This window comes from Strix uralensis, chromosome 21 (assembly GCF_047716275.1).
Source record: "Strix uralensis isolate ZFMK-TIS-50842 chromosome 21, bStrUra1, whole genome shotgun sequence".
In the NCBI taxonomy this organism is placed as follows: Eukaryota; Metazoa; Chordata; class Aves; order Strigiformes; family Strigidae; genus Strix; species Strix uralensis.
This window is the reverse complement of record NC_133992.1, coordinates 7,973,247-8,099,853: the sequence shown is the minus strand read 5'-3', so window position 1 is coordinate 8,099,853 and position 126,607 is coordinate 7,973,247. Positions and strand designations below refer to the sequence as shown.

The 126,607-nt window shown below is 39.5% G+C and overlaps 1 protein-coding gene and 1 long non-coding RNA gene across 3 annotated transcripts; both read left to right on the top strand.

The window, feature by feature from the left end:
- Nucleotides 1-18,856: 18,856 nt before the first annotated feature.
- MED27 (mediator complex subunit 27) lies at nucleotides 18,857-112,822 on the top strand. 2 transcript variants are annotated; one of them, XM_074891101.1, is made up of 9 exons: nucleotides 18,857-19,082; nucleotides 21,774-21,918; nucleotides 55,389-55,519; nucleotides 83,686-83,779; nucleotides 94,078-94,185; nucleotides 100,843-100,884; nucleotides 101,499-101,544; nucleotides 109,700-109,777; nucleotides 112,321-112,822. In XM_074891101.1, exons 1-9 carry the CDS (start codon nucleotides 18,877-18,879, stop codon nucleotides 112,425-112,427), a joined length of 957 nt encoding a protein of 318 aa, XP_074747202.1. In that variant the 5' UTR covers nucleotides 18,857-18,876; the 3' UTR covers nucleotides 112,428-112,822. The 2 variants fall into 2 exon arrangements, with proteins under 2 accessions (XP_074747202.1, XP_074747203.1); XM_074891102.1 differs by lacking the exon at nucleotides 101,499-101,544.
- An 8,531-nt stretch (nucleotides 112,823-121,353) lies between these two features.
- Nucleotides 121,354-122,572, top strand: LOC141953178 (uncharacterized). The gene is made up of 3 exons (XR_012631876.1): nucleotides 121,354-121,432; nucleotides 122,197-122,355; nucleotides 122,452-122,572. It is a non-coding gene; the product is annotated as an uncharacterized LOC141953178 (long non-coding RNA).
- Nucleotides 122,573-126,607: the final 4,035 nt, after the last annotated feature.

The window sequence follows — 126,607 nt, the reverse complement described above, 5'->3', positions numbered from 1 at the left end:
CTCAGAGCTGTGACCTTCAGCCTCGCACAGATTTCTCCGTGGAGCAGATGCAGGAAAACTCCTTGGTGGAATAGGACGTGGCACCTGCTGTAGGAGTGGGCATATTTATAAAGCACCTCTAAAGATTTCCAGCTGCTGAAGTAGCCTGTGGAGGCTGCCTGTGTAAGACTGAGCCGATGTTGTGCGGTGTTATTGCTGCTCTGAATGGCGCTGTGGGAATGGCACTGTTCCCATGGACTTGTGGAGGCAGAAGGAAATCTTAAACTCCTGCTCGCCTCCAGACCAGGGAGGTGCTGTACCCAGGAGTTCTTCCCCGGAAAACCCATTTCACAGGAGTTGAACTTATACTGATTTGTAGAAAAGCTGCCTAGATCGTTGTTATTCTAAGAAAGCTTGTCGGTTCGTGGCAATGAATGAGTCGGTTCAGACGATGCCCACGTTACCCAGAGATTTTTCTTATGGGGAGAACTACTTAACTAGTGAACTCTAGCAGGCACAATCAAGCTGTTGGTACATGGAAATTATTAAGTTACATTAACTAAGCAAATTTAGAAAATGAATTGTTAACATCCATTTTCAGATTTTTCACATCGTTTTGTATGGCTGCCGATGAGATTGTCATGGACAAAAACTGGCATAAAGACAGAGCTCTTCTAGTACCCAGCGTGACTGGCGTCTGCACTTCCCTTTGAAATGCATAATCATAGGAGAAATCTTCCTGTCAACTTAGCCATCGACTTCTAGTTACTTCAGTTCCTGGGTTATAAACTACTGAAGACACTTGAGCCATCCTTTTCTGACTGCACAGCAGAGACAAAAACCTGGTTAATAGCAACCATTGTTATTTTTTGAGGAGATAAATAATTCTTCCTGCTTTTAAACCATGTGTGAGGGTATCACACATATTAAAAATGAAAATGTTATACGGAATAGTAATCAGTGTGTCTAAAGGACACGGAGAAGTTAGGAAAAGTGTTAGTAAGATAAAATAATAGTAAAAGTAGGAGGTGTAAAAGGTAAAGAGGAATCATAAGATGAAACTATTGGTATGTATCCAAGGGCTGAACTGAATCTTATTACTCTTAGTGACTTTCAGAAATCAGCTATTCAAGCTGGTTTTCTCTCTTTTGTATTGTAGGTCTGTATGATACATACAAGTGTATTTATTTTCCTTAGTGTCACTGCTGAACAGCAGGACAAAGGCTGTATGGGGATAACCTGCATCCCAAACAAGTATTGTCCCTTCACACCCCCCCAGTCTCGTAGCACGCTAACGATTTCTGAAGCACAGGGTGGAAACATTATTGTATCTAGCCAGGTTCTTTTTCATCAAAATATTTTCATGCCCTCTCATGTACTATGCATTCAATGTAAATGTGAACTTTCATTACTGCCAATGTGATTTCTGCACATGGAGCCACAAGAGTCTGAAATAAGAGGTCTAGAGCCCTTCTGCTTTGAATTCTAACTCCTGCAACTAGTGTGCTAGAAATGAAGAGCTATCTCATTGTATATGCAATATGTAAGTAGTTTGACAAAGATGTCTCTTTACAGCTTAAGTGTCAGCTCTGAATAGATGGATTGGGGATCTTGAAAGACACGCTACACATCTCTACATCATTGTTCGTAAAAACTTTAGTAAGTATCTTAAATTCCTTGCACAGCAATACAAGCAACTGCCTCAGCTTCTCAAGGGCACTATACCTTTGATAATGAATATATTTAAACAAAAGGGGGGGAAAAACCCTTTGCTGAATATAATAGAATGCAGCTTTCTACTTTCATATTTCATAGGACGTGAAGGTTCATCATTTATTGAAAATAAGATGTGGACCATCAGTAACATCCTGTCTAGATTTCATATTCAGAGTAAAACGCCTTTCCAGTAAAATTACAAGAAACTGCTTTTCTCAGACAAAACCCTTGTGTTCAAGCTGTGTTGCAATATTCTCTAGACTATTTTCTCTCTTTTGCTGTGCTTCTCTTATAGCTTGTTTTGCCAGCTGAGAAACTTCCTTTGCAAATCTGTTTTCTCCTTTATATTTAAAAATTATATGCTTCATGTGGGCAAATTTCCATAAGCCTTCAGGACTTCAGATTTACTGTTATTCCTCACTAGCCAACAGACAAATTAATTTGATTAGAGCTCAACCCTCAAGGGAGAATTTTGAGGGAAGCAGAGTCCAATCAAGGAATACCTGGGGTCAGCTAACAAGTGAACGCATCTTCGGTAGTATCTTCTTCCTCTTTCGGGAGCTGAACTGATGCCAAACAATGCTGAGGACTGGGGGACTTTGAATGACTAGAAATGGCAAATAGCATTATCTAGCAATAGAAAAAACAGGAAAACGATCATATCTTTCTGAAGCAGTTCTCTTGCCTGCAGTACCTCTCTGACATTCAAGCTGAATTGTTCAATGGATGCATTCCTCCCAGAGGATGAGGATGAGACCATCAAATCAATGGGCTGCACCCGCATCACCTTGAAAGGTGGTATTTGTTGCTCTCACAAACTAAGAGGACTGCTGGGTCAGTGGCTTGAGGACAGATCTCAATGGAAACCTTCTGAGCAAAGCATTGTTCGGGTGGCTCAGAAGCTCTGTTTCCTTAGAATCAATATTGGATTAATGCCTTGGTATTAGATTGGAGGCACCATGCTCTGGGAGATGCGAGCTGTAAGATGAGATATGGAACTGAAGTGTACTTGTAATACCTACTTGTAATATTTTAACAATTCAGTAACAGCTTTGTAAGGCGGGTTATTAGCCTGACTGCGTGAAGCAATTCTAGCCAGAGCAGCTGAGTTCTCTAACTATGAACCTTGCCCCTGCATTTTTATTTCTGTATAATATTCCTGATTTGAGTTCTTGCATGGTGTTGCTATGCATTATTAAACTCCCACTATTTTCCACTCCAGAAATGGCTGCATTTAGATTTAGGTGAACTTTTGGTGGAGGGGTTAATCTGCAAAAATGCTATACAAGTGCCAACTATTAATTACTACTTTTGTGTTTTAAGCTGAGGACCCATGACTGCAGGGATAAAGTTGGTGCATCGGCTCACTAAGTCACTAAATACTCATACTCTTCCTGTGGAAGAGCAACTTGCTCTCCCTCTTTTCTCTTTTCCTTTTATTTTTCCCACCCCAGAAAAATTCAATGACCAGATTGTTCATCCTTTTTCTCATTGTGAATGGTCTCCTAAACACTGAAAGATGGCTTGGGGTGTTTGTTCAGAAGATTAGCTTATCTTCTCAGAGCTGGTCCCCAACTGTATTCACATTTATGAATCCATATAAAGAACCCTGAAGAGAAATATATAACCTGATGATGCAACAAGCCAGGAGACAAAAAAATAGCCCATTAAGAGGACAAAGCTAATCAATACTAATAGCAAAGACTAAGATTTTAAAAGCCTCTCAATGAAGTCAGGCACAATCTTACCAGTCAGTCAATGAAAAATGAAGTGTGCTGGGGGGAAGCTGGGGGGCAAGTCGGAGAGAGAGAGGAGACCCTTTTTTAGGAGAGACTCGTGTGGGTTAGTTCCCCTGGATGATACGGCATGTCCTGGCTGCAGCTGGGTGAGGTAGAAGGAACAGCAGTGCTCGAAGGGATAAAATGCTGACAGCACATGGAGAGATCAGTTTGGTTGGTTCTCCTGCCTCTCCTTTTCCTTAACTCTTCCAGGTGCAGTTAGGATCTGAGCAGCAGGATCACACACCCTGTGTCAACGCATCTGTGCTCAGCCTTCCTCTTCTGTTCCCAGATCTGCTCATTTTTCAAGGCAGAAGGTATTGTGGTTTCATTCCCTACCTGGCAAAACTAATTCACCCAGGAAACTGGCAGACTAAAGTGGTTCATTCTCATTGCTCATCTCCACAAGGACAGTTATGGATTCAGTAATTCCTGGTCATAGAAAAGACACTTCAAATGGTCTTCTGTTAATTTGACTATATTTTTTTGTTTTGGCTTCCAAAATTCTTTGACAACATTCATAGTCCCTTGTTCTAGATCAGGCTCTTTGGTACCTTTCCTGTATAAGTTCCCTTTCATGTCATTGAAAGTTTATCCGCTGTTCCCAAAACACAAATACTGCAGAGTTCCCTTCATCAAAGTCATGCCAATCCCTCACTCAAGCCTGCCATGGTGCCCCGTCCATCCTGCATCTCCCATGCTGTCCTCAGCTCCGCTTTAGATTGTACAGAATTTTTCCTGTGTGGCATCTCTAAAATGCAGCCTCTGATATCCATCCACATAGACAAACCTCAGACCTAGACTTAATTTTGTGGTTTGTATTCCTGTGTGTTGATAATGCCAACATCCTTTCTCTTGGCCATGACTGATGCAGGCCTTGTCTTCCCATGCTGGTAGAAGTGTTCTCCTACCTTTCTTTGCACCCTTTCTCTGACTTTCCAGTACATCCCCATGGGGGAATTCCTCCATGAGTGTTTGAGAAACCACCTCATGCTCTTTCAAATCCCTCCTACTCACTCATTTTCTACCCTGCTCCTGCCCACCATGCCTTGTGTCCTCTCTGCTCTGTATTGCACTCCCTCTTTCTCATAGTGCAGCTGGAGGTAAGCCCCCACCCAGCCCCACCCTCTGCCTCTCACCTCAGCCCTGCGAGACAAATGCTGGCCCTGTGACCCAGAACATCCTTCCCTCAACCTCTGCAGTCCAGACAAGCTGGTGGGCAGAAGGGAGAGCAGTGTCCTCCTGCAGGGATGGGCATCCACACACAGCCACCACGGCAGCCAGCCCAACTGCATCCAGAGGAGATCGTGTCAGCAAGTCCTTAACTCTCAGAGAGAAACTCTGAGAGGACCGAGCATCACTTTGCCCTGTGTTTGTGTGGTGCACGGCAGAGCAGATCCCATGTCTAAAGGCACAGGCACTACAGAATTAGTATCAATAAGGTAAAATGGCAACCAAAGCTTCCCACCCTGTGCGTCAGCACTGGTGCCTGGCTGTGAGCTGCCTGCGAAGAACACGAAGGTTGCTCAGCTGCTGTAGTTCTGCTAGTCCTTGGCCCCTCAACTGAAACTGCTACAAAGGCAGAGAATCACTTCAGCTAGGACTAAAGGAAGCAGCAGTGCTACAGAGCTGCGCTCGGATCATTAGGGTGGTTAATATTCAGCAGGCATATCACTAAAAAGACAGTGCATGCTAAGAAAAAAAAGCAACAAAACCCAACACTGCACATAGGTCTTTCTGTCAGAGATATTAACAGTGACGATGTTTTTTGTACAGCAGGCACCTAGTACCCCCTCAGACCAGAACCCCTGCTCTGCCACATCTCACAGAGGTCATCGTGGAGCAGTTGTGAAACAGTCCTGAGTAACATGGGCCATATGTAAGCCCATGAATTAGAGATTAAATGCTTTTTACTGCTTTACTGGTCCTCCAAAGATGACTTCTCTACTTTGGCTCAAAATAATCTGGTCAAGCTGACATTGTGGCTTTGGTCAGGGGTCCGAAATAGATGCTGCTAAACAGTACTCAAGCCTGCACGTGCACATGCAGATACATGTTTTGCAAGAAATCTCATTTAACTCATTAAAAAAAAATCAGAACTCAAGGAACTCTTTGGAAAGGCCCTCAACTGGAGATAAAGGCTGTCTGTCATCATAAATGCAATGTAGCTGTAAAAGGAATTTTCAGTGTATATAGAGACTCTGTAGTCCAAAATGTGTTATCAGGCAGAAAAACCAAATCCCTGTAAAGGGCCACCTCTTGCTACAATGCAGGTCTGTTCTATAATAGAGTCGGCTCTGATATAGGACTATTGCTGCACTGCAAGCTGTAATAAATATTAATGTGTCAAACTGTACGCCACCTCTGTTTCAGGATGGAGGCAAAAGACAGCCTGACAGAGGATGAGTCGCAGCCCTGCTAGGGAGCTAGTGCATTCCCAGGGCTTTTGGTAAGGAATTTTTATCTTCGCAGTGATTGCATCCTGCATTTCTCTAAAGAATCACCAAAAACTCCATTTTACTCTATAAGAAAGGCATGAAATCTGTCTGTGCTTGGGGCTATGCCTTGGGGGAGTGATATTTGCACTTCATACTGTGTTCATTGAAAATCTGCCCTCATGCCAGTCCAGCATTTTGTAATGCAACCCCCCAAGGTCATTCCCTACCAACTGACAAGTCGTATGTTAAAAGCCCAACATATACCACTTTGCGAAGAGATTCTGATATTTATATTGCATTTGTTTCTCATAGTGCAATTACTCTACAAAGAAAACTAAATATGTATATAGCTGTGTGTCTGTGTATATATCTTATAAACTAATCCTTTCATTTTCTTGCCTGCATCATGACACTGTATTAAATATCTAAGCACATGTCTATGAGTAGTATTACTAGACAAAACATTTGAATGTATATATTATTCTACACATAGGATATAAAGGTAAATAAATATTATACTAAATATTTATATTTACTATCCCATGCAACAACAGTTTATCAAATATTTACTAGCCTATTTACCTGTGCTCTTGTGGGCATAGCTGCATTAACTACTTATGCTACAGAGTGTTTTTGTGGTTGATTAAAATGCATTTGTGTGTATATCTGCAATGTTTGGTAGGCCTAGTTAAACAGCCACTTACAGAAGCAGGCAGTGAATGCTACTCCTTTAAAAAAAGTGAAGCTACTTGTTATAGATTCTGCAACATCCTTTATATGAAGCTCTTATTGGCATCATGCTAGGTACCAGTGGAGCAGCAGGTTATTTTTAAAGTGTTGGGATGCCACACACAGTGTTACTCTGCAAAAAAAAAGAAAGGAAAAGCAGCCTCTGTTTGTAATGAGCCCTGATCATTAGTTTCAGCTCTTGATGAAAGAGAACTGTTTTCGTTTCACAGAAATGTGTGTTTCTGTCCAGGAATAATCCTGATAGGTCAGGAGACAGGAGAGAATTGGAAGAGTATCCCAATGTTTTCTTCAGCAGAAAATGGAGTAATATGGAGATTGGGATGATGATCCCACTCTCCCATATCACAGACTGAAGAGGAAAGGGGATTATATACTTCCACTGCAGGAGGATTCAGGCAGCATTTAGTGTTTATTCCATCCTTGTTAAACTTGCTGCTCTACAGGCAAACACTGTTGCTACTGTTCACTCAATATACATTCCAGCAGAAGCAATTTTCCTGCAATTAGTCAGCAATGAAACTCAGTTCTTAGGCAATCTCAGGTGGCAGCAATCACAGTTCCTACTCCTTCTGTTCTGTCTCTAAGCAAAGTTTCATATTCTCATGATGCGAAAGGACTGCATTTGCCAACAGGCCTACTTTTTGAAAAGTCATCGTGCAAGACTCCCAGCAGAAATGACTGCTTTGGTTCAAATCTAATCGTAAGTACTTTAAAACCTTGTTCATGAAGCTCATTGATAGCTCAGTTATTCACAGAAATAAAACAGGAATGAGGAAAAAGCACAAATCTTTGCTTTTTATGGTAGATTCTAAGCAAATAACCTTAAAAGCAATACTTTGATGTCATTGCAATTTCATTAATTTCAAAGGAATTATCTCAAATCTCTCAAATTATAACCTGATGGCAGGTAGTCACACTAAAGAAAATCTGTCCAACCACTCCACAACCACATAGTATCAGCCAGCAGGGCTCAGGGAGGTGAACTTTGTAAGGAAGAAGAGACTGCAATGAACATGAAAAAAAAGACCTCAAAAGAAAGCCATTAAGTGCTTTTTCATCCTAACTAAGTTCATTGTGAAGGGTGGTTGGGAAAAGGGGTAATATGAGACTTTGTTATTGAAAAAGATATTGATTGTTAGGAATCAATAGCATTAAAAAGCTGTGTCTTAAGCACCAAGCTTTGAAGGACTCCACAAGCTTTTCCATTCCCTGTCTATTCTCCTGCCAGAACTTTGATAGCTTTAGCCTGCAAACCAGCAAATGCAGTGATTTGATGGTGGCCAATATATATTAAAAAAATTAAGGTGTCAAGCATGAATTTTATTACATCTGCAATCAGATGTACTTCCTTCAGTCAGCTCATTTGCAATTAAGTCCAGCTGTTCTCAGTGGAAAGGACTCTTCCAAGGAAATTGCTGTAAAATTTAATGGGAGGATTTTCCATGGTGCTTTGTTGTAAATATTGTTTTCCTAATAGGCTTCTAAAGGGCTTTGCTTTTTTATTCAATGAGCAAGAGAAGTTCTGTAGTTTTTCAGGCATTAGAAAATGAATAGGTCAGTGATAGAGCTCATAAAACTTGTAAAAGTATGCTCATTGTATAGCAACAGAAACAGCTTTAATAACTTGAAGGAGAGGAAGTTTATAAAGAATTTTTTGGTCTGCATACTTTTTGTTTACATATGAAGGGCTATTTTTTAACTGACACATCAGATGGAGTTTGATCAATATGCTCTACTGGGTTTCTTCTGTCTAGAGTCAGGTATGACAGCCAGAGAGGGGCACCAGATTGCAGATTTCTGAGTATGATCCTTCATTTCAATATTGCAGTATAACATCCCACAAAGGCCAAAATATTACACCATGAACTCACGATACTGCAGTGCTTTAGTTTACTATCACAGAATCCTGTTTGGGCTTTAAGCAAATGATGATCATTAGAAAGTTTATCTCCTTGCTACTATGTCCAAAGAGCATCTCTTTCCTTTTACCCACTTAGGCAAAGCTTAGATGTGTTTTTCCTATCTTCCAGCAACCGTTTCAGCAACATTTTCAATCTGTGTGCTTCTGTCACTCTGGGAGAACAGTGCCTAAAATAAAACAGTGAGATTTGTAATTATTGACATTATTTTAAGATGTAATGCTGAAGCATTAAATAGAACAAAATGAAACTATTTTGAGGGGGGTTGTTGAGACACAAATGTTAGCAAATACTGTTATTGTGGATTTATTTTCACTCAAGCAAAAATCAGACTCCCTCTCTAATGGTGAAATATGACCTGGCTCTTGCAGGGAGAGTAATTTGCTAATTTGTTTAATGTTGTTATCTCTGCAGGAAAGCCTTGCAAGAAAAAGAATTCAGAATGGATCAACAGTACAGGTTATTTTGGGGGACAGAATTAAGCTACTTTTTATTCTTTAAGACAGTGATCATAGTCCTTTTTTTGGCAGCTGTGAATACTGAAGAGAAAACAACTCATCCTGGTCAAAAGCTGCGTTATCATTCCTATGTTGGTTTCCAATGCAAGAGGTGAAACTAATTTCCTATCAACAAAAACCTTCTGCTGAGGCAGTGGAAGTCCTTTTACTAGTACAGTTTATTTGAAGAATGGGAATGAGGAGAAATATCCTTTTGCTAGTATACTCATATATACCTTGGCAAATCCTCATGGTTTAGAATCCCATCTCCCATGTCTGCAAATAGCAAGAGTTAGCTGGCACAGTTTGGAACAGTTCTCCAAAATAGTGTAGCAGAGAAGGTTATAGAGGAAATATCTGCTGAACATGTATGTTCCTGTGTATGGGCTTCAGAACAGATTGATAAACCTGTTAAGAGATGATTAATCAAAAGGGTTTGGATCAGGAAATGACAAGGGAGTCAGAGCTAGCTGCAGAGGAGTGTAAAAAGATTAAGTCTCTGTAGGAGAAGAATGTCTTTTGTAGAAGTGATTAGAAAATGAACCTCAGAAGCACATGATTAGCAAGGAAGGAGAGAAGGGCTAGAACATTGTAAAGTTCATACTTGGGGTGAACCTATATATATGTGTTTTATTTGTACAGCTTGCTTGGTTTTGGTTAAGTCACTGCCTCTAAAATAAAGTATGTGATTTTCATCTTGAGGTAGTTCCTACAGTTACAATGTTCAGGGCTTTTTCCTGTTGTATGAATTAAGCTGCTGGGTCTCCCCAGCAGGAGTGGAAGGAAAAAGCAGGGGGCACAAGGAATAGAATAGGTCTCCTTGTCCAGGCAATGGCCAGTGCTTACCTTTCCTTCTTCTAATCCATATGGGCAATATCCAAAAAGGGAGCAATCCAAAGTCAAAGTGGGGGCTGTGGAGAAATGGCATCACTTGGATGAGAAAGCTGCCAATACTGCCGAGGCTCCATGGTCTCTTCAGTCATTGAAGTTCTTTGTATGCCTCTTTACCAGCTAATATTTAAAACTTACACCTGATATATAGAAACTTTAAAGGTGTCTGGGTCACATTTCAGCTAGTACCTGGTAAGAAAAATAAGCACAAATGCACCTTTTAGCTCCATAACAGAGCAGCTGCTGTAGGAAGCTGAAGATCTGGTCCTGACTGCTCCCCACATTAAATGCATTTATGGTTTGTGAGCTGTGATCCATCAGGGAGGTGCATGACAGCTTCTAGAGAAAGCTTTCTTGGTCTCTTAAGGATTCCCGCAAGCATTATTCAGCCATCAAATTCACAGCCCCTGTATCAGCACTTACCGATGTATTTGGCTTAAGTGAAGAAGAGCATATATAGAAGTCTGTCTCTGTTTAAAATAGTAGATGTATTTGAGACAAGAGTCTGGGATCCAATATTGTACTGTTTGAGAACAAGCAGGTTCTACCTTGCATCTAAATGTTTGGGTTTTTTTTTTCCTCCAGCTTCACTCTAAACTCAGAAGGTGACCAGAATTAATCCCCGTGTCTTAAGCATAAAGATTGTTCATGGAGCTTTGGAGGCTGGAATGCTCCAAACCCTCAGGATAATACTTTCCATTCTCTGTGGGCTTCAAAAAGCAGAAGGAATCTTTCCATGATGTGATGGGAATCCTCACGAGAGTATAAGAGAGCATCTTCACCACAGGAGGTCATGGGAGGTTTGCTTTAGGGACCTGCCTGGCAGCCCCTACTTTTCACAAAGCATCCGACACCTGAAGTTTTTTTCATTTGCATCTAGTGTCTTGAACCCAGCTCTCTGTGACACTTTGTAGACTGAGCTACACAGGGAAATGGCATTTATATGCTGTTCCTTTTGTCCGGCAGGAAATGTCTTGTGTCCATAAACAAATTATCTTCTAGCAGCTTATCTCACCACTTACAGGGAAGTAATTAAACAGCTCTTGAATGAAAACAAGATTGCTTAGCACCGCTCTTGTCCACTCCTTTTGCATTTCTTGCTGCAGTTCAGAAGAGATACAGCCAGGTACCTGCAAACCGCTTAGCCCCACACACGATCAATAGCAGAAAAGATAAATCTGCTGCAATTGACTACAGGCTGTACTGTCACTAAGTGACGATGAAAAATGATCGCTACTTGAATACACTGCATTTTTATCTTTAAATCTTTCAATAGAAGCAGTGTCAATAACAGAGCACTAAATAATCTCTAGATGGAAGGAAAATCTTTCTTTCTTTTTTTTAAGAAGGAAGATGGATGTCACTTTTTTTGGAGACCTTAAATACTGAAGCATGGAATTAGACCTGCAAATTCCAGGAAGTGATTGTCTGTTTAGAAAAATCTCTGTCTCATTTTAGGAAAGACTGGCTGGGTTCTGCTTGAAAACATAGCTCAATTCCGTATCATGCATGCGCCAGGGTAACTGTAAGTGGAATATGCAGAAAAGTTCCTTTGGGGATAATATATCTTTCTGAATTGGATACAGCTGCCAGAGATGGCCTTTCTTTACTTTAAAATATCTCTGACCTTTCTCTGAGCTAACTGGACGCAGTTTAGCATATTGGTCCAAGTATAAAGCAAAGTCTTTTTCAGATAATAGCCTTTGGAAAAAATCCAATCTGTTCTGTGTTTGCTGACCATGCCACACATGGCTCTGGGTCCTCCCTAGCCCACGGACGCTGTTAGCTGGCATGCCAGTGTGGCAGCAGGCCAGCACTGACAATACACGCTCCTTCATGTTGCTTCTGGCTCTGCTGGTCTTGGTGGAGCAACACCCAGACGGGGCAGATACTCGTTGGGGATACTGGTAGCAATGCGGCCCCACTGTGTGTGCATATGCTCCTCTTTCTGTCCTGACAAAATGAAGGTAGTCTTTTATTTGAAGCCAATTTATTTCCACATCATATGGTGCCTCCACTATCTCCAAGTATTGATGTCCCTTTATCCCATATTACGAGGCAGCAAGAAACACACTAGAATGCCTTTGACAACACCAAATTGATTAACTTTTTTTTTTTGCTCATGCAGGACGTTTTCCATACCAATGTCTGTGGGAGTAGAAGCTTCCGAGTAAATCTAGTTTGGTGGCAGTTTGAGCAATGCCAGTTGTGTCCTGCTAATATGTGGCGTGCTGCAGTGACTCCAGGATGCTCTGTGCAGTTTTCGGATGTGTGCCTTCCAGATGGAGCCCACTCCAGACGAAATGCTCTTTTGGTTGTGAGTCTCTGAACTGAGTTCGGTTTAGCTGCCCTACAGATTCCAGAAACAGGGTCTTGAAGCAGGCAGCAGGAGTGTGGAAAGGCTTATTGATTTAAAAGTCCCTTTGTATGTACTCCAAGTTTGGTTCAGATGCTTTCTTGAATAAAGGTCAAGATGAAGTAATGGAATTTCTGAAATGCTGAAGTTCTGAATATCCCGGAACTTTGATTTATTCTGCCTGTTTTGTCTGGATGTCTGTTAAAAAGCATGGTTGTCTGTCTTTCTTAATGGATTGATGAGCTATACTGAGCGTGAAACAGCTTGAAAGAAAATACTGATCTATGCAGTTGCTAGAACTGCTTGACTTGTCTGGAAAACTGCAGGTTTCCATGCCCTCATTCAGCCTTAAGCATATTTGACTATATTTATTTTTGTTGTTTGCCTCCCTCTTTTACAGCTGGAAAAGAAATGAAAGAAGGCCTGAAAGTAAAAGAGTAAAGAATAAGACCTTGTTGTTTCAGGATGGCTGGTGCTTTAAGGGGAGATCAGCCCAGTTTCATCTGTGAGAAATCCTGCTGAGATTGATTGGTTTATGGAGAGGTGATTATAAAAGCCAGCGAGTAGCTTAATTAGGATGGAGAGTTATGAGAAGTAGCTTGGCTTTTGTAAGAAGTACTGGAGCAAATGACTCTTGGCAAGTGGCTGGTGGAATGGGGAAAGCTAAGCTCGGGAGTTAGGCAGGATGGTTGCTTGGCATGCTGCATTCGTATTTAAAAGGAATAAAGCTGAAGATTGCCAAAATCATGCCTGAATCTGGTTCGCGTCAGGCCTTATTGTCCTGAGGTTACACTTTTCTCAGATAATAATTACTAATCAGGAACTTCAGAACTCTTTGAACTTCTCTCAGTGATTGTTACTGTGTCAGGTTTTTTAAAGAGCCTGGGGAAAAGCAACCTCTGCTTTTCCAAGCTGCAGGTTGGAGTTTGCTCCTGGCAAGAAGAAATACCATATATCGTACCATGAACTCCATCATATTTGCTGTCATAACAGTGGATACACTGCCATCTAAAACTTTCATGTGCCCGTTCAACGAAAAGCAATAGCCAGTGGATGTGCTCAGCCATGTATTGAATAACCATCATGTTTCAAGCTTCCCCTTCCCTGCTGCAAAATCCTACCTCCGCAAGAAACTGGTAAGGAGTAGAATTCAAGCATTATATATTCAACAAATTCTGCTGACTGCTGCTAGGCAGTGAGGCTGGAATGATTGTGCCAAATCCTGGTCTTTCATGATAATGGAAGCGGAATTTTCCCCAGAGCAAACCAGTGTCAGAGAGAAAACCCAGGGGACAAGACAGAACATTTGAAAATACAGCCTGGGCATTAAAAAAGGCAAATAGGCTTTAACTATTTAAATTACAGCATACACGAATATCCCAGAATTATGTAAAAGCCTGATCCTGCAGTCTTTGGATAGGGAAAACAATGAGTTTAACTGACTCTAATACTGCAGAATCATCAATATAGTCAAGAAGAAGCAACTGGGTCATTCTGTCTCAGCCAGTTGCATATTGCAGAACTGCTTGTCTGTTCTTGCTATTATTTCATCCCTGCTAATGTCTTATTTAACCTGCTCAGGATAGCTGTCATTTTGAAAGTGTGCAAAATATATTAAATTTTAACCACATCATTTAAAAATACATGTATTTGTGCAGATTTTTCAAAGTGACTAGGATCTGAATGTACAGGGCAGCAGAACACAACTCAAAGCCCAATTTAAAGAAATTATGTTTTGAGCAGGCATCAACAGATAGACTGAAAAGCAAGGCAAAAGCATAGGTTTTTTTTAGATGTTGAGTGGACTAAATGCAATGTGAATTTATCTGCAAACCATCTGTGATTTCTGGTATTTTTGATGCCTTCACAGCTCTAATTTTAAGCAGTTATGTAGCCTTTAAATAATGATGCTTCCCATTCGGTTTTACATCAGATTCCACACTTGATCACTGAATGTTTAAAGAAAAGAAGTGGCTGAGTATACTTCTCTGCAGATTGCACACATACAGAATAAAACAGCAGCCTTTTATTTTTGCAAGTAAAATTTGACATATTTTGGGACAGAATTCCGCATGCATAAAATAACACCATGAGTTTTGCTGGGTATGGTTTACTTTTTGTATTTTGCTTTACACTTCTCATGTAAATTCAGTGCTGGAATAAGGTGTTAAATTGGCATCCCCAGGGACCGAAACTCTAGAAGCAGCACAGCATAACAGCAGACCTCTTTGAATTATCTTAAAACTGATATCAAGGGTGCCAGTTCCATCAGACAAGAGGGAATCAAAGAGTCATAATCCATCCAGTCCTTAGTGGTTCTGCAGACAAAGCTGTTATGTGCTGGATTTTCTGTGTGTGATGTGGACACTTTATAACCATAAACTGAAACAAAACACTCTGGATAAGGAACTGAATAGCCACACAAAAATTGTAGTTCCTACAGTTACAGTGACCCCCTAAGGGGACTGTGAGGCCTCCAGGTCTGTTTTCCATACACCACGATATGGGGGAAGATCCTTTGGAATGTGAGCCAGGTCGCCTGAGAGCCTGAAACAATACTAAGCTAACTCTATTCATCCCACAGGAAATCTGATGATAACTACATCATTGTCAGCTCAGTTCATTATTTCAGTGTTTCTTCTGGCAGGAGTGTTCAGATAAGATTTTCGCTCACTATTGTTGGATATAGTGGGAGATTCTGATTCAGGGAACAATAGGAAAGAAATAGCACTGAAGATCAAGGCTCCCCCACATCTGAAAATGTCTTGCCATTCCAACCTTGTCTAAAAGGAGGCAGGATGCATTCAATTCTCTTGGCAGAAGCCTCAAACATGAGTCAATAACCCCCCAGCTTCTCTTCTGTTTCAATAATGCATCATGTAGTAAACTCTGTGGCTAACTGAGGACTGAAAACCTGAAAGAAATTAATAGGAATGTAAAAATAGCAAGAATATCTTACCGATTGCACTACTGAGTGTCACAATTATTTGAACAACAACAAAAAAATCAGTTTATTACATTTATCTGAAGTGCTGTCAAGAATGTAGCAATGAAGTATGAAGAAATGACGAGGCCCTGGTGATGAATATCAGTCCAGTTTGCCGCAGAATAAGTATCAGCATTTATCTATCTCAGAGGAAGCTAAAGATTGTTTCTTATGATGTCAGTTATTCCAAATGTTGAGTCCTGTCCAGACATTTCATGAGAGATTATCTGCACTTGGTACGAAACCCAATAGTCACTATTAGTTGTCTCTTCTGACAACAAAATTAATGTCTCTTAAATGAGAATGCATTTCTAATTGGGCACTTTCTTCCCTAACAAATTGTTTACAGTACCCCTGCAAGGACTCTGAAATCATCCCTTTTCTTTGATGTTGCTGATTAATTACAGCCCACTTGGTTCTTAGTTGAAATTTGAGTAATATTGCCATAACATACTTTGCTGTGAAAGGTTCTTCTTAATTATGTGCTCCCCAGTGAAGCTTCTGCTTTGGAAGAGAACGGTACTGCTCTTGTCAAGCTGCATGTGATGCCAGGTTGGATTGTTACTTTTTTTTTCCCCTTTCTCTCCAAGTGAGTTCAGAGCTTATGTACATTACGAGACTGACAGCACCCAAAATTAAATTCTCTCTTTAGCCACAGAACAGATCCAGAACTGGCAGTTCACTGCAGTCTCCTCTATTCCATCTCTTAGTCTATCTACATGGCACAGTGCAGCAGTGTGTGGAGATAACTGGGCTAGCTGTAGTATCACTGTGTTAGCACAGTGGTCTGCCAGAGCTAATTAGCAATGCTGAGAGGCAGGGTTTATTAGCCCGGTCAGAATGCTGAACTAACAGAGCAGGCTGCTTCCAGGACTGCAGTTGCTGTTTGCGTCTCTCTACATGACACTCTGTTGTGCAATGTGGATATAACCCATATGCTTTAAATGTGATCTTTTTTTGGAGGGAGATCACTAGGTCCTTGAACTGCTGGTGGAGAGGAGAAGATGTCAGTTCTGACACTTGCTCAGATGTGGATATGTGTCCATATTGGACCATCCAAATAATTTTGTAGGAGCCCACTCAACAGCTGTCAGATAGTAAGATTTTTGGATGTTTTGAACATCATCTGGATTCTTGCTTTTATGGTTTACTAGTGATTTCAAGGCAAAAAGATTTTTATCAGTACCTTGGAGATACCCTGGTCTCATGCATTTTATATCCATAATGCCCACTTACAATATAGCAATAATGAAGATGAAATTAGCATACTGCCTTGGTTTGGGCAAGCTGCCACTTAAGGAATATTGCTTAAAAGAAAACAGTGAGCAACTTAGGCAAGGCAATGCCCTACAAATGAGCACACGAAATTACACGGTCTTTTCCTTCTCGATGTGGCAAAACAGGAGGAGGAGTGATAAGAGGAACAGGAACTCCCGTTCTCCTCTTTAGCCATTATCTTTAGGTGTCGAAGCAGAGTCTGCCTTAACTCCCCACGGAGCCACAGAGTTCCCGATGCTCTGAATTGCCCGTTGTCTGTTCAGGAGAACTTGGCTCCTCATTTATGCAAGCAAAAGCAGATCCCTGGAGCAAAAAATGTGAATGGCCTCCTTTGAATCTCTAAGCCAAAGCTATGCTGTGCTCTTTGTTCTTTAGGGGTAAGTTCCAAATGGTTCCTATACATTTATGGGTTTGTTTTCAGGCCACTGTTTTGTCCTTACAGTTTAAAAATAGTAAAACAACTGTCAAGCCCTTTTACTGTTCCAGGTAGGATGTAAAATCAGAAATATTAACAGCTGAAAATATATGATTAAAAATAACAAATCTTACATCAGAGGGGAAAAAATGGAAAAGAATCATCCATTTCCAAGGGATACCATATAAAAAAAGTTACAGACATCTGCAATGTGCACCCAGAGTCTGAACTTTGCAGTGAGAGGAAAAAAGAATAATGCCATGCAGGAATGATCTTTCAGCCTACAAGTATGCCCTTATAATAACACAGCACCTTCTTGGCCAATCTACTATAGTCCAATGAAAGGTATTGTATGTCTAACATAACTAATATTATAGACCCATAAACAAGTCTAAGTTGGCAGTCTGGCTGAGAGAGTCCTGTCCCTTCTGCCTCTGGCTGCTATTCTTTGATGCAGTGCATTTTTACGCAAGGAACTATTCCTATCTTGTTCATAATTGCCTACTCACTGTGTGCTCAGTCCAGTGCTGATTCTTTGAAGTACACCACTATACATTTCACTGTTTATGTAGGCTGAACTACATTGCTTCAGACTATGTTGCTTCCAGGTTTACTTTACCTCTGTGCTCAGATACATCAGCATTACTAAGTTCAGTGAAGCAGAACCGCAGCTTTTTCATTTTCTCATTCTTCATGCTAAGTAATAGGGTTTCACTTATCAATACCTCGCATGTTGCCTGAGATTAATTGATCAGATGCAATTTTCAGAATCCGTTGCATGATAGACAGAGAAGTGTCACCGAGTGGAGGGCAAAGCCTCACTTCACTTGGCCACTGACACATCTGCTGTTCCTTGCCAAATTCATTTCCATTTTACATATTAAAAAAAAGCTCCCCTGACTAAAGGATTTGACTGTGCGGATTGTGCTTACTGAATTTAATTAATAACTTTATGAAAGAGGTTGTTATTTACTTTAGAAGTTGAGAAAACAAAAAACCTAACCCTGTGCTGCAATTTATTCTGTCTGAGTGGCTATTGGCCTGTGCACTGCTTCATTTATTTTAGCTCTATTTATTTTAGCTGAACTCTAAGAGTGAAAAGAGCTGGCAGTGGCATCAGAAACATAAGCAGCTCCTGCAAAATCCAACTAGTACTACTTAGTGCTGTGCTGGCACTCTCGAACTTCGCAGTGCTTTGCAAACATTCAGTAATGAAGGGCTGGTCCCTGTCCTCTTGATTTCAGCAGTAATCACGACCGAGACACGAAACACGGGGCCCAACCTTCAAATCTTCAGGTCTGTCCAGAATCGTGAGAGTTTATAGAAGCGTTCCTGCTTGCTTAAAGCTAAGCACAGTTGTTAGAGCAGCATGGAGGCCCTTGCTTCCTATTGTAAATGGCTTCATTTCTGGCTCTATGCCTGGAAAACACCCTACAGATCCACAGAACATCCAGAAGACGGAATATACCCCATATTGTGAGCAGAGCATGATGCACAGCACAGGAAAATAAAAGTGGGCATTTCAATGGGAAAAACATAGTTCTGTGGAAGTGGAGAGAAGCACACGCCAGTGCACGCTTCTTTTGCTCTGGGGCGCCGCGACCGGGCTGGCACCTCCTCAGCCGCGACTGTCACAGGGCGCGCGGGGCAGACCCGCCTTTGCTGAAGAAATCCCTGAGGTTAGAAAAAGAGGATAAAAGGCTCTATAGTGCGGGGGTAACCGGCCCCCCCGCCCGGGGCGGTGCCTGAGGGAGGCGCCGCTGCCCGCCCGCAACCCCGCTCCCGGCCGGGACTACATTTCCCAGCATGCCCCGCGCCGCATCGCCGCGCTCCTCAGGGCCCGCCGGGGAGAGGCCGGGCCCGGCCGGCCAAGATGGCGGAGGGGGTGCTGAGCCCCGGGGTGAACCTGGAGGCCTTCTCCCAGGCCATCGCCGCCATCCAGGCGCTGCGCTCCAGCGTGACGCGGGTCTTCGACTGCCTGAAGGATGGGATGCGGAACAAGGAGACCCTGGAGGGCCGCGAGAAGGGCTTCGTGGCCGCCTTCCAGGAGAGCCTGCACTCCGTCAGCCGCGACCTGGGGTGAGCAGCCGGCCCTGAGGGGGCTTCCCCCTCCCCGCCTCGGTGTGCAGCCGGGCCCGCGGCCCCGGCCCTGTGGTGGCGGCGCGGGAGGGAGACGGAGGGGTCCCGGGGTCACCCCGGCGGGGCCCCGCCGCCCCCAGGGCCGGCCTGGCTCCTCAGAGGCGCCCGGCAGTGCCGTTTCCACTCCCGGAGAAAGTTTTAGGCAAATAAATGCGACAACGCTCCATTTTATTCCTTCCAACCTCATTCGCCTTACCCCTTCGTGGTGTTTCATTCCAGTCTGCAAAGGGATGAATGCTGCTCATAATACTTACCTAGCTTTTGGTCTTGTCTTGTTTTAGAAAAGCAGCTGTCGGTGAGGTTGCATTGGGAAGGTGAATGCTTTGGGTTGCAGGGAGATTTTTCTCTGTTTTTTGAAGTTTTTGTTAAAAAAAAAAAGACCAAACACGTTTTAGGCTCTGACTGTTCAGTAGCATCCAAGTGGTTCACAAATGACCGTTTTACTACCAAAATCTGTAAGGCTGGAAATTTAGTACACATAAGTATAATTGTTTAGTACCAGCAGGTGTGTTTCCTGTAAATAAACAAAGTGTTGAGGCTGATGGTCCCTGTGGATCCTGCCAGAGGCCGGTTATATCCTCCGGGGAGCCATCAGCCCTGTCCAGGGAGGTGTCCCGAGCGTGTAACCACCCTCTCCCAGCACATCTTCTGGCCTCCTTCAGGGTCTTGTGGACAAGAGTGTGTTTCTTGCTGGCTAACAGGCCTTGGTGATTTTTAGTTCTGATCCTGGTAATATGTTACCTACTTCTTCCCTTCTGTTGGGAAAGATGGTAGACAATCATTCTTATGAAAGATGTTGTATACAGCTTTATAGACATCTGTTATATCCCTTTGGTTTTTATTGTGTTCAAGTTGAGGAGGCTTCAAGGTTCCCCGCGTGGAAGCTGTGCTATTCCTTTGGTTATCCTTCTTGTCTTGCTCAGCAGCTTTTTAAAGAATTATCTAGTATAACCCTGAAATCTTGTTCCCGAACAATAACAGCTAGCAATTGGCTCTGACCTATCTTGTCTCGTGTGTAGGATTTTACACTCCTCTACTTTGCAGTTTATCATCCAGTATTTCAGCGCTGTGAAGTTCTTGCACGATTCTTTGCGGTCAGTTCCTGTCCTTACTACCATACCTGAGAGTAGCTTCTTCATCAAACTTCACTGGTTCCTTTTTCATCATCTCTTCCCCAGCATTAGTGGAGATGCTTATCAGTGCTTTGGTGACCATTTCTTTCCTGATTCCTTGCAAAATAACTAATTTTTTAATATTTTGAAGTATATTTCATTTGCCTTTTTTTGAAACATAACTGCCCCAAAATACCGTAATTTATATAGCACCTAAATGTTACATATTCTGTTACATGTTTGGGAAGTACAGATTTCAAGTAGCAAGGGAATACTCCAAGGTATATTGAAGTTAATGTTATCAGTGGACTTTAGCTCATCTCATGAAAGTATTGAATGGGATCTCTGTTCAGCAACTCCTTAGTTGTTATGTCTGTTCACATTTATTGTATTCTTTTGTCAGGAAATACTAAGCACATTCATGAGTGTTCGCAGCACCAGAGGCTTAGAATGAATGTAGGCCATGGATACTTGTAGAAATGATGGTTAAATAAAGAAGAAATTTGTGGTAGTAAAGTGTGGAAGTCTCTTAACTGTCAGTTCCCTGATTGTTGGTGTTTATTTTTGTAACCTGCATTAAATGCAAATTGAGATATTTGGGATTTTTCTTTACAGAGATTTTTCAGAAGTCACCCTTTGAAGGGTTCAAATCCTGCTTTCAATTTAGTGGGAACTGAAGTCAAAAGGAAAGGCACCTGGTTAGTCATGTCACTTGAAAAACTGCATTTTATATCTGTGCAAAGTAGCCATTCTTTCTTCTACAGTTGATTAATGCAAGTTTTAAAGATTGCTTAACTTCTGTCAAACACTACATTTAATAATAAAAGATGAGATATGAAGCAATAATAGATCATTTCACAATGAGATTTTTTTTTCATGGGAAAATGGTGCTTATTATGCTTTAGTCGAGTATTTTATGCATGTCTACAGATGTACAAATTGCTCATGGAAATCAGAAGATGCTTCCTTGACCTGAGAACTTGGAATGTGTATACTTGCTTAGAGGAATCACAAACTTTGCAGGACCATCTCCAGGCTTAGGACTAATGCCAGTTCTGTATATTTATATGAGGACAATGTTAATTTCTAGTTCTTCAGTGTAATGATGAGGCATCTGCCTGCTTGGTGGTTAAAAAAAAATACTTCTAGTATTGCAGGCAATGCTAAAATCAGAATTTTGTAGTTTCTGAGGATATGCGTTGCTCAGAAGATGCCCTGGGTTCTGGAAGTGCTTGTGAACAGGACCTGCCATAGTTTGACTCTTTCCAGACTGTTTTACAAAGACTCTTGACTTGTACTTTCTCTCCTAAGAAGCACTGAGCTTAACAGACCACTTAAATTGTTTGGATAATGAGAATGATTATTTTTTTTTTTTATCAAATTAGGGAGGCATTTAAAACTCACTTAGATATTAAAATAGAGTTCATGCATGATTGCTGTCCCTGCAGGAGAATTGTACATCTTGGATACCTGTATCTGCAGATCTGACTTTAAACAATGCCATTCTGTTTTCTTTCAGTGAGCTGGAGCGTCTGAGCAACCTAGTTGGTAAACCATCTGAGAACCACCCCTTGCACAATAGTGGACTGTTGAGCCTAGATCCTGTTCAGGACAAAACACCTCTTTACAGCCAACTTCTTCAAGCCTACAAGTGGTCAAATAAGGTAACAGAATACATCAGTGTAATTTAGTTGTGTATTCCTACAGAATGTTTGATTTGTGATACAGTAGACTTATGAGTGTTTGAGACTGTCAAAATTGCTGAGTTTTTTATGAATTTGAGGAGCATAATATGTACCTAAATGTACTTTCAAGGGTAAAAATGGTGTTTTAATTGAGAGGAGACTTTCCTGTCATGTATGCTCTTGTTTTTCAAAGGGGGTGTTAACTCTCAAGCAGAACAATACTTTCCATGTTAGCTTCTTAGCCTCTTATGTTGATACAAAATAAAAGTACCCTGTGTCCTTGCATCTGACAATAAACACTGTAGCAGAGGGCAGTGGGATATTAGAGCAGAGAATCAAGAGCTTATGTCACCTCCAAACCTATTTCTAGGAAAGAAACATATAGGGAAGTTGTCATCAGAAATCTTGATGCCTTTTCATACCATTTTCTGCTGCTAAAAACATTTGCGCCTGGTCTCAGAAGTAGCTTTGTATTCAACCTAGTGTTTTCAGACTGTATATATTGCATTGAATTTTAAGTAAAGTAAAAAAAAATGGAAAAAAAGGCCAGATACTGTTAATGCAATTTTACATTTTTTAAAAAATTGTTTTTGTTGAAAGAAACTTCTTTCTCATGAGCATAATTCAGTTTCATAAACCTGTATGCTGAAAATATCTAGAGACAGAAATTGGATGGGTATGTTTCCTTCTTTGCTCTGAATGTAGTCTACTTGTGAGGACGGGAGTATTGCTGACCCACATCTGATTTTATTAAATAAGTAAACATTGCATTATTGCAATTATTAACGGTCTCTGTATCAGCACCATTATGTTTCAGGTTGCCTGTTCCATCCTGAATTTTTTGAGCATGCTTACTACTTTTTATAGAAATATTTAAATGAATAAATATTTAAAAGCTTGCTTAAAATTATGTTTGAAATACTAGTGAGCTGTTACAAAATGTAAAAGATGGATTCATTTCTGTTACAGTAATTATTACTAATAAGACATTTCAGAGTTGTAGCTTTTAACAACCTTATATGAGACAGCAAGAGTAAGCAGGAATAATAAATCTGAAAATATTTAGGGCATTAAAGGAAACAATTCCACTTTAAATTATTTATTACTATACATGAGCAAGGAAGACTTTCAGACTACACAAATACTTCGTAGGCAAATTCTTCTTATATATCAAGCCAACCAATCTGTTGTTATTCAGATTTAAAAGAGAAGACCACAATAATGTTTGTACAGTCACTTCTCAGAATACAAATATGTGTTAACATCTTCTAAAATCAGTAGAATTCAGAATTGATATAAATGTAGTGTGGTTGGAAAATGGGTGACAGGAAGGATTTTTAAATAGAGATTTATTAATTGAGAAAATGTTTCATGTTTGCTTGTGTTTCTTGCTGTTAGATTATTGAAGAAAAAATTCACTTGCTACTTTCAGAAAAAACTAAAACTATCTAATATTTATACTTGAAAACTTCTAATCTTGTAATGCAGTCAAGTCTTCAGTGATTTGATTACTACTTTAGGTCATTATCAGAGTAAGATCAGTTGATAATGAAATAGCTTTGACAGAGCTGTTCTAATGGAGTTTTTTATTAACTTACAGTGTTACGGAGCTCTGAAGAGCACTTTTTTGTAATATGGGATTCTGATTTCAGAAAGCAGAAAGTTTTAGTATCTTGTGCACTCGTAAACACAGTTAAGTGTTCCAGGAGAAAAATCAGTATTATTTTTTTTCTTTTATCTCTGCTATCTTTGACTTCTGTTCTACAGCTAAAATAAAAGATACTATATAAGTTGAATTTAAATAGCTAATTTCTATCTAATGGTTCTTCTGAATTTTACTAGTATACTTTCTAGGGTTTGCAGTAACCAGCTGGTGTGGTTAGGTTGCCCCAGTTCCTCAGCCTGTGTGGGGGTATTAGCTGCTGGACTTACTGTTAGTAGCAAAGACACTATTGATGCTCTGTGTTGCTGCTTAATTCTTCATTGCTAAATACACTTCTTGAATAAGTGTTATTTCATTAAATCTTTTGGCCACCTTCTGTTCTTACTATGTGTGTCTGGTGTTTTCTGTTGCTTTGAAGGGAGGATTTAGATGTGGTGATGTGTCAATAGGCTTTATGTCTGTCCGCATTTAATTTTTAATTTGTGACCCCTTTGTGGCTTGCTTGCTTGTATTTTTGATGAGCTGAGATAGGGCATTTTCCTCTCTCTTTGATTGTTCATGCATTACTGATGGCATGAATAGCCCCTTGGCTGCCAGGGGAGGATAGATGGAGTAGAGTTTCGGGACTATGGTACAATTCCAAAAGGACATTCATGAAATATAGGGAAAATGAGTACACAGACTTTGTGTTGCATGTTTCAATGCATTCTGTTTATTTTTAAAACATGGGAAGGTGGATAGTAGTAGCTTATAGGACAGTAATAAGTAAGGTTGGTAATAACAACTGGGCTATCTCATGAGAAGCAGATTATTGTTCAGTATATCGAAGCACTATACATAGTACTATATATTTTAAAAAAAGGTTTGCTGCATTATTTTTTTTATCTAAAAGTGAAAGAAGAATTAGAGGCCTGAAATGGTAACTCTTAAACCACAAAACACCAAAAACCCAAACCAAAAAAAACCCACAGCATTTCAAAAGTTTTATCTTAAGTAATGGTCTGTTTGTTGAAAAGCTGTGATTTTTCAGTTGGTCCACTTACATCAGTATCTCTGCTTTGGAAATGATAGTCTCAGCCAGTTTTTGAGAATATATTGAGAGTAACCTTCCAAATACCATAAACCACATGAAGCTCTTTAAAGCATAGTACTACCAAATTGGTTCTTTTTCTTTTTTTAGTGTATGAATGTACCTAAAACTTAGGCAGTTTTGTAAATCTGGAGGGGCATCATATCTACCTATGACTCTTTTTTCCAGCAAAATTGGTTGCACAAGTAATAGCTTGTTTGGTTTTCTTTTCTTAAATTCAGCTAAGGCTGTATTAATTATTGTTCCTTGTGGTTCACAAGATACTAGATGTTAGAAAAACTTTTTTGGTTAAGTAGAATTGCTGGGTGTGAAGTGTAGTGAAGATAATACAGACATAAATTGAAAATTCTCTGTTTAAGTTGTGAATGTTGACATAGGAGATTAGACTTACCTGACACTTTCCAACTTGTTTTATTTACCACAATTAATATGTATAGCTGTGGCTGGTTATGTTTTTTGAGAAGACCCACTTTTGGGTGCAAATTTACTAACCTAACTCTTTGGCTTAGTGCGGTAGAGAATGAGTTGCATTTAATTGTCGTTTCAGAGATACTTGCCCTGAACCTTATTTTACTGCTCCTGTGAGTCATAGCACACGAGTTCCTCTGTTTCTGAGTATCTTAAGTTTGCCTGCTCTGAGGGTACAGAAAAGTACATTGGGGAAGATTAACACACTTCTGTAAGGAAAGTTTTATCTTGGCAGGGCTCATTATTTATTAGCACCTGCTATCCTGATATTTACTTACTGTAGTTTACCCAATAGTTTTGCAGATGGTAGAGTTGTCTGTGTAATGGAAGCAGCTGTTTGGGAACACAACAGCTTGTCAAATGCATTAATTACATACACATGCAGCTGCAAAGGAACTTTACTTTTCCAGGTGTTTAACAGAGCTCACAAGCTATAGCTGAAAAACACAGGAAGTGTAAGTTGATCTTACTGCAAGCAAGAGCTAAATGGTTTTTCGTCTTTGCTTTAGCTTCTTTCATGTATCAGTAAAAATCATACAACTAAATTACTTTGCTGACTGTGTGGTGCATGGAGGCCTGTAGTAGCTATGGAACAGTATTTAGGTCTACTTGATAAATCTTTTTTCCCCTCCTCTTCAATTTTGTTTAAGAAAAGAGGTTTTCTTCATTACAGTTGAAATGCTGTTTCCCAGAAGGATCCGTATGTGCCCTCTAATGCAATACTGAAGATATAATATTAGATAAGATAAAAATGAGCTATCATTCTGTATGGGTAATTCAGATAAAGTATTATTGCTAAGTTAGGAAGTTTGTAGAAATCAGTCGGGGTTTTTTTCATGTGAAGTGTCTCTGTTTAGTAACTGTAGTTGAAATCTGGTTTTAGTTGTTATGTACATCTTATCTGTTGACTTTTTTTGTAATGTGATTGTTGTGTCTGAGCAGCTGAAATTGAAGATGACAGGAGCAGTCAGAAGGGTTTGTGTTTTGTATGTGTGTGGCCCGATGCTACTTGGAGCAATCGGGACTGGATCTGCAGGATGCTGCTGCCTTGCTTCTCTTTACCAGGTGCTTCCCTCTTGCAGTATCTTGGCATTTGAGGGAAGCTACCACGGGGAGAATGCATCAGCTGTAAGTTTAGATGAAAGGAATTTTTAAAAGTCACTTGCTAGACTGAAATGCTGATTCAATTTTGATTTTTTTAAAAAAAGAGATGTGACCTTGTATTTGTGACTGAGCACTGGAAGAACTCACTTTTCTTGCTTTTCAGGACACTTCTGTAGCAAGTGCCCTTATGCTGGCCTTCCTCCTTCCTCAGTGCTGCTTATTTTCTGCAGTAGATGAGACCATGATCTCGTGAATAAAAGCATCTTTTACTAAGCAATTGTTTCTTGATATTTGTTCTCAATACTGGGTGACACGGGGGTTTTGTGAGGGGAAAATTCCTTGTTGATGATGTGATTAAACCAATATTATATACTTAACCGTATATAAAATGTTTAACAAAGCTTGTGATGGTGTGGTTGCCCCATCTGGCTACCATAATGCTGGCAGTCAGAATAGGTGTAGGTTTTTGGAATCCAGGAGGTTGAACTCATTCTTTGAGTGGTGTAAACTTTTGTTTTCCATCTACTGCTTTAGTGAGGTTAGTTATTGCCTGTAGTGTGTATTTGTTCATCCTCTTTGCCCTTGCAGAGCGTTTGTATACCCTCACCCTGTGTGTGCTTGAGGCAGTGTCTGTTAAGGTGTTTCCATTGACTCCAGTGGAACAGAAAATCTGCAGCGTTATCATATATCCACTGAGCAAGGCAAATGGTTTTATAGGGCGAGATTCCCTTCTCCTGATGGGGTGCTGTCAAGTAGTTCATGCCCAACATTTGAGCTTTAATCACTGGTAGAGATTTCTTACTTAGTTCCTTTTGTCTGTTTTTTTGAAGGGTGTATGCAAAATGGATCAACTACCAAACCAACGCTATAGAATTATTCTTTCTACCAGACTTAAACACTGGGTTTGTTAGATAGCAGCAAACTAAGTCTTCCTTGAGATGCTGAGTGATAGCAGGACTAGCAGAGTTTACTTGGCCAAGTGAGAATACTGTCTTCTATAAGTCATCTTTCCTTCCCCCGCCACCCCCCCATCACACCAAGGAGTTTGTTTTCAGACTTTCAAATAATAATAACAGCAGGAGAAGTGGAGGAAATTTAGAACAATTGTAGTGTTGGAACAGGTGATGTTATTTTAATTTTTTTCCTTGATTTTAACTTCACTGAAGTGCAGTATTGTATGTTCTACTGTTTTCAGAGTTGCATTTGTCCGTTTGCTTTACTCCAATTCCAACACTTCTGTACTTTGAACCTGTGTATGTGAGTGGTGGTGGTATTGTTTTATCATCATGAGATAGTAGTTAAACATGATAACTGTGTGTTTGGGAAGGCTGTTATCTACCACTTCAAGCAGAAAGCAAAAAAATCACCTTTTCTGACTTTGTGACTCTCTGGGTGAGTAGGATTTAGATCAAATGATTTAATTTAGTCACCTGTGAGAAGAAGGTTATGGCAACTTGCATAAACTTTACAGTATCAGTGTATTGTAAATATTCCAAGTGAACAAAGCTGGACAGTTGTCATAAATTTATTTAAAAGTAATACGCTGGTAAATACAAAATGGGAAAAAAAATTACTGTTGATCTGCCTGTTGAAATACACTAAAAAATATTTGGATTTAAATTTGTTACTTCATAACTTCCTCTTGTTTTTACATAAATTTAAAATCGAACTGTTGAGATTACCATTAATGAGTTAAAATGATTTTCTGTCACATGACAGAAGAGAAAAGGAATATATAGGTTTTGTTTATTAAATTATTTTGATATGTTCCCTGATAAATTATTTGTATAAATTGTGTTTGTTGTAGGTCTCAAAAAAAGAAATCAATAGAGCCTGTAGAGAAAGTCCAGACTTGTTACGACTGCCCTTGGTAGCTTAGTATTGATTAGACACAAATATTGAGTTTAATGACAATAAATGACATTAAATGTTAACCATAATAGTAGAGGAACACTGTTGAAGTAATTTTTTTGTTTTGTTTTGTTCATCTTGATTGTAAAATGAAGTGTTCATTCCAGGGAACATTAATTTTAAATTTTGGATGCACTCAAACATTTTGAATTTAATGTAGTTTTACAGTAGCATGGACAATGTAACTGAATTATTATGTTGGCAGTTCTTTGGAAGTTCAGGCAGATGGCCAAGATTTTGTCCTTTCAGGACTTTTTTTCTACAAAAATGCGGTGTTATAACATTGTGACATACTGTTACATGGAAATCCAGCTTATTCTGCTGAGATTTTATCCACCCGAACTGGGAAACATTTTCTTCTCAGGTGTACTGTAATATCGGTGACAAATGTGTGGCATTGAGGAAAACTGTGTCACGGTAACTGGATCATCTGTGTGCGTGATCTGCGTGCGTGATGCTTCTGGTGGTTGCTTTTGAAGATCACTTGTGCTTGCTGGGGTAAGAGTGGGAAGGTTAGTGGTGCAGTCTGAGATACTGGTATTCTCAGTGAGTAGGATCTCTAAAGAAGTTACTTAAAAGATTTGAAGTGACCAAAGTCCCTTGGTTTGCTCACAGAAAGGAAGAAAGGAAAAAATAAAATAAGATTTGAAGCAAAGTGATGAGTCCCTACAAGGGTATCTCTGTTGCACTCTGCAGAGCACATTTAATCTGCTTTGTAAGAGCAGAATCAGTGCTTCACAGAGGGAGCTGGAGTGGAAAGGCTCTTGGGGATTACCACTGTGGGCTCCTTTCCTGTGCAGATAAACCACGGGAGTTTATATTCCTGTCACTGGAGAAATGAATGATACACGAACTGGTGGTGTCTTGTACACAGGGCACAAAATAGGAGCTGGGCCACTTGGATTCTATTCTTGCTTTTCTTATTAATTTTTGTTGTAACCTTGAACAGGATGAAGGATTTTTTTCCTGTGCCTCATTTTTCTTACGGATAAAATAGGATAATAATATTTAACCTACTTCTTGGGAGAGTTTCTAGTCTAAATGTGTCTCAAGTGCATTGGGTTCTTCAGAGAGAAAGGGTTTTGTAGATGCCAGGTATTATACAGCTAGTGACTAATGTTGTTTGCCTGGCAGTCTGGAAAAATGCCCTTTATGGGATTTTAATTTTGTGCGATCTTAGGCAAATGTTTTGGTGAAATGCCCTTGCTTTTCAGAGTTACATTAATGTTCTTTTTTTTTTTTTTTTTTTAAATATGACTAGGAAACAGGTGGTTACCTCTTTGCTTCCAACTGCTGTAGTTATTAATTATTGCTCAGTTGTCTGCCTGGAGAATACTGACTTTCATTGATGCAGGGTTCATTTTAGTGACCAGCAATGGCAGGGGTGGCAAATTCAGGTAGTGTGCAAATTAACCTTGATGTTACAGTGATGGGGGAAAAAGCCCTGGAAAAGCTATGATGAGGGGAAAAAAGTGCTTGTACCAAAATGTAAAGGGGGGATGGACAGAAATTGCAATAGTCTATGTGTACTTTACTGGAGAAGGAAAAAGGTGGGACACGATGTTTTTCAGAGGGTCTCTGAGCTATGCAATGATAGTTTTTGTTTAAAAAAAAAGTGAAGGTAGTGAGAGGGGAAAATAGTGAAAACCATAATGAAAACAGGAAAGCTTGGTGTAGTAGCAACAGTAAAACTAAAGTCAGAATCAACAGCTACTGTATGTTGGATGGGTTTTATTCTCCCTAGAGATCCTGCCTAAAGCAGCATCTGGGGGCACTGGGGATGGATAACATCAGTTATGTCCATCTTCTTTTTGGAGGATGCATCTTCCCTCCTCAGCTGGATGTCCCCGGAATCTTCAGCTCTTGGACTTGTGTGTTTCTTTGCCTTTGATCCCCATGCTGGTTTTGTACAAAAATCCAACTCAGGTCTATCTTAACTATTTTATTGTTACCATGTATTACTATAAAAGTATTTTTGACACCTAAGAATTGGAACAAAAGGAAATGAAAATTACCAATTTCTTTTTTCTTTGTACTACTGAAAAGATGCTATGGCAGGTGAGAATTTGCCATGTATGCCGCCTTGTGCCAGTATGCAGATTAGTTGAATTTCTTTGACATTTCAGTAGACTGAGGTTAGTTTGTTACTCCAGGAAGAGAAGAGGAATGATGAGTAACTTGTTGCTTAAAAAAAAAAAAGAGAAATAATTAGCCTTTGATTCTGGCTTGTTTGTTATGTAGTTTGAATGTTTTATATCTGTGATCTTCCTAGAATTATAATAGTAATAATTCACACTAGGATACTTTTGTGAAATAAGGTTATGTGTGTCCAAACAGAATTTGCCTTTCTTACTGGATTTTGTTAGAAATCCATTTTTTTTTTTGTTTCAAATCTAAAGCAGCCTGAGAGCATGCTGTGGTGTTTTTCTATTGTTGTGCCTGGTGTTTGTTGTTATTCAACAGTATTTTTCAAGGCTCTGATCAAAATAATGCTGTAAGCAGTACCAGTCTCACTTTTCCTAATTACGGGAAGTGATATATCAATACACACCATTATAAATCACAGCCCCCTTGTCAGCTGGTGGGAATTATTTAATGCTTTGCAACACCTTTATTTACTAATGAGTGGGGTTTTTTTCCTGTTTCTTTGATAAGTATTAATGTTCTAGCTGTTAGCCTATTTCAGGATGGAGATGATTGATGTTGCTCTATTTTAACCAAAACACTTCTGCCCACTCCTGGTTCTTCCTCCCCTAACTCCTTTTTTTTTTTTTTTTTTTTTTTCTGCAAGAACTCTTCATACAGTTCATGTTGGATGGCTGAATTATGTTATTTGTAAGGCAGTGATTGCTTTCCCTTTCTAAGCTGTATAATGTGGTCATCAAACCCAGTTAGTTAAAACTGCATTGCTTTGTGTTAGTAACAGACTTTGAATCAAACTAAGCCATGCACAGGCACAGAAATGCAGTATGTAGATGAATAAGTCATGGTACAACCATTAGATCAGAAGAAAAGGCTTTACTTTTAGAAGCTGAGAAATACAACAAAGTATAACTGGAAATCCATGTTGTCTAGGGATTAATTGAAGAATGTGTAGGACTGCAGAACAAGAGGAGCACTATAAGAAACTCTTGGACCCAGGATTCCTTTGAATTTCATGTTTGCCTGCTATCTCAGCTCTCGGTGGCTCAGACTGACTTGCTCCTGATGATGAAAGCCTGACTTACCATCTAGTGGATGGTGGCCACCGTGAAAGCGCAGAGGATGTTTTCAGAGACTCAAAGTTGTGTCTCACTTTCTTTGAGGCAAATTAAAGATGTTTGTAAAGCATTTGGGGACCTTCGTATGAAGGGCATTCAAGGAATATGAACACTAATATAAAATAACTGATACAGGTGATAAACATCCCATTGATATTCTCTATATGGAAAAGATTTTTTTTTTTATGGCTTCTAGAGGAAATCAAATAAAATGGAAAATTTAATGATGTCACTCTGTTGCTCTCTACTATTGTTGTCAGGTCCTTTTGTTGTGCCTAATATTTGATTTTCTTAAAGCAGAAGTGTGCTCATCTCTAATCTTTTTTGGAGTTCTCTGTTGGAGTTACTAAATTTGGCCCCCCTCAGACAGTTCACAGAGTGATTTAATTATTTGAATTGCATGTAAGCAATACTCAATTCTTCCCCATTATATCTTAATCAGATACTGTTGATAATTGGTCTACAGAATGTGGAAATTGCCTAAAGGCTAATAACATTGGAAACAGTGTGTATGGAGCTGTATGTAATCAAAAGAGCAGTTCAGACCACTGGCTCCTGCTTGATGGAAATGTATGTTTGGCAAAAATGTGATAGCAGTTTTATATTCAGCAGTAGTTAATACTGAGCTTCTGATGCTGAAGGCATGTAACCCAGAAGGTCTGTGGTGATTCTTGAAATCTCTTGCCTCTTGGAATCAATGCATACTGATTTTTATTTTCCTGGGAGGGCAGAATAATCCTGCCCTACAGGAGGATCAGTTGTTTTGTGGCTCTTGCTGTGACAATTGAAGAATGTGAAGAAGAAATGACAGACCATGACATCAGTGCTATGACTGTTCATATGTGTGCCTGGTTTTTGGTTTTAACATAGGTAGAGGTGTATTGAAAAGATGTTCAGTTGATCTCAGATGACCTTTCAGAGTCAATTTGGTCTTTCCACAATATTCCTGTTAATAAAATAAAATTTTGCTTGATAATTTGAAGCAAGTTGTCTGTTTTCCCCAAAGGTGTGAGATTTCACTAGTAACATTAAGCAAGCCATTAAGGAAGTCCACTCTTCAGTAGCCGTCATTTTACATTCTTCTGAAAAATATTTGTTTTTGCAGGTGAACTTTGCTTCAGGTCTGGTCAGATATTTGACCCAGCTTTTAGGAACACTCAAATTTGGTGTTCTGCTTTCTGCAGGAGCTCTGATGAATGACTTCTACAGAAAACCAAGACTTTGCTTCTATTGTAAAATGCTGCCTCTTGAGAAATGGACTTGGGTTTTTTTCTTCCCTCCCTGCTCCCTGTGATTATATTCTTCTGTCTTGGATCAGCTGGGAGTAGAAATGGGGGAAAAAAAACATTCTAAACATGGTACTAAGAATTGTAGCCTATGTAACTTTATGGCTGACTGTCAGATTTGTTCAGTAGTTGCAGAAACATGTCTTGGCTCTCCTAGAAGTTTGAGTAGTGCCACAGTTGGGCAGGCTTGGGGGTTGGTAAGAGAGTAGAGATGAGAATATGAGCATTGCACTCAGAGCTACTTGACTCTTAACTCCATTTGTTGTTGGTACATCTTTTTGGTATGAGCTAGCATTTAAATCTAGTAGAGTTGTAAAATCTTGAAGTTCTGGAGATAAAGATGACTTATCAGTGCATGTTATCACTTTCTCTGATATAAGATTGGCCCAAGTATGTATAGCAGTTCATTTGATCTAATTTTAAATGCCTGAATGTAAGGTTTCCACTTGCACAAGAAACAAAAAACATGAATAAAATCTTTTAGCCGCTGACATTTGTTCAGTTACAGTATACCTACAAAAAGATGTTCTCTGAATTAATAAAAGAAGACTTAATGAAAGCAGATTGATTCTACCAGGTGTGCTAGTCTTTCACATTTTTGATCTTCTCACGGAAAGATCAAAAGTTTCTGTATCCTGAGCAGCAGTTACCTTGTTGTGCTCTTTTGTGAGGTTCTTGGCTTAGTGTGAAGCATTCAGTCATGCTATGGTGCTCCACTGAGTTTGCTGAGAACCTCAGTACTCAAGTTCAATGCCTAAAGCTAGACCGTGCAAGTAATGTGAAATGGAATGTGACTGCAGTTGCACACTTGCCTGGTGTCTTAGTGAGTTAAAAATGCATTTCTTGGAGCGTGCATTTTTTTTATATGCTCATGAATTGGCTTGTTCCCAGATACCTCTTCTTCAAAAGCACATACACTGACAAGCTGACAGTAATAACTAATATACTTATTGGGTAGAATTAGTATATATCATTATTATGAAAAATAATGACCATGTTGAAATGTTAAGGATATTTTCAAGATTACTTTAGGTTTGATTGGAAAGCAGAGTATAATGGCTACATCTTACAGCATGTAATAAAATCACAGGCTTCTTTGATGTTCACAGTTGTGCTTTGGAACAAATAGTTCTATTCAAAACCAGCACCAGTCTTGATTAATTTGGTGGCTTTCAGCCTGTGTAACTGGCGGTGTGTAAGAGGTGCTCTGTATACTGCATGGGCCGTTAGACACAAAGGAATTGTATCTTGATGTGGCATTTTACAGTATATTCTGAAATAGATGTATTTACTTCTCATTATATGAAACTGCAATTCCTGTGAAAATCGATATTGAAAATACCCACTAAGAGCCTCCTAGGATCTGCAAGCATGCCCAAAAAGGATCTGTGTGCATGTACTGTTACTCACAAGTGGTGGGTTAAAGTGAATTATTCTAATTTTTTCACGTCAACAGCAATTGAGTATATTTTCCTTATTGCAACATCCTGTTAGCGCTACAGAAGATGCGGAGAACGTGGACTAGAGCAGAAAGAGTCCTCAGGTGTCTTTAAAGTCTTTTAAGCTGCCCATGGTTTGAAAATATTCAAGAATCTGTGATATGAGCTGTTTGACATTTTTCCTATTCCAAATGCTCAAAGGAATAAATCTACATAAAGAGTGTTAAAAATGAGAGAGTCTTTGCGACAACGTCTGGAATCTCATAATGTTACTTTATTTCTCTCTTTTGGCTGACCACCACGATAAAACAGCTGAATCAAATATGTTCTTTTATGTATAAAATATATTTTTTGGGTCTTGACAGCTTGTTTCCAGTTTTAGTCTAATTCAGTTTGAAACAGCTGTTCCTAATCTCTGCAAAACAGTTTTTTGATGGAAATCATGACATTCTCAACTACTGCAGTGTTACTGGGCTCTATCTCATTTCAGAAGTTGGCTTTTCTTTATGTTAAAAATTCTTCATTCAGAGAAAATGTCACTTTTGTATCAAATAAGCTGCAGTTAAAAGGATAATAGCTTCCTCCTCCCCCCCAGGTTATCTCTCAATGAGGTTGGATATATGTTTCTCTTCCTGCATGACTTTTAAGAAAAAACATCACTGTGTGTTTTACCATTAGTTAGATTTTTATTCTAATGTTCCCTGCCCTACCCATATGCTTTCAGTTGGGTTCTATTTAGAGTTTTCTCTGCAGTTGTCTCTGCACTCAGACTTAACAAGTTCTCTGGCTTGCCTTATGGTTCAGTTTTACTCTGGAGTCCAATCTTGTATTTTCAGAATTTTCAATGTAGCATTTTCAGTTTTCTCAGTGCCATCTTTGGTGGGGGGGACTGGCTCCACTGCTTGGTGCCTCTTCCAAAGCTGTTTGTAGAAATTTCATAGATCGCAGAGCTGATCAAGTCTGTAAGCTCTCTTGTGCCTGATAAAGCAAAAGCTAACCTTTCATTCCAGTTTCCTGGTTCTTTTGGACACCCTAGCATGTAATATGGAGTGAAGTTAATGACTTTCTGCATAAAAGAACTTGCTATCTAGTTGACTGTGTGAACGCAAGTGTATTATGATACCATGTGTGGACATTTCAAAACATTTCTGATGGGGAGGATGAAGGTTTCAGGAGTGGCAGCATTGCCAGGTTTATAATGGGACTGGAGGGACTTTAGAGCTGTAGGTCCTCTTCTTTCCTCTGTCATTTGCTGGATGGGGTTGCACAAGTCACTTTGTTAATGCATGTCTTTGCTTCCCATCTAGAAAATGAGGATTGTGCTACAGAATTAATACTCTGAGAAATCTGAGAGAGATGCTGCCTATGAGTAAGATCATGAGTGGTTGCTTACCTCGCTTCTGAGCCCGCTATGGATGAATATCATCCTGAACCCTCTTTTGGGTTATTTTGTTAAAGCACAGTTTATCAGCTGAAGTAAAACTAACATCTAACACAACGTGAAAGCTTTACTGCTTAAAGAGCTGTTAAATATGTTTGTAGTTCCAAATTCAACCTTTTGCCTGGCAAATACTTTGGAGTGTTTATAGTTTTCCTCGCGGTTTTTTTTTCCCACAGTCTAAAGAACCTGACTTGGGGCAGCGTTAGGATTAAGTGAGATTACTAACATCTTCTTTCCATCCCTCTTGTGTACCTTGTATGAATACATCCTAATAACTATTGATATTGCATTCATCCTGCAAGAAGCTAAGACCTTTAGTGTCTGCTGATGCTGCAGTTTTGATGTTGTGGTTTTCTTGCAAGTAAAATCAATTGAGACAAATCTTGGTAACTTTTACAGCAAAAGAAAATGCCTATGCCAGGCAGCCATTGGAAGTTTTTTAAGTATGGGTATGCTCTTAGATCACATACAGGGTTGTTCCAGCAGGATTGATTAGTTGATCTACTAGATTTAAAGGTCAACTGTAATCACATTTTGGGAAGATTGAAGAAGATATAAAATCACTACTATGCTTTTCTGGGTCATAGACCCGCTTCTGGTGCTCTTTGCTTTTCCCCTGTACATCTTAATTTACTCAGCTGGAGCATCAATACGTAAAGGGCACAAGTCAATGTGCTTGCTTTCTCCTGTTGATGAGGGAGCTAGTTAGTTGTATTTCCCCCAGCCAACACCTTCCCTGTGGAAGACCTGAAGTGGAGAGAGGTGGTCCGCTACACTCTGCAGAAATGGAAGAAAGAAATCTCTTTTTCAGGGGAAGGCTGTGAGAAAAGCTGCAGTCTAGCTGTCTTGTGAGATGATCCTTTCAGTTGCTAGAGTTGATGCATCCAAGGGATGATATTGTCTGTTCAAAGTGCAGCGCAGGTGGAAGAGAGGGTCAGCATAGCCCTCTTAATGGATGGAGGCCTTTGACTGGGGGGAATCAAAAGAACATCTCATTAGTAGTGTTTGATTCAGCAGCCTGCTATTACACAGACGTCCACAGAGACCAGGCAGCTTTGGAATATTATGTTCTGTACATACGGTGTTTCAAGGTCAATATTCCCATGTAATAGGCAACCATATCTGCATACAGAGGTGAATAAATTTCTTGTTAATTTTTTGCAAGAACCCAAATGAGGCAACTGCTTTGCCATAGCAGGTTGCATAAACTAAAAGTAGCAGGAACATAGAACATTCACCTGCTCACATACAATTAATTTTCCCTGCAACAAAGCAAAAGGAGTCCTGAAATGAAAGAGGGGTTGATGCAGAAGAAGATTTAATTTAAATTGATAAACCAAAATACATTGTTATTTCAGATTTTCCCTCATGAACCACATTGTTGCTATATTAATTTGATAGGATTTTATTTATTGTTAAGTTTCACTCTTTTCCTGTATTGATAAACTTGCTGTCCTTCTGTGTGGATCTTCCACAGAGCAACAGAGGAGAAAAAATGAAATAGAGTTGAATGGCATGGGAACTATTCCTGAATGAGGATATTGCATTGTAAATGCTTTTAGCTAATCTTCAAACAAATTTCTAAGTAACTTCATTATTTTGTGTGGCTAGTAAATACATATTTGATGATGGTCATGCTATAGTAAGGGTTGGTTGCATTAACAGTGCAGAGAAAGATGATTCTTAAAGAGTCATTTTCTCCAAAAAAATCTGTTGTAGGGAATGTTAACTGATTTACAAAGTTTATTCATAGTAGAACTCCCAGAGTCTAAATTAACTCAGAGTGTACTGTCCTTAGTGCATTTTCATATGTGCTAACTTGCAAAATGTAGTAATTCCCAGATGTATAGAAATCAAGGGTCTGTGGCTTTTCTGTAAGCCTCCATGACCTGCTTTTAAAATAGGCACTGACATACAGCAGTGGCTGAAGACTCTGCTTGAGTGGACTGAGGAGGCATTTATTGTGCATTTATTTAAGGTGGCCTTTTTCAGAGATTCTTGCTCTGATGGTTTTCTAACTTCAGTATGCGTTTTGCTTTGTCAGCCACAATGTGAAGTCTGAAAAACTAATGTCTCGTCTTCACTACGCTCCTGGTAAATATGGAAAGAATATTTTTTTAAATAAATAATGGACCAGACAAAGTATTCAGAGGCTTGCATGATCAAATCAGAGTAGCAGCAAATCCTTTGTGATTTTCCCAGTGGCTGATGAAGTCAAACAATGCCTGACTGACTGATTTGTTTTATGGTTTCTTGCAAGTTGCTTAAATCTGTCTCTCTTTTTTACCCTTGATGACGTCTGTCTTCATTAAAAGGGTACTTCTGGAAACAATGAATTTTCTAAAGTGCAGAAGTAATGCATGTAGGGTACTGGAAATGTGATTGTTCTTTTCATGTATGCAGTTGCATGTCATCCTGATCAGTACATTACTAAGACATTTGTGCAGGGACTTCAAAGAGGTTAAAAACAAGAATCCGTGATACGTTCACGAAGCTTCCAGGCTACAGGGAATTGTCAGGTTATGAAAGAATGCTTCTGTGTGGAAGGAAGTTAGCAAGGTAAAAAAAACCCTGTCAGTAGGATTATTACAGTGTTGTGCAAACTTTATGCCTTTTTCTCCCCTTGTTTTCCCTTCAAATCACAGGGCTCTAGCATCCCTCCTTTCTTCAGTTTGATAACTGGAGCAGCAGATTGCTGTATTGAATGAAAACAGTTTAATATAGGATCCATCAGTTGCCAATGTAAAATACCCAGTAGAAAAGGGGAAGAAAAATCCCTTTATTATCAAGTGTATTTAAGTAAAATAAGTATTTAAACAATCTTAATAGCTTGCTTTCTTGAGAAGAACAATACCAGTAGCAGCAGTCATGGCAGGCAAAATGCTGTGAATATCCATGCAGGTTCTGTTCTAATTCATGTTGTACAAGGTACTCCTCAGGCTTAAGTCCAAATGAGAAATGTATTTTGAAAGCCTCTTCCTTAAAATGAACTTGCCTTAATTGCTTACTTGATTATTACTTTAAAGAACAATAATATTTGGCTGTTCATGGAGAGCAATAATAAACTTGTGCTTCCATGTTTCTTTTACAAACTAAACACAAGCACTGACTTCTTTTATAACACTGCTGAGCTTACACCTTCAGACCAATTTACTCAGCTTTTTTTTGAACTTCAGTTGTAATCTGTAATGACATGTATATGTTGGTGTATTTACTCACAACAAATTGCACTTTTCTCATCTTCAACAGGATTTGTGTTGGAATTTGCATTCCAGAAGTTGTTGCAGCCTCATAGGGAAACATTTGCATTTCAGGAAACACTGGTAGATAATGTTATTGAGTAAACAATACATGGAGATTGCTTTAATCAAATTCCTGAACTATGGAAAGTTTGGATATGGAAAATATTTCACAGAGGCCTGGGGGGGCTGATGCTCGGCAAAAGTTCCCAGGCTCTAAACCATATTGTAAAACTGCTTGCTGAGGCCTTTGGTTTCCACTGCCTTATACCAGCATCAGCAATTGTGTTAGTGAGTTTTGATGTAAGAAAAAGAATAGACATGTTCTCAAGTAAAACACTTGTTTTAATGGAATTTTAAAAATTAAAGTAGTTTGAGAATATGTCAGTGTAATCTGTAGCTGAATAGCATCGCCTGTCTTGGTGTGCAGGGCAAGATGATACTTCCTCTGTTAACTCCAGCTACTGACCTTGCCCTTTAAACAACCTGGTTTATCATAGGAAAGTTGCAGAGGAAGAAGAATCTTATGCTATGATTTAAACTTAGGTTTTAATCTGTGCTCTGATTCCCTAGAGAGCATGTGTGTGTGTGTGTATATATATATATATTTTAAGAGGTTCCTGTGGTCAAAGAGTTTATAATGATTTGGCCTTTCTGAAAAGTTGCGGGTTAGATTTTTAGATTAGTCCTTGCATGACTGATATATTGCTTAGTCGTGATGGTCTTGAAATGTAATAAAGAAAACAAATTAGTTTGAGCCCCTTATGCATTTGTCAAGAAGTGCTTCACCTGTTCTTCGTATGTTGATGTGTGCATGTGCGCTGCATGTCCGTTGCCTCTGAGTATGTCCTCAAGGTCTGAAACAGCACTTCCATTTGAAACCAGGCAGCTGCTTGTCTGCTCCAGCATGTAGCTGGAAACTTCCCTTGGCAAATTTTGGTTTTGTTCCACAAATTAAATAAGTCTGACAGGAGAAAAAAAAAAAACCCAAACAATAAAAAAACAACAACAAAAAAAACCCCAACCCCACAGCTTGGTAATGCTGCCCAATTGCAGTCTGTGCCATCTCCATGGTTTTGAGCCTTCATTATGCAGCTTGCATTCAGCACACTTTTATTTAAAGCAGAGCTAAAAGTAGAACTAAATAGCTGACGTTCATAGCCGTTCGGTGTGATGCAGAATTACTGGGAGGGGGGACGGGACAGGAAGAGGAGCACTGCTAGGGCCGGGTGGATTAGGCTCATGTATTTGCACAGAACTATGCAGGGCTGTCCAAAAGAACTAAACTAGACCATGCTTTAGCAAGGAATATAAGATAACTGTAATAAGAAGTTCTATTTTGTTTCACTCTCATTTACTTTTGTTTTATACCCTGAAGTGATGCAATTTAGCTGCTGTGGCTGTTGCAACAACCAGACAAACTATTGGGACGATGTTATTGCAGCAGCCCTGTGCCGATTGCTTTTCGTGGAGCCATCTCCATATTGCAGAGCCATCTGTTTTCCTTACTGTCCAAGCATTGGGCTCAGTAGTATAAATTACTAACTGCTCCATGGCTTTCAATTGTTCCTATTTATTTAGTGTGCTAGCAGCAAGTCTTCAGCTCTTTCAGCACCATTTATAAGTTTTCTTTGCTCTTTTATTTTTTTTTTTAAAAGCCTCAGGCAAAAACTATAGTTGAGTGAATTGTCAGTTGTTCATGTGGCTGAATTACTGGCTTGATAAAATAAACTTTGGGAGGTAGGTAGGTAGTGTCCTCATTTACAAAAGATTTTGTAGCTAGAAGAATGATGGAAACAAGTTTAAAAATCATGGTTTGCAAAAAGCAGTATTTTGTTCCACCACCGCCCCAGTTTCCTTAAATGCACACCAGTTTGTCATATTGCTGGCGGTATGATCTCATACAGAAAGATCCTTTTCGGCTGTATAAGTACATGCACTGCTGAAGAGTGAGGATACTTTTGGAAAACTTAATGCTGAATTTATCAGCTTGTGTCTATTTTAAAACCTAATTGTACTGTAACAATTGCGTAGTTTTTTTAAATGTAACTTCCTTTTCTATCTTTAGGACCAAAAGGATTTGGTCAAAGCAAAAAGACCAAAAGCAGAAGGCTTTTTGTTTTCCTTCTATGTATAATATGTTTTTACATTCTCAATTCACTGTTCAGGCTAAACTAGTCACTTCCAATAGTTTGCTGATGTTCTGCACCCACTGTAGCTGCAGCAATGGGCACTGTGACATGCTCCATAAGGTGTTTGCTTATGGGCAGCTCAGAACTCTTGGAGGAGAAGGGGTTGCTTTGGTTTTTGAGGTGAGAATGTAAGAATAAGTGAGAATAGAGGGTACAGCATTTTGTGGCTGTTCAGGACTGGCAAGTTTTGGAGGGTAGCAGAGCATGTATATTGGATGCATTGTGATTTTATGGGAAGCGCTTGACAGGATGAGGTGGGGACCAGTTCATAATCGGGTGGTACTGAAATTTTGGTACAATGGAAACTGCGTGTAGGGAAGTTGGATGCTGTTCCCCTGAGTCAGCTAGATAGACTTTGGAGTTCTCCAGCCCAGGTTAGAGGAGTGGCTTGGATAATATACCACAAAATGAATTGAACAGCAAGGAAAACACTTCTACCCCTCTGTATTTCAGACGCAATGTCAGACAGCTCGTATCTAGCTGGAGGCTCTGAGTCTCCGTAGCATCTGAAGCCTGGTGAGCTGCTGCTGTTTCAGTCAGGCTGTGAGGTACGGGAGCGAGGAGCGCTGCATGGGGCAGCCTCCGCCGCGCCGTGCTGTGGGGTAACTCTGCTGTTTGCTGTGGGCTCCCTTCTGGGGAGCTGAGAGCTGGGTGATAGAGGTGAGGGGAAGAACAACCTCTCCAGAACCTCCCCAGCTGTTTTCAAGAGACTAAGTAATATTGTGATGCTTTTTTGGTTTTTTTCTCGGTAATGGGAAATATTCAGAAAAACAGAAAAAGGCCGGTAGCGTCCATCTGTTCTGAGCAATATATCCTTGGGGCTTGTAGGCAGTGTGGCCTTTAGCAGAGAAAGGTGAAGTGGTTAAAACAGGGAAGTTTGTCTTACGGTTTGAGGGAGGAAACACTGCTCTTGGTCAGATGAAGCTGTATAGAAGAGTTTTCTATTGCAGTGCAACATTGTTACCTTGCTTGTAGCACTGTGGTCATTAGTGCTCCTAATTTACCTTCCAGTGCATATGCCAGATAAGCCACTGTGGCCAGCCATATTCACTTTCTATTTATTTTTCTTATGATGGCCACCTGAAGCAATAGGTTGATGTCTGCAATTTTTAGTTTGTTAATAATGAAGTCCACAAAGCAGTGACAGTTTGCTTACTTGGTGTCTTAAACTGGAGTACTGATGAATGCTGGTTTTTGATTTGGTAAGATTTTCTTAGTGATTATCCAGATATAGAAGTAAGGTATGTCCAGATTTAGATGAGGAACTGAAATGTCTGTGGGTTAGGTGGTAGACAGACGTTTAAGTGGTAATTGGGTTATTGAAGAGTGCCTGCAAGATAGCTGATGCATGGAAAGTCAAATGTATGTCAGTCTCCTTTAAAATCCATAGAAATTAATCATTTAGGTTTTCCTGTGGCTTTAACTGTGTCCCACAGCAAGTTAAAAATGGCTCGGTCTTAAAGTCTTAAAACTCTTCTGATAACATCAATGCAAATTCCTAGCTAAATAAAGAATCTGTAGTGTTTATAACTTCCAAAAAGTATTTTTCAAATTCTCTTGTGGCAATTAGTGATAGGAGTACTGTAGGGCTTGTGTGGGTGGGGATATTTTATGCTGAATACAGTGACAGCTGCAAGTCTAGTCTTCAGAAACCTGGGTTTGGCCCCAAATATCATTCTCTATCCCCTCTATTCCTATTTTGAGTCCAGTAAAGAGAAGCATATGTTTTCTTGCATCAGCTATGTTGGTGTTACCTTTTGAAGCATGACAAGGTCATGTGTTTGCGTGGCGAAAGAGGGAATCTCAATTTGTTTGAGATGTCTTAGACCTGCTCTTTTCCCCGTGATATGTTAAAAACTTCCATGAGATACATGGTTAAATTTCTATTCATGTAGGTATTGCGTGTGTTGATGCTACACTGCTGCTCCTGAAATTGGTACTGTTATATTATTAATATTGCAGATCATGCCAAGAAGGTGTCTTGCATTTAATACAGAACATAAGAAGGTTTGCCTACCCCGTATGAAAATCTCAAATTGGAACTGAAGATGCTATAAAAATTTAAAAGGGACAAGGTCAGCCTGAAAATCATATATTTTAAAAAGCAGAAAATCATCTATTTTTAACAACAAATTTCCTTACCTGTTAGTACCTGTACTAATAACATTTTCAGTTATTAACGCTTGAAGATGGTTTTAAGTATTATTTTAATTGTAAAACTACTTAGCTATCGTTTGTATAGGTGCCTGTTAATTTGGGATTTTCTAGTTGAGAGACATGAGAACTGATCAAAAGCGTTTGGTTTCCTGTACTCCTTCTGTATGATCAAACAAGTTCAATTTATTTCACTCATAAAAGAAAAGGTAACGGATGACTCACTTGCTTTGTACCAACATCATTATTGAGGGGGAAAAAGTGGATAAGAGGGTTCTTCATTATAGCAAGCAAAGACAAAAAATTTCAGTAATTGAAAATAGAAGTTTAACAAATTCAGACTACAGCTGAGGTGTATGGTTTAAACACTTGTGGTAATTAAGCACTGGAAGAATTGGAGGGGAATATTACAGGAATTGCTTTTCCTGGAAGACTTGAAAGGTGAGCACATGCATATTCTGTTTTTTCTAACTACATTTGCTAAGTTATAAACACAGAAGTAACTTGAATTAGGTAAGATACAAGATTAAATGTTCACAAAGGTTCTTTTAGGTTGACTTCATATTTCCTAGGAAGCTTGTGGAAAGGATTAACTCCAACCGTCCAGGCTCTTAACCATAATGTAACTTTTTTGTCTGTTCTGTGTTCGCTAACTGTATGGCTTCTAATTTGAGGACTCAGAATGAGAAGGGTCTGTATCCATGAGAACATGCTGTCCTCCAGAGCATAGAATTTAATTTGAAAGTTCAGAATCTCAGTTTTTAACTTATTTTCAGAGAATAGCTGGCAAGATGCGCTTCACTTCCAATTAGTGGCTGATCAAGACAGAAAGTAATGGTGAACTGCTAATGACTAATCCTTTACTGCAAGTGATAGAAGTGGGGGTAGAGATTCCAACCTCACCATGACCTTGGCTTAAAGCCTTTTCTGGCTGCTTCAAAGACTTGCTGAGCGCCTGACTGCAGTTATTATCTATAGGAAGTCTACTACACATATAGTATGTAGTAAAAACATTTAGTATTCTTAAAATTGGGAGATTCCTCAGATCCACACCCAACATGAGTGGAATGAGAATTGTGAAGGTAAATTTAACAGTATTTCTAAAGAAGCAAGATAAAGCAGGAAAATATCATAGAAGACATCTGAGAAGATAAGTGTGGGCATTGTGTGAAATACTGTAAATAACATTCTGTGCGTGAAAATGGGTGCTGAATAACTGCCTCTTCTTCCATGTGATCCTGCAGACTCTGGTAATTTGAGGTCCTTTGGAAAGAAGCACATAATCAAAGTCTGAATCCTTAGCACAAGCAGACTGATTTAGATTGCATAGGCAATATGAATTCAAGCATTTCGTAGTTACTGAATTCTTCATCACCTTAACAATTTTAATGTAACTTTTTTAGCATGTATGACAATACATGAAAAACCACTCCTTTTCTCCTCGAATATGAAATGTTTCTTGAGTCAGCACAAAAGCTCTGCTTTTGTTACAAATACCTAGATAAATACAATAAGAAGCTTTTGGAGAGGATTTCTTCCTTTTGGTTCCAGTGAGAGAGGGGTAAATAAAATAATTGATGTGCCCTGTTAGCTGTCGACCAAGTTTCATGTGGCATGCCTTTCCTTTGGCATGCATATAGCAGCAGCGCATTTTAGCACCTCGCCTACAGCATCCACCTCCTGACAGCAAAACTTGTCAATAGAAAAGCATTCAGCACTTCATTATTTCTACAACCTGAGTGCATTTGCAAATTAATTGATGTGTGGGAGGAAAGGCATCTGCTATTGTAGAAGCCCTTAACTGTTGCAGCAAAACTAGAAATAAACTGGTTAGTTGGAGTGAGCTGATATGCTGTTGCAGGTGTTGAAGCCTGTAAAGTTGCATCTTGTCCATTTTTCTTGTTGTCTTTTTATTTATATATTTTTAAAAAACAAACCAAACCGCTCACTGAATTGTGACCACGGAAACAAACAGCGTGGTAAAGGTAATACCATATATACTTATATATGGTTAGTTAGCAAGTAGTTTCATATTTCTTGCTGGCTCAGCACCAAAAGAGAGTTTTAATTAGGCCTGTAATGAATGACTGGGAGCGTTTTAAAGGCTATTAATCTTGTGGTGTAATTGAGTTAATTATAATATCATTATAAGCTCCCATGAAAATAATATGAAGTGTATTCCATTTGTTTTACCCCTAAAGATATTTCTGAGGCCCCCTGGCTTCATCTGAAATACTCCTACTGGAAGTCTTCAACACTGACAGAGAAAACTGTAAAACCACTTTATGTGGTGTTCCACTCAACCCTTCTGTTGGGCGCATCATCCTGTGCCTGGTGTTGGGCTCTGAGCTGCCGCTTTACCTGTAAACTGCAGGTAACTTACTGCGGTGGAGTGTGTCTTTTTTAGCTTTTCTTGCACAGTGTAGTATTTCCTTGTTTTTCTGGTTTCTGATCGGTTAGCTTACCCGAACGTGGCAGATGAGAGTAAAGATATGTGATCTATTTTCAGAAATAAAGATTACAGCAGCTTTCGAACTGTTACTCTTTGTGCTGTGGTAAAAAAAATGTGTAGCAAAAGAGGTGTTTTTGCAAAGCATATGGCTTTTACACTAGTTCAGACTACAGTAAGTTTTGGATTTGGTTGTAAAACATCTCTGTGCTTTTTGCACTCTCTAGTCAGTGTGTGACATCTTCAACAGATGGACAGATAAACTTTCCATAATCCATGTCTTTCCTTTCAGAAGAGGAGATGAGATTCTCATTTGTAAAAGTTGTTGAGGAAAACCTCATCTGTATAAGTCTGGTGTATGCGGAGATGTTAGGGTGTGAAAATTTGATGGATACACAGCTAAGCACTGGATTTACTGATATTTTTGGGGCTGTCTTTTTGCAGATGCAAAGTCAGCCCTGCTCTTGTACGTACTTCAAGCCTTATTAGAGCATTTGCTTCATCTATTTTCAGAACTTGTGCTTAATCGTGGAACAAGCATGTTGCTCAAATCCACCTTCTCTCTGTTTTGGCTGATGCACTGTCTTGTTTCCTTTTGTAATCCTGCATTATCAGGATTGATTTGGTTTAGTATTTTTAAATTCTACAGTCAAGAGTTTTTTGCAACCTTAATTAACCCTGCCGGGATGGTAGAACTGCCTTTTTTTTCTCTCAGTAACTTTGCTGGTCACACTTCTATATTTCCATCCTCTTGACTATTACAGATTTTGTAAATAGTTTGGAAATGCCAGCTTGTGATGTATGGGCCTCTTTAACATTTCTTTGATTTATGTGCACTGTGCTGAAGAAAAGCAAAGGAAGCATATTATTCTGGAAAAAATGTTGCCAGTCTTCAGTTTTTTCAGTCTTAGTTAAAAGCTACACTTTTATCAATCAAACCTGATAGATTCTTTTTTCATTCCTAAAAAACATTCATAACTTAACTCTTTCAAGTCTAGAGAATTAATTTGACTAAGACTTTTATAAATGTCTACCTATTTTTTGGATGTCTTAACTTGAAATATCTTTTAAACTGATTTTTCAAAAGTTGACTTTTTCATGCATTACAGCTTGGTCATCTAAAAGTAGAGACATTTAAAAAATCGCTAAGGGTAGGGGATTTACTTTTTAAAATAAAGTTTGGCCATATGTTGCTATTATCAATAGTGCATTGCACAAAATGATGTAGTAAAACAGATTTTGGTCTCCAGCAGTATGGAGTAAGATGATTTCTCTACCTTGTATACAAATGACAAGAATTGCAGATTTATGATTATCCAACTTCTCTTGTAAACGTCCTAATTAAATGCAGAGAGCTTATTTTTCTTAAGTCTGATGTTCTGTTTCAGATAAAATTCCTGGAAGTCCATGTTGTAAGCCATAAATGGTGATTCTGAAGGGTGTAAAAAAAAAAAAAAAAAACCACACCAAAAAAAAGGTAATTGAGTTTAAATTTAGAGTTCTTGGTTAATGCATAATATTGTTTTAGCTGGAGAAAATTTTCAGTGAAACTTCTCAGAGAAGCAAGAGCTCACACTGCTGTTAGTGATCAGCAGGATTGCTCTGTCTCCCAAAAGTCAATGTGAGGTTGAAGACAGAATTCAGATATGTATCATTAATTTTTGAACACAGAAAACTTGAGTAAGGGCAGAAAAGCTCTCTTTTTAATTGCTTTGTGGGAGGAAAAAAAAACAGTTTCAGGTTTTGTTGACCATTACATTTCAAGTTACAGTGGTTATGGTCTTTTCTAAGAAGCATGAGATATTTTCATTGTGTTGAACGTGATATGTTTTAAACAGGGAAAATGATGTGTTTCTTTTTGACACTCATCCTCCAGAATGCAGCTGATCTGTAACGTCCAGGCACCTATGGTGATTCTAGGGTTTGTGCAAAAATCTGTGTTACAAGGGAGGGTGAGAATTTAAACCTCTTTCTCTAACCACTTAGAACAGTGACCTGTATCAGTTGCCATTTTTTGTGTATGAATGCTTTCTGTGGGTCACTTTATACTGTCTGGGAAGGAGTATAAATTAATCCGATTGTGAATATTCTGAAGCTATAGTAGGAATGTTCATATAGGGAAATAGGCCACATACATTCTGTTCCAGATCTAACTGTCCTGCTTCAAGCTTTAATTGGTTGTCCTTGCTAGCAGGCTGGAAATTAGCATTCCCAACAGCATTGCTTTGGATGCCTGCTAGATGTAAAGAAAGAGGATATTAGCAAAAGTAACAATTTAAGGAAGAATTCTCTCCTAATTTGGCAAGTTTGGCTCAGTTTTAACAGTATTCACGCAGTCCCTTCTGCTGGCACGGCAGTGTGATCGCCTCTAGCAGAAGAGAGCGGTGATGCCTGGTACAGCTTGGCAGAGCGTATCCATCTGCCCATGGTGTGCCTGTATCAGGATGAACTCTGCGCTGGAGTTCTGCTTGTTGAGGACAGCTTCCCCTTCAGGGAGGCCACGGGAGCCTGAGGAAAGCCAGATTTCCATATGCTGGCAGAAAGACCCACGGCTAGGCTAATAGCTATTGTCTGACACTCAGTGTGGGTATTTGCTACTCTAAATACATTGTGCATTTAATTATTGTGCGAGTGACCAAAGCTAAGGAAAGGCATTTAACAGAAGTTAAAATAATTAAATTTAATGAGTTGGCGAAGGCGGGGGGAATTAGCAGCAGAAGTATCAGCTGGGGTCATTACTGCTACATTGCTTATCCACTAACAGATTTCCCTCTCCTCTGTTCTTTCACTGTCTTTCTCCCCTTTGTCTGATGGTGCAGCTGGACTGGTTGGATTTACATAAGCTGCACCTTGTAGACATTTTATTGAAGAAGAGAATTAATTTCTTTATTTGTCTGAGTAGTAGTTCGTTTACTGTAGTGGTAAAGCCCAACCACAGTGCTGCAAATCATGGCACACTGCTAGACAATTTGAAGAGTGTTTCTGTAGCCGATTGCAGCCCTTTATTCTACCGCTCAGTTTTAAAGTATCTTCACATTTCTTATATAAGCACCTGAGCATCCCCTGTCACAGAGGCAGCAGGCATTCTTTATACTGACATAGCTGCCACCTGAGCCCCTGACAGCAAAGATTTAGTCTAGGGCTTTAGAAAATATTAATTTTAGCATAAGAGCAGTGTCTTCAGTTCAAAGTTCTGGTGGCTGTTTAAGGGAGCACAGCAGCACTGGGGGAAGAGACTAATTGTGTCCTTATCCAGTCTTGAGTTTTAATGATGACTTTTTTTCCCTGTGACAGATTATTTATCCTATGCAAAGATAATACTTTTGTCGAAAAGGAATTTGGATTTTCTGTCAAATATTGATCAAGTGCACTTCTTGGGTCTTTAGACTTTGAAATCCATTAAGTGAACACACAAGTGTGAATATATCACATAGAGCAACACTAAGACCGTTTGCATATTAGTGGACAACATCAGTACCAACTACTACCCTTGAGCTCCGGGTTACTTGAAAATACTACTGTTTGTTATTGCACGTGGTTTTATTTTGTCATTTGGATGCAGAACACAATGTAATAATTTTTCTCTGCTTTCTGTGATTCTGTTACGTGTATGGGTTGTAGATGCCTATCCAATGAAATGCCAGTTCATTTAGTTATCTTTCAGGAAATCTATATGTTCAAGCCCTTCAGAGCATTCGGAGGTATGTATTTACCTCTTTAGAAGAATAAGTGTATTTTATGCTTAAGATGTTCATAGAGTAGTGTGTAGCCCCAGATTGTGGTTACTCTGCCCCTCTATCCATTTCAAATACTGGATCTCTTTAAACCTCAGAGCCTGTTGGCTGTGTAGTGTCCCTTTGTGTTGACATTATCCAAGAAGCAAGAATATGTCACTGATGTAACTATTAAATGGATTCCAGAATACTTTTTAAAAAAACCTGGAGGAGTAGTGGCTTTAGCAGAGACTTTGAACAGCGTGGATAATTTTATTGGCAGCAAGGATGCAGATGCTGAAGTTTTGACCAATTCCTTGAAGAAAGTGCTGCCAGATTTGCTATCTCTGCATGGTAAAAAGCCAAAGACTTGCAGGCAGTATTGGAGTGAGGGAACATTGATGCAGTCATTCATCAGCAAAACTTCAATGTTTTCGAAAGAAAAGTATGGGAAGAACACACTTTAAGGCTGAAATCTGACACTAATTAAAACAGCACTCTGAGCAAAAATAGGAATTCAAAGACAATGGGATAAAAAAATGTAGCGAAGACAAGACCTTAAAAGAAACAGAGATATGTATCGATGCATTTCCTACTATTTTGTGTATATATAAAAAATGTCTAAACTTGTTTCTCAGCTCCCTAGCCTTGGGAGGGAGGAGGAGAGACCTAAGGGAGAAGCAGGATTGCCTGTGCAGGGGCATGTGCTCGGAATGCTCCGTATCTCTGGGTTTATTGACCAGGGTGAGGCAGTGGCACTGTGCAATGCAAATAAGAGAGCCGTGACACGTGAGAGGCTTTTAACAGAAGTGCGAGCTCATTAGTTTCACAGTTTAGTTGGATCAGGGTGTTTAGGAAAGGATGCGATAACTTTTGTACAGGGATTTAAAAAAGAATGGAATGGGGGTAGCCTTTGTTCCCATCATGGATGAGTATTTGTTGCTTAAATATTCTTGTAAAGTGGAAAATGTTTGGGGGGCACAAATGCTTTAAAAAAATAGAACAGTGTGTCCTGATTAAATTGTAAACTAGAGCAAAGGCACAATGGCTAGCTTTCCTATTAATTGAAAAGCCTGCAACGCAAGAGGAAAACCAATGAGTAAAGAAATTGGAGACTGCTCTTTTGGTTTGTTGATGCTGTTTTGGCCAAGCCAAGAATTCAGCTATCCTAAAATGATCAAACATTGTTTGGAGAAAAAGAGAATTTCCAAACCGGCCTCATTATCGAGAGAAGCTTAAAAATATCAATTAAGGTAGTGTAATTTCTCTCTTGCCTACTTTAGTCTGTAGAGATGAAACTGTGGGAGTGTCCTGCTTGCTTGCTCATTGCTCTTTTCAAAAGAACAACTAGAGTTTTATCATAATAGACAAATCCCTTGTTAGCTGCAAGGAAGAAATAGTTTAATGATGAGGGGCAAAGTACTGTGCATCTTAAAAGGAGGCAAATGTGCATGAATTCACCAGTATTACAGTGAACTTGGAAAATTCTATAAGAAGTAAGTACCTGTCAGCTACTTCTGCATTTCTTGGAGGAATGGAAATAAACATTTTTTTTATATTACCTATACCTGAGAAAATGCTTTTCTGTTTCTGTACGTGGTCATACAGAATGTATGTGTAAGTATTTACATGAGAATGGAAAAAAAACTGTAACAGGGTAATGTGATTACAGAGAAAAGTCATTCTTCTGATTTTACTTTTTAAAGAAAACCTATTGGTGCTTAAAAAGCTTTAAATAACGGTAATATACTGTGTAAATCTGATGTGCAACTGTGAGTTGACATGATCAGCTGTAAATGCTCCAAGTGATTGGTTGTTTCTTTTTTTCTTTCCCTGATTCTTACCTTCTTCCTACTCAACCATTTTTTGCAACTTTAAATGGCCTTGTCAGTAAGCGGAGTGTAATGACTTGTTTGGTCAGCAGTCAGCACATGCAAAATCTCCAGCCCATGAATTATGTAAACTAAAGACCTTTAGACCCAGCACAATTCTAATGATGAAGCTTTAATTTTAAAAGTTTTAAATTAGCATTGTGTACATGTTTGTAGTTTCAGAACATACACTGTAGAGTAATCCTATAGGCCAAAATACAATCTGTCACGATACAATCAGTACGTTTCTGTTGAACGAAGGGTCCTTACTGCACTGTTCTGATTTAAGCCTGTTGGATGTAGCAGAAGTTCTCTGCTCCAAACCTTAAAGATCATCTGCATAAGACAGTGTGATCTTTTGGGGGGATGAAGGGGTTAATTTTTATTTGTTTTGATTGTTTTAGGGGTGTGTTGCCTTGTTTCAGGTAAGAAAAGAGTCACTGGGGTAGAATAAATAAAAGATACTATGTGATTAACTTTAAAAAAAAAATATTAATGCTTTTGGAACTAAATCCAGTCTGTATTTCTGTAATACATCTTCTCTGTTGAAGTAGTTTATGTGAAAGCCAAAGACATCTTATGTGAATGAAGAAATTGCCCTCCTTACAATTATAACTGTGAGAAAAGTGACTCCAAAGTGCTATCTCTGCTATGATGTATTTCACTTTGAGGAAGATTGAGAAGCCGTTAATATATGAATGTAGCTTTCCTATACTCAGGAACACTGTGAAAATGTGAATTATGGCACCTGTAAAACATTAGTGATAATATTTTCTTCCAGGAAATATAGGCCATGCTGCCATTAACAGAGGAAAAATAATGAATCTCAAAAATAATTAAATTTAAAAATAATCCTAGTTCAGTTTTTATTTACTGTCAGATAAAGCTTTTGTATGTATTGAAGTGTTATTTTCAGTACTTTCCTACATCCTTGGGAACTAGAGTCTCTTTTGATTTTAAAATGTGGAATTCACACATCTACTTGGAACCACAGTTTTAAGAAAAATATCAGCTATCATGCGACTCATCATAAAACTGTGCAAGTTGGCATTGGTATATATCCTAGCTGCTAAGTGTTATAAATTGACTTTTTTGTTGTTGTTTTTTATTTTGTAGTTTTCTGAAATAGATTTTATGTTTCATCTGCATGTATTGGGGAAGAAAGATCAATCTTGTTGAAATTTTACAGAGGAGTATTTCATTAGGAAGTAAAGAGCTTAGCTTCACATAAACCAGTTGGAATTCCCCAAAGCTGAAAGACATGGATGCTTGCTGTAATAAAGCCTCTGAATGATGGGGAATTCCTTAGCCACTGATAAAGAAATGATTTGCAATACTACCTAGTGCTGCAGCAATACTCAAGTTCAGTGAGTATTTAGTATATTTTATGGATAGAACTATTGCTGTTTACCATTCTGCTGGTAAATGAGCACGGTTGTCAAAAGCAGATGGAAGATTGTTGGGAATACGCTTACAGAAGGCCGTTGTGACCATCCACAAGAACCCAACTTTTGGCTCTGTTGGGTCGCAGGGTCTCTTAGGCCTGCGTGGGCCATCCCTCTCTAGACACTAACTAAAACACACAACAGCTCTGCCGGGTCAAACCAAAGGCTCATCTTGCCCTATATCTCATCTCCAGCAGTAGCTGTAAGCTCATGCTTGTATACAGTGTTTCATCCGATGTTCTTCCAGCCATCAGCAGTCTTTGGCTCAGGCGCTTCTTGAGCTAAATGTTGTTTCTGTGTGTTTATTAACCCTCAAAGGGTTTGTGTCCCATGAGCTCATCTCAGCTTCCTTGCCTGAGCCTTTTAGCACCCATAATATCCTCTGACAATATTTCATGTGCGTTCCCTAAGGTGAAGAGAATATGGTTGGAAATAGCGTTCTCTTGTTAGTATGAAAAAATTTGGGGGGAGTTGGTATGGTTTTAGTTGAGATTTGCTGTCATGGCTGATGCTGGCAGACAAAGGTGTTTATTTTGCAAGAGGAAAAAGGAACTAAATGGCATATTCATCATCCATCAGGACCGTTGAATCACCTGTCTATAGTTTTGATGGTAGTGGTACTGCTTTGACACTATTTTCAGTCTTGTTTCTGTCCCTCAGAACAAATGATTAAGAAACAATTTCCTAATCTCTTCAGTTAACACCCTTCCACCCCCAAAAAGGAATGCATTCTGTGCAATACAGTATGTGATATTTTAATAATGTATAAATCAAGTTGGACAGAAGCTGCCTGTCAGTTTTATTAACTTTGACCTTTTCTCCCATTATAAGGATGGTTTGGTAAATATTTAATGGCCCTTATAGATTTTGACAGTTGGATCTGCATTCCTAGGAGCAAAGGTAGATTATAAAGAAATACTTATAATTAATAAAAATAGCTTAATCACTGGGAGTCAGCCTTCAAGGACAGAATTTCTTTTTAGAATGTTTTTAATTCTCAGGTTTTTTTATGCCTGACCACTAAATGTCAGATTAGCTGGGAGGTTATGAAATGTTTTTGAAAGGTTGCATTTAAAATTCATCTATGATTAGCACTGGTGATTACCTCCATCTCTGAGCAAGTGTCCAGATGATGTTGTTTACTTGAAATACCTGTCAGTGTCATTCTGCACAGTGAACATAAGTGAGTGGTGTCAACAGCACAAAATGGCTGAAGGAGGGCTGCTCTTATAAGATGCAAGAAGAAAAGGGAAAAGCATGTTCCTGGAGTCAGAGGGGTCTTCTGCCAGAGCTGTCTTTGCCTTTAATTCCCTGCATATTGCACTCACTGCAAATTCTGGTAGTGAAGATTGAAAACTAAGCCCCTGACACTTTGAAGCATTGCCTTTCAAACATGTACTGTCCATTGCTCTCATTGATTTTTTTCATTTCAGAAATCTGTCGGAGAAAAACAAATTTGAGCAAAATTCATTGGTCTAAGCGGAGCTGTTGGGGCAATACAATCCCCCCCCTCTCCCTGGCAGAGTGCGGTTCTCTTCCCATTAGGAATGCGATGTGTCTTCATGTTGTGCCATGGCCAAGATCACGTGGCAAGGCAGCCAAGTGAATCAGGAGCCTGTTAAAAAGCCTTATGGATGCTCTGAGCATTGACATTTCAGTCAAATTGGCTCACAGTATAACTTCACTCATTTTAATAGCCATTTTCGAGTAGATCACTTTACCAACCTTTGTTTCCCTCATTTTCAGTCAGTGGGAACTGAAGAACTGCTTTTCCTAAGACCAGTTTATTTTCTGAACACTTAAGTCATGTGTTCCTAACTGTAACCTTTTTTTAGATACAGACCATGGGGTTAGAGGTGTTAATGTGTTAAACAGTTGACCTTTTTCAGAACAAATCTTTAGACAATTTAATGAACACGTTGATGTGGGGACTGGAATGGTGAAGGAAATTGCGTTTGTCTGACACTGAATCCCCCGCCTTCTAAAATAGGGAACTAAGAATGTAAATGGAAAGAGTTTAGAGGTGAGCTTGTAACTTGTTGCACTTCAGGCTGGTTTCAGGACAGACGCAGCACTGTAGCTGTTCTTACATTTGCGAGCAGTGGGAATGCACTCAAATTCTTGCAGATTCATGTTGTGTCCTTCATAAATTTGTCTTTCATTGGCAAGTAAAATAAAAGGATAGAGGAGAAAACTACTGAATATGAATCTTTCCGCAATGCTATGAAGATGTGCTCACAGGTCTATTAAAGCCTAGATTTTTCTTTACGGTGGTAGAAACTTCTTTGCAACTGTTTTGTGGTTTTATGTTTAAGAAAAAAAGATGTTATTTCTAAAAAGCTGGTTTATATAGTGAAAGGGTTGCATATTTCTTCCTCTTATCTTCTTCCAAAAAGTAAGAATGCTTGATCCCTTGAGAGAAGAAACAGTCTTAACATTTAAAAGTAAGCCCAAGTTTCAGGAGTTAGGACTTGAGAGGAAGTCTTTGATTCGTCACCTTACTTGCCTTATACCATAATTTCCTTGTAATACCGATTTCACAGCAGACTTTTTTAATATGCTTTTGTTTGTGTCATCTTCCATCCAAGTGATATATATGAAATACCATACGTTAATATACTGACTGGCTGTAATTTGAATCAAGTGGTACAGACAGTAGAGGTCTGACATAGATAGAGTACTGCAGTGGTGTGTGTATTAATATATATGTGTTTTATTATCCAGTTGCAGTACCATGCTGGGCTAGCATCTGGCCTTTTGAATCAGCAGTCTTTGAAACGTTCAGCCAACCAGATGGGAGTATCTGCAAAACGCAGACCAAAAGCCCAGCCAACAACTCTTGTCTTGCCTCCTCAGTAAGTAATAGAATATTTTGAAGTTTGCGTGGGGGGGATTTTTTTAAAAACTTTTTACTGTAATTTTTTATTCCTTTAAATTATCGTAATAGCAGCTTTGTGCGATGAATTATTCTTGTTGGATGGGTGGGGTACCCTATGGAAACAATATTTTGTTTCTTCTGTTTAGGGAGGCATTGTGACAACAGGAAAGTTGCAAGGATTCTTCTTTGTAGCAGGTCATAAAAGTTTTTGCAACACGAGATTGTCATTGAGGAATGATGTTCCCATGATTAGTATGACTTGGAGCTTCAAGTAGGACTTTTCTGAAGGTCCTAAAAGGCTGAAGCCAAAAAGTCTTTGGTGTGAGTACTTTTTCGACAAATGTCTGTTCTGAGTCCATCTGTTCACCATATGTTAATTTTGCATTGGATCTAAAACCTCTTTTACAGGTGACAAGCAATTATGAGGACACTTAGAAACTGTTTGAGGACACAGAGTATCAACACTTTAGGCAGTCTGTGTACTGATGCCAAAACCACAGAGATGTCCACAACTAAGCTTATAAATTAATAAACTGCTTAAAATATTTAGTTACATATAAGAAAATTATGTAGAAAATGAAGTGCTAAGCAATTATTCATTGTACTGAGCATCCTTGTAGTTTGTGGAAACTGCCTGCTTTTTTTCACAGAGCAGGAGTCACTGATGTATAAACACTGTGCTACTAGAAACTTCATAGTTTTAATGCTAAAAGTCCCTGTTCTCATCAGAGTTCACAGGCCTAAGTTGAGGAAGGAATCAAAGGAAGTTTAGAGTTTTTTCCTTATGAAATGAGAAAAAAAACAAAGTCAACAGAGCTTTCCCCTTGTATATTAACTTTAAAGGGCTGCTAATTCAAGAATCCATAAATATTCTATTGTTTTACTGATACATCAGACGAAGAATGGTTAGAAGGGCAGCTCTAGCAGAACTACAGGTTTGAAGACCACATGTTGGTTCTTTTATATCTGTGAAAGAATAGGGGTATATTGCGACCAACTGGCTAATTAGTTTTCTTCCTTTACTGGGGCATCAGGTTTATCCGGAGCTTAAAATGGACTTCTCCAAGAAGCCTTTAAACTAGAGCACTGTGATACTAGTTGTCACAGTTTTTATTCAGAGGTCTTAGAATATTTTGATGTTTTGTTTATTTTTTTAATCATGGCTTCTCCATTTACTAGAAATACATATAGTGAGAGGGAAAGAGCTAGCTTCTATTTTTGCATAGAAAAGTCTGTACTTAAACAGTTGCAGCTGTATAAATCTTAATATGAGGTATATAATATACACATTTGAAAGTATTGTATGTCTTTTAATCTGCAGGTGCTGTTTCCTTCATTGGTGTATTTACCTAGAATTTGCAGATAGAATGAAATTTTAGTGTGGTAGCTAAGCTTCAGCTGGTAGTTGAATTATGTTTCAGTATTTTGTTAACACTTCCAGCATTATTCACAGGGAAAATATGTTTATGCTGAGCTGGCCCTTTATCTGTCCCTGGTGTCCTCCTCTCTGGCTTCTCTTTGACCTTTTCCATATTTATCCTTATTTGCTATCTTGGTGTCTCTTAAGAAGAGAATAATGCTTATATTAAGTCGAATCAAATACCTGTTGAGCTCAATATCATGTCTTCAACACAAGGCAGAAGCGAATAATGAAAAGACTTAAGAAAATAGGCTTATGGAAAGTATTTTAAAAAAAGGTATGGCAAATTGATTTTAGTATCTTGATTTTGCTGTAGTTTCATGCAAATAATGATGAATCATGCTGTGATTTTTTTTTTCTTTCTTTTCATTCTCTATAAAATACAGCAGAAGAAAACATCCAGGTGCAAAACTACATATCTCCTTGAAAGGGCATACTGCATACTAATTTTCCCATGGCAATTCAGGGATTTATTTTTTTTAGCTTTATTGATTAGTCAAGAAAGGGGTAACTATTTCTTTGTCTTCTTTTGCTTTGATGTACGCTATTAAAATTAAGGTCAATGACAAGTCTTTGGGCTGATTAACAATGTGCTATGAGTCAAGTATATATTAAATGTTGTTCAGAGCCACTATATTATAGAGCTTTTCTTAAACATAAGTATTTAAACCAGGCTATATGCCAAAATGTCATTTTAGAATAGCAGATTGGAGCAAATAGCAACACTGTGGTAATTCTTTTCAGCCGGCAAAGGAATGCAGGAAACACTGTTGCTCAGGAGGTAACAGGTGATAACTTGGACAAAGAATCTTCTAAAAACTGTTTTATTTTTATGCAGATTTTGCATATGGATAGTTTGATATTAAGCATGTCTTCATTTGAGTTAAAGGTAGCATTAGAGAGCATGTTACTGATCTGTTTATTTATGTTCCTGTTCCTCGAAGAGACTGTGTGGGTAACTTCTGCTATTGCCCATTACATTCTTAATGGCAGTGGTGCAGGAGGAGGATTTATCTTGCTAATCCATATCTTTGATCTTTACTGCTATGGTGAGACTTGAGTTTTGTTCCACAGACTGAATGTATCCAAATGGTGTCTCTTCCCGTAAGGGTGGTGATACAAAACTTGATTCTTGTGCTGTGTCAACTCATAGTTCACTTGAGCCCTTAGCCTCTCTCCCTGCTCTGCTTTTTTCTTTTCCCTTCCTCTCTAAAATGTTTTTTTTTAAAAAAAAACCAAACTAACAACACGAACCCAAAACCTTCTCAGCCTGTCTTGGAGGCTCAGCCATCTCTTCCTACTTCAGGCTCACAGAAGGAGGCAGAGGAAGGGTTTCACTAATGGCAAAGCTGGTGCTTGGTGGGCCCACTCATTTGTCCCTTGCCAGCCTTAGGCCATCTTTTGATGTGCTCAGGTTTGGAGGCAAGAAGCTCTAGTTTTTCACTAGAAGATGTCTGAAATGGCAGCAGCAATTTTGAATCAAAAAGGTATTTTTTTAAAATGAAAGGTCTTTGTCCTGTGCAACCACTACCAGGAAAATTTTCATTTTCTCACTGTTTTCATTCTCTGAGGGTTTCTAAGGGTGCCGAATGGTTTTGAGAAGAGGCATTTTAGTGTTTGGTTTTGCTTTTCAGTAATGGTTTTCACTGGCTCTGAAAGTGCAGAAAGGAATACTAGATTGATATGCGTCTCACTTGTAGCCAAATGTATCTGTATGAGAAAATGACTAACTGCTGGCTGCTTTCTCTCCCTGCTTAGTCCCTCCTTCTGTCTCCTATTAACAAGACATCTCCCTGTACTTGCTAATAGATGCGTTCCCTCACATGCTTCTCATCTGGCTGCTGGTTCCTTCCTTCTGTTAAAGAATCTCAAAGCAGTGATTGCTGAAGTGCTGAAAGCTGTCAGCTCCTTCCAACTGACTAGAAGCATATACATGCAACCCTTCTGAAAACCAGGATGGCTTCTTCTGGTTTGAAATAAATAAATAAATACGATAAGAAATTATGGTTCTTAGTTTTTTCTCTCCTCTTAAAATGTAGTAATTGACGCAGCTAATTAATCTTGTATTATTTTGCTTGGCACCACATCTCAGAAGCAAATTCCCAATTAGGAAGTTGTTTCCATGACCCTGCGGGAGCAGAACGCTGTACCCCAAAGAATCTGGGGTGTCTGAGAGCAGTGAGCCCATGGAGGTAGTCCCTGCTGGGCTGCTGGACCACCCTGCTGAGAGCCCAACAGTCTCTGGTATGTCACTGTGTAGCTGGAAAGTGACAGTAGTGAGTCGCTGTGACAGGAGGATGAAGAAAGAAAAGAGGAAGCATGGGATGTTGACTATATTCTTGCAGTTGTGTTCATTGGCACACACAAGAGGGTCAGTTAGTATTAATGGGAATTTTTAGGGGTCTCAGCTGAAAACCTTGTGACTTTGATAGCTCTGTTGCATGGGGCTTTCTCGGTGCTCCCAGATTAATCATCTGTCTTCTCTGTCTGGAAGGAAATTGCCAGAACAAGAACTTGCTCACCACAAAAGGTACTGAGACTCTTGCCCTTTATGGTGCCTTTTAGGGTCATTTGTTGCGACATTTGTGGGTTTGGGGAAATAAGCACACTATAAACAACAAACAAGTGAAAGTCTGGTTCTTGTTTGACAACTTCAGGCTCAATGGACAGAGAGGCTTGAGTAAAAGAGAGTCCAATTTTTTGTTTTAGGGCTCTTCAACTTGTCTTGTAAATCTCTTGTGCTCTGATATATGCCCTAACCTGACAGTGAAAACACTGTAATAGATTGAGTAAAAATAGCTGTGAATTTGTACTCCATTGCTAGGAGCAGACCAGCAAAATTACTTTTTTTTTTTTTTTTAAATAAAGGAAAAGACAGTGCTGCCCATGATGTTTTTCTAGATAAATGAGCCACAAAAAGCTGTGAAGATAATTTTTCTTTTAGGAGATAATAAGGACTTGAGGACAGAGTGCTGGGCAGAGACTCAGGAGGGACAGGTTGTTTCTGCCACTGGTTCTGGGTGAGATGGAGGAGGTCTCTATTCTGCTCTCTACACCTCAGAATCCATCTGAATTCTTCTTCTAGAGGAGATGGAGATATTCAAAAGAAGGCTGTGCTTGCTCCATCCTTTGGAGCTACATTAGCAAAAGATGGTCTTTAGTGAGTGGTCTCATTTAAAGCTTAATTTACTGGCTCACTTCGTATCTGTTCATCTGCATTTGGAAAATAAATTTACAGATATCCCAAACTCTGTATTTACTGTAGCTTGATTTAATACCAGCATAGTCAGAGAGTTCTTCTTTCATAGCATTAATGGCCTATCGGTTTTAATGATTCTGTCGTAGAAGCAGTATTGTAAAGTTCTATTGTATTTGTTCAGGAGCTTGCTTCAGGGTGCACAAGTTGAGTCTTGAGGAAAGAATTTAATTTAAAATAATCAGTGATGTAGTATTCCAAAAAAAAGTTGCTATTTTTAACAATACAGTAAAGGTATGTGTGTGTGTGTGTATATATATATATAAACTATACACTCAGACATCAGATGTGCCAGAATAAATTATTTGGAACTTAACTCATGTAATTTATCATTTTTTACATTAAGAAAAATCCTCATGAGCCCTTTGCCAAGAGTTTTTGCAGGAAAGGGGTTTTTTTTCAGTATTTTATTTTATAAACAGCATCTAATTGCTTCCTAGGTTCAGGGATTGTCACTATGAAAGAAAGGCAGATTATTTTAAAAATAATGGCAAAGCATGCTTAAGCCAATGTATGTTCACAGGTTTTGTATTTTTTAAGACTGTATGTTTAAACTATGCTTATCTAATCTGACCTTGCTGTGTTGTAGAGGTCTGAAATCCCAGCTGGGGATTCCTACTTTGAAACCAAGAATCCAATGTACCACTTAAGTGTGACACTTGGTGTATAGGCTGTGGGGAATGTGGTTATTTAACATGCAAGTGTTGTTATTGCAATAATCCCATTCAGTATTATGAGCTGTACTCTAACATTTGGGCCTCTTCTTAGAAGTATTCAAGAATAGAAGAGCAAAGTGTGTGGCTGTATTTTCCATTTTGAGAAAAGTCATTGGAAGTTTTGTGCAGTTCTAAAATTCTTCTTTCCCCCTACTGGCAAAGCTGCATTAAGTATCAATATTCATTAAATACCACAGAGATGATAATGTAATAAAGCAATAATCCTCAGGTCCATATCTATACTTCTCTCCAGAAGAGTTGAGGTTGAGAATATAATTAAAGATTAAAACTCTGTTTGCATTCTGGAACATGGAGATATCTTTTTGTACATGATGGGGAATTGTATTAATAAGGAAGAGATCAGTTTCCAATAACTTTCAATACTAGGAGCTCATTTAATATCCCTGTTCATGTTTAAGTTTCTCAAGGTATTCCTTTAGCTTGACTTTAGCAAGACAGTGCAACCGGAACTGTAGAAGAACATGTTGCTGAAATACGTGACCCTTTTGCTCTGCAAATTAATCCCCTTTTATATGAAGAAAAAGGATTAAAAATTAGTTCTTTATATTGTAAGACAATAATATTTATATGAATAGGTTTAATTACTTTGCAACCACGTACCATGTAGATCGAACATCAATTTTAGTATTTGGATCACATCGTTGTACTGTTTTCTTTTTCTTTTAGTAGTTTTAGGTGCTGAACACCTGTTCTGCAGATGTTTTGTGAAGCTGTGGTAGTGTAGGTTGCAGTGTATTGCTGTACAGTGAGATTGTGTTTATCCCTAACTGGTATACTGATTTTAGTGTGTTCAGAGATCATGTGCACATCTTGCAGGATCTGTTGATACTCAAGTCTCTTAATATTTCACCTGGTTCAACTAAATAGAAACTCTCTTTAAAACTTCTGTATTGTATTTCATCAGCTTGTTAAATAACTCTTACTTTCCCTTAAAGAATCTTAGCCAATTGGTTCTTTGCTCTTTTTTTTTTTTTCCCCCGTCCATGTGTTTGGTGGTGGTGACTGGTGTGGTCACTGTTTGTTAAATACTAAAGCTTTTTTAGTAAGCTCCATAATTCTGCACAGAATGTCCAAAATATTGGCTTTCCTCCTGAAATACTGTTATTCTAACTATCAAAGCTAATCTAGCTAGGTAGAGTACTAGTTCTTTGTAACCTCTGGTAAAAAGGATTGTGCTCATTAAACAGGTGGTTTTGTGAGCATTTGTCCATTCCCTAGAGGAAAATCTATTTCAATTATAAAATCCATGCTGTGCATTTCAGTGGTTAGTATTCTATTCTTTTCTAAATACAGTGGTGGTGGAGGACACTGTTGCATGGTATGCATTCCTCTAGAACTTTTCAAAGGAATACAAATAATGTATATGTGTAGTATTTAGTTTCTTTAAAGAAAACTACAGAATAATATGAACGTATTCAGACTGCCGCCTACAACACTGCTTCAGAGAAGAGTGATGTCCCCAAGTGAATTTTTCAAACCATGCAGAATATAATAGAGAATAATGAACAAACAGGAAACTACTATTTTGACAGCTTTGTTACAGGAAGATAAGTGCTGAGAAATTCAGATCATAATGAATTTTAGCAGCTATTGAAAATATGATAGTTTCAAGATATTTTAAGATACAGCCATGTTTGGGTTTGGTTTGGATTTTTCTTCAGGTTTCCCTTCTGCCCACCAAGCAGAGATGACAACAGTTGCTTTTAAACAAGTTATTTTACAGAAATGAGACTGGACCCTGTCAGAGGAGGAGTGCACCTTTCGTTTTAGTTTTAGTGAGACCCTTGGGAACTTCTAGTTTAATTGGTAATACAGTAAGTATTAAAGTTGTATCCTACGGCATGGGAGGAGAAGGTACAATTACATAATCCGAACTGCTTCATTTTCTTCTGAACAGTCTTTTCCCACCACTGAAAGCTAAGAAGTCTGGTTGTTTGGTTTACTACAAAGTTCGTTGCCACCATGGTATTAGAAATTCGGATTGAAGTTACCCTTAAACTCAAAGACAACATTTAATAGATGGTTTGGAGCTGATCTGGTTCTTTTTAGATTCAGCAGCCAGGACACTCAGATCCCAAAGCTGGGGCAGCATCTGCCATGGCCGTGCTTGAACCCATGTTGTATTACAAATTATGAGGGAAAATTCCTAGGTGATAACACATCATTGAACTTTCTTGAACTGAGTTTTATCAAGAGAACAGCTGTGCATGTGGGTGTCCCATTGTGCTTTCATTTGGATGAAAGATGATTCTAAGCTTAAAAGAGATTTTTTTGTTGTTGTTTTCCCAGTGGCCCATGTCAACAGCAGTGACAAGCGGTTTGTAGAGCTCACTGGCTGGCTGTTCTCAGGTGCAGAGCAGTGATGGGCCTGCTGTTGCTTTATCCTGTTTTGTCTAGTGTGCTTTGTTTAAATACTGGGGGGAAAAAGCAGTCTGTTATTAAATGTAATAGCAATCTCTCTTTTTAGTTATGTGGTATTTACTGTTTAGCTGTCAATGTAATTTAACTGGAAAGAAAAAATCTGAAGTACTGTTTTGATTCATGAGGGACTTTATTAGACAACTCTAACAAGATCAAATCCAATAATTTACTGGGAATATAACATTGATTAGTCATCTTACTATTTGTAGCCAAAGATACTTCACCAAGTTCTGCTCCAAAAAAGAAAGAAGGGGGTAATCAGTTGAACTTTTACTTTCAGTGTAAGAGGTAAATTTTAAAATAAGGTGCTGTTGTTTTATGTCTCTGCTGTTCACTTGGTTTATCTATCATGTTAACTTTGGAGCCATACATGTGTTTTGTAACCTGGTTAGATACCAAAAATACAGAAGGCAGGCAGATGTGTTTTTGTTGTTTCATTGGTTTTTTCCTCCCTTTCTTTCTTTCCTCGTTTGGTCTGTGGGGCTCTTGAGGTCAGTTGTTTGTCCTTTTCTGTGCTTTATTAAGGATGTATGTGGTTTCTTTAGTTAGGGACAGTTCTGAAGAGCGGACCAACACAGATTTAATGAGAATCTGAAATCTGCAGAAAAACTGGGATGTGCTTTTAAAGTTTGTAGATGATAAAAATGTACTGCAGCACTCAGTCCTACAACAGATAGCTGCTGGGACCCATAGCCCACTTCCACATCTCTGACTTAGAATTTTTTAAATGGCATATTGTAATGCAAGGTAAATCCAATTGTCTCACACTGTGAACTTGATCACTCCAACAGTATTAAACCAACATTTGGACAATAGGAGAAACCCTCTTACACTGTTACATATTTTTGATTTTCATTTATGTTTATCTCCAATCAGTAGAAGTATTGGAGCCCTAGATAGAGCTGTATGAATTGAGAAGTTGAGTAGGATCTGAACTAGACCCTTACACTGGTAAGAGGGAGCAATTCAGTGATAAACTGTTGTGGTTTTTGGCAGATTTGGTCCCAGTACGTGTGACGTGAGGAGGCACTTCCCTGCTTTGTGCTCTGTGCCCTCCTGCAGTAGTCAGTAGGTGGGTCATAGAGTGACTTCTGTGGACGCTCACTAAGCGTTGCCAGAGCTCTAGTAGTCACCTGGGTAGACTTCACATTGCTACTACTTGGGTACAACATGACTTCCTGTGGAAGTTGTTTTGGTTTTGGGGTGGGTTGTTTTTTTTTTTCGGTAACAGCTGCCATTCTTGAGTCTGGTGATGCTTGGTAACTCAGTACTGAGTCAACACCTTTGCTGTTCAATGCATCTTCAGAAATATGATTCTTTTAAAAATTTTAATCTTGATCTAATCTCCTAATATGTTGATATATCTGACAGCAGAGGTTTCTGTAATCTTCTTTGTTTTGTTATGCCAGATCAATGTGCTTTTTTGGCTATAGTTACATGCTGAATTTCATTTCATTCCATTAAGTACTATACAGCTGCATATTTCCTTACAAAGTAATTACAAAAAAACCAGCAGGCATTGATCAACACAGATTGTCCAAAGGAAAGATTTTGACTAAAACAAAATGTTCCTTATGATATTCATTAACAGGATAATAATTTCTATCCACACAAGTACAAGAGACAAGGATCTTGGATGCTGCTTTATCCCTAGTAAATTACCGAAATGTGCATTAGTTGTGTTGTAAAACTTTACAGCGTACTTTAACATGGAGGAAAAATCTGTTTTATTTATTCACTTTTCAACAAATACTCTCACCAACCACTATGGAAAGCAAGTGCATGTAATTAAGATTTCATCATTTCTTTACAGCGTATAGAGCTTCGCTTACTAGTGTGTTGTGAGCTGTTACGGACTGATAGCCTTAGCTCAAATGTCCTTGTAGTGAACACCTCCGTGAACACATCTGTCAGGAAGACATTAGCCAGAAGAAGCCTGGGCCTGATTGCTGTTGATATTTTGGTGTCATATTCCCCAAACTAATCCCGCAAATAGGATTGCTCCGAGTGTGATGTGCAGCCCTGTGTGACTGAGCACAGTGATTTGAAATAATTCCCATCTACTTTGCTGAAGATTAGCTGGAACACTCCATAGTTGGGAAATGAAAAAGCTATATCTTTTTGGAAACTTTGGGCCCTGTACTGGCCTTGATCTGCATGTTCATTTTCTGGAATATGCACAGATCCGGAGCAGCGTGTAGCCTTTAGTGAGTGTTCGTGTAACTGGGGGTTGTAGCTGAGTTGTAAAAGAGCAAATTTCTGACTCTTTGATGTATGTTTGCCTTAAAGGTAATGTTTGTGTGAGAACCGTGCCGTTAAAAGGTGGCAATTAATTAAAAGTTGTTCCACAGTCCCAACCGTTAGCAGATGCCCTTGCAGAATTTAGAGCAGAACACTAATATTGCACTGTAGGGAATCCCTGTACTTTCAGTAAAAAAGTTAAGGATGAAGATTTTAATGTGTAATTAAAGACTGCAAATACTAGTTTAACTGCTTGTTTCTGTGTCAGAAAAAGAAAAAGGAACACAAACTACCAGTGGCTGGACTAATTAGTGAAGAACAAGCTAGGTAAGAGAGGAAATTTGTATGAACCTAACGATGATATCAAAGCTTTTGCTAAAGCTGTGATTTTATCATATGATTGCTTTACACACACACACACACACACACACACCCTTTTTTTTTAAGCTTTACTGTTTGGGGGAGGGGGATTAGAGGCTGCTTTACTGCAGCAGACAATCAATCTGAAAAGAATAAATTAAAACTGCTGCTTGCCAAATTCGGAAACGCACTACAGCAAGTGTTTCCATCTGCATTGGTTGTATATTCCCTTGTCAAAGATGATGAGCAGAAAGAGCAGGGCCATAATAAGGTGGAAGGAGAGGGTCTTTGTATTTTGGTGGCTTCGCACAAATGGCTTTATTGCATAATTATGTTGTATAATGTGATACGATATGAATGTATTGTGAATGTATTTATTAATGACTTTATTTCTGTCTCTCTACATGATTCCAAGTAACCTTCAGCTATTTGAGAGGAAAACTAAACAACTATACTGTGAGGGGGGGAATAAAAGTGCTTTCCAGTGTGAAACCTGCACTGTTAAGGAGAGGAAAGCTCTAGGTGTATCACGCTAAAAAAATTTTGAAGTGCAAGTTGTACCTGAAAATAAAAAGGTAATTAAAGTCCCCTGTGGTTTTGACAGTAACTCTACAAAAAGGGAAAGTTTTCCTGAGTAATGAACTGCAGATGGGGATTTACCTGGGGACTGAAGGGGCTTGTTCCCTTCCCTGGGGACCACGGTGGGTGGGGGGCTGGCCGTGCTGCAGCGCTGCCTGGAGCGGCTGTATTCAGCACCCATCAACCGACCGGGCCTCGGCATTTGAGAAGGACTGCTAAATGCCCTTCCTAACTAGAAAGGATACAGAGCAGAACTGCTTTGCTCTGCTTTCTTTACTTGATGTTAAAAATAGCTGTTATTACTTTTTAATCTCACTTTAGGGCATTCTCTGGGTATTCATGTGTTTACGAGGAACCCTATGGATGGGTTAAATGAAAAAAGCTGAGTAGCAAATTCCAGCTGATGACTTCATAGAGTTTTTCTCTAAACATAATCTTCATTTGTAATGACTTGAAGTATTTTGATACAATTATTTTGCTAGTCCCAGTTTCCCAACTGCCAGTGGAAAAAATAAATAAAATGCAACCATTAGAAGTTTTACTGGGTAAAGTGTCTTGGTTTTCATTTCCTTATAGATGCTACTGTTACTTTCATTCCTGATGGTTTCATTGTGCAAGGCACTTCCTCTCTGCTGTATAGGCTTAGAGCATGGCTGTATAGGTATAGAGTAACACTCTTTGTAATTTCAGTAATGTTACTCAGTAGTATGTGTATGTCGTTTTGAAAACAAGTATTGATAGCATAATGCACATTTCTAGTTAGACATAGATACAATTGCATCATTATTAATTTATTTTCCTGATTTTTTACCTTTGCATAGGTAACATAGGGAGTAAAACATTGTGGACAGGGAAGACCTTGTTAACGCTGGCAGACTTAGCTTTGACTTTTTTCTGCATGCAGTCTCTTCATTGTTAGTGAGTCATGGCCAGGGGAATTCTGTAGTAAGTACTCCAATTTTAGCAACCAAAAGCATCTCCATGCAGCGATTTTTGCATTGAAATTAAATTTTTCTTTTGGGTTGCTCAGGATTGTTCTTACAAACTCTATTTTGGGTAAGAAAGTAAGAGTTTGGCACAGAGGTCATAATAAAGTAGTTAATTGCTTATTTAACCTTTGCTGAGTTTACTTGGATGCATTGAATGAAATAAAGATTACATTCTGTGTGTGATCGTTGTGTTCCATTGTTGCCTATAATACTTTGTTTCCATCCCTTACAAAACATGATTGTGGAATAGCGTTTGGCTTTTTCATCCTGTACCATGTATGTTTGAAAGCATTTGAAGATACAGAGATTCCTGAATAAGTTACTGCAGAGCAAATGACTATTTTGTTGAGTTGCTCTATGCCTTGGTTTCCCCCTGTGAACTACGTGAACTATATCACCTGGGAACTGTGCAGGAGTGCAGAGAGTGACTCCAGTAATACTTGTACAAAGCTGGGATAAGAGAGGGCATTAATTACAAGGCAGATGCTTTCATCTGGGGGAAGAGTCTGGATTTTTGTCTTTTATTGTCAGTTGGTCAAGACCAGTTAATTTTTTACAAAATTCAAAGTCCAGGACTGACACACTGTGAAGAATGAATGACCGTATAATTCCTACTTGCAGGATGTAATAGGAAGCTCTAACTATCCACTGTCGGCATTCATTCTGATAAATGAATGGTGATGTATTATTCTGTATCCTTTGTGTTCTTGCCTTTAGGTGTTCATTTCAGTGATGGAAGACAAAGTGCAGACACATGAAATAATTACACAGCAAGCTTGGCTGGAGCCTGTCAATCTGTGTCAAGCTCCCTAGACTTCTTGAATCTCTAAATTGTTGAGCTCTTTTGCTGATTGTTGCATTCAGTGTTTGGTGTTCAAATCAAATGTGCTCTAGAAGTGGCAAAAAATACCCTACTGTTTTGATGTATTTTAAGTCAGAATTTAATATCTGTGTCCAAAATAGCGCTATAAAACTGAGATCCCCTCAAGCCAAAACCCAGGCTTTTTTACTTTCCTATTTTACATGCAGAACCTTCTTTCATTTTGGCTTTTGCATTTTGACAGTTGCTCAGCAAGGATGATGCTTTTGCTCATGACAAATTTGCATGTGCCTTGTAGACAGGTCTTATAAAAGAGCCTTTTGTGAAGGACTGAATGACAAATCAAACTTGGGTCTAAATTTGGGGCTAATTAGCTACATGGCAGACTCCTAGTTTGAAGAATCATAGTTGTATCTAATAGTACTTTATTATAAATAATACCTCAGTTTAAACATTTATTGCTTTTTAACTGTTTTTTTATGGTTCAATTTTAAATTTAAGAGGCTGATTAGCCAAGTGTTGGTGAGTTGTATTGTTAGCAAGTAACCCACAAAATTGAAAGTTTAGGAAATAATTCCTGGTTGATAATCATTGGTTTGGTGTTTCACTTACTGAAGTGCGGTCTGTCCACTGAGCACACTGAAAGATTGCGTAGTTGTAACTCTTCCAACTGTTCTCTGTGTTTATTATTCAGGTACCACCTCTGCTAACCCTCTGCCTGTGGCAGCTTTTTGTATCTTCTAGTCAAGTAGACATTAATGGAAAAGTCTGCTGTGGCAGTGGGTGCTCCAGACTCTCCACTCTGAATCCTCTTCGATTTCTAGTTGGAGATTGAATTGGAAGGGACCTCCCGAGGTCATCTAGTCCAGCCTCCCATTCAGAGATGGTCCCTTGTCACAACTAGATCAGATTAGTTGCGATGTAGCCTAGCTGAATCCTGAGAACCTCCAGGGATGTAAGACTACACTTGCAGCTATTATCAAAGGAGTTCACCTGCTTCTAGAGGTGCAGCTAGTGCTGTTCTTGTTCAAACAGGTCTGCTGAAAACCCACATCTTGAGAATAACCCTGTTCTAAGGAGGGTTTGGGGTGGGGTGGCTGCTGGAGAGAGAAACCAGATATTTTTGGAGAAACTACAGTAAGTAGTAATGTAGATTATAGTAACCTGTTTAAAAAAAAACGCAGTGAGAAGCAGATGAGTGAACTAAAATGAGTGTTACAAGGAAGAGTCCTTAGGATTTAAAATATTTGTATGATTTTTAAAATCTAATATTTGGCTTAAAAGTAGATTATATGTTGATGCTTCCATGATCCTTTCTACTTTGAAAGTTGCTCTTCATTTAGACAAAAGGTTACTACTTCAACAGCGTGATTTTACAACGTAATAGATGATAAACAAATCTAATGTTATCTAATCTTAAGTATTTCTAAGGAAGTGAAACCAATTTCTTGACATGACAGAGCAATGGTGGTTCTTGTATGCCATTGTAAAATGAGCTTGTTGACAGAAAATGCCAGGTAGAACTATTTTAACATGTGATTATGCTTTTAAAATGAAAATTTATTTTCAGTGCAAAGATAGCAACTTTAACACCACAGACAGAAAATCAATTATAATTTTTGCTAGTACAGCTAAAATATTATCTACTGCCACTAATTTATTTTTGTTGTTCCAAAATTGCTGTCTTCCCTCTGTTTATTAAGTCATCAATGGGGATGGAAATTCTGATATTGAAGCCTGAATGTTGTAATGTCCTTCTTTCTCTCCTGCTATGTACTTTTGCGTGTCTGCAGTACCATGATTGAATCTTCTGTTTCTATGCTTGTATGTATTTAAGATATTTAATTTTTATTGCATTTTAGGCATCATCCTCCACCAACAAGCACTTATGTAAGTGAACCACTGTTTGCTTTTGCTATTAATTGCTTTCTTAAAGTATCAGTATATACTGGATCTTAAAATTTGCAAATCTCAAATACCTTCTGCTGAAGTTCTTGTTCACACATCTTAAAATGCTGGTGTAAACAGGCTACATACAAAACCTGGTTGTTGGATGGTCCTTAGTTTTCAGATTGTTTCAAATATTTCCTTATCTGTTAACTTGTTCTGCTTGGTTGTTTCAGAGAATTTCAAGAAAGAGGTTTTCTCTCTCACATAATGTCTGTCCAAATAGTTGACTCCCTTTGCTTTCAAATCCTAAATAAGTAGTTCATTTCCATCTCCTGACTGTGGAGGATAGGATATATTGGGAAAAGTTCAGCTCTGATTTGAGCATAGAGCCTCTCCCGATGTGTCAGCACTGATGCAGTGTGGCACGCGAGGATGGGAAGTGCTCCTTGACTGCCCTGTGGTACTGGGAAGTGTGTGTACACACACGTATTTAATGTTTTATGGTTTGGGGGGTTTTCTAAGCCCTTGAAAACAGTAAAATGAGCCCTTTGTTTTGTTTGCCCATATTTTCTGTCTTTTGCTGTTGCTGACTTCTCCCTAGTTGCAGCTTATGAAGAAGTCTGTTTTCAGTATAATGGGCTGGGTTGCAGAAAGGCAGTCAAAGCAGCGAACCTCTCAGTAGTGCAGCTGAGGATGTAACTATAACTGCATCTGATTTGTTTTGAGTCGAGTTTTGTTTTTCTGCTTTCCCATCTTCATGCTTCCTTTTCAGAGATGTTATGTGATGCTCATCTCGTTGGGTCTTTTGCCAAACAGATATACAGTACAATCAATGGCTAATATTTTTGTCTCCTTTTAAAAATACCTATGAAGTGCTCTTGTGTGTGACATTAGATCAGTGCAAGTATGTTTTGTGTTTTGAATCTGCAGAAAACTTGATGATTGCAGTTAGGCAAAAAGTGAAGAATAATTAAATGATTCAAGAAAAGTCAAATACAGAAATTCACGTGAGTGCAGCGAGTAGTGAATGCAAAGTGAGCATGAATGGAGAGATCCCTTGAAACATCTGCAAGTTCACTGATGTTTGGAACTAAAACTGCAGGATAATTTTTTGAGTTTGGTAATATTTTATCTGTTTCTGTAGGGCAGCAGCTTCAACTGGTTGACTCTCAGTAGCTACATGTTAGCTAATTAATCATATAATTTGCTGTCATGTTACTAGGCGAACCTGTATCATAGTAGCAGCATGAATTTGAGATAATGGTTTCCTAATGATCGCAATAGCTCTAACAGCCCTGGCCCTCCTGGTTGACTTCGACTTTCCTCTGGTTGCTTTTAGAAAAACCTTTGCTATAAGGTTACTCTTAATGAAACTTCTGTCTGCTAATACAGATAGTTTGCAGCTGTATGTATTAATATAGCTGAGTCCCATTCTCTTCTTTATACAGTATATTTTTAATTAAAATACCATACTACAATAACACATTGGTATATATTGTACATGTGTTTGATATCAAACTATTCTGTAGCTTTTACTCTGTGATGAAGCAGAGATTTTTTTAAATTTTAATTGGGTATGGCTTTTTTGTTTATGCTATCATCAGACCTTTTCCTAGGAAAATACAGAGCGCTCTGTTGGGTGGAATACTTCAGAAGATTTGCGTTGGGAGTTTTTAATAAAAAATTATTGAACTTTTCATAAAAAACCTTTAAGCTTGGATACTGTAACTGTGTAATGTAAACAGCCATCTCAAGAAAAGGAAAAATAGAAACAGTAAATTTAAAACAAAAAAAACCTAAAAGTAACTTTGCCTTCAAATACGCTAACATTTTTCTCCATATTTAAAATGTTATCTGTGTGCAGGGAATGTCTTTAGTCAGTGTAAAAATCTAATTAAATTTTCTCATGGTAGTGATTCATAGCTGACCCTCTCTTTATTGGAGCATCTTATTAGAATAATAAACCACTCCCTGCTGAGAGACACTGTCATTGACAGACAGGCGAGACACTTTGGCTGCTGATTAGAAAAGGTTGATCAGGCTGGTATTGTCTTCAGAGTCTGCAAGAAATCTTCTATTGTTCCTTCCGTAGCAGAAATTTCAAGATGCCGTTTGGCAGAGTCCGAGTTCTCCCTTGTGACCATGTACAGTCCCATCCAGTGGTGGATTATTTCATGCCACTCATTCACGTTACAGTGGGCAGTCTTTCTTTTTTCCTTCCTTTTTTTTAATTAAGGACTGTGAATGCATAGAGGCTTCCCTTTTTTAATCTGTATCTATTTACTATTAGAAATTATCTGGCAATTTGGAATTTCTTTACTTTTCAGTAACCAACTTGACATTCCTTAAAGGAACTTGCTTTTTACAAGTTTTGAGCTCCGTATTCATGAGTTGGATGCTCAGAATTAGAGAAACGTATCTAGGAACAAAGCTGGACAGTGTTAATAACCATGTTTGTATTTACCTAAGGAGATATTCATTCCTTGTTTTTCACTTAGTATACTAACAGAGAAAACTATCTTACATAAACAGAATTGTATTATTTTTTAATAGGCTGAACATTTCTCCTTGATGGCAGCAGATATAAAGGGGTTATTCTACTTTAGATATATTTGGCATAAAAGCTGGTGTATGTTTTATTTTTTAGGGAAGCTATGCAGGTACAAGAATATACTTATGAACACAACAGGATTGCTTACCATGGTGGTACTTTGGCTTTAGTCCAGGCTTGAGCCCTGCAAAGTACTTTAAACTCTGCTTTGCCTGTTCCATGCAGTGGAGGAACACAGGCAAAGCAGGCACTCCAGTGTTTGAAAAGCCTCAGTGAACATAAAGCCTGTCTGATCTCCGCTGTGGTTGCACACTGATCCTTGTGTGTGAGGAGAAATAACATCCGATGGGAGGAAACCTGATTACAAGAGTGGGAAAATGGCCAGAAAGGTGCAGTGAATTTCTGCAGACACTTTGAGGTGTCTGGACTGTGTTTGGCAAGCCCAGGAGTAACTGCCATAAGCCCTTTCCTTTAACCAACTCTGTTGTTTAAAGAGAAAATCTTTTTCAGAGAATTTGCTGAAGTGAATTAGCCCTCCTCCCCCACATTGACTTTCAGTGGAAGCCACACAATTAATTTCCATGAGCCCTATAAAAAATCCCAACCTAAGAAACAGCTTGTCATGTTGGAGGAAGAAGTGATGAAAGTCTGTTGTGTTTTTTTTTTTTTTTTTCTTTATAAAATAATTTTGAAGGGCTTCTCTCTCCAAAATGTTTGTACTGGGAGAGTCTTGAGTTTCTAAATGCCTAATTGTACTTGTTATATGCAGTTTTCATCCTGGAGTGTAAAGATGACCTTGAAAGAGTCTTTTGATAAACCTTGGAGTTTGAGATAGATTTTTTTTTTTTAATTATTTTTTTTTTATCTCTAGTATCACAGACAGATCGAAATACTTGGTCAGAACATAATCCTGAAGAGAAAAAATCAGGACTAATTATTACATTCCCTCGAGAAAACTTAAAATAGGTGATTGCAAGAGTTGAAATGGGTATTTGGTAAAAGTATCCATTGTGCTGGGCTGTACCAGCGAGCATTTGTTACACTATCTCATCTTTTGTGGTTTTTTTTTTTTCTTCCCCTTTACTTCCCTCTTAATTAGAGAAAAACAAATTGATCTTAAGTGTCCTTAAAGGCAGATATCAAGTATCCTAAGTACCCTTAGAACTAGTGCTATTTAGACTTGTCTGGTTTTACCACAGTTTATAATTTTAATAAAGCACTAGATTTTGAAGTGGATGCTCCCTTTGAGTGGCTGCTTGAAGTCTATTGGTGAGCCCTAAAATCTGAGTCTTTAATTCCTAGTCCTATCTATTCCAACATCTTGTTCTGTAAGAATAACATAATTCTAAAGGAAGAAATTAAAAATATAATAAGGCATCACTGTGAGGACTTGTATGAAATGACAGAGGCCATATTTTTAATGCCTTCATGTCCATGATGGGGTTTTTTTGGTTGTGCTTTTTCTCTTGCCTAATTTGCTCCTTCAGGCACTTCTGTTGTTATCTAAGTATGCTTAGATGTTAGTGTGGTTACAAGCTTTAGAAATCTACTTGCAAAATACATCAAGAGCCCGGTGCAGATTCTAAAGTGATAGATAGCACTATGTCTTAGCTTGGATCTGTAGGAATGAAACCATCTTGCATAAAAATTGAGTATCCTCATCCCAGTAGCTTGTAGCAGGTCATGAAACATTAGATACGATAGAGCCAGTAACTGCACAACACAACACAACCTACATGCATTAAATAATGAAGGCTGAAGCTCTTATATGCATGCTGTTGCCCACATGAGATGTGGATGTGGCAGAGACAATGTTACTGTATTTTAGCTGAAGTTAGAAGAAACAGAGGGCGAGGATGAGAAATTCCAGCGCAACAAGTTTTCAGCATACCGAGCCATTGCAAATTTAAAGAATGTTTTAAAGCCACATGATACTGCCTGCAAACCATCAGAGTGTAATTTAACTAGGGGACACTTTTTTTTTTAAAAGCGGAAAATGTCAGGGCTTTGGAAACTAACTGGTACAAACAAAACCTGTCTTATGAAATGGTCTGTTCTGCTCTCCTGTTTTGATATGTTAGCTGTTCTCCGGGGGTTATATCCTTAATCCTCCCATCCTCTGGAATTTGTGCTGCCTTCACTGAGTTCTGGGACTTGATGTGCCTAGCATAAATGATCACTAAGATCTCTTCCTTCCAGCAGTATTTGTTATATGGTCAAGCATAGTGTTTAAAAAGGTCTAACTGCACAACATACTATGTCTCCTATTCATCAATCCACGCAAAGGTAAAAATCTTGTTGCTTTTGGTAGGTATAGAATACATAAGAGGTATCATGCATCAGCTGTTGCTTTTCATAAAAGGAGGTAAGTCCTGTAATTTCTGCTCTGTTGAGGGAGAGATGAAGCACAGATAAAGAGAGACGTCTTTGCTATTGAAGTAATTCTTCAATAGCAGAGCTGAAAATAACATTATAAAATACTGAATTCTAGCTTTAGTAGGCTGACTTCAGGAATGACAGCGTGGAGTAATGTGCAGTGTCAGGATCCCATCAGGCGGTCAATCCACACAGTGGGACCGTTCCCATCTGCAGGGAGCCCCATTTACTTCACTTGGGAATCTGGCTGGGCAGGTGGGCTGAAAACCAGCCCAGCCCATCATCGTTTCTAGAAGCAGGACTGAACCCGATGCATTATTTTGAGACCTTTGTCAAAGCACTGTCTGGCGTTCACTGAACATCAGCATGTCACAGTTTAATCCTCTCTCCCTCTCTGCATGACTGACTAGTGAGTGCAGGAGGGGGGGGTTACCTTACAGTTCGGACCCAAGCAACCTCAGATGAACTCTGCTGAACCACAGGTGGTGGAGAGGGGGAGGATTATCCATCTCTGAAATCCTGTGGGGGAGAGCTGTGTGTAGTTTGTGCAAACTTTTTTTTTTTTAAAGGCCGGGTGGATCTCTTGGCTTGAGTTTCTCCTGAGGACTGCTGGCACAGCTTTACTGTATGGAAACATGTATGTGCGTGTGCAGATTTAGGCTAACGGGTGGGGCACAAATTGCTTGACAAGTTAGGAGTAATTCAAGAACCATCTTTGTAAATAAACACTGATGTAATAATTCTGATTCTCATCCAGGCCCCTGAAAATTATGTTAGCGTTGGGCTGTGGAGCAACATCTAGTTTCATGAAGAAGTGGAAATATAAACAATACATATGTGCTGTGAAGTATTGCTTCTGAAATTCTATTACTACTGATGCTGCATAGTTAGGAAGGGCTGTTTTTCGTCTCGAGGTATGTATAAAGGAGTTAATGTTTTCCATAAAGCACAGACTAGTAACAGGCTCAGACAAGATCCTGGTGATGACTGTAAAGTAGATGCATGCTTGTTTTGTTAACCAGCTTTCACACATTCTAATATCCATATTCCTCTCTTGATTACTGCTGTGAATTAAAGGCATTTTGAAGAGTGTTCCCCATAAGTACAAAGAAAGCTATTTCAACAATATAATAAAATATCTGTGGGAATTTGACTGCAAGGTCTCTATTTGTAACTTTAAGTTTTCCTTATTAAAGTTATGCTTTTTAAGGTGGTGCACTGGAATTCGATATTGCAAACAGATGTCTTTTTGCTCTTAGGAAACAAACTATGCCCTGACAACATGTGTGTTTTCCGAGTGCATTAGAGGTGTTCATATTTAATGTAAATGTGCAGATGTCCGGAGACTGCCTGATGCAGGGGCAGGTTTGCATTTCATAAGCATTCAGCATGAGAACCTGTGTGCATTTGTAGCATCACTGTCAGCTCACACCTTTGAGGACATTCCCTGCAGGTTTACACCATGTTGCTTATCAGTGGATTCCCAGCAATACTGAAGAATTCACATTTGTGTTTGTTGTATAACAACAAACAGTACAGTGTAACACATTTTACCATAAACCAATATTTTATTGTTGTAATAGAATGACCCCAGTGTACAGTATTCCTGGCCCATGATGCGTGGTCCCAGCAGGAATTGTGCTGGCACATCGTGTGTGCAGCCACACAGAGAGCTGAATCATGAAACCGGTTCAGATTTAAACTAATACATTTTTCTTTTTTTTTTTTAAAGCCAGATCAGTTGTGTTATCCAGCTCTTCCAGCACAGCACAGTTGAGGGGGCTGTATGCTGCAGTGTGCAGGAGGGGATGTGTCAGTGCCTTATGTCACTATTGGTGCTGAAGACTGAAAATTGTTGAATCACAGCCTCAGGTTTCTAAATGTCTTTGTAAATCCAACCCTTAAACACTCTGTCTTGGCTTCTAGAGAACTGTCCAAACGACTTCACATGCATCCTTAAGTGCTGTACCAGGTTTGGCCTTTTGTGAGTGAGAAGTGCAGATGGTTAAGTGTTTGATACAGCTATATGTGCATATGCTTTTGAAGCAGACCACCCTGTGTTTATATGTAAACACTTCTAGACTATTTAGGCACATAACTTAATCTTTAGCATCCACTCAAATAATAAAACATAATTCCTCTATGACCAAAATAACATCCATAGCAAAGTTGAAAACAAGCTAACTTGCAAGAGTAAATGGAAATCTGCCTTCTTTCAGGCTTGGAGTTGAATCTTTCAGCACTTTCAGATGTGTGTTGTCTCACTTCTCCTCAGCAGGGTGGAGTGGGGTTGGACATGAATCTTAGCAAGTTTGTTCCTTAGGACCTTTGTCCAAGGTATTTTAGCAGATTTGTTCCTGACAATCCACACATTCTGGCTTGCTTCTTCCCACACCTGTGGACTCATTTTACCAAGGCACTCCAGTGCTGAAACTCCCTTGTGCTGATTATATGTTGTAGCCCAAAGACTGAAGAACTGTGTATAACTCGGGAGACTCAGATTTGCCCCTTCTGCCCTCAATTTAACTCATGGTAGTTAGAAGTCAGTTAGTTATTTGAAAGAGATAACATTTTTCCTTCATAAAGTATCGTGAATAAAGATTTCAGTGGGAACAGAGGCATTGAAGAAGTAGCAGAGACTGAATTAGTGTGCAGGTGAGAAGGGAACAGAAGGAAACAAGATGAGCCAGGAGGAGCCTGGCTGGAGTCTTCCACCAACAGAAACTTGGAAATTGGGTGAGAAGAGAGAGGAAACGGCTGAAGCAGTTTGCTCAGAAAGGACAAGAGGACAGTGTTAACAACTATAAGAGAAGACAGCCTGGCAAGGAAGTGTATAGCTGGGGGAGAAGTTGATCAAAACAAGCAAGTGATTTTAGTACTAGAGCCAGGAAACAAGAGCATTTTATAGAGGTTCTGCAGAAGAAAAGGGCAAGAGCCTGAATTAACAATAAAAAAAATCCGCAACAAAACCTGTGGAATTTGGGGAAAGAGGCAGAGACTTCCAGGATTGATGTACAGATGTCACGGATTGTGCCAGCTGTCTAATTTAGTCTTGGGACTTGAAGTCACTTTCTCAGCGTGAGAGTTGTTGAATTTCTTTTCATGCTCTTCATTGCCTATCCAAGCAGGAAGTGTTATCTCACAAAAGCTGGCAGAGGTCACTATTTTAATAACTATTGTTAATTGATGCTTCTGAAAAGCCTTCTATCAACTTGAATTTGCTACCTGCAGAGACTTGCTCAGCAGGTAGCTGAATCAAATTAAAACTTTAATTCATTGATTAATAAATCACACTAGAACTGTGACTACCTTGTATGTCTTAAAATATAATGTTTCTCTAATCAGGTTGCCTGAAAACTATTTAGTCTCTTTATAAAATCTATAATATTTAAAATCCTGGTACTGCTGAAAGCTTTAAGTTATATGTTGAATCTGGATCTGCAAAAAATAGTTGTTCCATGGGTCTTAGTAGAGTGCAGGCAAGCTCTTTGCACTGATGCCTTCATTAGTGAACGCTACATATGTTAGCACTACATGTGCTAGCAGGGCCAGCCCATGCTTCTGAAATACCAGACACGTGAAAAGAAATTATTAGCTTTGTTGAAAATAGTAACTGAAAGCCAAAAAAATAAATAACTCTGGGAGCAAGTAAATACAGTGCTAGTAAGTGAGAGAATGTGTGGAGAGTTTCCCCTGTTGCTGTCCAGAATATCATGAATCCAGATTCAACAGAGTTGTAGAGTTTCTCTTCATCTCATATCTGGTGTTTTCCACTGAGTGTATAGGAAAGATTATAATCTTTTCTGTTACAAATGTGCATTTTTTTCGGTCTCTTTTTCTTTGTCTCCCCATGATCATTTAGCAGAATTTTCTTTCTTCCAAAAGACCTCCTCAGAAAATTATTATTAATACCTATATTTCTAATCTTTAAATTGTTATATTGAGTGGAAAAAATGAACAGCATGCAAGTTAAACACTGTGTGGGATAAATGCTATTTAAATCTTGTCTAAGCTGTTAAACATCACACTAACATTGGATTGCTGGATCTAATCCAGTAAAAATTAAAAAAAAAATAAAAAAGAGAGGTCACATTAGAGAACTAAGCCATCTGTCCAGTGTGGAATTGAAAGGCATTTGTAATGAATTACGTTTCTATATTACTGTCTTTTGGGGGACCTTTGTGTGAATCAAAGAGATGTTACAAGGCTGCTTCTCTATAAAGATGGTTCCTGAATTATTTCTACCTTGTCAACCTGATGTTTTAGGATGAAACTTCTCGTTTAGCATTTTGCATAACTAATTAGTCCCTTATAAACAGTATTTTCTAATTGGCTTCAAAAGTGTCTTCTGTCTGTTCCAGACGTTGTTCCTCTAATATGGACTAAAGGATTTATGCATACACTTATTGGGAAAATGGCAGAGAGATTTTTCAAAGAATATCTCTGTTGCTTTATTCCAGTGTTGATTTTCCAGCGTGTTCATAACAAGACTTCATTTGCAGTGTAAAATTTTTGAAGTAATTTTAGCCTTTGCTAATGTTCATGAAGTAGATTGTTGTGTTTTGACTTTTGCAGTATTAATATAGCATGTTTGCAGAAAGAAGTATTCTACTACATTAAAATGAAAATAACGATTTATAGTGTTGACAGCCTTGGAGAGCATCTGATGTCAGGTCTCATCTTACTGGCTGGTTCTGTTGCACATTCAGATGCAAACCCCTGAATGATACTGTTACCATTTTTTAAAATAAAGATTTTCTGTCAAAAAATATAATTTTAAAACCTCCTTAAAAATCATGAATCTGTGTCATGAAGGAGAGAAAGAAGAGGAAGAAAATGAGAAGGGGAAGTTGGTACAAACCTGCTATTAAAGCTTCTCTAAAAATCCTCCCTCTGACCAGTAAAATTACATTAGCAAAATTGCTTTAGTATTTGATACGATTTAATGATCGGAAGTCCTGTTGGTCAAGTCTGTTGTTCTTTTCTGATTAGGATGCAACGGATCTGGATTAGGACGCAGGTATTGATGAAGTTCCTTGAAGCTTTTTTGAATAGAATGGAACTGACTTGGGATGTTGGAATTATAAGACGTTAATACCTTGTCTTCTGAGGCCTAGAAGAGTAAGATGAAATTCTGTCTGTAAGGAGTTTAAATACTGTGCTGTACTTAAATATGGGGATTACTGGGTATGATCTCTTGTCATTTGTGGTCTGTTTTCAGACCTTTTTGAGCATCCTTTGCATGATAGAGAAGCTATGGAGAGGGAGTTTGTCTAGACGCTCTATTCAACCCTTCGTAGGTGGAACAATGCCTTTTCTAGGTCAAGAGGATAAACTATTACCATAAAATTTCAGCTTGTATTTAATTCTGAAAATTCCATTATTTTTTTCCCTAAGATTAAGATATGCCAAATGTTTGAGCAAATCTGTTTCCATTTGCTTTTCCCTTCTTTGCATTATTTCTTCTGGGTTTGTAAATGTTCGTTCCAACCAGCATCTTTTGTAAGTAGGAGAAAACCGAGATGTGGTAAGGACGTTAAAAGTTAGAAGTGCTTATTGGCAAAGCAAAATTAGACTTTTCTCCATCCTTAAGTGCTACGCTTCTCTGAGACTGTGTAAGAGGCTCTGTAACATAAATAGGAACTATCATATTTTTGAGCTAAAACTGATTGGACAGAGATGTGTAAATTGTGACTCTGCTTATTTTGGCACTAAATTAATATATTTCAGTTCTGCAAAATAAGTTCCAGACAGCAGCTTTTTCTCTGACCCTTTTTCCAGACAGCCTCAGGAGTGCACTTTATCTTGTCTTTATCATATGTTCTTCAGTTTTCTCTGAAGTCATCACCAGTTACACTTTTACATTACTTTGCTGCATCTGATTTATCATATCCATTCCCTTGCAAGATGTTTTACCAGATGTCCTCTCTGAAGGGCATATCTATAGAAGAATTTTGCCTTAGATTAGGTTGCTTGTCATTTTATTTCTGAGGCCACCGTGTAGTCAGTTTAATTTAGTAATTATATATGCATCTTTGATGAATCCTCAGGAAACCCTGATGTCTGCTTGGAAAAAAGGCAAAAGGTCAAAACAATATGTACATCAATGCTCTTTTATCATATTGGTCTTGGATTTTCTGTGACATCCTCCTGACTGAGAAGGAAAAGGCTACCTGTGTGGAAGGTCCTGATAAGAGTTGCTGAGCCTTGCCAAAGTAAAACATTGTATTTCCTTAAGTGTGCGGTTTTAATTTTCTTTTCTTGTCAACTGACTTTTGAAGAGAGGTATAAAATTAACAAGCTTCTAAGCCCCAAGTATCTTAGTAACTCATCTTTAAGTTCTTTCAGAAGCTAGTTAATACAAATTAGAAGATTTCTGTTTTGCTGTACGTGTGATTTCACTTAAAGGGAAGACTCTTCACAAGCTCCCTCAGAATTCCCTGTTCTGCCTTATACTGCTCAGGTAGCTCAAAGTGACAGTTTTAAGTCAAGTTTTAAGGCGCCAAGACAAGTTTTACATTTAAAAAATAATCATATTTAAGAAAGAGCTGAAGAATTGATTGCCTCCAGCCAGCCTGGGTCACATTTTCAAAGGATAAATGTACATGTCCAGTGGGATTTTTCAGAAGGACCTAAGCAGATTAAATGCCCAGGTCCAACTGTTGTTTATATGATTTAAAATTACTTGAATTTTCCTTCCTTAATGCATATAGACTGTGTCAGTGTCTTGTTTCATGCACCTTCCTATTTTGTTTGGTTTTAACTTATTATTACCCAAAGCTTAGAAAAGTAGAAAACTTAAGTTATGCAATAATCTTCAACATAGTGTATAAGGCTGTAAGGCACATTCCTAACTACATACTAATCAAGAAACACAGAATCTCTCCTTACCTGTTTCACAATCAGTCATCTCTAGTCACGCACAAGCGATAGCTGAATTTATTTGTGGAGCCTGGAGTAATTGCATTTACGAAACAGTACAAACTCTTATGCTGTATAAAAAAGTATGGGATTCAGTAATGTGTAAAATTAGTTAGGTGCGTACTGTCAGCGTGTAGTTTACTCATCCTGAAGCACTGTCTTACGCGTCTCCTCTTTCACCGTGCTAAGGAAGTTCTTGGCTTATGGATGTTTTGACTTTGCTTATCAGCAAGCAAGCTGTTAATGAGTCATTCAAGTGAATGGGGAAACTTTTTTCTGCACGAGAAGTGTGGATTAAGATTTTTACGCAAAATTGTCATAACTAATTCCATTCTTTTGTTACTTTAAAAAGTGGACTGACTCTCCCAGCTGTGTAAGTGTACCTTTCCTGATTTTATTTTTTTCTGATGACTTTTAATTCCTTGCAAAATAGCAATTGGAGCATAGCACCTCCCTGTTTTTCGGGGAGATTTTAGGAACTAACATTAGAAGTGAATAACTTTGAAGAGCAAGAATTCAACATTTTTTGCCTTTATTTGAACAGATCAAAAGGAAATAGTTAGATTTTTCAGTTTTACTGTTAATCTAACTGGGGCAACCGATTTTTCCAGAATCTTTTTTTCAGAGCACATACGTGGGCTAGTATGAAAACAGTTTTATCAATAAATTCATTCGTGGAACTGACCAAGTTGCAGAGCTTGTAGATGCGTATAACAAGGCAGTAGTGCCCCTCCCTTCTTCTGTGTACTTCAGGAGAACTGAAAGTAGTACCAGAGGGCAGATTAATGTACAGATGATATAGACTGTCGCGTAAACTCTGATAAAGCAACTACTGTGCATTTTAATGTGTCCAGAGGAATGCCTGAAGGATGTGAGACACGCCCATGGGATGCGGCGATGTGTTGTCCTGGGAAACAAGGTCTCTGAAAGGAAGTGTTCACTGTTAATGGATGTCAGCTCTTAATGCGGTACCAGGGAACCTAGACAACTGTATGCAGGTTCACTTTGGCCTGCATAAGCAGAGGGATTACACGCAGCAGAAAGGATGTTGTTTTACCTCTGTGTTTGATCACCCCAGAGGAACTCCTGGAATGTACTAGCCAATTTCAGAGTCACCAGTGCATGAAATAAATGGGAAAGATTCAGAAATCTCCCCCCTAAGAATTGTCTGAAGATTTTGATAAAACCTCTATCTATTAGTTTATCAAAGAAAGAGTAAGGAGTGACATCATATGAATTCCTACACTGGAAGAGTACTTATTATAATGTATCTTTCAACTACCTGAGGGAAAAGTATAAAAATACGATGGCAGGAGTTTGACACTGACAGATTTGGACTAAAAATTGAGTGCATGTTTTTAAGGGCAGAGTAATTAATTTTCAAAACAACTTACATAAGGCTTTGGTTTTTTCCTCTTATTGATGACTTCTTAAATTACGCTTGCATGCATTTTTGAAGAATATGCAGGTATCAAAGAGAAATTAATTCAGGAGAGCCCAGTGGCCATTGTTAAAAAGGAGTAATAATCCAAGTCGGTGACAAAGAGGGTGTGTGTTAATTCTGTTGTGGTTTGTTTGGTAGATACGTTGATGATGTGATCAATCGGATTGATAGGATGTTCCCTGAAATGTCTATCCAGCTATCCCGGCCAAATGGAACCTCTGCAATGCTTCTGGTAAGTTGGATAGTTTAATCCCTTGAGATGGAGTTTTTAATGGATTGAATTACTGTTCCTAAAATGCAGGTTATTAAAGATACTTTTTTTTCAGAAACATACTGTTCTTCATTTGTCACAGCAATGTAGGATCTTTCTTGCTCTTAGGCAAATGAGTGGTGAAAAGATTTCACCTTTAAATGAAAGGTCTTTTACTTCTTCTTGTTAAATGTGACTGTAGAAATATGAGTGCAAACTCAAATATTCGCTGTGTTTTTCAGCAGTCTTGGAAATGAGTGAGTCTTAATCATGATAATTAAGAAGGAAAAGAGTGGTGGGAGGAAGAAAAGGAGGAAACCAATATGATTTAAATTTGTTCAAATTGTTCTTGGGTCAGTGAATTTCTGTTATATGATGAAGTCAAGAATTTGCCTTTGAAGTAAATGAGCAGTAAAGGCTGGATTAGAGATAAACAAGTCCAATACGTTCGACTTACTTCTGCCTGACCAAGCAAGATTTCATTCCAGAAGAACCTATTGTTCACATCAATTTTCACAGGCAGCTGTTGTGCTTATAGCAAGAAAAGTCTTTAAAGCTTTTACTCTAAGGCAGCAATGTAGAAGTGGAGTCTGTAGCGTGGCAGTTGGATGCTGATTTTCCTCTAGTAGGGTGAAAGGCAAAAGTCACGTCTCTTGCCAAACTTTAAATAAAACTAGAAAATACACTGTACACACAGGTGAAGAACTGAGACCAGATCAGTCTTTTCCATCTCAGATTTCTCATGGCACTTCTACTTATTTTTTCCTTTCTCACATAGGCTATTACAAAAGGCCTTGGTGTAATAAACTTCTTGTTTCCATACAAATGGTAAAATGAAACTGAAAATCAGATGCTTTGTCAAAACAAAATTGTTGAGTCAATATAAGTCAATGTTAGGGTTGCTAGAGTTTGTTGAATGTAAAACACTGTTATGGTTAGATTTTTGTCTGTATTTTTCAAAGGTTCTGTTAATTTCTCTATAGTAAGTATAGCTGTGATTATGTTTAGTTTTAATTATTCAGCTGTCTAACATCCCATTATTAACTTTCTTTGAACAGCCCCAAATTTGCAAGAGATTAACTGAGTCAGAGGTTAAAATAAACAGCTGGCATTAAAACATTTAATCTGTAATTGTTGGATTCACCAAGTGGAACAATACATTCCAGAAAAGAATTGAATTCATCAGTGCAGTCTTAAGAAGCTATAAGTCTTGGAAGCTTTTGCATTTCCTCTTAAGCTGACTTTATATTTAACTATTTTGCCATAGAAGAATGTCTGGGTTTACTTCCTTATTTTGAAACCCTTTCCATTCTCTTAGAGCCCCTCTTTGCATATAGATAAGTACCTTCCACTTCTAATGGCTTTTTAAGGTCAGAAAATAGATGATGCTTTTCAAGATTCAGGGACAATTAGGAAATTAGGTAAATTGTCTTGGATGTGACTGCGAAGGAATAAGGTAGGGTGGAAGGGTGGTAACTGTAAAAGAAGCCCCTTTTACAAGCAGTAATTTAGTGAATTCCATGTTGCAGTTGCTCTCTAAATCAAGGACGTTATTGTTGCTACAAGATAGCAGCCCTGTATTGAACCAGTGGTATGCATTTTTTCTTTGGATCAGAGATCAAAAAGATTGTTTTTAAAGTATTTTTGTATGTGATTGTGTGATGGGTTTATCATTTTTTCTTTTAGGCAGGTTTTCCCTCTTTCCCATCTGTCTCAGTTGATGTTGCCAATATGGCACTTTCCATCTGGCCCTGACTGCTACAAAAGCTTTTGCTGTTTTCAGCTACAAATCATTCAGTGAAAGGTGCTGCAGGATGGGCAGTGTGAAGAGCACCTCCCCCAGAAGAAGGGAGGTTTCTTCAGTACTTGTGATTTCTCACTCTGAACTTATCCCAGGTTAGATTTGGAGTTGCTCCCTTACAGCAGCGTGATTTACCACAATACCAAAGGATTCAGATGATGCTTATTTTATTTAAAAATATTTTACAACCATACTCTTTGTCCAGAGTTAATTAACTAACTGTAATCTCCACCATTTTCATCCTTGGACTGTTCATATCATACATGCCATTGCTTTTGAAGGTCTTTGATGCGGAGGTCTGGTTGTTATATTAAAACATCTTTAAACACAATCATTCTATTTACCAAAAAACCACATATTCATCTTCAGAGGCACCGGTAAGCAGTATACATCCCTTAAGAATGCAAATGATTGAAAGGAGATGAGGAAGATAGGGTAGGGAGGGCCTGTGAGATTCTTTGAAACTTCAGAATAGCTGGAGACTTTGGCAAATAAATCATCTTTAGGAAAAAAAGATCTAATACAGAAAATTTCAGCCCCACACTTTACAACTTCATGTGCACATGGAAATCAATTTCTGTCCTTGGCTGTAGAGGTGGGACTTTCACGGTTTAAGGTTCATCCGGTGTTTCAAGAGGAATAATTATCAGCCATGTGAGCCTGCTGGTCTGACTCTTCTGGCAAGTAACCTTTGCGTTAAGCTGGGTTCTTCCTAACCAGGATACAGCTTTCACATAAGCTGAGAACTTTAAGCAAAAAGAAAAATAAACTGTTCCTGAGAGGATGGATGCTGTGTCTTGAAAGATTGCTGCCTTCTAGTCCTTTGAGGTTACTGCTTCCTCCAGACAGTAAGGAGGTTTTTTTATGCTTTAGATATATACACAGCAATTGTACCTCATTAGTCTGGATTTATGCTATACAGACCAAACACATAAATAATTGAACCCTTTCAATGCTGTGTGAAATCCTTAACTGATTTTAAAAACAGTTTATCACGGCATTTCAAGGTGCTGTTTAATCCCAATCTTCACTAGTGATTTTTCAATTAATCTTTTAATCGCACTATGCATAAAAAAGACTAAACACAGAATTATATCAGCTTTAATAACAGTGTTATGCAAAATTAATTTCTAGCAGCAGCAGAGGGAACTGCAAACTCCTTAAGGTTTTTGTGAGATTTTTTGTTGGTCAAGCGCCAGGAATTGTAAATCGATAAACTTCATCTTGTATGTTAAGAAAACATGAACTGATTTTTATTTAATGAAAAATACATAGATTTTTGGGTTTTTTTCAATGATTAGTTGTATTCCTAGATATACATCATTTTTTCTAAAAAATTATTTGGTGTGATTATTATGTGATTGTTTCACACACCTTGTTTCCGTTCTCACAATTCAGAATATTTTTTTTTGTGTGAAATAATTCCTGTGTACAATTCATTCATTAATATCTGAAATATTTTAGAAAACAGTGAACATCAGCCCCACTTTTCCAGTTGACAGATACAACTTCCTTAGGGTTCTGTGCCTAGCCAGTCTTAGTCAGATGCAGAAACTTATTTTCTTGTCATCATCTGGGAACTACTTTGTCTTTAAAATTGTTTGCATCCCCAGTGTTTGTAGAGCTATATAAAAGCACTACTATAGAAGTTACAAACACTGGGTAAATATTTTCACAGATAATTGAATAGTTTTCTGTAATTTGAGCTGTTTCTAAAGCATAGTGATATGTATAAGTAACTTCTCATTTGAAAAATTGAATTGTTTCTGCCAAACCAAAGCTCATGGCAGAAATCATGATTTCTTCTTTTCGTGTTATTTTACAATTTTCTATGATAAATTAATTTTATAAATTGATATCGATGTCTAGATTTTTAATAGATCTTTCATATAAAAATATGAAACATGTTTTTATACAATTTTATTCATTCTCTATAAAATCAGACACATTTGCATTTGAACTTTCAAATCTTGTTCCAAGCATTTTAAACAGTCTGATTGTATGGAAGTGGGCTGTATTAATTGCAAATAGGCTAGACATCTGTTCAGTGAAACTGAATAATTTCTTGTGTCTCATTTTTGTTTATCAGTGTTTTACATAAAATCGTTGTTATTTTCTGTTGGAAAAATGGATTTGAAATTTATTATTTGTCCATTAAGAAAGGCCACCAAACTGATTTTTTGTTCGAGAGACCCTGATGTTGAAGAACTGGGAGGAAGGGGGGGAAATGTGCTAAGTGATGAAATCAGTACTGATGTCATACTGATTGGAAACGATTTAATGCTGTTATTTTCAAAACAATCTCTTTTCTCTAAAATGCATAGCAGTGTAAGCGTTCCTCCTCACCAGTCTGGGGGTTCATTAGGAAATCAGTGCACAGTAGGCACTGGGTACAGGTTCATGGTAGGGATAGAGATCTTATGATCACATTTGGTGGCTCAGACACCTCATTTTAGGCATTTAGGATGAATATTAATTTAGGGATTTACTCTCTTCAAGACACTAGCCAGGTTTTGGTGTTTGACAGAACTACTGGGATGCTTGAGGATCTCTTGTGTGAGCTGGATCTTGAGGAGTCGCTTCTGAGCTCATAGTGGGACTGTTGTGACTGCAGTGGCTTCACAGTTTGTCTCTTAAGATTGAGAACCAGCATTTAAAGAGCATCAAGCCAGCATTTGAGGTCACATGTGGAGGAAGAATGTCTTGAATCAACAAGGTATGTGAGCAGGGGATGGCAAGTAAATTGTAAATTATTCTCTGCTTGTCTAATAGCAGAATGAGGAAGATGAGGTAGAGTCTTTTGATGGGAAAAGTGAACAAGAGTAGAAAAAGTAGAGAGAGACCTGAGAGAAATTTCCTCAGCTTTGCTCCCTCCACAGGGTTCCTGTGCCCCAGGGTTGCTCTCCAGTCCTGAAGGTCACAGCTCTATGTTGATATTGCAAGATCTGACATTGTTTTCATCCCTGTAAAATACCTGGTGTGCTATATTGTAGAATGGAAAAAAAGACAGAATCCATTTCATCATCTAGCAGTGCTGGACTAGTGTGACCCTTCCATAAGTGTGACTGGCCACTGGCAAAATCTGTCTTTTAACCATAGAACAATATTCTGTGCCAGTTTGTTCATCTTATTAAGAGAATAGGCCATGTTACCGAGGGAGAGGATCACCAGCTCATCCCTAATATGGTGAAATTATTTAAAGTCCTTCATTTATGTTGACTTTTTATCATGCACTATTGCAATTAGGTTAGACTAATGAAAGGTAAATTCCAGCCCTTACATAAAAAAAGAAATCCTTGTAAAGAACCTAATTAGTATGTTTGTTTATTTAGACTCTAATGGCTTAATTGCATCTTATCTTGCTATTTACAAATAGACATCATTAAAGAATAATGAGCATGTGAGGGAAAACGTAGTGTTCATACCAGCAGCAGATGAGACACCGGAAAAAAAAAACCAAAAGCTAGTTGAAAGTCTGGGTGGGATTTTTTAAACCTTATTTTTAATATAAAACCTTGTTTTTCAGTATATATAAATGTGATTTCCAGGCATTGCACTGATTAGTAAGATACACGAGTGGGAGGACAAGCTTATGGCTGGCTATATGGCAAGGAGCAGGTGTCTGGCCTTTTGCTGGAAATATGTACAGCTTGGTTACATCTCTGGTTTGATGTTGGCTTATTGTTTTTGAAGGTGAATAAAAAACGCATACAAACTTGTGCTCCCTTTTATACAAGCAGGGAGGTACCCTTGTTAACTGAAACTAATGTTTTCTATCTTTTAGCTCTGCATTGCAGAGCATCTGCAGCTCAAATCAGCAGCAAATTCCCTGGGATGCTGAGAGGAAATCTGGAGCTTTGGGAATTTTTTGCAAAGTGTTGGAGCTTGGTGTTGTCAGCATACACTTTCCTGATATCAAACTTCTAAATAAATCTGAAGAAAGAATGTTTGTTAATGCATTTTTAAAAATCGTTTATAAAAGGGCTTTTTATGTGGTAAAGTGAGGAGGCAAAATTAAAGGGGGGGGATTTCAAGCTGTTTCCTTCAGGCAGAATTCTGGCATGGTAAATTAATTCTTGATCCTTTTCATTTTGTAAACTCATGCTGACCCTGATTCTGACTTATTTGGATAGATACTTTTTTTTTTTCCAATGATAAGTGATGTTAAATGGGAACTTTTTTAGCAGTCTTACAAGAAATTATCTAAGCCATTCTCACTGATTACTCTGTTTCCCCCTCCCCCTTTCTTGGCATACAGTGTCTGTCATATGCTCTTTGAGAATTATCTTGGTGATAGACAAAATATTTTTAAAACTGGGATATTTCAAGAAGATTTTTATTTTATATATCTTTGTCAGAAAAGCTGCATAATATTGCAGATTTCAATCAGCTGCCTGTCCTACCTTCTTCTGGAGCTTGCCATTTTAGGAAGCAGGGGATTTATGAATAACTTAAGTGTCTGAATTTAGTATACTTTAGTTAAAAGGAAGTTAGAAGTACATTGTTATTACACAGACCAAAACAGAAGCTACAGAAGTATTTAACTTGCAACTGTTCCATTTTCAGCTCACAGAACTGTGAGGCATATTTTTTCATTCATATTAATTGAATTTTAAAGTGACCTTGTACATGTATTGATTTGAATTAAAATTTTCTACATCAAGGACGAGTTGGCATATATCCTTCAGGCGAAATATTAAAAAGCCAAGTGCTGTCTTAACAGGATATCGACAGAAGTTGTTGAAATTTAATAGGAAAACTTGGCTTAGAAAGGAAATTGTTGCCTTTTTGTCACAATTGAAAGGTATCTTTTCAGTATAATGAAAGAAGTTTCTTGCAGTTGGTATCCGTGGAAATGCAGGGACATTTCAGTGCCCATTAAAAAGGGTCCATCTGGGTGAGTGACCTCCAGAAGGAGAGACCTGCACTATTGGAGCTTAGAGTAGAACTATCAAAGTACTTTTTTACCAGAGCCATTAGTTTTTTATTACCTTCATTCAGGTGATCTGCAGGGACACAGTTGTGTGACTATAGGTGTAAATTATATTCCATACATAGATCTTTTCTGAACATGGACTCCAGTTAGCTAAGTTGAGCAGGCATTGAAAGAAAATGGTTTGCTGGAAAACATGATTTGTAAAATATGGTTGAAGTGAACAAAAACATTAAGTCCTGAAAACAGTTACAAGTCTTGATTATTAGAGGAAAAAATAAAGGGGGTATCCCATTTATTGTGTACATTATGGAAAGTGCTTTACCCTGAACAGAGCTGTGGAGCACGCTTTTGTCTTCCAAATCTAGCAGCATCCTCCAGTCTAGTGACAGGCTGTTGTTCATTCTTTGTACTACTAGCCTCATTCCTTCAATGCTGTTAAAATGATGAACTATAATTTCTCTGAGCTACGCATACTTTTACAAAAATTCTGCTTCTGTCAGACTTAACTAATGATACAGTCCTACAGAAATAATCTGGAAGTCCCAATCTCTCTTCCAGCCAGTATAAAACCTACAGGAATCCCATCTCAAAACAACAGCGGCACAAAATAGGAAAGTTTTCTATTTCGGTGCCAGAGCACTGTAAGAGTTAATTCAGCCAATGTAGCAGTAACCCAGCCAAAGTTGCAATGTATTCTATCGTTCGTTTGTATTACCACGATGCCTGCGTGCCCTTACTCCTGGAGAAGACCCCTTTGCACAAACCATTGTCTAAGTTGAGGTTGCAACAGTGGTGCCTTCCGCGGGAAGCTCACAGTCTTAGGTACCCATGTAAGGATGGATTTACACAGCTTCTTACACGTGTGGGAGACAGTGTAACCCTGCTTGTTCGACATTCAAGCAAGTGGGTGATGGAGGCTGCTGTCCCGGACCAGTCTGCAGAATCTGACCTTTCAGTATTGCATGACGGATGATAGCTGGGATCTGGGTAGATGTGGTGGATTCTGAAAGTGTGGAATGAATCATTGGAAGGGTATGAAAACAGACAACCTGGGAACAGGCAGTGAGCTAATGCAGAAGCATTTTGAAAGCATTTGTGCAGGTAAATCTTGTGGAGAGGTTTGAGGCCAGCAGTAAGTATATTCAAGCAAGCTGGAGTGCCAAACATGGGATTTTTGAGCTTGTTATGTTCTACTGTTCACTGAGGATTTTCAGGAACATCCCACACAGGCTTCAGATCAACTTCATCGCATTTTTTTCTACCTGGCAGCAATGTGAAATATCATGAATGCAGAACGTAAGGGAAGAGGAAAGAAGTGAGCATCCACTAAAGTGTGTGAAGGCGATGGAGATAGAAAATATTATACATAAAGCTGAATCTGGGAGTTTGTAGGGCAGCCTTTTGCTCTTCCATTAAAAGGATTTTTTTTCTTTTTGTTTAAAATGTCTTCCTCCTTTTACTGAATATGGTTGATGCCTAGTGTGAAGTTATGAGAGTCAGTTCTCTCAGTAGACCTGTATCCTAGCAAAGTGCCAGTCTTACTAAGGTAGAAAAATAAATAAAAAACTTAACTCTAAATGTGCTGACAACTTTTTTCAGAGTCACTCCATTTCCTCATCTTAGCAGTTACGACAAAACTGTCTTTCTGATTCCAGTGGCTGATCAGCATTATAGGTCAAGGCACCTCTGGGTCATGACTTTGTGTGATAACTTTGTTGATACAGTGGTAAGTGCTGAAATAACTCTGCCAGATTACTTTATTTGCAGACCAACTAGGTCTTATTACAGAGTATCCCAGCAACATACTACATTTAGACCCAGATTTACAGTACCTGACATCATGATGTGGTTGCCCGAGAACACTAGGCAGGTCTTTACACGTTCAGAAAATCCCAATCTATTGTAAGAGGTAGAAACCAGAAAAAGCTGTTCATGGTATGTGCAGCTCAGGCCTTGAGATGAGTTACCCTCCTTCAGCCTGTAACATTTTTCTTCAAAAGTTTACCTATTCTTCTGACCTGCTTTTTCTCTTTGTGTTCTTGCAAAATTATGCCTAGCAGCCTGTCTTCTTGAAGTCTGTCATTGACTCTTTTTTCCCTTCTTGTTTCCCTGTCCTCTCTTGCTGTCAACTTGTTCTTCCCTGTTGTTTAGACTCTTCTCTCCTAGAGTTGCTTTCTCCATGTCCCATGCCAAAGAATTGTCATCAGTTCTTTTCAGGATTTGTAACTCCGTCCTGCTATATAGTGATATAATAAGCAGCATTTGGAGTAGTTTGGGTAACTGTTCTGCGAAGTCCCGTATCGTCATCCCGTTCCTACCACCATTTCCCCCCTCCTAACCCTCCTTAAGCAGCATGGTCCTTGCATCAGCTTTGAGATGGAGTCTTTTGCCAGATAATCTGTCTTCCTCACTGGGGGGAAAAGCATCTTGGCACTTCAGAGTTGATTTGCCTGTTAGTCTCTTAGTCTGTCAGCATCAGGTTGAGGTTACTTGTGTTGAAACAAGGTGGTAGGTAGGAGTCGTTATCAGGAGTTAAAAAGGAGAAGCATGTAACAAATCAATAAAGATGCATATTGAGTGATTTCTTTGTGTGTGGATTTGTCTGCTGAGGTTAGCAGTAAAAACACAATTGTTCTAGCGTGTGTTAATGTACACTGGACAAAATGTTGGAACACAGACAAGGGAAGATGAGCTGCTGCTGGCTGGGAAATATTAAACCGAACTAATTGTTTCTTTATCTCAGTTTTATGCTTTTGTGGGTGAGGAAAAACTCCGTAATAATCTCTGTATAACCACACAAAGACAGAATTATTGTTAGACACACATCTTAACAATATTGAAGTGCAAGTTCATCTTTGAAATGTAAATTGATTTTTAGATTAAAATGCCTTCATTATTGCATTTTTGTCAATAATATAATTTAGGCTTATTTCTGTTGTTATACCCTGACCCTATATATTTTCCATGATACTAGTTTTATTCTTTACACTTTACTGCTTTCACAGAAGAAAATTAAACCTTTGAAAATGTAACATTTTTACTTTTCAGCTGCAGTTTTCTTTTAAATAACTTTACATTTTTATTGGACCCAAAATGTTTTCCATTAAACTCATGGCATGCTTTCAAAAGCTAGCATTAGAAGAGTCTGATTCTTCTTTCAAATTATTTTTCTCTAAGTGGACTTATACCGGAGAATATCAAATACATCGAAAATAATCACATTTGCTCATTGTTTTTGACAAGTTATTGAGTTGTGGTGTTAATAAAATTGAGAGAGTTGCTTGGCAGTGTCATGCCTACACAAGGGAATTCTGTGAATTCATACATTTTCAGTTGCAAATGAATGTTTGTTTGTTCTGCACTTTATAGTCTATCTCTTCCTCATAACACACACAGTGGTTTTAGATCTTTTATTTTGGTCTGTCTATAAAATATTGAAAACTGAAATTGCATCAACTTAAGCTGTTAACTTGATGGTCTTGTGAATTCAGACACCATCGACTCTCCTTCAGCTTGTTTTTGTCCTTCTCTCGTTCTTCACAGGTTACCTTAGGAAAAGTGTTAAAAGTGATAGTGGTGATGCGGAGCCTCTTCATTGACCGGACAATAGTAAAAGGGTATAATGAAAATGTCTATACTGAAGATGGCAAGGTAGGCTATTGTATATCCAGCAACATCAAATTTTATTTTTAGCTGGTATTTAAATGACAGAGAACAGGAATCCCATCACGAGTATGCTAGAAACATAAAACTGTCAAAAGTCTCTGTGAATGTTTTGCAAAATGCTCAGGTTTAAATTTATCATGCTTTGCTTGGATTTTTCATACCCAAATGTCTGACTTTCTAAGCTCTAAAGCCCTTGCTTGAATTTCTAATTCATCACCTTAGACCCCAGTTGCCTCGTTAACAATGTCTACTGAGAAAACATTTTTTCAGTGTACCAGCACATCAATAGCCCAAGGTTCAGATTTCTGTTTTCTGAGAGCCATTGGGAAATCTTGGGCTAGTTTTGTGCTCAACTTGATAAACGCAACTGTGCGAATCATTGGTAGGTAGTCCTCAATAATTTGCTTGTCAGTAATAGCACATCTTGAACGGCAGCTATTAAAGCAAGTGTTACCTGCTTGCACAAGTGATTTGGTTTGTGAACAATTCACCCTGCTTGAACCCTCAAATTTTGTCTGACTGCACATATTCCATATGGTTCTTTTTAGCGCATCAGAAGATGTTAATGGGACCTGACGGCCTTCAGCTCAGCTTGTTTCTCTTTTCAGGGTGGAATGGTCTCTCTTACCGAGACATCCGCCAGGACTCTCCTTTGCCAGTAACAGTACTAAATACCTCCATGTTTCACATTTTCTCTCTGGAGCTTTCTCTTCTGATTATGAAGCCTATTAAAATAAAAAGTTCATTATATCAAGATGAGTGCTTGGCACCCATAGGCCATGTTATAATGAGGTGAGACTTTTTTCCCTTTCAAAAGTGGTAACTGTGTTTTAGCACACAGAAGCACGTTGTGTACTGACCCAGAGTTCAGCGGCTCTGGGTCTGAACCTCTATTCTCTAGAAAAGGCCAGGAGCTGATCTGCTGAAGGAAATAGTACAGCTGTATTTCCCAGGTGAGAGACTCTCACTCGAAGGGCGGCGGATTGGCCTAAGAAGTAGTAAAATAAAAATTGCCTGATTTTGATTTGCATTATTCAAATATGCAGGTTTAAATACCACTTTGCCTCAGAAGCAGCTGCACTGTACTCCCTGTATATTAGCATATAAATACAGACTTACAGCACCAGCCCCTCTTCACCCCAAGTTCTGCTTGGGAGTGAAATGATAGTCTGCCTAAAGAGCACTGACAGTGCTTGATGGATTCCTGTGTCACACTTCATTTGGGTGTGCTCATTTTCTCTGATGAATCCAGTTTCCTTTGAAGCTCCCTTGAAATATAGTAATGCTATATATGCTGAAAAGCCAAGTAGAAGAGTTCATTTCTGAAACTCAGCATCTGGCGCTGGGCTTCTGTTTAGCTCAAGTTTAATTCTCTTGAGAGCCGTATACCATTCCTCTGTCATCATTTGCTGCGAGGGGGAGAGCGGGACTCACCAAGGCCAGCTTTGGGCATGGGGCACTAACCTTTGTCTGCTGTCAGCAGGGAGCAGTTCAGCTTCTCGAGAGCATCAGTGAGAACACCTGGCTTGTTTTCTTGCTTTAAGCCAGTCTGCAGGGGAGTCTCTTTGCTACCAATTTAGCGTTCTGTGTCTAAAGCTAGGTTATATGACTGCTCCCATGAGGCTGCATGAACCTGTGACCTTTACATGGCAGTTTGCTATTCCATTGGGCCATCCTGGGGCTTTCACAAACCTGAAGGTCTGCACTTCAGGTATAAATAGGAACATTTCATTTGACTTAAGTAGAATTGGAGTTGCAGCCACTTAAATCATGAGTAAATTTGGCTTGGAAGATTGAATAAATGTGTAGCTTGCTAGTTTTGCCAACTGGAGCACATATTGACAAACAGTGAGCTCCCTCTTTTTCACTAATTAACTACACTGGTAATTGGAGAATAAGAATAAGATTGTGTTCTTGCAATGATTCGCTTTACTTATTGTGCCTGCTGGGAATGAGCGATTACAGTCAATTGCAAACATAGTCCATTCCAATTCCTTCCCTGTCACAACAGATGCTGTTGGGAAAGTACTCCAGTGAGGTTTCACCATATTATTCTAGCTTCTCAGTTTCTAGCCTGATAGAGGGCAAAACGCACTAGCGTTCAGAAGAGACACAGACGAGTATGAAAAAGGGGATCAACAAGCCCCATCTTTATTAAATAACAAAAATACAGAGAACCCTCAGGATCACAGTAGGAGAACATCGTTTTTCCGGTGAGCAGTTTACACAGTAATTGGTGATTTGGAGATTAGCTTATATATTCCTAGGAAGCATGTAATATTTGTAAACAGCAGCAATAAGATTAACTAGGTGGTATTGTATAATATGGCAATTTTGAAGCTTCTGTCTTTTCTGTAAGCTGTGTTGAAGAAGGGACACTAGATAAGTTGTTGTGCTTATCCACACTTAAATAGCCAAATGAGGGTCTGTTGGGTCATCCTCCTAACTGCGTAAGTCAAAAGGTCCTTTAAGGAACAAAAATGAAATTCAGTGAGGGTCTTTCTTTAAGTAGAGTGGGATTTGGGGCAACAAAATATATTCAACAAAAGAAATGGCCATTGGGAGACTGAATGATCACACAGACAATAAGTGAAAAATGGATTGTGCACAGAAGAGGCCAACAATTTGCTTGCAGATCAGGGGAGTCATCATTTATCTCTGAAAGTACAACTGTTCTAGCAAATTTTGCACGACTGGGAAGAAAAAGGGATGAGATGAGTGCAAACAGCAGAGGTGTTGATAGTCTTCTGGTCCATTAGTCAGGCAAGTCTAGAAAAAAACAAATAACGGGCGTTTCTCATAGTTGTGGAACTGTGCATGCTCGCAGTTACACAGGAAAGCTGACATTGCGTTATCCAGGTTGCTTTAGCTTGCACCTTATACTGTGTAGGGTGACAGGTACTTATGTGAAAGCTTCAGGTAGTTGCCGCTGTACTGAAGTCTAGTTAAATTTGGTACTCCCTCTTACAGATTTAAATACTTTCAAAATTAAGGTGAAAAAATAGAAGCCTTAAGCTTGCAGTGAGTAAAATAAGACACTACGTTCTAGGGTTTTATTTCCAAGCTTTGCTTATACAGATCAAGAATCATTGCATTTCTTAAGTGCTTCATGTACTTCTCTTGTGAATTATTCACAAACCCTGCAGAATGTGCTTTGCCAGGTTGCCAGCTGCATAACTTAGACATTTTTGGTGACACTTTGCGAAAACAATAGGTGAGTCCTGGCAGCCTCTGTCATGTCGTGGGTTCGGGACGCTGATCGCTCTGCAGTCTCTCTTGCTTACCGTACTAACCCATTGCAGCCACCACATGCTGATGCATTTTAATTAGCCCCATGGTTTTAGTGATGGCACTGTGCCACCCTTAATTTCAAACTCTGACATACTTACTGTGCACTGGAATTTAACCATGGATAGCAATTAATTACTAGTGTTGTCCTGATTCCTGAATAAATGAAGCAGTGCAGCTCACCCTTCCAGGGCAGGCTTATTGTCAGCTGAGCCATTAGTGGCCCTAGTCTGCCAATAAAAATAAAAACGTATTGGGATTTTTTGGTATAATAATACCATGCTTTTCTTTGGATGCAGAGACCAAGAACCACCTTGACAGGGCGTATTTAGAGTGGGTACTTAACACTGCTGCCTAGCCAGATTCCTATTTTTGCATCTGTTAGACTTAACTAAAGAAACGTGTCTCTGTTGAATTATCATGTTAAGGAACTTGGGTTATGTTAATGCTATGGCTTCATTAATTACCCCATATCAATAAGAAAAGGCAGCTTTTAGCCTCCTAGCATAAGAGAGGAAAAGAAATAGTAGTATCAAAGGAAAGCTTCAAAGACAGGCAGAGCTGTCTCTCGGGTAATTTCTGATCCCTGCATTCTTTCCACTTCAAAGCTGGATGTGTGTGTATTTGGGTGAGGGGGGGTTGAATCCGATTTCTCTAATAAGTGTTGGCACCGGACTTGTTTGATATTAGATGCAGGGAACATTCTGATTTGTTATCGTCTTTGAAATCGTTCAGACGACCTTCAGAAAATGGCCTCTTGTTACTTATGCTGGGGGTGGGTGGGGAGAGTGGGGCATTGGGAAAAAAAGCCCCAGTTTAATTCACATGCAGAGGATGCCCTGAAATTGTGCTTTCAGCAGTTTTTTAGTTACAAATGTGTATCTTGATTGAAAGTGAAAAGTTGAAGAATAATAGACCTATAACGATGCATTCTTTAATCCGCCTCTGCCTTAATCCTCTGTTTCAGGGGGAAAGGTGGGCAGTCATTTAGGATGTATGCATGTGGTTTGGGGGGTTTGCTAGCTTTTACTTTTTTTTCTCTTTCTTTTTTTAACTTGGATAACATCATGTCTGTAAGACAGACATTCATTACTTTTTCAGCTTTTCAGTCTTATGCCAACTAATGAACATTCAGAACCTGTTGGACTCATCTTAATGCAGCATCTGAAGTGGACTTTTTTTTTAGATCTTGAGTCTAACTAGAGAAGATCACATACTTGGTTTGATCAGTAGAGATTAGCAAAACCATATATACATTCCAGCTCTGTCTGCAGTCAAAGAAAGCTTTAAATTACATGAACACAGCTTTTTAAAAATATACATCAATTTTATTTTCTTTTTCAAATGTAGACTTTTCTAGTATGGAAATGCAGTGCTTCCTTCCCAGTAGGCAGAGGTCTGTTATTACAGTGTAAATCAAGCTCAGGTCCAAGTCCGGGCTAAACCACCGCTTGTGGATTCTAGCACATGTGTGCTGTTGGTGTCACATAGGTTCTTGATCCCACCCTAAGAGCCAGTAAATGTAAAAAAGGTTTGTAGATACGTGCCTGAGGGTACTTCTGTTTTCATCTAACCTGAAAAAGGCATTGAGACATCAGCTGCCTTTTGTCCCACGGCAAGGTCAGCGGTACCAAGCCATGAAACATCTATCCTGAAGTGATTTTTAAAGTCTTTAACATCACCTCCTGTCCAGACAGGATTGGGGATTCAAGAGTAACTTCTGTTACCAGTATTCAGAATTGGGCCACTTAACAGTGTTACTCTTAGAAGAATGGGAACTTTTAGTACTCTGAACATTTTTAGCCATGTGAGTTCATTATTTGGGTTCAGCATCCTTCCCCCTCTCCTCCTTCCCCCCCCTTTATTATACACACTTCATACGACTTCTTTCATTTCAGACACTTTTTGTGCGTCTTAAAAGACTTTTAATTTCAGCTAGGACTAATGGACACATAAGATGGAATTAAAATAATCAGCTGTATCTTAGAGTAAAGCAGATAAACCCCCATTGTGGGAAGACGTGTGTCCAACCATGTTTTGAAGCACTGCTTCATAAATTCACTCAAATGTTCTTCTGTCTAGACTGATTCCTGAGGTTAATGCTGTATCAGACACCTTTCCTGTGACAAGTTTTGTGCATATGGAATTGTTGAGTACAGTGGGATTTGCAGAAAAAAATAAAAGTGATTTGCAAGTCTGGGATTGATGGAAGTTCCTCTTGTTTTTCCCTGCTGTTTTTCCTTGACAGAGTACAAGATATTCCACTGGGCTGCGATAAAAGAGCGTTAGCATGTCAGTTGAAATTGTTTAACATGTGAGCTGTTTGGTTGTTTAACAAGGGCAGCCTTACCTTTTGGTTTCCAGGGCTCATTGTCCTGGTACATGAGGGTACTGGTGGGCCTTAGAGATACCATAGAGCATCATGCTCAGTATATAAACTGGGGGGAGTTGGCCAGGAGGGGCGGATCACTGCTCGGGCATCAGTCAGCGAGTGGTGAGCAATTGCCTTGTGCATCACTTGTCTCTTCTTGGGTTTTATTTCTCTCTCTTTTTGTTGTATTCCTTTTCCTTACTATTATTATTATATTTTATTCCACTTTAGTTATTAAACTGTTCTTATCTCAACCCATGAGTTTTACTTTTTTTTTTAATTTTCCTCCCCATCCCATGGAGGGGGGGAGGAGTAAGTGAGCGACTTAATTGCTGGCTGGGGTTAAACCACGACACTAATAAAACTTATTTAATTTTGTTCTTTTAGTTTGTATATAGTTGAGCACACATTTAAGTCATGGATGTGTGCAGCTATCTACAAATCTCTTCTACTGTGATTTTTGTCTGCAAATGTAAATGCAGTTTCCTAAGGGATGTTTTATTTAGCCCCAGTAGACCAGTGCTTTGGCTTAATTCAGCTAAACGTTCTTTGTGTCGTTTGTAACTGAATCACTTATTCAGACACAAGGCAAGCATAAACTTAGTAAAAATGCCCTCATTTTAGAAACAGACTGAAGCTGATGAATATTTGCATACATCAGCCACAACCCCATACAAATTAAGATTTTGCTGTTTTTAAAGAGAATGTGTTAATTCAACAGGTCTTGTATATGTAATTTTTTTCATTGAAACTGTGACAAACTATGTTCATTCTTCATTGCAATACAGGGGAAATCTATCATTAATTCCCATCCTTGGATTGCAACAGGTAAAGACAATGGGTCAAAATAGTGAACTAAGAAATATGTCTCTGTAGATCTGTTTGCAAGCTCTTTTAATTTGAAGAGCTGCTTAGTTTGTTTTTCTCCATAAAGCAGCTTCTTTATGTGTGGTAATATATAACTGTTTTTTTTCCTACTGTAGCTTGACATATGGTCTAAATCCAACTATCAAGTTTTTCAGAAGGTAAGTCTTACATCATTTCTCTCTACATAATGCGTATTGAGATATGTGGAATTTATTTTAAATATCTAGGGCCTTATGTAAAAGAATTCAGAATTTATTCCTTTGTCATCACAACTTGCAAATAACAAACAATAATCCGTTAATAATGGAAAACTGTGAGTAGAAAAGGAGATCACTTCTGCTGTTACTTAATTTGGATTTATTTCCCATCACAGTTCCAGTCCATGGTTTGGAATAGGAAATCAGAGATTACACTACTCTAGCCTTAAAATTTCATGAGGAATCTTCAAGCACTCTTTAGTTTAAATCTTTTGGGGGAGGATGGACTGTTTCAGGTTCATTTAGATTTTGTTTTGTTGGTTTTGGCTGCCCCCCTCTCCCAAGGGCTTGAGTTTAATAAATCACTTTCCAAAATTAGTTTGGAAACTTTTTCCATCATGTTATTTTACCTGATTCTCTTCCCATGATGGTGTAAGCAAAAGGAGTAGCTTACTGAAATGAATACCGTTTCAGAAAGGAAGAAAAGACCAATGAGAGAATGGGAGCAATAAGTAAAAAACTGCTAAGAAGCTTAAAGTGTATTTTGGAAAGATCTGTATCTTGCTGTTTTCCAGGCAGGGAAGAGAAGATTTCTCTTTGAAGGCCTCTTGTCAAAATGCTGTAAGTTCAGATTAATCTGGGTGTAAATTCCGGTTTCCTTACCTTCAAGCCACAGTTCAAGGAGCTTGAGTCTCCAGTTAGTGCACTAGCTTCCTTTCATCTACTTTTGTAGTTTGTGTAACAAATAGGGGTCAGGGACTCGAAAGGGCCTGAAAGCAGGGGTCAAAAGTATGGCATATTGGCTGTATTTGTGCATCTTCCTTCTGAGATTTCAGATGCAGTCGGAAGGAAAGACGTTTGACCTATGATATTAACCTGCTAGAGATCAAAGGACAGCTTTTGGGGAGGTTAGTTGCTCTCCCTCTCTGCTTAGCATTAAAGCAAGCTTTTTCTGCAGTTAATTCTTTACCGCAGAGATTAGTGGAGTAAATATTCTTTTTTTTTTCCTCACTCCTCAAAAATATTTAGTGTCAAGTAGGGTAATATAGCAGGAAGTAAAACAACATAATTCTTACTAACTTGTTTATCACTATGCTTTTCAGTAACTTTTGCAATGGAGTACATTTAAGGTTCTGTAGTTAAGTGCATCATCTCAATTTCCCCGTGTGTGTTCTTTTGTAAGCTTATTTGGGCATAAGATTGTCTTCCTGGATGTTTTGGTTTAGAATAACTAGGAAAGATTAAATCACATTGCCATCATTTGTGCTAAATGATAACAAATCTTGAGGGTTTCGTTATGTAATTTTAGTTGCCTATATACAAGGTAACAGTGAATGTACAGGTTTGCTTAGGAGTCCAAGTTAAGGACTTGGGGAGCATAAATAAATTTTTCTTCAGGTCCAGGTGATGGCGTTCAGTCTGAAAGTGAGAGGTCAGTGAGGAAATGGGAAATGCCCTTCTTACTGCTGCCTGGGTGGCTGTGTTACAGATAAATAAGAATCTTTATTCTCATTCTAATTCTCTAAAATAATATGATACAACCTGAATATTGAATTTCTGTTGTCCAGTTCTCTCTTGGTAAATAATAGCAAATGTATTGATATTTACAAAAAACACAAGCAAACAAACAAAATAAACACCACAAAAAGCAAACAAATAAAAGACTGCAGGACAAAGGGTGGCCTGTTACCAGCTGAACAGCTGTCTGCATTTTTTTTATAGTAGTTTTATACCTTTTATTCCCAGCTCTGTCAGTGTGTTATCTTGGGCAACTCAGCCTCCCTTTGGACCGGTTTTCTGCATCCCTTAGGCTGGGGTAATACCTCTGGCTTCACAGGAGCTGTTGCTGAATTGGTTACATAGTGCTCTCAGATTCTTGCATGAAACACATGATAAAATGCAAGATGATAGTACTTTGTAATCAGTAGATTCTGCACTCTTGAGCTGATGGTTAAAGAACTTAAGACTAGGACCTAAGTCAGGTTTTCAAACAGATGATAGAAAATGCTGTGGTTCAGCATAGTAAGTTTTCTGTCTGTGGCGCTGTGCTTGGTTTTCTCTTTATTCTTTTGGTTTTCTCTTTATTCTCTGAAGCTGCACTTGTGTCCGTTTATAATACCCAGGACTAGTGATTTAGCAGTAGCAAAATGAAGGAAATAGCTAAAATAGTGTTAGAGAAACTATTATACTCTGTTACTAGTGTAGGATCTGTACTGCGGGATATTCAGAACAAATGTTTTCATGCCATTAAAAAAATCATCAGTAAATGTGTCGGAGCATGTCTGAATGTTTTTGAAATGTGTTTCTCATGGCAGTCACCAGTAATGTGATGTGGAAGTACTGTGCTGAGAAGGAAAAATACAGATGAGTAACTGCTCCCACCGAGGAGGCTGGGTAGCCCTTTCAGCTCTACCGCCTTTAACTCTGCAAAATCAGTCATCCCTCTGAAGGGCAGGTCTGTTTCTCTTTAAAAGCTGGACCAAGTTCTCCGACTGTCTTCAATGATAATATAACAACATCTGGAGCTCACAAGATACCTGCCAGTGGTAGCTGCAGGCCTGTCAAATTCTCACAGGGTTGCAGCATGACTTTCTAGGTTAAGGACCAGAGACCTCTGATCTTCAATCCAACCCTGTCAAACAAAGCTAAATTTGTCCTGACTTTTTGTTTGCAAACGTTGGCTGTGTCAGCAAGCCTTTTCTCTCTCCTTCTTATTAGGCAGGATACCCACGTGTGTATAATTTGATGGGGGACGGCTCCCGGAGGGCCCATTACTGTTAAAGTGTACAGTCATTTTCTGAGTTCCCTGGAGACTTCTTGAATCTGGTCCTGGGGTGAATAAGCTTTATAGGCATTGAATCCACCAGCAGGGTCAGATTCAGAGAATGGAGCTGGGAAATATGAGAGGGAAGACTGAAAGGGCAAAAGCACAAGGAGCGAAGAAAAGGTTTTTCAGACTTCCATGTTGGTCTGACATTTAAACTCCACAGGAGCGGCAACTGTTTTGATCTCAAACCTCCTTATTTTAACACTTTGCATCTTTTGATCCACTAGTGCAAGAGGAGGAACAAAACAGAAAATAGGGAAATACTGTGGGGCTTAAATCTTGGTGGGAAGAAAAGTGTGTGTGAGGGCTGCATAATTCCAGGTCATTGTGCAGAAGATAAAAAAAATATGTATTGTAGAGAATGGTGCAATATTCATAACTTTGCATTCAAAAAAGAGGCAGAAGTACAGAATAGCGGAACTGCTATGAATGGATCGAAATGAGAGATGGTGTCAAATATTAACTGTTTCATTTACCAAGCTGCTCAGTTAAGAGCAGTATTAGCTGGTTTTGCTGTGTAATATGATCAGCTTGGCTGTTTGTCATGCGTAGGCTTTAAACCCATGTATTTCATTCTGGTCTCGGAGTCCCATTCGTATTTTCACCGAAATGGTCTATCAGTTTTAGCATGCCACAAACTGTTTTTGTTTTGGCTCGATATGCTTCTTCCCAAGGCACGTTTTAACCTAAAGTTTGAGAAGCTGTTTGTGCCTATCCAGCTGTGTGTGGGCTGTGTGGTCCCAAAGCGATGGGACTCGGGAGCACAATTTTCACCACTACAAGGGCACATAAGTATTGTAATGTATGAAGATGTATTCTTGTCAGTAATCTCAGAATAAAATCACATGCAGGATGAATGCATGCATGAGACAAATATTGGGCTATTGATGATGTCTGTTCAAGGAGAGGAGATGGACTGTTCCAGGGTCACCTGCATGATTGCTCCTGTGCATGATCAGTACTTGCCTCTGTTCAGAGACCTCCTTACATGAAATAAAATCTCAATGACCCAGTCCAAATAAGCAGAACAAGTGAAATAAAAACTTAAACACTGTGAGCTCTGAAAACAAGTGCTAAATTCTACGCTTCAGAAAAGTCTGGTAGTGCTTTACTGAACTGGGAGTGGGGAAGGGTGTGTAAAGGGTTTCTGTGGAGTTCCATCAGTGCCTGTTCGTAGAGGCACCATTTATCATCCTTCCGAGTGCCGCTTGGGCACCGGCTTCTGTGCACCAGGTTCCCTCCAGAGAGACTCAAACGTGGTCCTGGAGAGAAGATTGAGTAATGGGAATCCTTGGAAATGAACAAAGGCACTCGTGCAGTTTTCCATGCTATAAGAGGTCTAAACACTAATAAAATAACTTTTTTGTTTTTTGTTTTTTCCTATCAGTGCTGTGATCATCCTTCAGAACTCATTGCTACAGCCTGCTGTTAAGGCCATGAACTTAGTAGCGTTCAAAAAAAAATTAAAAAACTTTCAGGGGATTTAGAGAATCCCTTTATATTAGATGGAGTTGTCAGTGCCATACTTGAGGGAATAAACCAATAAATAAGTGGCAAGGAAAGTTATGACTCTTAAAGGAAGTTTGTACCTACTTTTGAAAAGTATATTTACTGTCAGTGAGATAAAATACTAGGAGAGAGAGACAGCTTCTATAATTCAGTTGTGTGATGCTTGTGTTTTTATGTTTTAGTTTTTATGCAAGGTATAGCTTCATATATCTATGGAACATACCTAATCTATGGTGGAGCTATACCACAGGTCTTTGCTTTGGTGCTTCTTATTCCAGTTAGAGGAAGCACTTGTTCAGCTTTCTCAACCTGTGAATTGTACAATGCCTTTTTTTAATGAATTTTCAGTTTTGGGAATGCTCTATGACTAACAAGTGTCATTAAGGCCCAATAATGCCATTTTTTGGGTGTGTCACCTTTGGAAAGCACATTTCAGCAGAGCAGTACTATCAAGCGGGTAAAGAAATGCTCTAAAAATGACTGATGTTGGCTCAGTTGAGACAAATAACAGGGACTTTATTTTCTCCTCATCTCTGGGTGTTGGTCTCATGAGCTATTTATAACTCTACCGAGCAGGCAAGCTGAGCAGTCGGCTGCGAGAGGGAAGTCAGGAGCCCGTGTCTCCCCACTCAGTGGCAGAGCAGCGGTGTGGGCTCAGCAGGTAGTTTCTCACAGCGGGCCAGTACCCAGACAGCCCTGCTCGCTTGCTGGGGCCTGGTTGTTCGCCAAGAGTGACAAATACGTGGGATTTAATTTGCACAAAGTCACGGTGAAGATTAGGTTTGATCCAGTATCAGTCTGTTTTGTATTCCTGATGTATACAGTGCCCGAGACAAGGGAGCAGAGATGCGTTTAAGTAGTACATGGTTGTAGTCAACTTGAATTTGGAAGTGAAAAGGAGGGGGAAAAAAAAAAAAACAACTCAGGCAATATAATTAACTGTTAACAAGAAGGGAAGTTTTCTTGTTCAAATTGAGTCTCTTTGCCAGAATTTATTTTTTTTCCATGCAACTGAAGTCTGTTTTGCTCTCTCTCAAAGTGCTTAGTTAAACAATAGCTATTTTATTTAGCAGAATTGTGCTTCAGGAGATTGCTTTGTCTTGCCTTTTTTTCAGACAAAAATTCCAAGTGCTTTTCAATATATGAATTGTGAAATATTGAGCTTCTCTGCAAGATCTCTTGAAAATCTATTTCAAGATCCAGAGCAACAGCTATCCCAATCAATGTGTGCTCTTCTGAATATGTTCTCATATAAAAAGAGGTAGAGAAATTAGAAAGTGAACGATAACTTAGCAGTAGGTAAGATAGAGCAATAAAAGTGAAGTTAATAAAATAAAGCCCTGAAATGTACAAAATGTCATCCTACACCCAGAATAAATTAGTTAGTGATTCCAACTTGGCTGGAAGAAAAAGTGTGTCCCTTAAGTGAGCTGGCGCATATGCAGTTTGTTTTGCTTTGCTTTGGTGTGAAATCGTATTGCCATTAGTAAAGTTAGGTATTGATCTTTTTTTTTTCTTTTTTCCTTCCTCTTTTTTTTCTGCCCCCCCCCCCCTTTTTTTTTTTTTTTTAATCTTGGCCAGTTTGTGCTTTCTCTCATCATCTCTGTTATCTTGGGGGGGTTTAATTCTTCCTTTGCTCCCGTGCACTGGCCAGTTTATGATTTGCCCAGCTCTTTGCTGTTTGACATCATGTTCTTTTCTGGATTGGGGGCCGGGGGGGGGTGGTGTTATTCCCCTACTCCTCTTCCTCAGATTTGACACCCACTTTGATCTTTTTTAGAAGCACTTTATCAACACTTGCTTATGGTAGAAATCGCCTCGTTTTTGTTCAGAAAACATTATTAGTGTTCTAGCAGTGCTGGGATGGCTTTTATCTCCCTGTGGAATCTCATTAGCTTTGCATTACAATAGGAACAGCATATGTGCAACTTTGCCAAAGTGGCCAGTCAATTTAAATTTGTTAATAGCAGTATTTTTTTAAGCAACTTTCTTCAGTGCCAAGAGAAAACAACTTTGTTGTTCAGGAAAAAAAAAAATACAGTTTGTTAGAAGTAGGAATACAGCAGAAGGAGAGCGGCTGCTCATAAATATCTTCAGAACTTTCTATTCTTTGACATGTCTGGTACTATCCTATAAAAGAACCATCTTAAAAGAAAAAAATTCACATAGCTGGTAGGGCTTGGATTACAGTCATTTCTGAACTCTACATGAGATGTGTTTAAAAGAAATGACTGATTTGAGTTATGCTGTGCTATTAATGCAATGTTAATCCTGTTCTTTCTAATATTATATTTTTTGTATGGTAACATATAAATGGCTTAAGCAGACTGAGGTCCATTTTGTGGATATTTTTGCAAACTCACCAGGAGGTGCATGGTCCCAAAAGTTTTTCCTTCCAAATGTCAGAATCACATGTCCTTATTCATGCTGAATGGAGCTGCTTTTGGAGTTAGTTGTGCCCAAATGATGGGGAGCAGAATCTGTTTCTAAAATTGTAGTGTAACTTAAACTGGATTCAGTGTAGGACAGACTGATTTGATGTAGTGTTCTGCGGAGGAAGTTTGTATGGTGTGAATTAGAGCCTGTCTATACATGGGTTTATTCAGGAATATATCTTTTACAGATTCACCTCCCTGAATAGCTTCAAGCATGAGCCTCCCTTTCTCCAGTGAAAGTTTGAGTGCTTCAGCACAATTCACATTGCTGAATTAGGCTAAATACGAATTAGGAACAAGTGGAGTTAGCTGGGAATAGCAATTGTAATTTCAGTTCACACTTTATCTTACTCAAAATTTACTATAGTATATAGACAAGCCCTGAGAAGAGCACTATTTCTCCATGTTAAAACTAGAAAATACAATTTAATCACTAACTAGACAATCACGTAGTTTGTTGGATGCTTTGATATTACTGGTAAGGACCGTTAATAGATTTACAAGTTACAAGATGTGAAAAAGCTCTCACGGTTGTGTTGTCTTGAGTTCTTTAATAGTCCAGCCCAAAGAATTTTGCCAAGAATTTCTGCATTAAACCTAGAACTTCTGAGAAGCAGCAAGGTGTTGACTGTGCTAATAACTTGGGAAGCTGACAGGCTGCATGCTGTTAGTGAATTGTATCGTAGCTGTCAGAAACTGCCCCCTTCCAGAATCATTTAAAAATGGTAGTGAATTTAAAAAAAAAAACCCACCAACAAACCAAACAAACCCCAAAAAACAACAACAAAACAAAAAAACCCACTATCAAAGCATTGGTTGGTTTTCCTGATTTTTTTTTTCTTTAATTATTCTTGTTGTTATAAATACATATTTTATATGTATTCTGTCTAGCTGTAATTCCCAGATGTAAGATATTGTTATGGCTCTGTCTGGGAAATTAAAAAGGTTTCTATCAGAAATCTTTTACTAATGCAAGTATTTATAAACCATAACCATATTAATTGATTTCTGGTTTCAGAGGAAATGAAACTGAGAGCTCAATTCCTGTTTGTTCAACATAAGCAACCTGAAATAGGACTATAAGAGTTAAATGTTTTAAGTTTCCCCATAAAAAAATGGAGAGAGTGTACTCCTTTTTCTGTAAAAGTGCAGTTTAAATTCACAGTATTTTATCCTATTGGAAGGGGGACAGGATGGTTTTTGGTTTGGGCTTCTTTTTTTTTTTTTTTTTTTCCCCCCCCCCCCCCCACTAAAACCAAACACAAAGCTTTGGGATTTTTTTTTTTTTTTAAAAGTCTTAACTTCTGTTCTTATAAGTTAGTCTTCCAGAACTATTTAATTTAGCTAGGTTATTGACAATGTTTCTTCTTTTGTTGAGCAAATCATCATAGAAAACCAAAGTGCTTTCCTCTGACATAATTTGTTTGGTGACCTTGCTTGTTTATGATTTCACAGAATACATGGGATTTCAATCACAGAAACAGAGATTCTGCTCTTATGCTGTAAACATTTGAAACTTGGGCAAATTATTTGCTTATGGACGCTTTTATATGGTACAGAAGATATTTTTTTTTTTCCCCTTTTCACAGCTGGGTCGGTAGTCCAAAGTGGGAAGCGGAGCCTGTTAGTTTTCTATTGTTCCATGTAGCATAGAGCTGGACACCTTCCTCATACTTGGCTCACATTAGCTACCAATCCAGATTCTTTTACCAACACTATTAGCTTTTATCATGTTTATGAACTTCCAAAGTTGTGTTTGATTTTACTGTATGCTTACAAAGTTACTTATCATGATCGCTTCAGCTGATTGTTATCTGAAGTTGGCAGAGGGAATGGAAGCTAGCTGTCAAAAAGTACCCAGAATTACTTTGAGAATGTCATCACAGCCATGTAATCCTTGGTTTGCTACTTTCCCATGGAATTTATACTGTTTTCTTGCCGATTAACACTGCTTGGCCTGAAACACAGGATGAATAAGCGTATATTCTCCTTTTGTCTGATACAGGTGACAGATCATGCGACCACTGCGCTATTGCACTACCAGCTGCCTCAGATGCCAGATGTGGTAGTCAGATCTTTCATGGTAAGTGTATTGGAAAATACATTTTTCCAGACAGACTTCAGCATGCTTATAGTGATTGACGTTAGGCAGTTCTGATGCAGTTGTCATTTCCCCTATTTAAATAAGCTAGACAGTTGAGAATGACTGTAATTCTTTGCATCTGCTGCCTGGCCAAGGGTGAAGAGCTCATTCTCATTACCGTGGGATAATTGTTGTTGGAAGACTGAGCTGTATATGGTTCTTCTGTCACAGATCTCAATATTTGCTTGATAATTCCCATTTGCAGAGCTACGCCGGGTCACTCTCTCAACCAAAATCTTTGCTATGGTCCAACCCTTTCACACTGTTCATACTGTGCAAGGACTCGAGTTCTGTATGTAGAAAGTCTGCTCCACTGGAAGTTCCCCCGTAGAGAAGACTCCCAGGTAGTGTGTTCCAGCTGAGGCAGCTCGCTTGTCAGCTTGCCCAGTATGGGAATTGATGAGAGTTATTTGGAGAACGATGAGAGGGAGGAACGTGACTGGGAAAAGTTCATTTTGCTGCATCCACTTTCAGCCCCAACTTTGTTCCTAAGGAATTGGATGTACTCGCCCAGCACAACAGCAGGTGGTTTTGGGAATCAAGGAAATGCTTACTGAAGTATTCTGCTGTTTTCTTACTGAAGAAAATTAATCAAATACTGCTCTACCTTGATATGCAGATTTAAGTTTATCACCTTTAATTCTGCTTGTATTTAGAACTTTATTTATGATACAGCATGTATTTAAGCAGCCCTGTTATTCAGAAGGTGAGAACAAGGGTCTACAATTCAGAATTCCTTCTACCAAGATGAATTTTGGCAGCGGGGAGTCTTGCTGTTGTCTCTGCTGCAGTCTTCCAAAGGAGGCTTTCGGGAGAGTTCTCTGCTCTTCAGACTTTTCCCTTCACTTAACTTCCATTATGTTACCCCTTCACCTGGAGCAGCGTAACTGAGGCTTTTAAAAACAAACACCTAATTTTGCCGTTCACGATCTTTAGGTGTGTACAGGAGCATTGGGTCTTTGATATGACATTACACAGTGGAAATTAAAGGCATTAAGACTCCCTTCTGTGCGGGTTTGTTTATTTAATAAAAAAGCCCCTAAGATGAGAGATTTGCAAAGGTCTCTTCCCTTAGAGTGTATCTTAAAATAATAGTTTTGAAAGGTGAAAGCAACTCTTAATGGTCAAATCCATGTTTCAGCATGTTTCTGATAATTAATGTTTAATAGAATGGGTAGCACATTTGTTTAAGCCATGGTTCTGCCTTATTGATTTGATAAAACACTACTAAAACTTTTAACAAAGCGAAACGAGATGTACACCAGAAGTGTCAATATGTTGGTCCTTTCACATGTCAGTTGTGCAATCCACACGACAGGATGTAGTGAAGCCCTAATTTTCTGATGAGAATGAAGAACACTTTTTTTTTTCCTTCTCTTTCAACAGATGTCTCAAGTGCACAATTTAACTTCATTTACCTATTTTTGTATTATGGTTCAGAAAATTCGATTTCTCTGTAGTGCAAGCAAAGCCCATCCAAGCTGAAGAAAATAACAGCAATTTACTTGTAGTGTTCTGTTGCCCTTGTCCCCATATTTACTGCTAAACCCAGAGAAGATCTAGTTCTTTTGGAGGAGAGTTATTGACGGCCAAAGCTTCGGTTGCTATAGAGAAGGCTCTGATGAAGATGGAAGGATTTGTTTCAATAAACTCGGCTGACCTCTTCTTCAGAGAACAATTTTCTCTTATCGATGTAATTCAATAGGACTTTAAATGACAAGATTCATGTGCATCCTTCACAGTATAAATCTGCTGGTCTAGGTGTTTTTTTAGTTGTCTATCTCCTTGAGTTGGGAATTGAGTTAAGTAATGCTCTTTGCTATGTATGACAATGGGAACAATCCACTTTAGAGGCAGGAACTTTACCTAGGAACACCTGAACTTTCTCTGTGTTGTTCAGCACTAGCCTTTTACATATATATTTTTATCAGTGTAATCAGATTTAAAATGGTACAGTATTTCTATGACCAATGAGTATTGATCTTAAAATTGCATTTAGAGAGGAAGTTAGGTAGCTCGCTGTGAAAGTCCTTACATCTTCAGCTATGGAGAGTTCAAACCATTGCAGTGTGATTGCAGCAGGGGTGTGATAGATGATCATAGAAAGAGACAAACCAATATTTCGTTGAAGACGGTACCCATCAAGAACAATTATACTCCAGTAAAAATATGAGGAGCGTTACAATACTCGCCTTCCATCATGATTCTCTAGCTGTGAATACCTCCTGCTCAGAGTGCATGAATTTCTATTAACAAATTTGCTTAAGTGACTAAAAAAGCAGAAGATTATTAATAAAGTGGGAATTCAGCTATACAGTGACCTTGTAATCTTCAGCATGCTTCTGTTTATAAAATCACTGTATACCTCACTGGGGCCTCGCCAAAGTACATTCTCTGTCCTTGCTATTGCTGTTTGACAAGAATGATGACAAAGGGGAACATCCATATCCAGTTTTCTTAATTTCTCTCCCTTTTCCTTTTAGACCTGGTTAAGAAGTTACATAAAGCTGTTCCAGGCTCCGTGCCAGCGCTGCGGAAAGTTTCTGCAGGATGGCCTGCCACCCACATGGAGGGATTTCCGAACACTTGAAGCTTTTCATGACACTTGCAGGCAATAGTAGCCCAGCTGTTGATAACACGAGGAGTGAACAATCTGTCGGGCTTGGAAGAGAGCTGATAGTTTAATAGGTGGTTCCGTTTCTGAACCTTTCATCCTGTACTAAGTAGTGAGGTCGCACTAATACATTTGACTCTTTAAAAGCCATCAGTCTGCAAGGCCCATGTGAGACTAATGTATTTCAAAGAAGATGGTAAGAAGCTGTGTGTGATCGCTTGATGCTTCTGAGCTGAAATTATGTGTCTGGGGAGATCTGACAGTAATAATCATTATTCTAAACCTTAATGAAAATATCTCTGTACAGTTTGTGTTTTGTGACAGAATTTGCAAGACTTTTATAAGCTTGAAATAAATTTTGTATTCCAGAATTTGCGCTATTCATTTCATTATTTGATCAACAAAATCCTTGGGTTTGGTGTTGATTTTTCAGTGCTGCTCTTTTCTTTAGAAAAACTGGAAACATTTAAACATGCATGCTGATATGATGGGGGTGTGTTGTTGCAACGCTGCTTATCTGAGTACTGGGGTTTTTTGTGGAAGAGATTATGGCGCTGATTAAACATGGAATTTCAAAGGCATGTGGCAGCTTGGAAGATGCAATGTACTTTCTAAGGCGGGGGGGAAACAGATGTTTCCCTGTACTAAAATTGTAATGAAAATGTTAGCAAAATCTGCATGTATTAAGTGGTTAGAAAATGTGTGATGAGCAGCGACTGTATAATTCATCATGTTTTAAAACTGAAAGTAGTAAAATAATTCAGCCCTAAAGCACAGCTTCTGCAGTGCAGACAGATACAGCATGTTTCCTAAATATTTTAAAATTTACATGCCACATGCCAGTGAAGAGTAAGATCCCTCCCAGTAATTGTTGCACTTAGAATGGATGGGAGCGTTCAGCTCCTACGAGCCTCAGCCATTTTTCCTTTACCCAAAGATCGGGAAGGTCCCTGGTCCTGTCCAGCTGAATGCTCACTGGCCTGGGGCCGTAGTGGGTTAAGTGTCTTCTTGGGTATTTTCTAGAGGACTATATGTTTCATCTGTCACCTCCTGACAGCCAATGTGATTAATTCTACTGTCATTCCCACTAGCACACCCTCGTTACCTTTACAAGCCACAAAGGCTTCAGTAACAAGCTGGCTTTTGGGAGCTGGTAAGGAGAGGTCTGGAGACGCTTTGTCACTCAATTTTCAAATAAATCGACGTTAAGGTGTAGTGCTGCAGCCTAATTTTGAGGTTCCTTCTGCCTGTGTGAAAAGCTTCTGTTGCAGAAAGAAAAGATGCCCCTCTCAGAAGTTTTGGTGATGGCAAAGTTTGGTTTGGTTTTCAGCAAGGAATGTTGAGTGAAGTTGTCGCGTTTAATAAAATGAAGGGGGTGGGCAGGACACAAAAACAGAGCAGGAAGGGAAGGGAGCCTTTTTTTTTAGCAGCCAATTGAAATAAGGTGTTCAGAGATTTTAAAGCGCTTGTTTAATTTAATCTGAACCTACAGCATTTATGGAACAGCCCATTTCATAGCTGTGGAAGCTGAAAAATGAAGAAACTTGAGTCTCACCCTGTACTTGTGTGGTACTAAATTAACTGTGTTTGCTGGTAACATAAAAGACTGAGTTCCCAAAGACACAGCTCCTTCCTGCGAGGACAGAGTGTGATGTGGGAATTTCAGCTTTCTAGGTACAGAAATCCATGCAAGGCCGGCTCGTATAAAAGAGAGAGAAACTTGAAAGAAAATACGCGTTTAGGGCTTCCTTTGGAGGCACAACACTGTATGAAGAATGAGCGGATATTTGTGTGAGGGTGTTGGTGAGATCTGATTTTTTTTTTTTCAACTTTTTTATTATTCCCAATCACCAAACAGAAACATTGCTGTAGCAGAGGGATAATGGCTACTTCAAATCCAGCTGCAGTTGAACTACCTAATGAAAACTTTTCGTGCTGTTAGTTGACCCAGGTAGCCTTCTCGGTACAAAGATCACCCAAGACAGAACAATGTGTGCATCTTAGATGAGAGCGAGCCTTGTAAATAAACGGCCCTGCTATCTGTCCCGTTACTGTACTAATTAGGCGGCCTGGGTTTCTGATAGTGTAAGCATTTTTTTTGTATTAATAAAAAGGTCATAATACGGTATCCAGCCTGCTTTAGGCACTGCTGTCTGCTCCGTTCTGTTTATACTTAAATAATGGTGTAGAAAGCAAATCCTGAAGTTCACAGAAGTATTGTATGTGGAATCATGTCTTGGCACCTGGAGATAATTAGTTGCAGAAAACAGCATCAGCCAGTCGGTGTGTTAATTGAGCCTGAAATTTTAAACCTGTAATTGGCGAGCCTGATGGGGAGTCATAAAATTCACTGTAGGTACCTCAGTAAAAAAATAATTGTCTTACAGAAGTGTAACGCAAACCTGTTTGTCACTTACATTCCCCCTGCAAACCGCAGTAGGAGGGAATCTGCTCCCCTCGTAGAGGCCCTGGGAGAAGCGGTGACTTCTATCCCAGCAAACCTTGAAGTGCAACAGGTTGGAATATTTCCATTTTGGGGAGTGGAATTCAACTGTCTAAATTCTTCTAAAGCTTATAAATTTCAGCAGTTTGGATGCAGTATGTGCTTTATTGTGCTGGGAGTCTGAATGCTGGGTGGCCAGTGTCTGATTATTGCTGAGATGTGGATTTCCAAGGCAAGCAGAAGCTTGCTCTGGGTCCTGAGTGTGAGGAACAGAAACTGGGCATCACTTCTAATTAAAAAGGCGTTCTCACCATACAGCACTTTGGTGTTCTCCCTCAGCTTTGTAGCTTGGATACTGGACAGTATAATTTTTCACCCTTAGTTAAAAAGGATGGGTGGCAAAAAGCAGTTTTAATTGCAGGATGAGCAACCTTGCTTTTTTTTTTTTTATTGTTGGAGTTTGTTGCAGCTTTTTAAACCACTCAGATCTTTAAGGCAAACAGCAAGGACTGTGATCCCTGAAGAGTGGCTGGCTCTCACCTCTTCCAGAGCATCTTCGAGAACTGCATTTCTCCTGATAACTTATTTTTGCAAGGCAAGCGCCACTGCAGAATCAGCAGCAGCCAAATTTGAGAGAGAGAAAAGGAAACAGTAATACTCTACATGCACAAACAATGCTGCTTTTAGTGGCTGGGGTTGTGTGTGTAACAGAGCTGCATCGTTCCAGCATTGTTGTTTATAGCACAATGATACATTAATCTCACCTCATACTGCAGGAAAAGTGCATTGCCTCGCCCTGTTCAGGATCATCTTGGTGTCACTTACCCTAATCAGAACAGGCAGTCTCCTATTGCATCCCTGATGTGAAGAAATCCCATTTTATTTTCCCATGTGCAAACCCCACCTACTGTGCTTGTGGCGCTTGCGAGTGCTAAAGGTTACAAAATCCATCTTTTTGCTAAGAAAGCAACTTAATTAATGTGAAAGTTTCTCTCGTGGAGGGAACCCGCAGCAGATATGCAGTGTGTATTGCAGCTGGCTCCCGTCTTCCCTCCCAGCACCCCTCCCCAAACCACTTTAATTTCTCTGCCAATATTGGACAAATGTAACAGGCTGACTTTTTAATTTTCTACTCCCAGGTCTCCCTTGTCCCCTCATGCATTTTTCATCACCGCTCATGGCTCCCTCCCTGCCTGCCCTGTGAACAATATTGATCGACTGATTAAGCCATCAAGCCATGGCAAACAACTTTAATTTTCTAACCAAAGCCTTTTAGTTCTCTTCCCTTTCTTGTATATTTGTTACCGTCTTATGAAGTTTTTAATGTCTACTTGGAAACAAATACATTTTTTGAATTAGTCCCTAGGTTAATTGGGAGCTACACACCACTGAGAGCAATCCACATTAAAATATTAACCAAGAAAATGTAATAAGAGAGTGCGGGAAGTGCTAGGTACAGTCCCTTGTTTCAAAGCCAGACTGATTCCTGGCCAAGCTTTTGGAGAAGGGCTTAGAGAAGATTCAGGGTACTTGCCTTTTCTCTTTGATTTCTCCCAACAGCCTTAAATTTACGGAGAAGAGAGGAAGCCCACTGCGCAGCCCAGCGCCCCTGGCCATACCTACAGCACTTGGGCTCTGGGTACCAGGCTGTGCTCATCAGGTTTCACACACGCTGCTGCCTGCGTGCTCCGAAAACCGTAACAGTTCCTGCAAGTATACGTGAGACCCAGTCTCTCTTGTAGAACATTTTTAAGCGATGATGATGGTAAAGTGAAATTCATCTGACCTGAATCCCAGAGCTGGCAGGTGGGTAAAAGCATCTTTCTTGCAAACCCAGTACATGTGTTTTCAGTGAGGCTTGTGAGAATCGCTCTGTGGGTTTGAAAATTGTTTTTCAAGGTAAAAATGCAGCTTAAACATCAGGATATTTGTCTCACTGGAAGCCTTAGAGCCCTGCATTGTCCAGTGATGGTGCAGTCCTGTCTTGGGTGCTGGTCCTTTAGGTAGCACAGAGCTGTGAGAGCACAAATGAACTGCAGCATGTATCAAGGATCCTCATGCTGAGCGTCGGCTCGACTGCTTGTTCTGATGTCTCCAGATCTGTGAATTACAAGGACGAACAAAACCTTCCAAAGGAACCAGGCCATTGTGGATGCAGGGTTTGCATAAAGACAGTGCCAGGACCAGGCGTCTTTACACCTCTGTAACCACCCTGTGACTAGTCTTCCTATGAGTAACTAGCTGGGAATCAATTGCTCTTTGCTCTGCACCAACACACCCACAGAGCCGAGCCCCCGGAGGTGGGAGATGCGGCTCCACGTGCTTGCAGCGAGGTGGTTAAGCGGGAGGCTCAGCTGTCTGATTCAATAGCTGTTACCCACCGCTGCGTGGAAACCTCAAATCTTTCTATTGCTGCCTGCACCTCTGCCTGTCTGACCTCAGTATGGATTCATCCTATGGATTTAATTCAGATACATGCAATAGGGTGACAGATCAACCTCAAAGCTGGCTCCCAATGCAGGTTTCATGAGTGAATTTACACCTTAATCCATGTGCCGGACTCCCTCCCCCAGCTCCGTGTGGGAACTGGCTCTGTCAGGGTTGAACCTCTCAGCCCATGCCAAAGCCTCCAGTTCCCCTGGTTTATCACAAATGCACCATTGCTAGGCAGGGCTTTTGTTCTCCTAAACGCACCTGGTGTCCTTCAGAAGAGGAGATTTTCTGCAAGTAAACAGGGGAAGTGATGGCTTTGGGTTTCTCTGCATCAGAACTCGGCTGTTTTGCCCATGGTCGTTTGTTGGTCGGAAGCAGCCGGGGTACGGATGGAGTTGGCTGTTCTGTGAACAAAGCTGGCTCAGAGTTGTTGGGGTTTGTGTCACCTCTCTTGCTTTGAGGGACTCTGATTTCAATATCAGATAATTAGCTCCTATAAAGACGTGTGTGTGTCGTGAACTTGTTAGAATTTTTGAGCTTGTCTTTTTTTTTTTCTTCCCTTTTAAAACCAAGTGATCAAAACAGGAGACATCTCCAGATGTGGTCCTTGTTAACGGGGAGAGCGATGAACCCTCTGGGAGGTCAGGGGTGTATCCCTTTGCAACAACCAGAGGGTTTTTATCATCTGGCATTTTACCCTCTGTAAAGCTCAATAGTGGTACTAATGCCTGATTACCAGGTTTGTGTCATAAAAATGAAAGGGGATTAAAAACCAGGAAGTATGGCATAGGAATGTAAATGGTCTTTTAGTGTATGTTGAATTGTGAGAACCCAGGGACAGCTGAGCTTTTCTCATTTTATTTACTTTTTTATGTTAATGATGCTAATTTAAAATGAGAGTCCTTGTAGCTGGTCATAGAGGGGTTTGTGCTGATCAAAAAGTTGCGCTGAAAACCAGAGGGCTGCGATCAAGGACGGAGATGTTTTCTTGCTCAGGTCCTGAGACTGGTTATTTTGGGTTTAAAGATGTACCATGCTCAGGTCTGTCGTTTTTCAACATCTCCAACAAGTTCCTGCAAATCAGCTGAGGAATATTTCTAGAAAACAACAAATATGTGAAAAATATTAATGGCGAGATACTTTTGAGTTCATGAGAACAAATATTTGCATCGAGAACGTGATTATAGGTTACACTCATGAAACAGTAACACAGGCTGGGATTTATGTACCCAATTACATTTAACCCATGGTACCAACATTTCAGCTATTGAGTTTTCACAACAAGCTGCTCATTCGGCATCTGCAGGTGAAGAATTATTAGCAGGAAATTTCACTGTAGCCTTGGTATAAAAATAAAATTGATAGTGGGGAGAAGCAGCCTGTGCTTGTGCAGCGCTGCCATGCCCTTGTCTCTCACCATCTGCACTTCCTGCATGCATTTTGGTTTTATTAAGGTATTTTTAGCCCTTTTTTTTTTTTTTTCCTTATAGCCTCGCTACTGTTGACGATCCTCCTTTAAAATGCTGCGAAGAAAGCAGGAGACTTTTTTTTTTTTTTTAAATGCGCTGAAGTCCCATCAACCAGGGCTCAGGGATGACAATGGGGCTGTGGCTTCCCCTTGGTTCAGAACAATCTATAGAGCAGCTACAGGGAGAGGTGACCTGTGGACACTGTTTATTTTCTGCTGGATGAAAGAGTCAGCCGGTCATCGGTTCCTATAGCTGAAGAGGCTGGAACCCGCCGGGGGACCTGCAGGAAAGCGAAATGTCAGTGGAGAATGGCAACTCAGGAAAGCTCTGCCGAGGGGCTGGCGGTTGTCTGCATCCCACTGGGGGGAATAAAGCTGGGCCCAGGGGGGTAAAAGAGCCTGTCCAGCCCCTGGGCTCAGGGTGAGCCAGAGGCAGGGGAGGTCCCAAAATTTGAGTAAGAATCACGAAAACAGGACCTCATCAGGGTTAATTACATTTTCTTTTCTTTCTTTGAGTTTTTAGCCAGCTCTTGTATAAATCCTGCTTTTGTGATAAAATCCTCTTGAGCCGAGAGGTGACTTGACTTTGATGAAACGCTCATGCACTCCCAAAACCCTTGTTCCTAAATTTCCCAAAACCTGGTTTTCTGACTCGGATATTCCCCCCAGCTAAGGGGAGGGAGTGAAACAATACCGGTCCTTCACGTAAGGGTCTGGTCTGTGCAGGCACCGTCTGAATTCATCTGTGAGTGTTGGATGACAATTCCCCCTCTGTCACTACTGAGAGGAGTGGCTGATGCTGATGTATGATGCGCTCATGCTCTTACCTTCCCGCTCAGTTTCCACCACTGCACATGGTTTTGAGGCAACAGCCGTGGAAGATTACATTCAAATCAGATTCTTTGTAGTAAATATTTTTCTCCTACTGAAAAACACGAGGAAATTAAACTGAGAGTATTTAACAAAACATGCCAAAAAGTAAAGCTGCTAAGGTCTTTTCTTTTTGTTTTTACTGTGCACCTCGTTGTACTCACATAATTACAGACATCTGTGAAATTAAAACTGCGAATTGCTGATGTAAGAGAGTGGAGAAGCTGTGCTATGAAACATTTAAAATTACTGGATACAACATTTTTTCTATTGTTAAAGTAGCAGTGGGTGATCAGTAAGGAAGAAAAGTCCTCCCCAAACTCTGCTGGCAACTGTGTTAATTGTACTGGGAAATTAGAGGTGAGCTCTCAGATATCACTGCAGCTGATACCAGTAAAGTTTGCAAGTGTGCAGGGGATACTGCCCTCTGCAAGAAAGAAATTTCCATACTTGCTCAAGGGGCTTTAAAACTACATTTTCTTCACAAATCTAGCTCTAAGCCTTGTGTATAGTCCCACATTTGACATCTCAGTTTCCAAACCAATTTTTTTGCTGCTGTTAATAATTCTTCTGGTTGTTTTACTGTTAATGGACTGTTACAAAGCTCAGCAGAAGGGTTAGTATTTATTTTTTATCTAAGAACATTTTTAAAGGGTTTTCTTGAGGATGGGGAAGGGGGGTGGTTCACCACTACTTGAAAAGCAGTCAAACATGGGCCTTTTCCTAGCAGGCTCCAAACTAGAAAAGAGCTGAGTTACCTCATTTTTTAATACAAGCCACCTTACAGCACAAGGTAGAGAAATCGATACGCCCTCACCCAGCTTATCAGAAGCGCTGAAAATATTTATCATTAAATAGTGGTGATATAAACAAAAAGGAACACCTTCAGCCCTTGAGATTAAAAGTGGATTTACTTTATTCTTCCCAAGTACAGCGCTGTAAGAGCTCTGCGCAAGCACTGTGTGAAAACTGGTAGAGACACAGCATGGAAAAAGAAAAGCTTTTAAAGGGCATTCAGAAGGCAAAATAATTAAATAAAAAAAACCCAACAAACAAGAACAGAAACAAAAAACCCCCCACCTCTAAGCCACTGATTTTTAAGCTGATTTTAAATTGGTGCTGCCAACCCAAACTGTAAGACTGTTAGCACAGGGTAACATGCGCTTGGTGTGGTTTAATGCTATTTTAATTCTGTTGTTTCACCAGCTTTAGATAAAGCTGTTACTCTTCAGGCTCCTATTGCAAAGAAATAACTTGCACATTTGGGTACCTGGCATTTTGTCGTCTTCCTCCATTATTTCGAGGAAGCTGCAAAAAATAGAGTTTATTTGCTGTTCTTTCTTATTGCACTCAAAGGCCATCAGTGCTAAAGAGTTTCCTGGCTTGTAGCATCCTTCAACGTGAGTTCAGGAGTGGGTTTTGGCACACGGGCTTCACTCCATCCTCCAAGTTTCTGCTTAGATTTCAGCAGCTTTCCCTCTGTGCTCGGTGTCTGTAGAACGATTTCCTAATTTTCATTACAACAGGCAATGCTGTTTTTTTATTGGCCATGGAAAATCAGATTTCTTTAAAATGCAAATTTTGAAAATAGTTATATTTTTATCTTTCATCCCAAGGGATCACAGGCTTTACAAACCCTTTTTAATCTTGGATTGATTGATGTCAATGGGAGTTTTCCACTGGCTTCGATAGATCTTGGACTGGTCCCAGGGTGCAGCAATGCAACGATCTCTGGGAGGGAATGCAGCAGCTGTTAAACCTCATGAGGTGATGCTCTAGGACAAGAGGAAATGCTTTATCACGCTGAATAAAATAAAGGTAGCTCGTGGGCAGGCATCTGTGAACCCCTGAAGTAGTAAGAGGTCAGAGATGGGTCTGGGCAAAGAGCCTGGATCCCACTGTTGATTTAAAAACACCTCCAAGGGTGTCATCTGCCATCTCTGAGCACAGGATGTGCTGGAGGACCGAGGCTCAGCAGGAGGTGGGGGTGCCTGGGACCTCTGGGACGGCCTAGGGACACTGGGGGCTGGCGTGCCCCGCGGGGTGTCCGTGGGGTCTGGGAGGAGAAGGGACGAACTGTTTGGTGTTCATCTCACAGTGACATTGAGTGGGAAGAGGAAACGAAGCCTGGTATTGCTGGGGGAGAGAGAGGGAAGGGGAGGCCAGACTCAAGGAGAGGGATGGGGGGGTCACTCCATGGGGAGACCCGACAGCCCCTGTGCAGCACTGGGGCAGGGGAGATGTCAGGTCCCCAGTACAGGCTGGAGGTGCCCTGGACTGTCCTCTTTTCCACTGACTGGTTGTAGGAAGGTGTTTCTCCCACCAGGATTTAACTGTACCCCACTAAATGTCTCCACACTCTGATTACACAGCTAGTTATAGGAACGATGCTGTTGGGGGGGGGGGGGGGGGAGGGGTACGTGCTTGTATTAGCTCAGGGACAAGCTTAAAGAAATATCCTAATATGTGGTGTAATATAGACATAAATCACATCACTTTTTCATAACGTGCTTGATCAATCTGTGTTACAGATCCCTCCACTCTCCCATTCATAATGACGTGTCCGTCTGCGGTGCAAGATTAATAGTAGCCAGTTGGAGAACATTAAGATGACATTATCTGGAAAGAGAGCAAACACTGTTTGAATTAAGGATTGTAATAGGGTTGACGTTCCGAGTTTGTGGGATAAGGTAACTGACTGCTTGTACCCCTGGAAAAGCCCCTAATGCATAGACTGGCATTAAACCTGTCCTGCAGCAAAGTGTGGACACTTGTGTTTTGCTCAGAGATGGTTCAACCTCGGGACCAGGACAGCACTGAAGGGGCCAAAATGTGGCAGAGCTCCATGAAATGCTGAAGACGATCAAGCGCATCACCCAAGGGCTTCTGAACACCGAGATTTCAGACACGTGGGACTAACAGGTACCTTCCCACACACGGCCCTGCATGCAGAGCTGATAGATTTTCGAAGAGCTGATAGATTTTCTTTTAAAGATCTAAAAGCCAAGGGTTGAGACCCCATGAGATGCTTTAAAGCCAACATCCTCCTTTCACACGCTTTCACGAAGCAGCTGAGTTTGCCGCAACCTTCTCTCTTCTTCTTAGCTCCCTCTTCGCTCCCCAGCTCTGCTTTGAGGACCTTTGCAGAAAGGTAACTCCATGAGACACAGATGTCCTCTATTTGTCCTCCTCTGAACTATTCGGTTGCAGTTTCTTCTCCCAAGTTCGGTGCTAAAAATACTTTAAAGGTAAACCCCGGGGTGGCTCATTCCACCGATTCATTCTCCTCCTGCCTCCTCCTTCCCAGGAAACCTCCCCCACAGCCAAGCTGACTCTTTTATCCCACTGGAAAGGTGGTATTGATCTCACAACTTTACAAAGGGAGGGGAAACACGGCCCCTTTCATCTCCTCCTTGCATAGACTGATCCCCTTGTCCGGTTTGCATTTGATGACGGAAGAGTTTTAATCCAGAAGGATTGGAAATCTTTACCTGATCAAAGAATCCCCCTGCACAGCGAGGGCTTCAGATGGGGGCTGCAGCTGCAGAAGCAGGAGGAAAAATAGGGAAGCAAAAGGGACGCCCGGCTTGGGAACTGGTCTTAGGTGTTTGTGGGAATGTAATTGCAAAATGAGCTCAGCTGAACATTGTGTGGCATAAACCCTGGCGTGGGACGGCTGCAGCCGTCTCTTCAAATGAAATCCAAACTCCTGTGTGTTTGTTTTAATTCCCCCCCTCCCTTCTACTTCTTCATTAACTCAGTCATTTTTGAGCATGAACACCCAAGCTGTAAATCTGAGGCCATTTAGCAGGTGAGGTGAACTGTGAAAAGCAGATTTGCACAATTTGCAGATTGCTTGTTGAGGTGAGAGCTAATGCTGCTGACTCACAAGCTGATCTGATGCTGTTGGCAATCCCTCCCCAGTCTCCAGCTATTTCTATCGAGCCCTTCACCCCTCTCAGGTTTTGGCAGCATCCAAAGTTTATTCCAAGAACAGAACTTTTCTGGATTCAGCAAAGCAACTGTTTTTTCCCCCCAGTGGTGCAAATACACCATTGCCTCTTCCAGACCCTGTCCCCAAAGCTGCGTTTAAGTGGTCTCAGTTTAGACTGGGAATTAGTATTCAGGCAGGAGAGCCGGCTGCCGGTGGGAGCAGGAGGGACGCCTCGGCTCGATCTTTATTCATAATCCGAAAGGCTGTTTGCTCTCGGGGTTTGGGTTGCTGCAGTGGAGCCAGCCCCAGCTGAGCTGCAGACGACCTCTCAGGCGCTATGAGGCTCTGCTGGTTTTTAACATTTTGGGATTGTTTCTGAGCTCAGGCTCTCACCCAGCCCAAGAGGGGCAGAAAATCCTCCGGGCTCAGGGCTGGCACCAGCAGCGCTCACCTGGGGCAAACCTCGCCAGCGCCGTCTGGCTGAGCGGCAGCAGGCACCTCCCTTCATGTCCTGCTCAGTTTTCTGCCCCCATCACAGCCACCTCTTGTCAGTCCTCATCTCCTCTGCACACTGACATAAAACTACCTCCAGGTGTGAGCTTTGTGGTGGTTTCCACTGATCGCTTGGAAATCTGTGGTGGCGGTCGGGCAGGGGAGAAGGGTTTCCCTCCCCCAAGCATCGCTCCCACCAACCCTTCAGTTCCAGAACCTCCCAGACAGGGGAAAACCACTTGTTCTTCCAGCCCAAGGGCCTTTAGTCTGGGCTTTGTGCAGAAGCAGGAATTATTTTTTTTAATCCTGCTTCTCACGGCAGTTTGCATCCTTCTCTCAGAGGGTAACAAGCTCTGGAAGTTCAGCAACATCTCCCAGGGTGAAGCCAGCACCTGGTATGTCCCTGGGCTGGGATCTGCTGGGAGAAGGGGGTGAGGGATGTGATGCTCTTGGGGACCAGATTTTGTTGTGCCTCCCTGGCTGGAGACACCGTGGTGTCCTGAGCAGCCACAAAACAGCCGCCACAAGACAAAGCTCTCGTGAGCTCCGTCCTCGTGCTGCCCAGGGAAAGGCAGTGATAGATTAATTTGAACAAAGATTAATCAATAATTTATGCTGGTGTTTTCACTCACCTGGGGCTTAGACAGACTTTGATATGATTTGATGGGGTCAGACCCACCTTGCTTTAATTAAACGTGATGCTGAAAATTAAAAGGAAAACCTATTGGCTACTGGAACTGAAATCAATCTGTGATCAGTAACAAGAGACTGATTAAAGAGGTGATGCCCGGTAACGAAAGGACAGATTCAGCAGACGCTTTCTGAAGGCCAGATTAGCGGGACATATTGAATGTAAATACACTTATTGGCGTTTTGTCATGGCGTGGCCTTTAGCGAGCGAGCTGTTTGTATGCGGTGATAAATGGCTTTGCACCAGGGAAGGTGCTGCGGGAATTCAGGGCTGCACTGGATGCTCTCCCGGAGCACGGCGGGGGTGTTGGCTGGGGACAGCGTGGAGCCGGGGCAGCATCTGGTAGAAGAGCTGAGCCCCGTGCACCCACCGCCCCTTGCTCGGTGGGGTACAGGCAGGTTAAGGCAGTGGGAAATTAAGTTTGTCTGGTTTTTTGGCAGTGAGTTGCCTGCCAACGGGCTTGTGCAAAGGCAAATTCATGCAGGACTCCGGGTGTGGCAGGGGATGGGGTCTGGGTGCAGCCGGCTGCTGCGTGCTCTTGCCTTTCTCTGCCACTGCTGAGCTGTGGTTGGGCTTTACAGAAGCGGAGCTGCAGCGGCATCACAAAACCCGCTCTGGACTGAGAGCAGGAGGGTGGTTAATGACAGACCCAGCAACTTGCAGGGACTTATTAAGCAGTGTTGCGTCTGTCCGGGGGGAACAGAGATGCTCTAGGAGGAGAGATGCTGTAGGAAGGAGGTTGAAACCAGAGCTCTGACAGCACAAGGCTTGGGGCAGGGAAGCCAGAGAGACCAAAACCAGCGCTTTCAGGAGGAGAGGACTTCACCCTGGGAATGGGGCAGCGTTCCAGGGACCCTCAAGTGAATTAGGGCTCGTTTGGGGAGCTCGTGGGAAAGGGAGAAATTCTGAGGGCAGATACCGTGCTGGGCTCTTCGCTGCTGTCAGTAATGATGTAAAATGAAGTGAAGGGAATGGTGGGGACGGTTCCTTCCCTTGGCTCTTGCAATTGCTCTTTTTTAACTTCCCTGTCACTTTGCAGGGGGAAAGAGACGATGGGGAGGCAGGTGCTGGCTGCAGTGAGAAGTACAGGATTTTCAGAGTTTCAGAGGCTGCAGGCAGGAGATGGATTCACCATGGGCAAGGCAGAGCCGGGAATAAAGCGTCCTCACGTAGTGCCATGCTGGTGGAAATAGGCTGGATTTGGGGGTGAGGGAGAGAAGCCTCCCTGGGAACAAGGTGACTTACGTGCCTTAAAATAAGCTTTTGCCATCAATTATTAATACACAGGGTCTTGGAAGCAGCTCAGAAATGAGGCGTGTGTGCAGGGCTCCTGCCGGCACAGGCACCGCGGCCGCAGGGGGATGGGGATGGGGACAGGGTTGGGGACAGGGATGGGGACAGGGATGGGGATGGGGAGGGAAGCGGGCGAGGTGCGGCACGTGAGCCCACAGACCCGCCGGCCACTCGGGGAGGGGGGGGGGTTGGAAGCCGCTTCCTCCCCTGCCTGCCTTGTTGGGGCTTTGATTCCTCACTGACAGCATGCTGAAGGATTGATCTGAGCAGGATAAATAATTCATGAGCTTTTTGGTTTTTTTGAGCAGCTGTGAATTTTGAGATGTGAGCTCTGCACAGCAGACGCTGTTGGGACTAAAAGAACAGTTTGAGGAGAAAGCTGTGTATTTTTGTTGTTGTTGTTGTCTGTTGCCGTTTATAATTTCTAATCTCCTTTTTCTTTTTCTTCTCCTTTATTATTTTTAAAATTTCCCCCCCTACCACAGGCCTGTTTTGTTCCTCTGGCTCTCAGCAGGTGGCTGTGGCAGAGGCA

Bases quoted from the DNA above. Each gene is read 5' to 3' on its own strand.
- MED27 (XM_074891101.1), top strand. From the start codon at position 18,877: ATGGCGGAGGGGGTGCTGAGCCCCGGGGTGAACCTGGAGGCCTTCTCC. The intron at 83,780-94,077 runs GTAAGTTGGATA...CGTTCTTCACAG, and splicing joins GAACCTCTGCAATGCTTCTG to GTTACCTTAGGAAAAGTGTT. The intron at 101,545-109,699 runs GTAAGTTCAGAT...TGTCTGATACAG, and splicing joins AGGCCTCTTGTCAAAATGCT to GTGACAGATCATGCGACCAC.